Raw genomic sequence first — 144,179 nt, forward strand, 5'->3', positions numbered from 1 at the left:
CCGTGGCCTGGGGGAGGGCAGGACACAGGTGGCTTGCCTCTGGCTGTCCTCGCTCTGATCTTGGTAGTGGCTCTGGTAGGAAGCCAGGCAAAGTCTGCTTCTGACAGCATGCCAGGATGGTCCCTCTGTACCTAGCTTTCCTCTGCCTGGTGGCGCCCACCTGTGTCTGGGGTGTAGGCAGGCTAGGGGCAGGTGGTGAGGGCCTCGGTCTGCATTTCCAGGGCGAACTGGCTGCCCCCACATTGGGGCTGGGGCATCGGGCAAGGGGGCCCTGGCTCTGGTCCCAGCTCCCTGAAAAGGGATGGTACATGGGTGGTGAGACTGTCAGTGCAGCCATCTATCTGCCTGGGAGCAACACAGGAGGGCAGCATCTCAGCACAGGCACCAGGAGGAAGGGCCTCAGGGTCCCCTCCCTTCACTAGAAAAAAGGCCTCTACTAATTCCTTTTTACCACCACCCCAGGGAATGCTCTTCTGTCCTCAGAGATGTCAGGCCCATCTTGGGGGTCGGGAAAACCCGGAGCCCGGGCCCCAAGGCCTTTGGGGAAAAGCCTGCACTTGGTCCGCTGCTGGGGGGGGGGCAGGGTGCGGGGGGCAGCGGGAGACACCTGCGAGCACTGGGCACCAGGGGTCGCCCCTGCCCACCGAAACCACCCGGGCAGACCCGCTGCCTCGGGTTTCCTAGAACCCGGCAGAGCACGGGCGAGGCGGGGGCACCGCGGGGACCCTGCCTGGGCCTCCGGGACCGCGTCCTGCCCGGCCCAGGCCGCCTTCTGAAGTCGGCTCACCGTCACGCCCTTTCCGCAGCGGAGGCTCTCAGCCAAGGCCAAGATGGGGACCTGCCAGGCGATTCCCTGGCGCGGGCGAGCTGGCAGAGAGGCAAAGGCGTCTGCACCTAGCGATGAGGACTCGCCCGGGACACAAAGGTCTTTCAGAGCCTCTCTGGCGCCCTTCCCGGCGGCCAGGGGCTGGGGAGCAGCCGAGGCGACAATGCTGGAGTCTGGAGGTGGCAGCCCGGAGGGTCCCCGGGGGCCTTGCGAGGGGCCAGGACAGGGACTCTGGGGGCTCCTTTCGTGAACGGAGGGAAGGCCCTTTCTCACTGGCTCTGAAAATGGTCAGCACGGGTGGTTCGCAGGACTGCGTGCCTTGAATAAGAAACTCGGTTCTCCGGGGTGGTCATCCGGCCCCACCCTTTGAAGCTTTGGGCTGGTGCAGCCTCTGCTCCAGGCCGATCTATTAGGAGTTTCTAAAAGCGTAAAGGAGCCTTGGTAGCGCCCTGGTGAAGAACCCGGCTGCGAACCAAAACGTCGCAGTTCGAATACACCAGCCGCTCCTTGGAAACCCTTTGGGGCCGTTCTACTCCGTCCTGTAGGGTCGCTAGGAGTCCATGCGTCGTCGGAATGGACTGAAGGCAACGGGTAAAAAACGTAAAGGGCGGCGCCAGGAGCGCTAGAGGGGGCCAGTATGTGGAAAGACATATTCTAGGGCCCCACCCTGTGGCCTGAATCGGAATCTCTGGGAGAGGCCCAGGAATCTGTATTTTTGGTACTTTGCCAGGTGATTCTTCCCTAGGGTGGGAAGCACTGTTCCATACCTTTTAGGGCAGGGAGTTGTAAAATTTCTCCTCAGAAGAGCTTCTGGGGACAGAAATATCATAGCTCCCTCAATTCATTGCGATGTTTATTCCCACGCTGATGCAGAAGTTCTTCCTTAGTCTGACTGCCAGCTTTCCTGCTTTAATTAAGCACATTTTTCTCCAGTCTGGTTTTCTATGGGTATAACTAACAGGGAGGCTTTTCTCCAACCTGTTTGAGGAGAGCTGTCCTGCCTCCTTTGAGGGACTTTCCTCAGGAGACCAGTTTTCCCTGTTCAACCTCTGAATCCAGCAGACCTACTTGATCAGGCCAAAAGGTGAGAAAATCCAATAAAGCCACTAGCCTCTGGGTAATGACTGAGCAGCCCTCATCCAGGGCTTGGGAAGGAAAAACCCAGAGGACCCTGGCAGTAAAAAACCGAGAGGCTCACGCAGTACTGTACACAGGAGAATCCCAGCAAGAAAAAAAAAAAAAACAACAAACCAGGTGCAAGTCATCCTACCACAATACCCCCTTTCCCCTTTTTGGCCCTCTTCCTTGCTTTCAGGATGAATTAAAATTCGTATCTGCTCTGCAGCCAGCATACTTGAACTTGCCTTCCTGATTGCTTTCTGCAGCTAGAATTTCCCAAGCTTTGTGGGGTTATTTTTGCCTCTGGGTGGTGGTCATTACTTCCTTCCACAGTATTAGTTTCAGCACAGTAACAGGGAAAGAGAAAATTAGCAAACCCTCAGAATGGCAGGACTGCCCCCCAAACCTACTTTCATTTTCTTCCGGCCTGGCTTGTGGGTAATTTCTTGACAACTATGAGAAAGAAGACAATGAGAAATGAATTGTATTTTTTTTTTTTCCCAATGCAATTGTGAACAGATGTGTAACTCCCTAGTCTCAGGAATATTCTAGGAATCTCTTACATCACCTTAAAGAGGCAGGGAAGTGGGTGGAGTGCCCAGGGCAGGGTTAATACTCAGCATCAAGAGGGCTTAGCTTAGTCCTAAAGACTGCCTCAGAGATAACCTGGGTCACCTTTGCAGTATCAGGGCTTCTAAATTTGGCAGTGAGAGCAGACGTGCTTCCTTTCAGCAATTGATCTGAAAAGCAGCATCCCCTTCTGATGTTTGAATCGCATTTACAGGCCGTGGGGGTGAAGGCCTTGTTAATTGGCCACTTGCCTCACCACTGGCTTTTAAACAATCGGTTGTATTCTCCGCCTGGCAGGAAGCAGCAGGCCCATCAAGGCTCTGGGCTCCCTCTTTGTTCTGACTTTATGGCATTTTATGCCACAATAAGAAACACTGTGTACTCCGTGGGAGCCCATTGTACCAGGCAGCAAGGATGTGAGCTCTGGGGCAGGAGGGATAGTGCTCTTCCCCCGGCAGAAGAGAGACTTTGTGACAGGCTGGAGGGCAAAACAAGGGGTGCTGGACACTGTTACTGGGGCAACTGCCTGGCCAGTGCAGAGGCAGTTGTTGTTCCTGAGTGCCTTTCTGTCTGTGCCTAAGGAGAGGGAGGGTGCCTCTCACCCGCAGGCCAGGTGAAGAGCTAGGGAGGGATGGAATTTCTAGAGTAGCACGTCCCCATTACCTGGTAAATTATACATCAGGACTGTGCTAGCCACTGCCTCCATTTTCCCTGGGCTGCTGAGTGACCTCAACCTGCCTCTAGATTCAGAAGGGCCCAGTCTGTGTCAGGTGATAGTATCACTCTAACCATCTCTTACACTCCACTAGGAAATTCCATCTTGGTAAGTAGGGAAGTTCTCCCAACTATGGACCGTATTTTGGGTAGACGTGGTCCTTGAAATCAAGAGTTTATGATTTTGTAGAAATGATGTAAATGGGGAGGGCGCCTAGAGGTCCATCCAGCCTCACATGGGAATGTACCTGTGGGCTTTGAGAACTACTTCAAGACCCTACCTGCCTCCCATGCCAGCCACTGCACTCCCCTCCCCTCCCACCTATCCTGAAGTTTCCATTATCAACAGCACACCTGGAGCAAAGGAGGTAGCTGACTCTCGGAGACCATGTGAAGGAAGGCCTGGGTCCCTTCTGCCCTTGCCTTTTAGCACAGTGACGGGGATTCTTTCTGTTACTGTTTTTGCTAGTTAGGCACCTAGGCATCTAGGGGTCCTTGCCATGGCAGACAGAGAGGAGAGCTCATGGTACAGGTGTATTTCATTGGGGGTGGGGGATGGAGGGAGCATGGTAGGGACAAGACCTATGGTTAGGAGGAAGCCAAGGACAGAGGCCTTAGGGGAGCAGGCCCTGAATAATTATGCACCCAGCATGGGTGCAACAAGGGAAAGAAGGCAAGTCTATTTAGTATGTCCCTTTATCTATTTTTTTTTTTTTCTTTATCTCAGGGCAGCCCTATGTCCCCATCAGACTCAGTAGTGAGCCAGGTGGGGCCAGCTGAGTCTGATGGGGTCCTTTGTTCTTTGAAGACACTCTAACCATGAGCCTCTGAAGTGAGAAAAGGCCAGTTTCTTACTGGGCACTTGCAGAGATTAACATTCAGTGCCTTCCTTCAGCCCATACCTTACCCCGGACCCACCCAAGTCAGTCCTTCCCATCTTCAGTGCTCCCCACGTGAACCCAGCTACCCAGTACTACTGTAATAGGCTCCCAGCTGGTCTCTCTGCCTCCAGTTTCTTCCCCCTCCAGGTCACCCTCCACATGGTTGCCTGAGTTAGCTTCCAAAGGTGCAAACCTCCTGACTCCAGGTGAAAAGCCTTTCCATGGCACTCCAGAGTAGAACTCAAACCTTGCAAGTCCTGAATCCTGCCTGTGCCTCCAAGCTCACTTCCTGCCAGGCCCTGGCCACACTCAACTCCTTGACGTTCCCCAAGCATGCCAGATCTTGTCAAGTCTCTGAGCCTTTGCATGTGCACTTCCCTCTGCATGGAATGCCCTTTGCCTCCTACCTACCCTTGCCTATCTGGTAAAGTCTCCAAGATTCAGTTTAAACGTCACCTTCTCAGTTGATCAGTTCATGGGAGCAATAATGGAAGCACCTTTGCTATCAGACTCCCAAAACAGTGGGAAGATGCATAGCAAAGATTACAACCTAACTGGATTAAAAGCAAGTCCTCTGAAGCGCTGGCTTTCAAACCTGAAGATCTTGGAGAAGCTACCTTGGAGAAGGAATAGAAGGGGGGAGCCCAAGAACAGTCACTCTTCTTTTCGCCTAACTCTGCTCCATGTTCCTTCACACCTGGCTTGATTTCTATCATAACACAGACACTTTTTTTTTTTTTTAATATTCTTGGCTACACGTCTGTTCTGTAGATTCTGAGTCCCTTATGGGCAAGGAGTGTCTTAATTACTTTGTATCCCCAGAATCTAGTTTAGACCTGACACATAGTAGACATGTAGTAAATCTTTGAATAAATCTTGAACTCGAGAGTGTTCCTTTACTTTTCTCTCCACAAATTTTTGCTATCACTTTCTCTAGAAAGTGACTCAAAACTCTCTTCTTGGAAGAAATAGGTTCTGAATCATTAGTTCATTGTTTGTGAATGCAAAAGTTATTGAGCATCTAGTATGTGCCAGGTATTTTCTAGGCACTGGATGAGTGTGGGGTTCAACAGAGGTAAGGTTTCCATGCCCTGACCCATGCAGACTACTCCTTATTTGGCAGTCATTGGGCACTTCGTAATCACTCAACGCTCCTAACACCTATAGTGCCTGGGTCATACATGGCAGTCAAATAAGACCCACTATGTGCCTGCTTCATGGAAGAAGTGTAGAAGGCCTGGCCTTGCCTTCAAAAACTCACAAACTCACTGGTAAGACAAATTGCTTCTAGAATTGCTGAAAACTTCAGGATATCCCAGCCAGAGAAGATCTTACGTTGTCAACTTCACAGCCTTTAGAATTTTGCTCATCCACATGTCTCTCAGTTTGTCCTACTGTGGGGGCTTGCGTGTTGCTGTGATGCTGGAAGCTATGCCAGATACCAGCAGGGTTACCCATGATGGACAGTTTTTGGCTGAGCTTCCAGACTAAGACAGACTAGGAAGAAGGACCCGGCAGTCTACTTCTGAAAATAATTATCCAGTGAAAACCTTATGAATAGTGGCAGAACATTGTCTGATACGGTGCTGGAAGATGAGCCCCCCAGGTTGGAAGGCACTCAAAAGAAGACTGGGGAAGAGCTGCCTCCTCAAAGTAGAGTCGACCTTAATGACGTGGATGGAGTAAAGCTTTTGGGACCTTCATTCGCTGATGTGGCACGACTCAAAATGAGAAGAAACAGCTGCAAACATCCATTAATAATTGGAACATGAAATGTACGAAGTATGAATCTAGGAAAATTGGAAATTGTCAAAAATGAAAAGGAACAAATAAACATTGATATCCTAGGCATTAGTGACCTGAAATGAACTGATATTGGCCATTTTGAATCGAACAGTCATATGATCTACTATGCCGGGAATGATACCCTGAAGAGGACTGGCATTGCATTTGTCATCAAAAAGAACATTTCAAGATCTATCCTGAAGTACAATGCTGTCAGTGATAGGACAATACCCATATGCCCAAAAGGAAGACCAGTTAATACGACTGTTTTCAAATTTACACACCAACCACTAAGGCCAAAGATGAAGAAATTGAAGACTTTTACCAGGTTCTGCAGTCTGAAATTGACCAAACATGCAATTAGGATGTATTGATAATTACTGGTGGTTGGAATGCAAAAGTTGGAAACAAAGAAGAAGGATCAGTAGTTGGAAAATATGGTCTAGGTGATAGAAATGATGCCACAGATCATGATAGAATTTTGTAAGACCAACGAATTCTTCATTACAAATACCTTTTTTCATTAGCATAAACAGCAACTATACACATGGACCTTGCCAGGTGGAATACACAGGAATCAAATTGACTACATATGTGGAAAGAGACGATGGAAAAGCTCAATGTCATCAGTTAGAACAAGGCCAGGGGCAGACTGTGGAACAGACCATCAATTGCTCCCACGCAAGTTCGAGTTGAAATTGAATAAATTTAGAACAAGTCCACCAGAGCCAAAGTACAACCTTGAGTATATCCCACCTGAATTTAGAGACCATCTCAAGAATAGATTTGATGCATTGAACACTAATGACTGAAGACCAGAAGAATTGTGGAATGACTTCAAGGACATCATATATGAGGAAAGCAAGAGGACATTAAAAAGACAGGAAAGAAAGAAAAGATGAAAATGGATGTCAGAAGAGACTCTGAAACTTGCTCTTGAATGTCAAGCAGCTAAAGCAAAAGGAAGAAATGATGAAGTAAAAGAACTGAATGGAAGATTTCAAAGGGCAGCTCGACAAGACAAAGTAAAGTATTTTAAGGACATGTGTAAAGAGCTGGAGATAGAAAACCAAAAGGGAGGAACATGCTTGACATTTCTCAAGCTGAAAGAACTGAAGAAAAAATTCAAGCCTCGAGCTGCAATACTGAAGGATTCTATGGGGAAAATATTAAACAACGCAGAAAGCATCAAAAGAAGATGGAAGGAATACACAGAGTCATTATACCAAAAAGAACTGGTTGATGTTCAATCATTTCAAGAGTAGCATATGATCAGGAACTGATGGTACTGAAGGAAGAGGTCCAAGCTGCACTGAAGGCACTGGTGAAAAATAAGGCTCCAGGAATTGACAGAATATCAACTGAGATGTTCCAACGAACAGACGCAGTGCTGGAAGTGCTGACTTGTCTATGCCAAGAAATTTGGAAGATAGCTAACCTGGCCTATCCACAGGAAGAGATCTGTATTTATGCGTATTCCCAAGAAAGGTGACCCAACTGAATGCAGAAATTATCAAACAATATCATTAATATCACACGCAAGTAAAATCATGCTGAAGATCATTCAAAAGTGGCTGCAGCAGTATATTGACAGGGAACTGCCAAAAATTCAGCCTGGATTCAGAAAAGGATGTGGAACCAGGGATATCATTGCTGATGTCAGATGGATCCTGGCTGAAAGCAGAGAATACCGGAAGGATGTTCACCTGTGTTTTACTGACTATGCACAGGCATTCGACTGTGTGGATCATAACAAATTAAGGATAACACTGCGGAGAATGGGAATTCCAGAACACTTAATTGTGCTCATGAGGAATCTGTACATAGATCAAGAGGCAGTTGTTTGAACAGAACAAGGGGATACTGCATGGTTTAAAGTCAGGAAAGGTGTGCGTCAGGGTTGTATTCTTTCACCATACCTATTCAGTCTGTATGCTGAGCAAATAATCCAGGAAGCTGGACTATATGAAGAAGAAGGGGGCATCAGGAAGACGCATTAACCACCTGCATTATGCGGATGACACAACCTTGCTTGCTGAAAGGGAAGAGGACTTGAAGCACTTACTAATGAAGATCAAAGACCACAGCCTTCAGTATGGATTACACCTCAACATAAAGAAAACAAAAATCCTCTCAACTGGACCAATAACCAACATCATGATAAACGGAGAAAAGATTGAAGTTGTCAAGGATTTCATTGTACTTGGATCCACAATCAACGTCCATGGAAGAAGCAGTCAAGAAATCAAAAGACACATTGCATTGGGCAAATGTGCAGCAAAAGACCTCTTTAAAGTGTTCAAAAGCAAAGATGTCCCCTTGAAGACTAAGGTGCGCCTGACCCAAGCCATGGTATTTTCAATCACATCATATGCATGTGAAAGCTGGACAATGAATAAGGGAAACCAAAGAAGAATTGACGCCTTTGAATTGTGGTGTTGACGAAGAATACTGAATATACCATGGATTGCCAAAAGAATGAACATATCTGTCTTGGAAGAAGTACAACCAGAATGCTCCTTAGAAGCAAGAATGGCGAGAGTACTTCTCACATATCTTGGACATGTCCTGAGGAGGGATCAGTCCCTGGAGAAGGACATCATGCTTGGTAAAGTATAGTCAGTGGAAAAGAGGAAGAGCCTCAACAAGATGGATTGATACAGTGGCTGCAACAATGGGCTCAAGCATAACAACGATTGTAAGGGTGGTGCAGGACCGGGCAGTGTTTCGTTCTGTGGTGCATGGGGTCGCTGTGAGTTGGAACTGACTCAACAGCACCTAAGAACAACAGAATTTTGCTGTCTGCTGGCTCTCTTGCCCAAGTGCTGCTTTCCGTTTATTTCCTGGTTCTCTAATTACGCGAGTCTCATCCCTCAACTTGTTCATAAGTTCCTCAAAGAAAGAGAAATCATGTTGTTATGCCTCGTGGCCACTTTCCCTGACCCCCATCTCAGCATCTGGTACAGGGCAGTGTATGAATGAATGATCATCACAATTAACAAGCATTCCTTACTGGTTCCTTAATAAGACACAACCAAGAAGCCCAATGGGAATGAGTTCTCCAGTTCTGGTAGATAAAGGAGAGGGAAGGAGGGTTTCTCTCTCAGCCTAGTGCCTTTTTTTTTTTTTTTTTTTTTTGCTAAATGCTATACTGAGACTTAAATCAAGAAGTCTGAATTTGACAAAAGCCATTTGGTTTCCTACTTCCATTTGTGCACCTCTTAACTGGTTATTTGCACCAGTTATTGCTCAGTGGTTTAAGTGGATGAGAGCTATTTCAGGGTTATGGTAAGAGAAGAGCATTGCCCAGGCCTTTCTCTTTCCTTCTGCCCTGATTCCCAGCTTGATGCTGGTGTAACTCCTTTTCTCTAGGACCTCTGAAGAAGGTTCTTCAGAGTCAGAAGCCAATGTTTTAGGGCCTTGGTTTTAATCCAGTGATTATACTGTTTGTTGTCTTCTTATGTTTGCTAAACAGTCCTGGTGGCTACTAATCTTGCTTGCATTAGCTCAGTGATGTTGGGGCCATCTGCAACCTATATCAACTCTGGGTGCTTTGAAGTTCAACATGCAATAAAATGTTCATTAAAAAATGTGGAGTCATGAAAATGAGGTTACAGAAATGTTAACAAAGGATCGTTTCCTGCTTCCTGTACATTCTTTTCTGTTTTTTAAATGTATTTCTCTGAGGAATTTACATCACCATTAAAACCATGAAAGAGTTAAGGAAGGACAGGCCTGGGTCAAAAAGAGGGTGAGATTCCTGAGAAGATATCTTGGCAAGGGCCCAACCTGTTTTCTTAATTGAGAGTTTAGGGTCTAAGGGAGAATTCAAATCAGAAAAAAAAGTAGGAACAAATCTAGAATACTCATGAGTAACGGTTGGAACTCAGCATTCTTAATAGGATGGCTCTAAACGATACAGCCCACAGCCAGGAAGGGTCTGCTGTGTGTGAAGAACGCTTGGAATCATTGAATTCCAACTTCTAAGCAGTGACTGACGCCAGTAGATGCCTCTTGTTCATTTGAAGGTGGGGGGAGAGGGGAGAGGGTGGGGAGAGGGTGAGGAGGGGGGAGGGGAGGGGAGAGGGTGAGGAGGGGGAGGGGAGGGGGAGGGGAGGGGAGGGGAGGGGAGGGGAGGGGAGGGGAGGGGAGGGGAGGGGAGGGGAGGGGAGGGGAGGGGAGGGGAGAGACAGGTAGATTGAGAGAAAGAGAGAGAGGGAGGGAGAAAGAGGAAAAGGAAGAAGAGGAAAAAGAAAGTGAAGAGAAAGAAGAAAGAGAGGTACATGGGTGGGGTGGCAGAGGGTCACATAAACTGTTTATCGTGGCAGCTTTGATGGCTTGTCCACTGCCACCCTGGCTTACTTTCCAGTCATGGCCTTCTGACATGAATGGAGGTCAAGTTCTAAGTCTCTAAGTCTGAGAATCTAAAAACTAAAAGCATACCAGTCCCTGGCATGACCTTAAGGTAAGGGAGGTGTCCCCAAGCCTGGCAATGCTCTCTGCTGGCCTGGCCACAGAGAGGCATTTAATGAAGAAAGAAGATCTTTGGGCCCATGGTCCTGACTTGAATATGACCAAGTATACTAGGACACTTCAGAGGTCAGTCATTTTTCCATGAGGATGATTCCACTGAGGGTTAAAGACATTGCTATGACTAGCCACCAGTTAGTGGTAGAGCCAAAATTCTCCCTCCACACCACACGCTGCCTCCTAGAGAAGCCTGGATTTCTTCTTAAAGGAAGGGCAGCGACAATGTATTTACATTCCTGGTAAATACACTGTCACTTCTCTAATGACATATGGTAATATATCAGCACCTTTATTTCTTGGTAGTCTGTCTCCTCCAGCAGGCACACACATTTGTGGACGTGCACACACGACACACACACACACACGCATGCACAATTTACCATGGGCTCCAAAACACAATACCCAGAGAGGCCCCCTTATGGTTTGATCGCTATTTAAACAGCTCTTCCATAGGGAAGTCCTGGCTTTCATGGACCCTCCATGCTTGGCAGTGGGCATGCCCATACATGATGCACCCCTAGTCTCAGCATCCTTGCTAGCTTCTATTTTGAGGGGCAAATATCCGTGGGGACTCACTTATATGATCATTGATGACCATTTAATTACTGCTTATGTTAATAGCAAACAATTGTGTGATTATCACTTTACAGCCAGAGGGCCACTGTGTATACACTACAACTGTAAAGTCTTAGTCTTAACAATGACAGTCCCATATCCTACCATGAGGACCTTAACAGATTGTGCATCTACTAAGTAACACTATGAGGTTTTTAGAACTGCTGCCAGATGGCTCTGGGTTAGAGCCAGACTTACCCTCTCCCTTGCAACCCGGCTGTAGTTGAGTCTCATCAGTTCTGCAAACCGCTGTTCATAGAGGTGAAGCAACAGTACCAGGTACAAGCCTGAATTCATCAGCTCATTTTGTGCCTAAATATGGAAAAGGAGGCTCTTAAGTTCATGTATAAAATATTCATGATCTAAATCATGGAGTGGAGGGTAACAAGGCCAAGGGGTGGCAAGAAATGGGACAAGAACCCAATCCCCGAGACAAGGCCCACCTTGGAGACCAGAGAATGGGGAAGGAAGAGATTCAGGGTGGAGGTTGGGGCAGTCATTCTCCAGGGATTCTCTCCTTCCTAGAGGAGGAGGATGCTCTGAAAAAGCACCATTCTCCAGGCTTAATCCCATTCCACTAACATTTATTGAGCAGTTACACATGCAAAGCTTTGCGTTGGGTGTCATGGGGAACACAGGGCCTGCCGGGGTGGGTTGAATGGTGACCCTCAAAAAAGATACGCACACGTCCTAACTTCAGGAACCTGTGAATGTGGCCTCATTGGGAAAAAGGGTATTTGCAGACGTAATTAAGGATCTTGAGACAATATCATCCTGGATTATCCGTGTGGGCCCTACATACAATGACAAGTCTTTATAAGAAAAAGACCAAAGGAGAGAATTGAGCAGGCAGAAGAGGATAAGACACAGACACATAGAGATGAGTGGGCCATGTGAAGACAGAAGCAGAGATAGGAGTCATGAAGCCATCGGCCAAGGAACACCTGGAGCCGCTAGGAGCTGGAAGAGGCAAGGAAAGGCTCTCGCCTAGAGCCTCTGGAGGGAGCACAGCCCAGCCTACATCTTGCTTTTAGTCTTCTGACCTCCAAAACTTGAAAGAATGTAAGTTTCTGTTGTTTTAAGCCACCCGGTTTATGGTAATTTGTTTTGGCAGTCATAGGAAACTAATAGGGGTCCCTGGGTGGTATAAACAGTTAATGTGTTTGGCTGCTAACTGTAAGGTTGGAGGTTCAAGTCCACCCAGAGGCACCTCAGAAGAAAGGCCTGGTGATCTACTTCAAAAAAATCACCCTGACACACATGGGGTTGCCAAAAGCAGTCAACTGGTTTTACTGGTAGGGAACTAAGACAGACCCCATCCTGTGATATGGAAGACAGGCTCATTCAGAAGCAGCTCTAACACAAACTGAATGAATCCAGTGCTACAATGGAGATGGAAAGGGTAAGATTAGTTGAGTATGACACGAAGGAAGGCTTCTTGGAGGAGGTGGTCTTTGGTGGCCCTGGCCGGATGGGAGGGACTTTGGTAGATGGCTGTGAGGGGTGTGGAGGCCCTTCAGACAGAGGCACTGAATGTTAGCAATGGTACAGGGGCAGGGCGAGCAGAGAGTGTGTTGGGCCAAATTCCCTACTCACTGGTGAGGCTGCAGTATATGGGGAGAATTTTTGGGGGGCTTAAACCTTTTTGGCATGGCCTGGGGAGATGGCGAGGTGGAGACCAGGTTAGTCAGAACTGAGGAATTTGGACTTCATGCTGTATGTGACATGGTGCTAGTGGCGCCTTTGAGCAGAGGAGTAATCATGATGAGATCTTGTCTTAGAAAGGCAGAATCCTTTCTGCGGGAGAGTCTGAGGACACAGATGCCACAGTGGTGCTTTATTTCCCTAGATCCCTGGTTGGCCCACAGAAAGGGCCCTAGCCCTTCTCTCTTTACAATTGAGCCTGATGATGGCCTCAGCTAAGGCCCCTGCCCCAGCTGGTCTGTTGTCACTAAACCCCCAGACAGCATCTGCCTGGCAGGGTCTCAGACGGCACTGTGAACATCAGTGCCTTTGCTTGCATTCCTTCCATTTTGGTCTGTTGGCTTGTTTTCATGCATTTGTTTTAAATGACCCTCTACCCTCTTTCTCCCAGGTCGTATCTGTAACTTCCTTTATGGCTGTCACAAAGTGACTTCCTCATCGCTCCAGTCGTTCCTTTACTCCAGGACTCCTAAGCATTTGCCTTTGTCTTCTACGTTGTGTCTTGTACTTGTTAACGTTTCTGCTTTTTCTTGAGGGGTAGGTTTATTTCTTTGTGCATTTTCCCAATGGGTATGACATGGGGAGGTTCAGGCCATCTGGCTGACCACGACTCCTTTGGCTGGACTGCAAGTCCTCACCCTTGGGACCCTTCACAGACCATGTTTGTCAATAAATGAGCGGTTTTAGTAACGACCCTTTTCCCTCTACGGAAGGCAGGCGGGGATGCTACTTTAATCCTCCATCTGTCCTCATGACCAATCCGTACGAGCGGAGAGTGGGGGGGTGCGCTGGGATGGGCCAGACGGTACAGGAAGCAGCCAGGCCCCAGGGACTGACATTCTCAGCAGAGGCCATGGCCCCTTACATCACCCTTGGGAAAGGTTGGAGCTGTCACTGTTTTCCCAGGAGACTTGAAACTCAGACTTGACCCAGCGACCACTTCAGTGCCTCATCTTCCTTCCTTCCGCAGCAGCCTGGGCCCATCTCCCTGCTCCCATTAGGTCAAGGGTAACTCAGAAAGTTGGCACCCAGCACACCTCTTCCAGGACAAAGGAGCTGCCAGAAGAGGTGCTGAAGTCCAGCAAAGATCCATGCACTCTTCCCTCTGGATCAGTGCCAACTCTGGATCTTGGTGACAATGCCTAGCAGTGATGCCTCCTATTTTTAGCCTCTGGTTCTGTCTTCTGTGCTGTCCTGGCCTTGGCCTAGAGTGGACAGACAGGAGGTTGCTTGTTGTCATTTTTTCTGTTTTAATTGCCTTCTGCCACCTTCCTACAATTGAGTTGGTGCCTGCCACCTCCTTTAAGGCCGTCCCGCAAGCCACCTCCTTCGGGAAGCCTTCCTAATGTGCCCGTTAGCTTCTCCAACAATTTAAGCTTTGCCACTTGTATACTTTTCCGGTGGCCTCCTCCAGCAAGGGACCCTGACGACTCTGGCTCTTGCCAGTGAGCCTTAATGTGCATATACCCTCGGATGCATAATGGCAAATCAGTCAGCTAGAAATGGCTTGGAACTATCAGGTTTGTCAAAGCATTGGAGGGAAATCATTTACTTTTTATGACTCAGTAAGGCCTGGAGGCATGCAGATGGGAAAATATCCACTAATGTTTTCTGCAGATCATTTGAAAAGTCACTTCTAGCAGATTGTGTCTTTCCTCTGGCCTGTGGGAGGAGACCTGTCACGCGGCACCATAAATCTAGAAGGCTGAGCTCCTTTATGTGTGCCCTTTGCACACTGTGTGCGCGCCAGCAAAGCAGGGATGCATGACAAAAGGACTTGGCCAGCCAATGGGAGCGGGTGTCTGATAGTCAACTCAGAGTCAATCTTTGTGCTCCCCAGCTACAAGTGGGAGGGCTTTGGTATCTCAGAGTTCCTGGGGATTGGTTCAGCAGGGGCAAAAGGAACTTGATTTTGGAGCGTTGGTTATCAGAGCGATGCCTTGCCTACTCTTCCCTGACCAGTCATGCCACACGCCGACTCCCCCACACAGTTCCCTTTGGTGCACCAGATTGGAGGTGTGGGCCTGGGAGGAGAGGGTGGGAGTCTGACAAGGAGAAGGCACGCGAAGCTGTGGACAAGAGCTGGGGAGAGCTCAGCCCCCCTGCCAGCTGTTTCTCCCTCTTTTTTCCTGCCCCCACTTCAGTTTGTTAATATTCATTTCTGCCATGGAAAGTCTCTATATTATCCACCAGAAGAAGCTGACAGCTTGGCGGAACATTCTATCAGAGTCGTCACATGTGTTCAAGAGATGCTCCCGGGTTTGAGGGTGATTAGGTGACTGCATGTGTCTGAGGACATCTGTCCTTGGCTGGGATGGAGCAGAGCCAGGCCTGTGCTTCCGGTGACGCCAGCCAGAGGCCCGCTGAGACTCTCCTGTGCTGCCCTGGGAAGACGGCAGGAGCACATCTCTATCACACAGTGGGCAAAGGCCTCCAGAACTAGGGCACACAGAAAGTGCTGCCTTGTAAGATGGGCAGCCTGGGGCCATGGAATGCCATGACTTTGGGCAAAGAGTCTTAACTGAGCAGGGCCAAAGTGACTCCATTTATAGAAGGGGAGAGGCAATCCCTGCTCTTCCTGACTTCCCAAGGCGTTATGATAAAATGAGCAAAGAGAAGTAGAAGGGGTATTTCACAAAGCATGAGAAGCAAGAATTAACAAAAAGATTCAGTGAAACCGACTGGATGTAAGATCTGCGAGGGCAAGGGCCAGGTCCGCCTTCTTTGCTTCTGTATGCCTAGTGCCTAGCACAGTGTGTGGTACATAGTGCATGCTATGTACCTAGCAGTACATAGATGTTGGGTGGGCAGAAGAAAGAATGAGAAAAAAAGGTATAATTTTGGGCCCTATAGTGGCCTATTTAGACATGACTTTTGACTCTAGTGGTTCCAACTTCAGCATGCATCAGAATCACCTGGAGGGTCTGTTAGAACAGTTTCTGGGCATGCCTACATCCATCAGAGTTCTGGTTCAGTGGGTCTGGGATGGCGGCTGAGAATGTACATTTCTAATGAGTTCCCAGGTGATGTTAACGCTACTGGTTTGGGGACTGCTGATGCTTGAGAACCACTGCTCTAAACTAAGGATCAACAGTTAGGAGCCACTGCCTAGATGTACAGAACCAAACCAGGACAATGTACTGTGATCTAAGCCCCTCCACACTCTCAAGGACCACTGACAGTGCCCATTGGGCACCTAAAGGGCACATCTCTGATCTGTGGTCAGATCCCGAGGGAGGTATCAGTCTCAGAAGTCTCAGACTTCACCCCCAAGGGTTTTCTGCTGAGAGGCCCTCTGTGGTCCTGAGGCCAGGTCAGACCGCTCTGCAGATGTTTGCCCAGCTGCCTGCGGATCTGTGTTCTGACCCTCCCACACTGCAGTTATTGCTCACTTACAGTGTCCCCGCTAGAAGGCAGTGACTGTGTTGGCCTCATGCACCATGGCATCTCGAGCATAGTGTCTGACGTGCAGTAGGCACTCTGTGAGTGTTTTATAATTTAGTTACCACCATCCGCTACTGTTCCCCATTTGGCAAATCGGTCCCGTTATATTGGGGCAATGATGATTCCTGGTGGAAAAGTCTTGGCACCACGTAAATTAACAACTGCCTCATAAAATGGTTCCAGTTCTGTGGACAGATCCTGAGACTATTACGGATACTATTCCTAATCCTCAAAGAAGCAAATGATGGAATAGAAATGGATGGGTGACATGGAGTAACACTCTTTGTAAGAAAACGACTTCAATCAGCCAATCGGAACATTTAAAGAGTCACTTTCTCCAGAGCTGGCTTCAGGCCACCACATGGGGTTGTTGTGGACCAAGCCAAGGTAGGAAAACTGTAATGTCAACTTTAATGACTTTCTAGAAAATTGGGCAAAAAATAAAGAAGACAAACTACACACACACACACAGTTAGTTAAAATTCTATGTTATGCATATTTTATCACAGTTATTTTTTACTGTGGTAAAATATTCATAATACAGATTTTTATAAATTTACATATTTTATATATTGATACCTGGCTCCATCCCAGACCAATTACATCAGAATATCTGGGGTTGGGGTCTGGGTATCAGTATTTTAATAGATCAAAAAGAAAAAAAAGGACATTAACTTAAATGTTGAAAGTTATTATTGAGGGACATTCTTGTGTGAGTTTACAATTTTTGTAATTAGAATTAAACAAACAAACAAAAAAACTAATGGGAAAAAATGCATTATAAAAAAGTTACTTGAGGTCGCTAAAGAGCTAGGCTTAGCTGAAACCAGCCGTAGGCCTTTTCTGGCTTTGTAGCTTTCCTTTTACTGGTCTAGGTTTGGTACCAGCCAAGGCCCCTTCTCGAGAAGGGAACCTATTTTCGAAGAGTGAAGAGCACTGAGGGTTGGCTAAGAGGGCCCAGATGAGCCAAGTTTGGGGAGTGGGGCAGGGACTAGGGCCTCAGAAGCAGAAGTGCGTCCATCAAGCCCCACAGCCGGGCTAAGGGGCTTCCTCAGCTAGGCTTGTTCCCTCAGTAGGCTCACGGTGCCTGCAATGAGCTGGAGTTGTAGTACATCCTAGGTTTTTTGTGTTAAACAACAGTTACCTCAGTCTTTATCCACAGAGAATTACTGAACTCATCCAAGTCACACTTCTCTTGCGTCTTGAGTTTAACTCAGATCGTTAGTAAACAGACACTGTTACATTCACAACAGGCCATCAGAACAGTCAGAACTGCCGGAAGAGCACGAGCCCTCAACTGCTTTCCATCAGTAGACCCACAGGGTGCGTCTGTCAATCTAGTTTCCACCTGTGATTATAGTGAAGAGCATTTTCAAAAGGCTTTGATGGTCTGTCAAGTTCTCACTGAAACAAACTTAGTTTCTACTTCCATGTAGAATATACCATGCTGGATATTTTCCATTTTCCCCTCCAGAACTACTTTCTACCTTGCTCTGTGCCCTAGAGGCTGACCTCAATGGATTGCATCAACTAGGCTCCCTTGCCCTCTGGTTTCCTGTTGAGTTTGGCCAATGGGAAGCACTGGCAGAAGGCCAGTGAGGAGAGGGAGGAGAGAGGCAGGAGTATTTATTCTCACTCTTTCCTTTCTGCCTGGCAGTGGTATGCGCATGGCTGCTTTCTCCTACTGAAGACCACTTGTTGTTGGGTGACCTTCTCCTATAGCCACAGCCCTCCCAATCCCAGTAACTGCTCCTTTTTCCTTGTCATTTCAGGCCTAAAACCCTCAGGCCTAGGGGTGGTCATATTGCTGGTTCCCAGAGTGCTTCACCATTCCTCATTGTTTTCTCTTGCTGCCTACCTTTTTGCCCTTCATTCAGCTCTCATCAATCACCTCTTTTGAGCATCCCATCATCTATTTCCTGCTATAGATGACACAATTACTTCCACAGTTCTTTCCAGAATGTGCTTTGTGGCTGGTCATCTCAGCTAGAAGGATGGAATAAGGCCAAAAATATGGGTATAATCCCTGTGTAGGTCAGTTGGCTTTGTTCAATGGTGGACTCTAGCCTGGTCCTTGGTGCACTTTAGCCTTCTTCCTTGAGTGCCAAAGAGACTGGACATCTCTGTGGCTATAATAAGGCAGTTCTTATTTACTGAGAGCCTTCTCTGTACAGGCTCTGTATTATGGGATGTACTTGTGCCTTTTCCGACCTCCAGCCTCTCCCTTTCTACAGGTGAGAGAACTGAGGTCCAGTGAATTCATGTAGCTTCCCCAAGATCACACAGCAACCTTGGGGACTAAGATTTAGGTTCAGATCTTATTCAAAGTTGGTGTGCTTTTCAGTGGGCCAGGTTGCCTCTGGCTTTGTGAGTGCAGAGATTGCAGTACAACTGGAAAAATTTGCTGTTGGTGGCCCAATACTATAAATATCACTGATAAAGGAATAGTATATGGTAGCAGCAGCTTGGCAGCAACAGAACGATATGGAAATGCTTGAGACCAAAGGAAACCTTCACCAGACAAGGCATCGCCCTGGACTGGCAGTACTTGTGATGTGTGCATGATGTGTGCACACTATTCTGGTAACCTGTCCTCATCTGGACATGTTCTTCTCAGGAAGCCTGACACGTTCCATTTCCTGAAATAACCTGTGTTTGAGATGACCACAGGGACCGTGTCTGTACGCTGGCTGGCACGCTGACCTCAGATGCTCACAAGGCCTGGTTCCTTTCAGTATTTTGACTCCAACATTCTCAGGGTCCAAGGATGTGAGTTGTTCTGTTTCTCTTCTCAGCTCTCAGTGTCTGGGGGATATGACCGAGCAAGGAGAGACCCTCAGGTCTCAAAAACAGATGGACTCAAAATACTGCATTTACTTCTCAGGAAATCCTCTGGGTTTTTTTTTTTTTTTTTTCCTGCCAATCTCCTGAAGCCTAATTTCTGCAATTCTGCAATGTTGGTACAGCATTATGTCCGTTATACTAAGCTTGCTAATTGAGCTGTTCAAATCTTCTCGTTTCTTATCAATTTTTTTGGCTCTATGTCTAGCAGCCTTGGGGTTTTAAAAAAGGAAACTGCAGAATTGCCCAGAATCACAGAGACCATTTTGACTCAGCTTTGCTTTTTACAAGAAAAAAAAAAAAAAAGGCCTGGATACAGCTAATGCTCTGAGAGTTGAAGTGACATTTTGATTGTTAACAATGATTTTATAGTTTTAAAATCGTGCGCTTTACAGTCGTGACCATTAATCATTTTTTCCAATCACGTTATAGAAAGGTCAGTCCTAAATTATAAGGGTAATGATGGGCAATTCTTATTTGAAAAATATTTATTGACTGCTCATGATGTGCAAGGCATCTTCTCGGCCAACGCCGTCCAATGGAAATGTAACGTGAGCCACAAATGCCAGCCACGTCTGGGATCTGAAAATGTCTAGTAGCCACATTAAAAAAAAGTAAAAAAAAATAGGTAAAATTAACTTTAATGATATATTTTCTTTAAGCCAATATATCCAAAACATTATCATTTCAAAAATATAAAAATATTAATGTTATATTTTTCTTTGATTTTTTGCTCTTAGCCTTAGAAATTTGATGTGTATTTCACACAGCACATCTCAGTAGGCTGTAGTCACATTTCAAGTGCTCAGTGGCCCATGGCTTCTGTATGGCGCAGCGCACTTCTATGTGGAAGACTGCCTGAGAATTGGGTGATTAACTATTATCCTGGGAATAAATCACACTCCACCTGAGGTTAACTTTTTCACAATATTAGAACTACAATCCAAATGCCCCAGAAGAGTTAGATAATTCACTAGGTGTTAAAATGTACACAGTAGGCAAACAGTTAACAAGGTTGTCTGGTAACTGAAAGGTCTCTGAAGGTTAGAGTCCACCCAGAGGTGCCTCGGAATAAAGACCTGTGATTTACTTTGGAAAAATCAGCCATTGACAACCCTATAGAGCACAGTTCTAATCTGACACGTGTGGGGTCCTCATGAGTTGGAGTCAACTCGACAGCAAATGGTACTGGTAGGCACTTCATCGTGTTTATTAACCTTGAGTAAAGCAGTTCCTCATTATCCCAGAGTTACTTGATATTTAAATTGGGAACCATCCCCAAGAACCTGACTTGTTTTGCTCTTGCTGTCATTAAACTTAACTCGTTGTTGTTGTGTGCCATTGAGTCGAGATTCAGACTCACAGCGATCCTATATGATAGAGTAGAACGGCCCTATAGGGTTTCCCAGGCTGTAATCTTCATGGCAGCAGATCTCCAGGTCTTTTCTCCCACGGAGCCACTGGTAGGTTTGAACCTATAACCTTTTGTTAGCAGCCGAGCACTTTAACCATTGTGCCATCAGGGCTTCTCAAACTTAAATTACTTCAGCAAATTTTGTCGTGGAACTTGCTAACTTTTTGCTAGTTCTGTGTGTCCAGTCAGCCACTGCAGCTGCCTACTTTTGCCCCTGAGAGCAAGACGACCTCAACCCAGGACGACCAAGACTTTCCAACTCTTCCAAATTCTAATTTAGTGGCAGACCTTGTCAAAGAAGTAAGCTAAACGGACTTTCTCAGACTCACACCACACAAGGTCGTCTACATTCAGGAAACCAGGTAAAGTGAGTTTGTTCCTGCCTGGCACATCTTGCCAGCCGAGGACGCTGAGTGGGTGGGAGTGTTTCTTACCCGGGATTGCTGGTGTTTCTGGTAGAACTCGCTCATGTTAAAGTCCTCCAGATCGACCAGCAGGCCTTGCTTACACATTTCACACGTTTTCACGGCACCTAGATCCGCTCCTTAAATTAGATAAAGAATTATATGTTACATATAACCCTGGGTTTGTTTGTGTTGGCATTTTAGACAGGTGATATTTTGAAAGCAAACTCATGTGTTATGAATTCTGAGTGCCAGTGACTTTCATTTTCAAGCCTTCCACGTTCTGTGGAAAATGACCTTGAGTCTGAGATCTGAAAAATGTCCTTTGTAATCATTTTCATTATTATGCAAACTTCATATAAGTGAAATTTCCATGACTTTTAAATAACAGGTCTTGCTTTGTATTTAAATATAAACATAATGGCTCATAAAACTGGAATTGCTATGTGGAGGCTAAGTCTATAAGATAGATGTTTGCAAAAAGAGTGAACATTGGGCTCATGCTATTTTTTTTTTGCAGACCTAACACAGGTCCAAGGGAATAAATCAGTGAGGACCAAACGCAGGTCCAAGGAAATAAATCAGTGAGGACCAAATGGATGCAAGAAGGTATCTTCAACCTGCAGCCTAAAAATCTGCCTTTATTTCTCTGCCCAGGTGACATTCCCAACTGAGAAAAGTGAGGGAGCCAGGGGCCAGGAGTATATACTAGTTATAACAGGACCCAGGGCCAGGACTAAGCTGAGCTCAGACTCATTTGGGAAAAGGAACATGAGAAAGCTTCCTTTGTTGCTGGGTTGTTTGTGTGTGTGTATGTGTGTGTGGGAAACCCTGGTGGCATAGCGGTTAAGAGTTATGGCTACTAACCAAAAGGTTGGCAGTTTGAATCCACCAGGCACTCCTTGGAAGCTCTGTGGAACAGTTCTACTCTGTCCTATAGGGTCACTATGAGTCAGAACTGACTTGATGGCAACAGGTTTGGTTTTGGTTTTATGATGTGTGTGTGTTTTAAAACGTGCGTTCTACATCAGCATTTTTTTTTCTCCACTTAACCCTATTTCTCAATGCAAATGTGGAAGGTACAGAATCGTGGCCATATGTCCACATAAACACTCTACCGTATACTATTTTCTCAAGTGTAGTTGCTGCATTTTGGCTAGTGATGTACTGGTGTTTATTTTATGCGTTAGAAAATAGAGGACTAATTAGTTACTACATTTATCTGTAAAAAAAAATAGGGCTTGTGCAGTTTTATAGCCCAGTTCTATCTTTCTCTGCTGAGGATATAAAGATATAGTAAATAAGAGAGACCTTTCAAAGGACAAGGCTAAATAGTGATCCTTTGTATTTTGTTTGATTTTCTTTTTTAAAGTATTATTCTGTAATGCTTTTGGCTACTGAATGTCCCGTGTGTCTTCCAGTCTAATCCTGCTAAACATACCCATACTAGCATTGGAATTTACAAGCATTTAGCAACACTTTCATCACACATTTCTCGAGTACTTTTTCTGCGCTAGATGCTTAAAAAAATGCTTACTTGGCCCAAATTTCTACTAAGATAAAGCATTGTACGGCAGAGTCATTAGCAACCAAAGCCCACTGGTTTCTTTGCTCTCTGAAGGACTGAGTGCCTTGCTTGGCTCGTGACTGTACATTTAAGCATCTTGGGCAATGGAATTACATTCTCATGCTAGGGAAGGTGCGTATGTTCGTGGAAAAAGAGCTTTGGGGATGAGGCAATTAATACAATTACCTCCACATGCTCATTCCTCTGCTTAAATGGCATGCCGTCTTGGTGAGGGGCATGGCAACCCTCCATGGGGACCGGGCAAAGCTCTGGGTCTCCTAGACAGCCTGGAACAGTGATAACCAAAGAGGAGAACATGGAAGAGGAGAGAAACAGGGTCTGGCTATGCAGCAAAAGTTTTCCAAGAGGCGTGTCGGAAAAAGAGAGCAGCTATTTTCTCATCCAGTTGCTCTTTGCCTGGATGGCTCATGTTTTTTTGTTAAAGTTGCTCTCATTTCTAGAAGCATGTCTTAAAGAAACCTCCTGTTCTTTGCCAAGAAAACTACAGCAGACCTACTGATGTGGCTATATTTAAGTTATAACGTCTGCAGGGAGTTGAGAAGGGGTGTCACACCCAGTTATATGATCTGTTAAAGAGAGCTGACAAAACCAGCGCGTGGAAATCTCTATTGAAAATGGCTTTAGAAAATGAGACCAGCTCTCGTTTCCTACCCCGACTGCAAAAAGGCAGCTTTGCTCAGTTTCTGAGGTGGTCCCCTCCCCTCCCCATATAAGAAGGCAGCAGAACTGTGTGTGTTCTGGGGTTTCTCATGATGGGCACTGAATTATTTTTGCCAGGTGTCTGCTAGCTGGGCATGGCTGCTGTGTGCTCGCTGAGGCTCAGCTACTGACCCATTTCTTCTATTTCCATTCTCTGGGAGGCAATCTTAGGATTTCTGCTCAGGCCTCAAGCAGGGTAGGATTCAAGAGCATAAGGTTCCAGATTCTTCTCTCAGACTTGCAAAAGAAGAATCATTTTCCTCTTGTAATTTAAAGAAAGCATTTAGACACGCTGACTGTCAAGGCTGTAAGCAGAAACACTGGGCTTTGCCACATTTCCCTGAGTTTCTGCTGGGGGTGGGGGGACATTAAGCTGTTGACAAGGCTCTGTGCCCTACACTGTGGTGTCTCATATTAATTATATGTCGTTGCACGTTTGCCGCTCTTCCTTCCCCACCTACCTGATGTTATTTTCACTTGCAGCCACTTTTTCAGGCAGTCTTGATGAACAAACTGCAGGCTTCCCACACAGCCACAAGGCTTCAGAAGGGGGTTCGTGAGGGAACCCCCGGCTATCTGACAGATGCGACACAAGTCTCCTTCCTCCTCGGAGTCCTCCTCCAGGAGACTAAACGGAAGACAAGCCCTCGTGACCAGGCGTCTACATGTTTGCAATTTCCACAAATATCCATTCCCAGGGTGTTAGCGAGGGAAAGATGAGAGAATAATCCCCTAACCCTCTGCCCACCAGGGCTTCCCAGGCTCACCTGCCTCTCCCTCTAACCCCACCGAAAATTCTTCCCAGTCTGGTTATTGATAATAGATGCAATAATTCTTATTTCAGGCCCCTTTGTAGTTACTGATACTTATGGGCTGACTCGTGGTGCAGTGGTTAAGAGCACAGGCTGCCAACTAAAAGGACAGCAGTTCGAATCCACCAGCCACTCCTTGGAAGCCCTATGGGGGCAATTCTACAATGCCCTATAGGGTTGCTATGAGTTGGAATTGACTTGACAACGGGTTTGGTTGGGTAATGGGCTGACTAGGAGAACCAGATGTGCTGTTATGATCACCCAAGAGGTGCGGAAAGGGCTACGGAGAGAATCGGGTCTCCCTGTCATAGCCACCGTGAGGAAGCTGGTATATTGGTGAGCACATGGGATATGTGGTCAGGGGTCCTAGGTTAGGAGCTTGCCCCTGAGACTTGTGAATTGTGTGACCATGGACAGGTTACATAAACTTACTTAAGATGAGTTACTATCCTCATCTGTAAAATAAAGGTAATGATGATAATAACCCTGCTACTACCAACTTCACAGGGTTGTAGGCAGACCGGATGCAATAGTGATGGTAAGCCTGTTTTCAAACTTTAACGTGCATCCAATGTCTGGTAAAATATTTTCACATTGAAAAACAGAAACAAAACCAGTTGCTATTGAGTCAGTTCTGATTCGAGGCAACCCCACGTGTGTCAGGGTATAACTGTGCTCCATGGGGTTTTCAATGGCTGATTTTTCAGAAGTAGATTGCCAGACCTTTCTTCCCAGGTGCCTCTGGGAGGACTTGAATGCCAGCCTTTTGCTTAGCAACCGTTTGCACCACCCAGGCCACCAGGTAGGTGTCAGTTTGGATGAATGATGAACCAACAAACCTGGACATGAGCGCACCAATAACACACACTTGCCAACAAATTATGTCGATATTCCAGAATGTAAGCTGCTGGAATTGGATGAAGATAGACTTAATGAAAATGAACGCAAACATATTCGTGTCTAATAAATGGTGGACAAAGAACAGCTGGTTGGTCGTCATGTAAGGGAATTTTCAAGAAGACTTTGACAAGGTTATATACAATGGCTAGGTTTTTTTGTTCTTGCTGTTTTTCTTTAGAATCCTCCTGGGGCGGGAGATTGCCTGGTCAAGGAAAGGAAACTGGCTGGAGACTAAAATCAAAGGAGAAGAAGAAACGGACATTGCTCTAGATATAGGAGTACATACTCAGGTTCTTAAGTGACTTTTTTCCCAAGAAAGGGAAGCTCAATGAAAAGGAACAGAACTATGGAGTTTTTCATTATGTATATTCTGAATATTTAAGCACTATTTTCAGCATTGAAAATGGTGGTGAGATTCCAAATATGTAAAATTCCCTGAAGAGCAATTTGACAATATACATCAAAAGCCTTAAAAATCTATGTTTCCTTTCATCAGCAATTTCACATTTAAGAAGGTATTCTGGTTAATTAATTGTGGATTTGCTCAGAAGGGAGACTAATCAAATTACAAGATAACAGTCAATATAAAGTAAGCAGTCCTTAAAAAAAAAAGTGTGTAACACTGTAAGATAAGAATCAAAAGTAATTTGAAAAGGAAGACACTAAACTTATTATTCACAGTTGAAATAATTTTCTACATAGCAAACCCCAAATAATTTACAGACAAAATATTAGAATTAAAAAAGAACGTTTAGCAAGGATATAGACAAAATATATAGTCGACTGCAATTCCATACACCAGCAACAAACAGTTAAAATTACAATTTAAAATACTGTTTTCAATAACAAACAACAAATAAAATAAGTACCTAGGGGTAAAAACAACAACAAAACCCCTAGTTGCCGTCAAATTGATTCCAACTCACGGCAACCTCATTTGGGTGTGAGTAGAACTGTGCTCCATAGCAATAAACCAAACAAAACATGTGCAAGACTTTTATAAAGAAAATCACAAAATGACTTTCAAAGGCATTAAAGAAGACGTAAATAATAAATGGGGAGGTGTGCCATATTTACGGAAGAAAGACTCAATATCTCGAAGATGTCAGTGTGTCCCCAAATTATCTATAGAGTCAATGCAGTTCCTATAAAAATCCCCAAAACTGTTTCTTAAATGCATAGTCATGGACTCTCAAAGAAGAACAAAGCTGAGAGGGAGGCTTTGCATCATCAGTTATAAAGACATAAAACTGCAGACATTAAGATGGTGTGGTACTGGATTAAGGAAAGACAATAAGACCAATGGAATAAAATAGAGAGCCGTGTGACAGGCCTACACATTTATAGGCATGTTATATGTGACAGAGGTGGCCCTGTAGATCAGTGGGGAAAGATCCTGGGACAATTTCCCATTATAGTACTCATAAGGGGAAAAAATGAATCTTGCTTTACACCACGTTTTAAAAATCACTTCTTACTTAAGTCCAAATCCACTTCAAATTAAGTACAACTCGTGCAATGTAAAACTAGAGATTTTAGAAGAAAATATGAAGACTATCGTAATGATCTCAGGTTAGGAAAGGATTTCTTAATCAAGACAATATACAAATCACAGTCCATAAAGAAGAAGATTGATGCATTTGACTATGTTAAACTCAAGAATTTATTTTCATCAAAAGACATTTTAAAGAAAGAAAAGACAAACTACAAATTGGGACAGTATTTTTAACACATAACTGTCAAAGGATTACATTGCTAGCCAGAATACATAAAACTAAATCCAACCAGTTGCCACTGATTACGATTACAACTCATAGTGACCCTGTAGGACAGGGTAGAACTGCCCCACAGAGGTTCCGAGGAGTAGCTGGTGGATTCGAACTGTCGACCTTTTGGTTAGCAGCTGGGCTCTTAACCACTGTGCTACTAAGGGCCCCAGAATATATAAAGAACTCCTAAAATAAATAAGAAAAATATTTTAAAAGAACAATTAGCCAAAAACATAAATAAATATTCTACTGAAAAAGAAGCAGTAAGAACATAAAGTTGATTATAAAACAAAAATTTGACATTTAAAAGATGCTAACCTCGTGAATAGTCATGAAAATGTAAACCAAAACCACAATAAAATATCATTTTACTCCCACCAGACTGGCAAAAAAATTCGGAAAAGCCTATCAATACAAGCGTTAGCAAGGATGTACAGTATTATCCATTACCATGGGACAATAAATTGGCATTTAGTGCAATATGCTACCCGCCACCTGGCAATTCCCCTTCTAGATAAATATTGTACAAAACTCTTGCTCATGTGCACCAGGAGGCATCTATGAGAATGTTCATGCAACGCTGTTTACAGTAAACTGTAAACAACAACTACAATGGCTGAATTGTAGTATATTCATATAATGGAAGACTTTGCAATGGTACGTGTGAATCAACTAAAGCTGGAGAGATCAACAAGGATGCATCTCACTAACGCTGTTTAAGGGGAAAAGGAAGTCAGAGAAGACGAGGGAGGTATGCTTCTATGTCTACAGAGTTAACACATAAAACTACACAATATATTGTTTAGGAACACATATATACACCTTTTTTTACACAAATAACATGGACTATACATCTTTTGCCAACTGCACAGCTCCCCACGCCCCGCTCCCCTGCTATTTATATAAGCGCGCTCTGCTTCCTGTTATATGTGTGGGCAAGCTATTTACTTGGGCATGCTATTTGTGAAAAAATACAGGTACATACAGTAAAACCACAAGGCAAAAAAAAAACAAACCCCAAAACACAACAAAACAAAAAAGAGAAATGATACACGAAATACAGGGATGATCTCCTGGGGGAGGGGCGGGGAGAGAGTTGGTGGTGTGGAGATGAGTGTTTGGGCGGTTCACGAGGGCTCCAGCTGCCAGAAATGTTCTATTAACCTAGAGGGTGGGAATAGGGGTGTCTAATTTTTTTTTTTTTTTTAATTCTTTAAAGGGTACATGAAGTCTATGAGTGGCGAAAACCTTTCAGCACTGGACTGCTAGCCGAAAGGTTGGCGGTTCAAACCCACCCAGAGGTGCCTTGGAAGACTGGCCTGATGATCTGCCTCCAAAAGGTCACGGCCTTGAAATCTTACTCTGCACACGTGGGGTTGCCATGAATCAGAATCGACTTGACAGCAAGTAATAATTAACAACAACAATCAAGGTGTAAGTATATACATGTGCTATATACTTACTTGTATGTATGGTATATTTCATACTAAAGTAGTTAATCAAGAAAAAATTTTATAAGAATGTAAGTGACATTGAAAAATGGACTTGAAATACTAAAATAAAGCCTATTATAAAACAATATGCGCCAAATAAAAAAACCAAACCCATTGCGGTTGCATCGGTTCTGAATAGGACAGAGTGGAACTGCCCCATAGGGTTTCCAAGGAGCTGCTGGGGGATTCACACTGTCGACCTTTTGGTTAGCAGCCATAGTGCTTAACCACTGTGCCACCAGGGCTCCCCAATATGTGTCACTGCTTGCTAAAAATTGCATTTATATGCAAAGAAAAAAGACTGGGAACAAGGTTTTTAACAATGTTTATCTCTGGATGTGGGGTTATAGGTGATTTTTCTTTTAAGTCGATATTTTTACTATTTCCTAGAATAAGTATTTTTGAAACAATAAGAAGAACATAAATTTGATTATTTACAGAAAAAAGAGAGTATCTGGTAAACTAAGAAGTACACAAATAATAGCTATTTTTAATGTATTACCATGCCTAGAAGTGGATATATATATATATTTTTTAATTATTTTTTAGGCATCGCTTTGGAATGGTAGAAATGTAGACTCCTGACAACTGGGTCTGAGGCTGTATTACTGAGTAGGTGAGGAGGGGTAGGGGTGAGGCCTCTTGGCTCTTAACCACGGGTTGGTCTTCTGGTAGCTCATTTAATATGAGGAAAAAAAAAAAAGGTGCTGCTAACCAGAACGTTACTTCATTATTAGAGTTGAATAAAAGATAAATAGGAGTATGCATTCTTATGTATCTTTTTTCCTCCTCCTTACATTTCTAATTCGTTGCTATGGAATTTTCTCATGTACAAATGAATATCAATATGATAATTAACAGTCCAAGGACGCCATACTAACATACCTAGAGAGAGCTCACATTCAAAGAATCAATTCCCAGATCCGGTAAAGCCAAGATGTGGGCATGGTAAACACCTATCAAAAATGAAATGGCAGCACCGTGACGTGCTGTTTAATGAGGGCTTAAAAAAGTATCAGATTTCGTAGCTGTGAAGTGTCCCAAAATCATCTCACAAGAAAGATCAAAGAAAAGGGCAAATTAGAAAAAGAAAAAAAAAAAAGATCTTATTTCTCCTCTGATGTATGAGAAAAAGCACAGAAAGCGGAAGGAGTGGTTACCTTGGCACAGCCCTTCAGAGAACCGAGGTAACTATGGTAACGGTTTGGGATTGGCCTTTAGGTTTGGAAGGTTCAAATTCTAGAACTGTTGGTTGGATTTGTGCTAAGTCCCATGGGGGAGAGCTGTGAACTTCAAGTGCTGAATGCTTCATTCTCTGGGGATTTAGCAACCTTTTCGTAAAAACTCTTGGTTCTTAATTGCTGGTGAGAAGAGCTACCTGTATGCAGTAGTCAGAAACCCTGTTATCTGCAAACTTGTCTTTCTTCAAGTTATGGCATTAAAGAAAAAAACATTTTGGGCGTACTTAAGAAATTGAGCAGGAACACCGAACTTTGCTTATATACGTATTTTAAGAGCAAGAAAGTGGAGATTGTTTTCTCAAAACAAGCAATCAGAGCAGGAACACCGAACTTTGCTTATATATGTATTTTAAGAGCAAGAAAGTGGAGATTGTTTTCTCAAAACAAGCAATCATTAGAATGTCACATAGGGCCTATTCATGATTTAAAACTCCCTTGACCCTCTAATGAAAGCACTGTTTATTTGAGCATTGGCAAAAACGGAATACATATATATTCATATAATTATTCACAAATATATATTTACAAATATGTTTATATATATATTTCACATAATTATGAAAATTCCTCACCTTTCTTGCAATTTCTTGAGTTTCTCAGGGTCTGCTTTATTTATTGCCTTTATCTTAATAGCTTCCTTTTCATCTGGGAAACTGGAGGCTGCTATTGTGTTCCCAGTAACATTTTGATTTGGGAAATCAGACACTGCAAAGAAAGTAAAAGGTATATTTTCTTGCAGGGGCCCAGGCATGTGAAACTGGCCTTGTAAGTTCATTCCTGATAGAGAGGAGGTGGAAGAATCCACTGAGGACATACCACCTTGAGGATTTAGTAAGAGATCTTCTGAATATAATGGAGTCCCCTGAGGTTGGCTTCTTAAGGTATTATCTTCTACTACCCCGACATCAAATTCATATGCACTGTTTACTGGAAAGTCACTGTGGTTTTCAGCACGGGCAAATGGATTCCTGCTTCTAATGGGGGACAGTGGTCGACGAATATTAAATCTTGAGTTCCCCTCTGAGCCTGAACTGTGAACTGAAGAAGATGACGTTGACAAGTCTACAGAAATACCATCTCTCAGAGCAGAATGCATTAATGATCCTGGAGCATTATAAGATGAATCCATTGATGATCTCGGAGCTGTTGGTCTGCTAGAAAGGAAGCAGTCAAAAGAATTTCTAGAACTGTTTAAATAGTCTTGCCAGTCCCTTTCATAATCACGGGTACCAGGCCTATCCGCCATAGAAGTACAATCATTAGGTACATTTTCAACATTGAGACCATCGTCTTGTCTGGGTTCAGACTTGGTGTCCCATAAATGAAAGGCATTTTTCTCAAATTCACTGTCACCACTGTTAGTCTCTTTAGCAGACTCCCCTTCAAGAAACCCAGGGTCTTGGAACATCCTTTGCCCATCAGAAGGTTGCTCTGTCACTGGCTGCACTGCATTGTTTAGTCTTAATGAGCCATAACTAAGCTCACTTCTTCTTAAAGAATTAGCTCTGTACCTTCCAGGGTTTCCTTCAAAAGTTTTATTTTTGGACTGAGCAGCCAATGTCCCAAGAAATCTACTTCTCTTACGATTGGAAGGAGAACGAGGTGGGTGCATACCAACCAAAAGAAGTTCTTCCTCTAAGTGGGTTTCCTCTTCAGTGTCATCATTTTCTCCCCCAGTGTTTAATGATAAAATGGAATAAAAATCTTCATCTCTGAACCTAAATGGGGCCCTTCTTGACTCTCTGGTGGTGGTGGATGTGACTGGTGGCCCCAAGAACTCGCTCAATACTTGAGGACTATTTGTTCCTTGGAAGCCCTGGGATAGAGCTGAATGTGGCTCACTCTGGGAAAGAGCACTCCTGTCTCCTTTGTTGGTTCTCTCAGAGGTGTTCTCAGCTGTTGTCATCAGCTGTGAGGATGGGACTAAGTTTCTTCTGTCTCGAGTTGACCTCTTCAGCTTAGTGTCACTTGCCCACACTGGGCCTTCTTGCTGAACTACTGGATCTGCATTGAGGAAAGACAAATTTATCATTCTATTATAGATGCCTGTGGGTGAAAGTGTGAGAGTCCCTTAAGATAACAAACAAGCCCTGGAAAAGAAACTATGCATTGTCAAAATGGCTGGAGGTACAAGAGGAGGCTCAGTACAGTTTGCTTCATTTTTACCGCTTCTAAATTCTCCTTTGTATACTTGTGGAGCTTAGGCTGGTTCTAGGGAAGCTTGGGTGACCTTGAGGATACAGATTCTTCCTATGCAAGCCTCAGTAAGACTGGTCAAGCCCAAGGGCTGGTGCTGGGTAAACCTCTCACTAAATACTGGTTTTCATTCCAGGAGAGAAAAATTGAGTACTCCAGGAATGACTTCTACAAAAACCACCACGGGCTTTCTCATCCAAATTCATTCAACATACATTTATGACACCGCTGCTGCCTACACAGCTTTATAAAAGCTTAAGAAAAGTACAATCTATCTTGGGAGGTTGGGAAGAAGGTTATTATTATTTTTTTAAATTGTGCTTTAGGTGAAAGTTTACAGAGCAAATTAGTTTCTCATTCAATAATGTATACACAAATTGTTTCGTGACATTGGTTGCAATTCCCGCATTGTGTCAGCACTCCCCCCCTTTCCCTTTACACCCTGGGTTCCCCAGTTCTGTTAGTCCAGTTTTCCTGTCCTGTCTCACGTTCTCGTCTTTGTTTTTGGTCAAGTGTTACCCATTTGGTCTTGTATACTTGATTGATCTAAGAAGCACGTTCATTAGGTGCGTTGTTTGTTTTATAGGTCTGTCTAATCTTTGGCTGAAAGGTGAACTTCGGGAGTGGCTTCAGTTCTGAGTTAGCAGAGTGTCTGGTGGCCATAGACTCAGGGGTTCCTCTTGTCTCTGTCAGACCAGTAAGTCTGGTCTTTTTTTGTGAATTTGATCTTTTGGTCTACATTTTTCTCCCACTCTGTTGGGGGTCCTCTGTTGTAATCCCAGCCAGAGCAGTCAGTAGTGGTAGCCAGGTACCATTAGTCCAGGAAGAAGGTTATTGAACCCGACGCCCACAGACATGAATGATTTTGTTTATAGTTACCATTTACTGAAAATAAAAACTATAAATTTCTCATGAAATCATATCTCTTTTTTGTCACTAACCCATTGCTCTCAGGCTGATTCCAACTCACAGTGACCCTATAGGACAGAAAAGAACTGCCCCATAGGGTTTCCAAGGAGCAGCTGGTGGATTCAAACTCCCAATGTTTTGGTTGGCAGCCATAGCTCTTCACCCCTGTGCCACCAGGGCTCCTTCCTTGTCACTAGCTCCTAGTCAATTTGTAAACTCTGGCTACAACAGACTACATCCTACCCCCGTGGAATTTAAGTATGAGTAGCTATAGAGAGAGGAGGAAAAGTGCCGAAGTGGGTAGGAATTTCCATTGTTAAAACTACTTGTTCAAAACTTGCCCTTAAAAAAAATAATGCATAAACTCATTTATTGATGGCTTACACTGAGTGGGTCGGAGATCATGCTAATGGCATTACGTCCATACATTTTGGCCTCACAATGCTATGAAACAGGTACCATTACCATACCACATTATAATTGAGGGGACCAAGGCTTCAGGAGGTCACGTAAATTCCACAAGATCATATTTCTGGTAAGTGATGGAGTGAAGGTTTGTACCTAAGCCTGCCTCATACTACAGCTTGTGTTCTTAACCACTACCCTGGGTTATCACTTATAAAACTGACTGAATGTCCAATTTCCTTGAGAAAACCAGAATCCACTTAATTCATTGTGATGTGTGTGTGTTGTCGAGGGTCTTTTTTATCCTCTCGATGTGGATAAAACACTGAAAGTCCTTCCTCTTCTCTGATTCCACTTACCTTTATTCCCTCCTGACATCTGCCTTCCCCATTTACTCCTCTCTCTGCTATTCTGTGGGATCTGATGAGGCTCTGCTATCCTTTATCATTCTGCTTCTAAAGCGGTTTGCTCTGTAGAGTGGACAGGACTCCACGGGGTCTGGGAAGATCTGCGTGAGAATGGCTGAGGCTGGTGAAATGAAAATCTTTGGAGCATAAGGCTCAGCAAAGGTCCGAGTCAATACTGACTCACTTTAATTGAGGCACCTCATAGCGGAGCACCCGCACAATTCTCTAATGTCCTAATACTCTGTAAGCCTCTTTTTTTGTTAACTGTATGGGACTCTCAGCGACACAGTGCGAATCTATACTCATCAGCTCTTCTAGAAATCAGTTAAGCTCTCCTATCAGGCCCCTCATGGGTTTTATAAACCACAGTAAGAGATATATCAGCAATTCAAGGAAGCTGTGAGTGCCTGGCTGTGAATGTATATGAGGGAAGCTACTGTGCCCACTCTGGACAGGGCTGATCCATTATTTTGAGGAACCAATGCTTCTATACGACCAGCTGAGTTCTCCTATTTTTTGAGGAAAAAAACAATGGAATGGAGGAATCCGAAGTGAAGGCTCTGGTTGATTACTTTTCATTTTGAATTTGATGACAGGTCTCAAAGATAAGCCAACACTGCTGGAGGCTGGACCTCCTGAAGGCTGTCTCCTGAACACGCACAACCCACTGGGTGGCGGGGAGCTGTCCCCTCCCTCCAAGTCAATTTAGTCCAAACTTCTGCCCAGGAAAGGTGGAGACATCTAACAGGCAAAAGAATCAGCTAGAGCAGCTTCAGAAAAACAGAAACTGGAAACTTAACAGGGACCAGATGCTCACTTTATGGAAGCCACTGAACTGTCACCCAGTGACACTGGCCTCTGGGGCAGGAGAAGGCTCAGGCTAAGTGCTGCAGCTCCTGCAGATCCCAAAACACCCCTGGTCACATATCTCCACCCCTCCTTCTCACTATGACTGTCTTCCTCCTTAAACATTCCATCAGAGCCTTCATGGCATGTGTGTGTGTGTGTGTGTGTGTTTCCCGTAAAGGTGGCAGACTGCCATTCTATATTTATGCTATTCTAACCCTATTTCTTGCATCTATCAAATAGGGAGCAGATTTCACTAGCTGTAGGGCTGGGAATAAACACCCAATTCGGTATGCCAGGGATATGTTATTCATACTCCAGGCCCTACAGATGCTGCTGAATGCCTCTCCGAGGCCCTGCCGGGGCTCCTGCTGTGACTGGAGAGTCTGCCACTGCCAGGGGAACTAAGGGCAGAGATGAAGTGGAGCAAGCCGCCATCTGCTCCAAGACTATGCCTTTGGTCTGAACACCTTCATGTGCTTGACCAATAATTCCCTACATTCCTAATTTTCTTTTCTTTGATCACAAAAGTAGTCTATGCTCATTGTAGAAATTTTAGAAGATAGAGATGAGAATAAAGAAGAATATAAAAATCACCCCTAATTCAAAACTCAGGTGACCATTGTTACTGTTTTGGAATTCAGGGGTGGGTTGCAAACTCAAGACCCCTGGGCTATGTTCATCCTGCAATTGCGATTTGGCTCAGCATTTAAACATGAATTAAAAATAAATTAAATGCCTTTAGGTGGAATATGTATGCTGGGTATCATGGATTGAATTGTGCCCCCCCTCACCCCCCAAATATGTGTCAGCTTGGCTAGGCCATAATTCCCAGTATTGTGTGGTTGTCCTCCATTTTGTGATCTGATGTAATTTTCCTATATATTGTAAATCCTGATCTCTGCCTGTGGTAAATGAGGCAAGATTAAGCTATGTTAAAGAGGATTAGGGTGGGATGCAACACCCTTACTCAGGTCACAGCCCTGATCCAATGTAAACGGGAGTTTCCCTGGCGTTTGGTCTATATCTCCTTTTATCTTACAAGATAAGAGATAAAAGGAGAGAGAATCAAGCAGAGAGATGAGACTTCATGCCACCAAAAAAGAAGCACCAGAAGTGGAGCGTGTTCATTGGACCTGGGGTCCCTGCTCCGAGAATATCCTAGATCAGGGGAAGATTAATGACTACGACCTTCCCCCAGAACCCCAAAACAGAAAGAGAAAGACTTCTGGAGAATGGGTGCCCTGAATTCGGGTTTCTAGCCTCCCCACTGTGAGAGAATAAATTTTGTTTGTTAAAGTCATCCACTCATGTTATTTCTGTTATAGCAGTACTAGATGACTAAGACATTGGGTTTACCACAGGCCTCACAGCCTCTGTTGTATATTTCCACCTGCCATACCTGCTGGTTCCCTGAAGGCCTTTGTACTGGGCCTCTTATCTAGAGATACCCATTGCTGTTGTGTCGATTCCGACTCACAGCAACCCCACAGGACAGAGTAGAACTGCCCCATAGGATTTCCAAGGAGTGGCTGGTGGATTCAAGCTGCTGACCTTTTGGTTAGCAGCTGAGTGGTTAACCACAATGCCATCAGGGCTCCTATCTAGAGATAAGGGTTGTAATCACCCTTATCTAGAGATACAGTTCTTTTAAAAATTGGGATATTTGTGTACATATAGCTTTCTTTCCCTAAACATTTTATTGTGAGCATTATCTCTTTCCATTGTTCTTAAAGAACAAGATAATAATTGTAGTATAAGGGAACAATAAATGAATGTATCATAATTTATTTAACTCTTCCCCTATTGTTGGGCATTTAGGTTGTTTTAAGGCTTTTTTGCTGTTATAAATTGCACTGTGATAAATATCCTTGCTCAGACAATCTTGAACTACATGTCTTATTTTCTTAGAATAGATTCCTGGAAGTGGAATTGCTAGGTCAAAAGGCATGAGCTTAATAAAGGCTCTTGACCCATGTCACCAAATTTCTTCCCAGACAGCTTGTACCAAATTACCCTACTAGTAAGACATGAAAGCATCTTTCTCATAATCGTGTTGCTGACCACCCATGTTAAGCACCTGGCATAGCATTTGATACACTGGTGCCCAGGAAATGTTAGCTATTATTTTCAGTACCAGTATTGGCACTAAAGTATTGAATATTATTTTTAAAACCTTAGCCAATTCAGTAGGACAAAAGTGGTATCTCATGTAAACTGACATTTATTACTTAGGGAGGTTGATATTTTTTCCCCAATGTATATTAGCCACCTGTATTTCTTCTTAGGTAAAATTGTCTGTTATCCCCCTTTTCCATTTTTCTATTAGATATTTGTGTTTTTTTTATTGATTTGTAAGAGCTTTCTATATATTACCTCTCTGTCATACTTGCTGCAACTCTTCTCCCAGGGACATGATTCAAATACCTGGCTCCTACTCCACTTTATGGGAACCACTTTCAAATGTGAGAAAAGGAACGAAACAGATAGGTGAGGAAATAATTGGGGAATATAAGGAGCCCTGGAGATGATAGGAAATTTGGACAAATCTTCAGTGGATCCCAGGGAAATGGAAGACATCTTCTGGGTGAAGATGGAGGATTAGATGAACCCTGTGAGTTCACGAACATCTCATGTATGAGGACCCTCACATTTCAAATTATATGTGAGGGTTCCTCGAGGGCTGTTGGGGAGGTGGCAGGAGAGAAACTAACAATAGTTGAGAGTCCACTACAGGAATCTCTGTGTCGGGTGCTAGATAGTACACTACCCAGTGCCGTCAAGTCAATTCTGGCTCATAGCAACCCTACAGAACAGAGTAGAACTGCCCCATAGAGTTTCCAAGGAGCTCCTGGCAGATTTGAACAGCCAACCCTTTGGTTAGCAGATGTAGCACTTAACTACTACGCCACCAGTGTTTCCAGACAGTACATTATTTCATCTAATATAACAATGCAATGAGGTGGATATCATTATCCTTATTTTAAGAGTGGCTACTTGACCACCCAAGCTTCCACCACTGGGAGGAGGAAGAACTGGAATTAGAGCTGAAGTCAGGGCTCATATTCTTCCTGACAGGAGGCATTAGACAACTGGGGCCATTGTGGATGTCTAGTTAGTACAGATTTATATATGCTCTAATTGCCCCTAATTCCAAGCCAACCAAAACTCTATCATGTTTTACTACATATGCATCCACTACTGTATACACCTCATTTTAAAGTAAAAGCTACTGTGTTCATTTGGTAGCAAGGAAATGTGACACTCAGTGGTTTCCCTAAGGGGGATGAACAAGTCTGTGGCCAGGCTGGCTGTGAAGCGTCACTTTCCTTGAGTCCTAAAGGGAACTCCACAGGGTCTCTTCCTCCTTCCTTCCTGCCACTACAGGACAGGGTAACATGGTTAGCAGAGCAGCATGGATTGGGTCTTAGGAGGAACGTTCAAGACTGAAACTTAGAAAAAAGAGGTATCCACCAGACCAGTGTTTTTGAAATAAAACATATATTCATTTGATGGCGGTTCTTACCAACTAAGATCTTGACTCCACATCTGCCCTAGATGAGAGGGGAGAAGATCTCTGCCAACCACAGGCATCCATCCTCCTCTCCTGGGTGGCAGGTGAGAACTGTGGCCAGGTGAGACCTTCCCCAGAGCTGCAGACTGCTTCTCCACCTCCTCCCCACCTCCCACCACCCAAATGTCCTCTCTGGAGGCCACACCAGGGGTGTCTACTCAAAGCTGTGCATAGTTATGCTTATGGAGTGATGGAAGAGAAAAATAAATTTTTTTTCTTTTCCCACTAATCCACCTCTCTTTTTTTTTTTTACCATATGAGAAGATAATATTTATTGGATTTGAAAATTTCATCCAGATTATTTATGATCAGATCAGGTCATGTGTACAGGAGAAAAAGGTATCTTAAAATACGGAGTCAAAGTTTCAAATCGCACTTAGTCTAAGGAGCCCTGGTGGTGCAGTGGTTAAAATGCTCAACTGCTAACCTAAAGGTTTGTGGTTCAAATCCACCAGTGGCTTGGTGGGAGGAAGATGTGGCCCTCTGCTTGCATAAAGACTTATAGCCTTGGAAACCCTATGGAGCAGTTCTACTCTCTCTTATGGGGTCACAATGAGTCAGAATCGACTCAATGGCAATGAGTTTAGTTTTTGCTTTTGTTTGGTTTATTTTAATCTACTTTTTATAAAAGCAATTTCTTTCAGATGTATAGTATGTAATGTTAACATTTGTTTCAACACCAGCTATCTTTTTTCTGTTTCCTGTCACAGCATTGTGGAAATAGTTCAAGGTTAAAGATCCATAAGACACAAGGAAGGTCTTCAAAGTTTAGGAGCTGAAAGTCAGATCAGGCAATTGATGCAAAATCCAGGAAAACAGTTTGGGCACCAGAGATCAGAAAACTAAGCAAAGAGACTGAGCAACGCAGGCCAGAACATAGGCAAACCTTGTATACAGTAGGAATTTAGAGCCGAACTATGAATATTGATGGAAATTAGAGGATACCAGGAAACCCCGGTGGCGTAGTAGTTAAGAGTTCAGATGCTAATCAAAAGGTTAGCAGTTCGAATCTACCAGGCACTCCTTGGAAGCTCTATGGGGCAGTTCTACTCTGTCCTACAGGGTCACTATGAGTTGAAATCAACTTGACAGCAATGCGTTTTTTTTTTTTTTTAATAAGATACCAACATCAAACATGGCCTGAACTAAATGCATTGGATTTATATCCTTATTGTTTGAGAAAAAAACATTATGAAGTATTGAGCCTCAGGAACGAAAAACCAAGACAAATGGCCTGCCAGCCTTTCTTGAAGAAGAAAAGTAGATCAAATAGTTTGCTTTTAAACATTTTTATGTGTTTTATTCTAAGGTACAGTATCCTTCAAGTAAAAGCACACGTTTGTAAAAACGATAAAGAATTCACCAGGTAACAGCACCAGTCGGGCCTCCTCTCTGAGGACCAAGGCGTGTCAACCACGAGTCCTTCCTTACCTGCTCCCCTGAGAGCCGACGCCTTCACTGGCAGCTGCAGTTGCTGTCTGCTTCGATCCCCAGACACTCTCGGGCTCTGCATTTCTGGGCTGACTGTCAGTCTCCCCAGGTTTGGCCTCCTCTTCCTTGATAAAATCTGTGGTGCCTGGGCTGCTGGAAGGTGCAAAACCTTTTCAATAATTAATTTTTACAGGAAAACAACTTCAATATAAAGAATGCTCAAAGGGCCTAGCAATGAAGGAGACAGTCAAGAGAAGTGGGCTCTGGAGTCAGAGAAGAGCTGAATTCAAAGCTAGGTGAGCTGGGGCAAATGGCTTCATCTCTTGAAGCCTCAGTTTCCCCACCTGTTACATGGAAATAATGATGCCTCCTTCCCAGGGCAGTTGTTGACTGTGCCTGTTAAGCACTGGGCACAGGGGCGGGCACAGGCTCTGGTTACCATTAAGGAGCATGACATCTCATTAGAGATACAGAGTCCACAGGAGTCTTTTCTTTTCTTATGAAGTTTCTAGCTTTCAACACACAGGTGTTGGGATGGGACTATTTGTAACACTGTCAAGAGCCTTCTATAGCTCAGACTCACAATACTGCTGCTCCTCAAGTGTTCATCCAGGTCCGAGTCACAACTTATTTTGGACCTGCATGTTTATGTCCTCGGGCTCTTTATTAACAGCTTACATGGTCTTACGGAATGGTTCCAAGTGTCAGGGGGCCATATACCTTTCTGGTCCCCACTGTGCTGGGATGGTACATTCATTGAAAGACAGTAGTTGAAGGGCTACTGTAGATTGTATTCCCAATGAATATTTAGAAAAAGTTCCCCCCACACACAATTTGAATTAGTTTGCTAATTGCTATGAATAATCTCAAATTTCTTCTTCACATGAGTGCATGTGAGTGTGGGGAAACAGTTTCAGTAATATCCACACATCGCTAAAAAGTTCTTGGGTTCACAGTCAAATTGTGACTGACTGGACTGAATCCCCCAAGAGAATATGCCTGAGTCATCCCCTTTTGAAATGTTCAGAAAATTCACAAATAGACACAGCCAGTAGACAGCATAGGGGAAAATCTGAGAAGGGGCCCTGAGTGATGTGTGGGAAAGCCCCCATTCTGGGACTCAGAGACAACTGGATTTATGTCCCAGAGTGAAGGTCATGGTTGCATGACTGATTTTCATCCAGATTCGGGAAAGAAATAAAAGCTCTATTTGGCGGCCCAGGAAGCCTAACTTAGTATGATGACTAGGCACTACCTACCTCTCCTGACAGGTCCTAGCGGGGGAAGACAGTGGGTTCTGTGGCCCAGAAAGGACCACGTGCCACAGAAAACTTACTAAAATGAGGGCAGCTGCTGGTAGTGTTAGTTCTGGCTTGGGGGCAAGTCGGTAGAACCCAGAGAGGTCATGGGTATGACCAGAAAGGAGAGAAAAGAGTGAAGTTCTTTGGAAAATGAGAGTATATTCTTTGGAGAGTGTAGGGTGGCTATTAGACGTGATTTTACTGACTGGGGACTGAGAGAAGAGTGAGAGAGAGGCATCAAGTGCTTCCCAGGAAGGGACACACCACTTTCTCAGGATCAAGAGGTGCATTCCTCAAGTCCCAGGGCTTCTCCCTCATCACCTGACAAGTGGAAAGACACCTGATGCCTTGTCCCAACCAGCTTTCAGAAAAGTCAATAACTGCCTCCTCCCTTTCACTCTGGCTGACAGAGGAGGAAGCAGTGGGATTCTTATTTACTGAGGAAGAAACAGAGGGAAAACCAGGGAAGGGGCAGGCCTGGGGCTCTGGCCAAGTCTGGGAACTAAGTCAGGGTCTGGCCCAAAGGTCCTGGTTATAAGGATTGCACTTTGATTCCCAGAAGGATGCCCAGAAGAATATTAAATTATTGTACTTCGCACTGTTCTTCACCCCACCTACACACCCTGATGGGGAGCGATCCCCCTAGAGGGCCTTTATTCCCCAGTCTGCACCAGCCAGAGGTCCTTCAAGGTCTGTTTCCAGTTTTATGTCCAAGCTGGCTCTGACTTCACTTTGGCCAGAACCCTTATTGTCAAGATTCATATGGTCTTTATAGCGCGCAAATGTTCTAAATTGGCTTACTGTGTATCTGTCTTTTCTTTCCAACTAGACTGTAAATTCCTTAAGGATTGGGACCCTCTCATACCCAGTGTGTGTACTGCCTCACAATACATAGCATCGTGCAGGGCAAATAATAACTGCCCAGTGATAACTTGGAGGGTTTGAGATGATGCGTTCAGCTGAAACTATGAATAGTTCCAAAACCAGAACAATTCTTTCATTATATAAAACATCCAAGTTGGCTTGAGAGAAGAGATTTTTTAATTTCTGTTTTCTTGTTCAAAAACCTTTCTTCAAAGCATCGAATCTCTTGAATGGTTCCCAAAACCATTTCTATGTCTCTCCTCTGATCAAAATTTCAGCAAACTGAAGTAATAAAAGTGGACAACTAGGGATTGTTTTACCACGGCCTGACAGTGAAGAAATCCCTGCCGTTAGTGCAGGCAGGATCCTCCAACCTTTGGCAATTTGAACCTCAGTTTCTGCAACTGTAAAATGGAAATATTAAGTCCTACCTTTCTGGGTTGGTGTAAAGTTTAGCAATAATGTACCTAAATGACCTAACTCAGCGTCTGGTATATATTCGCTGCTGAAAAGTGGCAACTGCTGCTTTTACCATCAATGGGATAATAATAATAGTAGTAATAATAATAATGTGAAATCTGAAGTCATCCCTATGAGAGAACTGAATTTGACCAGAAACTGACTGTCATGCAGTCCTCACAGGTTGAGAATGGCTTATTCAGGAGCCTTCATTCCTGTGTAGTTCTTGCTGAGTCTTTTAGCCTTTCTGTTTTAAAATCCCAAAGGCAAATAGCAACCCTTTTTTATTACAATTTGTTCAACAAATACCTGCATGCCTTTGCTATGCAATAATTTGAGGGTTCATAAAGATGAGTAAGACATTTTAGTCCTGACCTTAAAGATGATAATCTAATTTGGCCTCAAGGTTGACTTCTTCCCTGTGTTACCCTCTAGATTCTATGGAAAGCAAACTCATGTGAAATATTCTTTCTTCTCCACCTACAATCTTGGTTGCAAATGAGGTGACCTAGACTATATAGTTAGTATGCCCATGGATTTAAACATTTCAAACACTCAACTTCTATGTCAAGTTCATCACCAAAATGAACCAAACTTCAGACCTTTGAGGCCTTTCTAAGTCCTTACCATGGCATGTGCCATATATGAATCTGCAGGAAGATCAAGTCATATCTACACTGGAATATAAAAAATTGCTTCCTCTTTAGGTAGCAGAGTAAGCTCTTTGCTTCACAGAAGAGAGAGGGACTTGTGTTCAAGAGTCTCACGGCTAGTATCTCAACATCTGGAAGGGCTGTCAGTGCATTTTGAGAAGACTGTGGTTTGCTTAGTCCCTGGGTGACACAATATTAAGCACTCTACTAAACAAAAAGGTAGAAACCCTGGTGGGTCAGGGTGAAGAGCTACAGCTGCTAAACAAAAGGTCAGCAGTTTGAACCCACCAGCTGCTTCTTGGAAACTCTATGGGACAGTTCTACTCTGCTATGAGACGGAATCAACTCTATGGCAATGGGTTTTGGGTTTAACCAAAAGGTTGGCAGTTCAAACCCACCCAGAGGTGCCTTGGAAAAAGGTCATAGCCTTGAAAGTTCTATGGAGCAGTTTTACTCTGCACACATGGGGTTGCTATGAGTCAAAATTGACTCAATGGGCAAGTGTTTTATTTTTTTTGGTGGTTTCCTTTGGACAACATTAAACCTATACCTTCTTCCAGTATCTGAGGCCACGAGCAGAGAAGAAACCAAACAGCAGTTTAGATAAAAGATGTCTGCTTCAGTTCCTTAACAATTGCTGAGAAACTATAACTATTGACTGAATAGTTATTAATTTGATCGGGAACAACAACAAAAAAAGTAGAAATTTCATATTTATACAAAACCCTCACAACTTGACAATAAGAGAACTAAGTGCATTTAACTGTCACCTGATAGTTTTTTAGTTCCTCACATCACTACACACACACACACACACACACACACACACACACACACACACAGAGTTTTTGACAGACAAAATGGAAAAGAAAGAGAAGCAGGAAAAGAAAATGCCTGAACCTCCACCCTTCCCCCATGCCACCGGATCCTGTGTGCCCAAGAGGTGCCAAGATTCCATCTAAGAGATGCCTTTTGAGAAAAACGTGTTGCTTCTTTCAGATCGTGGGAAGAATTACAGCTTAATCGTAAGCACCGATGTTGTCTTGGTGTAATAGGCAGCTTTCTGTACAGTCACAAATAATAGGTGGCGTCGACTTGCCTACTTGAGAATATGCTGGAAATATTTGTTGTCTCACAGACCTGGAGGAGATCTTAATTAAAGCTTAATTATGTACCATACAGACGTTTTATTTTGGAACCCAGGAGGTGGGACTTTTGGTTTTAGGAAATGTAGAGCCTAATAAGTAGGCAGGGAAGGGAATGTAAACATCCACTGAGCCCTCTCATTCGTCCCTCCTCTGGGTGGTTCTGGATGGGTTTTCAGTTCCAGCGTGTCCTTTCACAACAACCTGCCCCTGGCGCCACCCTCTTGGGCGACTCGCCGTGTGACACATTCACATGGCCAAGGATATGATCAGACACAAAAGAGCCTGTTCTGATTCTAGTGGTCACGTTCCAAAGTGTGCCAGAGACAGGAGTTAAGAAATCAAATGAGTCTTGAAGGATGATGGAATTTTATTGGTCACTCACTCCTTTAGCGCTGGAAGGTGGAACCCGAGAGAAGTGGTGGCGGTTGTCTCGTCTTCTTGCTTTCCTGCACACCACACCTCCTGGTACTGTTCATGGCACTGCCCTCTGACCGTCCCTCCCCCTCCCCCACTTGCCTTTTGGAAGCCTGGAGTTCCCCTCTCCCTGGCTCCCCTGTGCTGTGTGCCCTGTCAAAGGGGGCTTACCACACGAGGTAAATTTTACTGGGCCTTCTGGGGCCGGGCAGGCACAGCACAGGGGTCTCGGTGGGAGTGGGGCTAGAGATGGGGAAGTAGCACAGGGCTGCCGGGGACTGGGGCACAGGGCCCGGGGAGAAGGCCAGGGGGCTAGTGAAGGAGGAAAAGGAAACAGGAGGGAGAGAGGTGGGGGGGTCCTGGGCCACCGGGGGCATGGGTGGCACTAGCGGCAGCAGGAGGCAGCAGTAATTGGTATTGGGCTGCAGGACAGGGGAGAGAGCAAAGACGGTGCAGTAAGGGGAATATTCAACACAGAACAGGGGGTGCTCGCTGCTGTCACCTGCACAAAAGAAAAAGAGCAATCAGGAAGCCGCACTCATGGTGGGGAAGGACGTCAAAAAATCTGTGAATGAATCAAAACTCAAAAAGTGCTGGGCAAAGGGGCTATGTGGGAGCCTCCAGGTGTCACAGGCCCAGCAGGCCTGGCTCCTGCCCAGTAGGCACCTAGGTTGGATCTCAAAGTCACTGAAGAGTTAACCAGGAGAAATGGCATCACCATCACACCCTCTCTGGTCAACAGCGTTGGCTCTCCTGAGGGATGCACGGAAGTTCTTTCTTCTTAAGTTCCCAGGGAATGTCCTGGGCTCCCAGGTGGAAGTTCTCAGTCTTTTCTTATCTTCTACCCACCCATTGCCTTTGAGTCAACTTCGACTCATAGCAACCCTGTAGGACAGAGCGGAATGACCTCATAGGGTTTCCAAGGCTATAAATCTTTACAGAAGCAGACTGTCACATCTTTCTTCTGAGGAGCAGCTGGTGGGTTTGAACCACTGACCTTTTAGTTAGCAGCTGAGTGTTTTAACCACTGTGCCATAAGCTCTCCTTATCTCTTACCAAAAACAAACCAAACCCAGTGCTGTCAAGTCAATTCCAACTCATAGTATCTCCTACAGCCAGTCTAATTGGCTGTTCTGGCAGCAACCTATGGTGGCCTTCAAGAGTCTCAATTAGGTAAGGCTCTCTCCCCTGGTCCTCCATTTCTAGGAGCTTGTGGTCATGCGCTAATCTTGTCTTTCAGATGCAGAGCGGAAGCTCAAGGTAAAAAAGAGAGAAGCAGGGTGATCCTGGTGGGATTATGGGAAGAGAGAGGAGCCAAGGAGAAAAAAGCAGGTGAACAAGAGTGGTGTCCAAGTGCAGGCAATGATTTGTTCACTAACGTCACCCTCAACTTGCCAACCCTGCTGGAGGGAGACTGTGGGTGCCTGATGGAATCAAGCCCAGAGAGGTCACATTGTGCAGGACAAACCTCAGCTCTACAAACTTGGCTCACCTGCTTACTTTCTCAGAGCCTGTTTCCTCATCCGCAAAAGGAGACAGGGATTTTCCCTAGCCTTGCTTCTGCAAGGGTGGCCCTTACACCAGCTGCTTAGGCAGCACCTGGGGGCGTCTTAGAAACGCAGAATCTCAGCCCACCCAAACCTCCTGAACCAGAGCCTGCAGTTTAACAAGCTCCCCAGGTTTTCACATGAACATTAAAGTTTGAGAAACAAGGCTTCTCAGACAGGCTGCCAGCCTCTGTGATGAGGATCACCTGTAGTGCTTGCTGTCCCCGGTTCTGGGCTGAACACCAGGCATTTGTATTTTCACTGTGCACCACCCAGGTGATACTTGTCATCAGAGAAGTTTGGGAAATACTGCAGCTAAAATCAGTTCCAATTCTAAAATTCCATCATTGTGGCCATCCATTTGAAAACCCTTACCTATAATAGAGGAGTCTCAGTCCTTATTTGCTTGAATACTCTGTAGCATCTGATGGTATCATCCACTCCTTCCTTCCTGACACTTCTCCCTTGGCTCCTGCAGTGGTACTTCTCAGATAATTTCTCTGTAGTTGCCTTCCCCTATCCTCCCTTTTTGTTCTTATCATCCCTTCTTGTACTCTATCCCCTCTCCTAAGGGACACACTCCTGTGGTTTCAACCATCTCTTGCTCACTGGTGGCCCTTGGATTCCTACATGCAGATGGAATTGCCCTGATGAGCAGCAGACCTAGGTCTCACCGCCTCCTGGCATTTCCAACCTGCCCCTCAAAGATAACACCCACTGAATGGAATCCACTCTCTTCCTGCTTTCTCAGCCTTGATAGAGGCAACACTTACTGGCCTAGTTTTCAGGCCAGAACTCTATGTTCTCTTTGATTCTCCCTTTTCCTCATCCCCACATCCAAAGGTCACCAAGTTCTGCTGGGTTTGCTTGCTTAATTATCTCTCAAGCCCACATCCTCTTCCCTATTCCCTCTGCTTCTGCTCCAGGTCAAAACCAAAAACCAAACCTGTTGCCGTCGAGTCGATTCCGACTCATAGCGACCCTATAGGACAGAGTAGAACTTCCCTGCAGAGTTTCCAAGGACCGCCTCCAGGTCAAGCCCTTCTCATTTCTCCCTGGGTTTACTGCAACTACTGTGTGTCTGGCCTTCCAGCCTGTGTCTGGCTGCCCTCATCCTTCTAGCTAGCCCCTTCTCCATGCTATAGCCACAGTCAACTTTTAAAAGTGGCCATCTGACTGCATCTCTTCTCCGTTTAGATCCCTTCAATGTTGCTCCATCACCTTCAGCATAACATTCAAGGCCCTTGGGGACCTGGTCCTTGCCTACTTGTAGGGCCTCATCTCTACACTTCCTAATTTGTACCCTGACCCCAAAACAGAGTGTCTCAAACTTGAATGTGGATCGGAATATCCTAGAGAGCTTGTTAAACATGCAGGTTCCAATTCAGTATGTCTGGGGTGGGGCCTGAGGGTCTATATTTCTAACAAGCTCCTAGGTGATGCTTCTGCTACTAGTCCGGGGACACTTGGAGGAGCAAGGTCCTAGGCTATTTGTAGCTCCCAATGTATGTCTGTCTCTCTCTCTGACTCTCCTCCATGCCTCCATGCACCTCCTGCTGGGCACATCTTTCTTGCCTTCTTCCCCTGGCTAAATCCCTTTGGCCTTCAGGATTCTCACCCTACTCACTCTGAGAAGCTCTTAGAACTTACCTTGGTCAGGCATGCATCACATTACTTGCCCCTGTTAATGTCCTGCCCTCCCGCTAGGTGGTGTACCCTTGGAGGGCAGGTCCTGTGTGCTTTATTTTGTATTCCTGGCCCCCACACAGTGCCTGGCAGGTAAACCCAAACCAAAAAACCCATCGCCATTGAGTCGATTCTGACTCATAGTGACCCTACAGGACAGAGTAGAACTGCCCCATAGAGTTTCCAATGAGCACCTGGTGGATTCAAACTGCTGACCTCTTGGTTAGCAGCCGTAGTACTTAACCACTATGCCACCAGGGCAGGTAAGCATGCAGCAAATGAATGCAAGGAATGCTGAATGAGTGAGTGATGGGTGAGAAAGCAAATTTGCCCTGGTATCCTTCACCCTGGGATGTGCTGGTAGTTGAATGTCTTTGCTAACATCCACCTAGGTACTGGACAAATGGATGACTTCATCGATAATCAAATAGTTAAAATCATTTAGGAGCAATTTACTCCCTCTCTTATGTCTCAAACTAAATTGTCTTTGGTTAAGCAGTTCTTTTGTACAGACACTAACCCTAGAGCAGCAGGTGGTGTTGGGAGCAGGATTCATAAGAGAGGAAGGACTGGGAATTAACTTTTACTTAAGGCCTAGCCTACAACCAGGGTTTTAATCTTCTTCTCTATCTGTTCAGATAGGTAATAACTTCATCTCACTGATGAGAAGTACCAGTCCACAATTATAGGGCTATAAAGTAACCAGGACTCTGAACCAGGCCTTCGAATTCTGGGCTCTGTGAACCAACCCCCCCAACTCCTCTGTCTTGGAGGCATTATGATAAATGGTCTGAGAATTATGATTCTCTCTATAAAAATGCAAGTATTCACTTATGTTGTTATTACTGTTTTTCTAACTTGAGCAGATAGCTTGGAAAGTTGTTGGATACCAATTGGACTTGCTCAGAAGCCCATCAATCTCGTTCTTTGAGAGAAAATCTTCAATAGAATTTATTTGCAAGGGAAGTAATGAAGATTTAGGATTTACCCTCAAATTTCTCTTCTAGGCTGCTCTTCAAAAAAAAAAAAAAATTCCCCAGTCCAAAATTGACCACAGTTACTTTAGATGTTTAGCTTTTAAAATCCGAATTCACTGCTTTTTCTGAATTTTACAAGGACGCGTCTTCATGATGAGCCACTATTAAGTCGAATAGGCCTCGCTGCTCACACAAATCTGAATCTGGTAATGACTAACACTGAACTCAAAAATAAGTGAGGATAATTTCTGAATGCTTGGCTATGTTTTAAAGGGCAAGATATTGGAAGCAGGCTGAGAACTCCATCCAGATCCGTTTTCCTGGCACATAACCTGGGGGCATCTGCCCAAGCTCCAGGTGAGAGGAGAGGGCGCACTCTCTCCCCATGAGCCTGGCACTGGGACAGAGAGCTCTTTTGGTCTCCAGGCGCCAGAACCCCACCGCACAGTGGCCTTTGGATGCCTCTAGAGGCCTTAAAAAAAAAAAAAAAATAGAGGCCTGGAGAAGAGAATTGGCTCCTTTCCAACTCCCTCTGGGCTGGGAGGGGCCTAGGGGGCAGCTGGGAATCGGAGGCACTTCCTTTACCCCTGACCTTGCTGGGTTTGCTGACTGTTCTGCTACCCCCTGATCCATATATGATTCCGAAATAAGAGCTGGGAACTCTGCTAGGCTGACTTCTCACCCTACAACAGCGTTCACCTGGGTCATGAAATTGCAGATTCTGGAAAAATTCCACGTCAGCCCCTGATCTTGACTCATTGCCTGAATTTTCTTTGTCCTTTTGGAGATAACTATCTCGGCTTGCTGGGTGCTTTCTGATTATTCTTCTTTTCCCACTTGGTGTTTGGCTTTGGAAGCTCAGGGTATAGTTAAAGTGTCTGGACCTGTATATATGTTAGAAATTTTAAAAATACTACCCTGCTTTTTGTTGAAGGAAAAAAGATGGGAGGGGGGTAGCATTAAGACAAAAAAAAAAAAAAAATACAGTTTTGTCTAGTCCACTCTCCTAACTAAATACAGCTTTCGTGTGCTTGATATCATAATGATGTAATTTATCGAGTGTGTATGGGGCCAGGCACTGTACTAGCAGCTGAGTGTACATTATATCATTGCATCTTCACAGCAGGTAGGATCTACTTTTACCTCCATTTTACAGATGAGGAAACTGAGGCATGGAGAAGTTCCTTGCCCAAAGGTACACCGTAAATAAGAAATGGGGCCTGGAGACTAATATAAGCATTAAAAAAATTTTTTTAGTGTGGTTATATATATGTATATAACAAATATGGCAAAATTTTGCCATTTTAATCACCTTTAAGTGTTAAATTCAGCAACACTAATTATAGTCACTATATTGTGTAACCATGACCATTGTCCATTTCCAAAAGTTTTCATCACTTCAAATAGAAAGTCAGAACCCCTTAAGCGGTAACACCCCATTCTCCCCTCCCTTCGGCTCTGGTAACCACTAACGGCTTTTTGTCTCTAGACATTTGCCTATTCTAGTATTTCATATAAGTAGGATCACACAATATTTGTCCTCTTGTATCTGACTCATCTCACTTAGCATAATGTTTTCAAGAGTCTTCCATGCCCAAGCATTTTAACTCCAAAGCGCTCACCCTTAAAATCGTTACCCCACTGTATGGCTACAGCTAATGAAGAGCATCCCAGATCAACTCATCTGGAAACCCCAAATCGAATCAAACCTGTTCCTGTCAAGTTGATTCCAACTCATAGCGATCATAAAGGACAGAGCAGAACTGTCCCATAGGGTTTCCAAAACTGTGATCTTTATGGGAGCAGATCACCACATCTTTCTTCTGCAGAGTGGCTAGTGGATTTGAACTGCTGACCTTTCAGTTAGCAATGGAGTGCTTTAACCACTGTGCCACCAAGGTTCCTTCATCTTGAAACAGTCCCATGAAATATAAGGACTTAATTTTAAATGCTTGAATTCTTTCTAATACAGTGTGAAGAACAATGAGAATCTGAGGCCGTCTCAGTTATAAATCTATTTGTAGAGGAGCCTGATAGTTCTTATATTGTAAAGAGCCATTTTGGGGACTCTAGATGACAGTTCACATGCAAACCTTTTTATGACATAGATTACCATTACACAGATTCACATGTAAGTCAAGCCACATGCCCCCAGGTATATTACTATTACTTTATTCAGTCAATGCCTGGCATAACACAGTATGGAAGCGTAGCCTATCAGGCAGATGTAAGAAAGAGATTTCACTACGTCCAATGCTTAAGTTTCGCAGAAAATCTCAAGTCTGCCATGGGAAGTTTTGATGATTCACTGCCAATCATGGACCACCCCTAAAATACTTTAGGGAAATATTTCTTTACAGAGGCCAACTAAAGCAGGGAACTGAGAATATACTTAGTGAATTAATGTGTCCAGATAGCTCAGACTCCAAATTGTTTCTTTTCCATAAAATCAGAGTATTTATTTGAATTTTATGAATTGTCACAAGCACCTACTTTACTTTTTTTTGAACATTTTGTTGTATTTTAGGTGAAAGTTTACACTGAAAATTAGATTCTCATTTAACAATTCATACACAAATTATTCCATGATGTTGGTTATGATCCCCACAACGTGTCAGCACTCTCACCGTTTCCACCCCGCCTGCCCCGTTTCCATCCATCTAGTTTCCCTGCCCCTCCTTGTCTTCTTATCTTTGCTTTTAGGTAGATGTTGATCGATTGGTCTCCTATAGCTGATTGTTTAAAGGAACACATTCCTCATAGGTGTTTTTGTTTATTTTATAGGTAAATCTAATATTTGGCTGAATGGTGACCTCTGGGAGTGGCTTCAGTTCCAGGTTAAAAGGGTGCCTTGGGGCAAAAGTCTCTGGGGTTTCTCTTGTCTCTATCAGTCCAGTAAGTCCGGTCTTTTTAAAATGAATTTCAGCTTTGTTCTACATTTTTCTCCCATTCTAACTTGGACTTTCTAGTGTGTCTCTGGTCAGAGCAGTAGGTGGTAGTAGTCGGGCACCATCTAGTTCTTCTGGTCTCAGGCTAGAAGAGGCTGTGTGATTCTTGTGTTCTAATTTCTTCCTTGAGTCTTTGGTTTTCTTCACACTCCTTTGCTCCAGATGGGAAGAGACCAATAGTTTTATCTTAGATGGCCTCTCGCAAGCTTTTAAGACCCCACACACTACTCACTAAACTAGGATGTACAACATTATCTTTACGAACTAAGTTATGCCGATTGACATAGTTGTCCCGTGAGACTATGGTCCTGAGCCTTTGCACCCAGTAAATCAATCCCACCAGGTATTTGGATATATCTAGGAAGTCTCCGTAACTGTGCCCCCTACGCCACTTAACTTTCAGAACAAACTCAGCTTAAATTCTTACCATATCTCCAACTTATCATTTTGTTATGCTTATTAACGAATTCTAAGGGTGAGTCTGGAGTCCCTGGATGGTGCAAACAGTTAATGTACTTGTCTGGTAATCAAAATGTCAAAGGTTCAAGTCTACCCAGAGGAGCCTTGGAAGAAAGGGCTGGTGATCTACTTCTGAAAAATCAGCCACTGAAAACCCTATAGAGTACAGTTCTACTCTGACACATATGGGGTCACCATGAGTCGAAATCAACTCATTAGCACCTGGCTTTTTTTAAGGGTGAGTCTGCACATGTAAAGCAAATGGACCTTAACACACCAATGCTTTGCCTTTAGCCAGCTGCATGAACAACCCAGAGAACTGCACAACTGATTCGGCTTCCATAGCAATTGACATCCATCATGGCTGCATGGGTCCTGGATATGGTCTAGGGCCCTACTGTGGCGATAAAGCTGGTGGTTTTTAAATACTTTTGCTATAGATACCCTCCCTCATTTGATGAAACAGATATTTTCCTGCCAACTTGGCTCCCTGTTGCCTAAACCTTGTTGTTTTCCAGTCTGATAATTCTTCAAATTAGATGCTTTATAGAATATAAAATGAATTAGTTTTCCTTCTCTGTCAGTGTTGTAAGTTCCCTATGGAGTTTGCTTAGACTGAAAAACATCTGTATTAATCAGACACGCTGAAATCACTGAGTCAGCCTATACCGTTCATTTGAATGATTTTTCTCCACAGATGACAAAGCACACGATGCTAACAGCTACCCAATTTTAGCAAGAAGGCTAAAAATTATATTGAGTGAATGGGGTTGCATTGTGTAAACTTAAATTCAATTTTTGCAATTAGAAACATCCACAACTTACTAAATTACATCACGTATTTTGAAATACTTGTGGAATGACCTTATCTGTTCTATTTCAGCTTTAGATGGCTGAATTAAAACCCTAATTCCTACTAAAAGTCTTTAAAATGAGAAATGGTTAACTATGATAATACTTTCCCCTTATTAAATAAGGAAAAAGAGTGGGGGCTTTGCCTGAAAGGACGTCGTTTCAGAAGTTAATTTGGATTTGACTTCATTAAAGTAATAAAGTGTGGGTGGTTAATCTGAGTGAAAGCTGCCATTTTCTAAAAATGCATTAAGACTTAACTGGACGAGTGGTTGCGTGACAGAAGCTATTTAGGATTAGAAAGCAGTTTTGATTTGGATTTAAATGAATTGCACGCTATTTACGAATTCTTCAGCAGTTAATTTGGATCATTTCCATTCCACTGCAAAGCAGAAGGCAGACCTTTCCGCCTAGTTACCCTAACTCAGAGGTCAGTTCCCAGAGGACTCAAGTTTCTCTTACAGATGTTGGCTTTGATGGGGACAAGCCTGAGGGATTCTAAACTTTCAGTTGAATTTATCCCCCTTCTGGATACTATTAAATCATCCCTGCCTCAAGCAGAGGGCTGGTCTTTGCTTCCAAGGAGGCTAAAGAGTGAATTATTCACCAAATCGCATAAAACGTTTGTCCCCTCCCAGAGGACAAACCCAGAACTGGGAAACTTTATTACTCTCTCTCTCAGCTGTAAATTATGCTATTCAGATGAGTTTGAAAGCTTCTCTTCATGTTTCTTGCTTGAGTCATAAAACTTGATACCTGCGGCCAAATGCCTTTATCTCCCAAGAAGGGTGAAGGAGATGAAAAGGCAGCAATTCTAAGCAAGTGCCACCCAAAGCGAACGACTGGCCGGAAAACTTGGGCGGAGGAGACAGTTATTATGTACAGCTCATGCCTTCTTGCCTTCTTGACCTGATAGTCTACTCTGAAATTAATTTTTCCGTTATATATAATCAGCAACCTTCTAAAACCAGAATCAGCTAATTCAAAAACACTAGGTTTAACCAATACCGCCAGCTGGATTGCTGTCCTTACCTTTACTTTACTACTGGGATTTGAGATGTTGTGAATTTCAGTAAACCAGCCACTCACCTGGAGAGGGTTTGCTGGGGCCTGCTTTCTCTGGTTTCTTTGGGGTCATGGTACTTTTATGTTTCTGCTTGACTGATGTTTGGTCAATTGCTGGAAGTTTGGAATCACATTTAATCGAGGAAGTCTTGGCAGATAAACTTGGTTTGGCAAGAGGATCCTCCTCACCAGAACTCTACCAAAAATGAAAGGTGTCTGAGTATCAGTGACCAAGTATGTCACCTTTGGTGGACAGGGAAAAAAGAAACGAGGCAGATACAGTGACCTCTCCAGGAATAACACTGGAGTATATTGCCAGGCTAAATACCTTCTTTCACCGGTAAGATTTTGATTGACAGGGTACTTCAACTTAGAAATAGAATCAAAGTTAATAAGTCTACTTTGTAGAGCAATCTGAAAAGAATGCATTTCTGACCCTTAAGTAATTTGGTGACCAATAAGCAGCTCTTGGTAAAATCTGCATGAGAAAGCAGGAGAAACAATTACTTTGTCATTTGAACTGTTTTGGGGATGGGGAGGGAAAACTGTCCCTTACATTCATCATATACTTGGCAATGAAAACGAAATTTAGATATTGTGGTGGGGACCGGATAAATCAGACCTCAGTTTCAATACACTGAATTATTGGGTACAACGTAAGACTTTTAAAAAGTCCCTACTTGTCACGTCTTCTGTAAAGAAGTCAGTATAAATCTACAGGTGGACAAATCACGATGCCTACTGTGTCAGAATATCCCAGCACAGCCTCGCAGACCCAATAAAAATTATCAAGGCATTCAACAGCTCTGTACTTTGCCACACTTTACCCACCAAAGAGCTCTGGTGGTGCAGTGGTTAAGTGCTCATCCACTAACTGAAAGGTCAGCAATTCAAACCCACTAGCTGCTTCAAGGGAGAAAGATGTGGCAGTCAGCTTCCATAAAGATTTACAGCCTTGGAAACCCTATGGGGCGGTTCCACTCCGTCCTACGGGGTCACTGTGAGTCAGAATTGACTTGAGGGCAACAGGTTTGGTTTTGGGTTGTTGTTTTAGGTCCCAGTGTTAGTCTGATTTGTTAGGCTATAGTTACACATTCTGCAACAAACAACCCTGGGAGGGGGGGTGTCTCTAAGTTTTCTTACATTGTACTCCCCCAAAGTAAAATGAAAAAAACAAACTAGTTGCCATTGAGTCAATTCCAACTTATAGTGATCCCATGTGTTGCAGAGTAGAACTACACTCCATAGGGTTTTCAGTGCAGTGACCTTTCAGAAGCAGATCACCAGGTCTTTCCTCTGAGGTGCCTCTGGGTGGTTTCGAACCACCAACCTTTCAGTCAGTAGTAGAAAACTTAACTGTTCGAGCCACTCAGGGACTCCTTACATTGCTATTAATCCTGTAATGAAAAGCCCTCTGACAATGCCATCTTTTGCTGACATGGAATGCTAAGTTAATGTCCCCTGTATTCACCTAACTGTTGCAATTTGTATTGATCTTGCTTATCCTTCATGTTGACAGTTGTAGCATTTTCATTTCACAGGCTGCCGACTCAGGAAAATACTCTGAATAGCTTTGAGTTATTGGGCGCAACATGAGACAAACTAAACTCTAAAAAAGCCCCCTACTTGTCAGTCTTCTATCAAGAAGTCAGTATAAATCTACAGGTGGACAAGTCATCCTCCTTCTAGGTTACAAATCATGGCTTTTAATTTAGAGGCTGGATACAGCCTTCAAATAATGATTGTTTCTTCGTACATTTTCAGAAAACGGACCACCCTAAGACAAAGGAAGGGGAAAGGACAGTACATAATGCATTGATTATTCTCCCTTTCTCTTTTGACTCTGGCATTCAATGGAAATCCTTGAAAATTATTCCGAAACGTCAAAGGTGAAGTATTAGGCCATTGAAAAAGATGAGATAGCTTCTCCGTTCCCAGAAAAGGAAATATGGGCAGATTTTAATTACGATGCCTCAGACCGTCATTGTAATTGGATCCTGGAAGTCATAGGGTAGAACAGCACTAGTGAGCACGGGGCAGGATTTCTTCCCTGAACTGCCCAACACAAACAGCTTACCTCAGTGGGAGGAGAAGCCTGCTCACACACGGCCCTGCTCTTCAGCCTCTTATTTCTGGCCAGCAGAAAGGCAGGAAAGATGCTCTGTGTTAAGGTTACTAACACCCGTGGCTACAGTATCAGAGCTGGTGTCTGCTGATGTTACTGGGTCTATCCCTGTCTCCCCCATACCTGGAATTCTCTGCTTGTCCCCAGGCAGTGGTGAGTTGGGAGACTCAAGGAAAACTCCTTTTTGGTGGTAAGCTACGTTTAAGGAGCCCTGGTGATGAAGTTGGCTCGGCTGCTAACCGAAACATTGGTGGTTTGAACCCACCAGTCATTCTGTGGAAGAAAGGTGTGGCAGTCTGCTTCTGTAAAGATTATAGCCTTGGAAGCTCACGGCACAGTTCTACTCTGCCCTGTAGGGTCACTATGATTCGGAAGCAACTCAACAGCAACGGGTTTGGTTTTGGAAGCCACCTTTACCATTCCTTTACCCATTCATTATACCTCAAGTCTTTAAGCAGCACCTCTCCAATGCTGCTAAAGACTTGAGGTATAATGTAATGTATGGGATTGTGCACCTGTATTCCAAGAACATCCTGTTCTGGCTCTTGGGTACAGCCATCAACCTTATTTCCAGGTGGCAATCATTCTTAAGAGTCTAGAAATTGCAGCTAGCAGTTGGTGTTTTGTCAGTTGGAAACTAAAGCCACAATGACAAGAACTATAATACTTATGCATGTCCTCCTGAATCTTTTCTTGCTTGCCTCATTGAGTATTCTTAAACAAATCATTTCAACATTTCGTGTCTTTGTTCAAGTTCTCAAACATCTATCCTTCCTCATGGAAACCAGTCGTATCACCCTCTCCCACAGGACAGAAGACATTGCAGTAACTCATTCTGGCACTGAAGTGCGGTATTTAAGACTCCCTGGGAGTGAATCCTGGCTCTTCCATGTAGTAACTGTGTGACATTGGGTTAGTGATTTATCTCTCTGTCTCAAATTTTCTCACCCATGAACAACAGTATCCACTTTTTGGTTGTTTTGTGAGTATTAAATGAGCTAACATATGTATATACCACTTAGAAGAGTACCAGACACATGGTAGGTGACATGTAAGTGGTAGCTTTTATATTTAGTCATTAATTCATGTTCAGCCACTTAACAAATTAACTAGCTAATTACTGAGCACTGTGGAAACCTTATGGGGCAGTTCTACTCTGTCCTGTAGGGTCGCTATGAGTTGGAATTGACTCGACAGCAAAGGGTTTTGGTTTGGTTGAAATCAAAAGCAAAATCTCCAATTAGAAATTCCATTGGATTTCATCTATTCCAAAGAGACATGAATGGAGAGATGAGTCAGTTTCTACACCCAACACTCAGTTTCTTCTCAAGACTATATAATTTATGATAATCTTACAAATACTGCTTAAAATTTATCCAGTCTTAAAATATGGAGCAGTTTTTTTTTAGACAGTAAAGCTCTAATGGCAAATATTCAACACCATTTAGAGATTATTGAACAATAATAATCAAATTATTTTTATTTAAAGTCAATTTTAAAATTGTGCTTTTTCCATTTGTAATTTTGAACAGTAATTACAGTTTCATTCCTTCTCCCATATGTTCAGAAGTTGAAATGTTGCATGGAGGTGGAGGCAACAGCATACTGCTATTCCTTTAGGGGAAGAAAATCAACTCTATCTTTCAAAATCAAAGCCTATGACATTAAAAGGAAAACCCACATAATACATGAGTAGACTTTAAATCTCTATTGGGAATTTGCTGAAAAAGTCCTAACAACACCCTGTTAACTAAAAGAAGTTATCATCAATATTAATACTTTCTGGAATATTATTATTTTTGTATTTAACATTTTCCAAAGATCCCCAACTTGCTCTTCTGGTATCATACATAATAAAGTAAAATTGGTACCATTGCCCAAGGCTAGCCCTTGCTCTCAGAAGTTCAGAGAAAGACTAACCCTGGGAAAAGAAGGCACTTAGATTTAGGGAATGTAAATGTCTTTGGGCACTGAACTAAGGACTTAGTAACATTATAATAGTTCAAGTTGGACCTCCTGGAAGATGGAGACACAATGGTTGGGAAGTGGAATGCAGTTCCTCAGGAATGTGAGAATGACTAGATTTTTAAACTGGGACCCAATGATGTTGAGTTTGAAATGGCAAGGTGACAAGGAACAGATGTATTTAGGAGAGCAAGGAACCTAAAGTAGTCAGGGACAAAAAGGACTAGAAATTATTTTCTACCTCTTGGCCGATAGCTCATTTCCAGGACCCAGGAAATTGGTTCTTAACTGGTATGCCACCTCGCCTCCCACCTCCCTGAGGGTGTGCTGCTAAATTCTGATTCATGTGTACCAAACCCATTTTTGCCATGAGCCATGTGAGGGAATGCTGAGCTGAGAGGATCTTAGGACATAAGGCACAAGTGCTCTGAATAAGAGGGAAGAGGCAAAGAGTAGTGCCAAGCAGGTGCCAGAGAGACTGTGTGCTTATTACATTAGAAATACGTTTAGTTTTGTGAGATTAAGAATGAGTACGATCAAGGCACTGAACCTTGACACTCAAACAGTGACAACATGGGAAGGGTGATCAAGTGATGGGGTACAAATGAGTACCTTCAGAGGGCTGTCCCCAAAGTCTGCAATCAAGCTGTACCTCAAACACAAAAATTACCTAAAGGAATCGAGGGCAGCGTGTATCAACAGCATTCTGAACAGGATAGATAATTTTATGTATTCAAAGAAATATAAAGTATGTTCTCCACAGAGTGTTGTTGTAATACAAAGCAGGCTAAACCTTCTCTTGTCTAGAAAAAATTATAATAGTAGTAAAGTGCTTCACATGTTCAGGACAGTCTTGAGTTCACCAGAATTCCAGACTTGAAGATCAATAAACAACAGGGATCAATAACCTTTGTTTTTTTTTTTTTTGGACTCAGGTACTATGCACCTGAATCAAACTGCTGCTAACCCCATTTGTCTCTCCCACCTAAAGTGGCTGCCAGGTGAGGCAGAATGAAACGAGGATCAGCAACAGAAGTCCTTGCTCTCTATTTTGCCAGGAGATGCTTTTTAGAGTCAGTTGGGCTGCCATATACATAAATATCATGGGCACCTGCCTCTACCATTGAGTTTTGTAGAGAACTTTCTCCTGCCCGCCTTCTCTGTGACACTCCTGCTAGCAAGTTGGGATGACCCAGCATGAGTACCTGACGTGAGAGCAACCGTACCTCAGTGACTAAAGTATCCATAAAATTTGATTGCCAGTGGGTTTGTTCTTTGAAGGAGAACCATGCAGAATTTTAAAACTTGCTCCAAGATTATCTATCATTAATCCTACTATGGAGTGGTCACTGGGTGAACCTAGAGCTGCAAGCTACTGAAATGGCAAGTACAATGTGTAAAAATGGCACGGTGGTGTCAGACCTCCTTGTCTAACTTCACAAGGAGCAGAAATAATTAAGATCAACACCAGCCCAAAGCTGATTCTTATGAGGTGGAGGTCAGACACACCAACTCTCTCCCATCTTTTTTACCAGTTTTGACACCAGCTGTCCCTCCCACGGCACTTCTACTTCTCCGCTGGGTTCTATCATTCGTTGCAATGGCCACACAGAACTCACAGACCATACTCACAGCTATGGACTTATTAGGTTACAACACATTTTCTGACACCAGGTATTTTTTATAATGCAAACTAGTCCCTTGAATGCTGCAGAAATCACTGCCCAGTTTACATGAGTGGTAATCACACCATTTCCATACACTGGGTTTTTTAATATTGGGGACACCTATGTAAGATGTTCTCTGGTGTTCTGTGTGGTAGACAATGGGTAAGAAATCAGCATGTTGTCAAAAAGTGTTGGGGTTTTGAATTTGAACACTAAAATGTAGTGGTTAGTAGCAAGTTGAGATTGGCTTGAAGTTTTTTTTCAGGTATATTTTTGCTATAATGTATTTTTTTCCTTCCTCCTTTCTTTGAATTCATATTTTCCTTTTAGTTGAGAGGAACATCTGAGGAAATGGGGGGCTTGGGCATCAAAATATGATTATGAATTGTATTTGGACCATTCCCCCACCCCCAATTGCATCAGTATATATATAATATACCTACATAACAAAAAAAAATTTTTTTTATACAGGAAAACACCTCCTACCCAAAATGATAAAATGCCATAAAACATGAGAATCAATTGGGAAGTATCGTATGCATCTAGTATGTCTTCAACTCCATGTTAGTCACTGTGAAGGGACATAAAAAGAAGAAGCTTACAGTGGGGGAGACAAGATTAATACCATACTAGCAAAGTGAAAAGCAGCATTTAATTAAGTGACAGATTGGATGGCACCAATTCTAAAGGCCATAGAAATTCACAAGAAAAGGTAAAAAGTCAAGGGCAGCTTCATGAAGGAGGTGGTATGTGACGGAACTTGATGGATAAGTAGGATCTGGCTGGGCTGAAAGCCAAGTAGAAGCCAAGGTATGGATGGAGTGACGAGCATGGCTTGATTCTAGGGTGGTGAAGTAACTGCTGGAGCAGCGGTGTGGGGAGAGGTGAGAAATAAAGCTGGATGGCAGGGTGGGGTCAGATTGTGAGGGTCTCTGAGAGTCATGCTACAGATTGAGAGTCAACATGACAGAGAAAGGGTCCAACTAAAGATTTCTGGGTAGAAGAATGCTTAAAGAGGTATTTTACATGTATCCTGGATGTTTCTTTCGGGAGAGGAAACAGATCTTCCTGCAGACTTGCCCGTGAAATAATCTCTTTGTAGGTACATTTGTTTATTTTTGTAAATTGTATTTATTTGCTTTACTACTAAAGAAATTCATGTTCATAATGGAAAAATAAAGATGAGCATAAAGACAGAAAATTTAAAACATTTCATAAACCCATTAACCTTAAAAATAAAACTGTTAGTAGCTTGGTCTGTATTCTTCCAGACCCTTTTTAATGTCTAAGTGATGGAGACTATTAGCTTTCCATCAAAATCCCTTCTTCTAAAGACATGAGTTGATTTGGCTGCCCACCTTGGACTGGATTTCTCAGCCTCCCCTGCAACTAGGTGTGGCTGTGGGATGAAGCTCTCATGAGTGGAGCATGAGCTGAAGTGATGTGTGCAGCTGGCTTTAGAGAAAATCTTTGGCCTTGCACCTCTTCCTTTCCACCTTTCTATGAGCTGAAGTGACAACGACCTCGAAGGTGGCAGAACCATTCATTGGCTAAAGTCCCTGAAAGTCTGAGTGGTGACCTGCCTACTAATCTACTACCAATCTGGACTGTCACACGTACAGAAACAAAATTCTATCTTGACTCAGTCATTGCATTTTTCGTCCCTTTGTTACAGCAGCGAACATTACCCTAACATATATGTATGCACTCACCCTGTGTCTGTCAGTGTGTTATACTATAGTGGCTTGCATATTGCTATGATGCTGGAAGCTATGCTACCAGTATTTCAAATATTATCAGGGTCATGCATACTGGACAGGTTTCAGCAGAGCTTCCAGACTAAGACAGACTAGGAAGAAAGGGCTGGTGATCTACTTTCAAAAATCAGCCTTTGAAAACCCTATAAAGCACAGTTTTCCTCTGATACACATGGAGTCACCATGAGTTGGAATGCACTTGATGACAACTGGTTTGGTGGTACAGAAAATGAGATGTGGGGGTGGGAGTGGGAGTATAGAGACTTGTTGGTGGGCCACTGCAATAACTGGACTAGGTGATGGCACAGAAGAAGACACAGATGGATTAAAAAGATATTTAGGAGGTAAAACTAATATGCCTTGGTGATAAATATGGGGAGGAGGCGTGGAAAGAAAGTGTCAGGGATATTTCCTAAGATTCTGATGTTATCATACATAAGGAAGAATGAAAGAACAGGTTGGGAACTTCAGCATCGGACATGTTGACTTTGTGGTGTCTTAGAGACATCCAAGTAGAGATGCTGAGTAAACAGTTGGTTATTCAGATCTGGAGATCAGAAGAGAAGTTTGGGTTGAAAATGTAAATTTGGGAGTCACTGGCAGTTAAAGTCTTGGGAGTGGATGAGATTATCTAAGGAGAATGCATAGAGCAGGCCTTCTTGGAAGGGAGGATGAACTCTGTTGTTAGGTGTCGTTGAGTTGGTTCCGACTCATAGCAACCCTATGTACAACAGAATGAAACACTGCCTGGTCCTGCGCCATCCTCATAATCGTTGTTATGCTTGAGACCATTGTTGCAGCCACAGTGACTCAGACAGGGAAAAAAATTACATTTTTATTTCCAACAACCTATAGCTGGAATCTAAGCATATTTTTCATTTACAAATGTAGGCAACAAACTACAGTAGTATTAGCAGTACCTGTGATTTTTGTCACCAATTGAAATCACAGATATTTTCACATCTCATTAAACTTGTTGCAGATGTCTCAAAATATCCTTTACGCCCATCACTTGTTATTTAATGTGTTAATAAAGAAGCACATATATTACCGAATCACAAATTTCTAAAAATATTTTGATGGCCGTATTTCAATAAAATTGGTTTTCTTTGGAATCATGTGTATCTTATTCTATGCATTAAAAAAATATTATTCTCAGAAAGGGACCCAGAGGGCTCACCATGCTGCCAAAGAGGTCCATGGCACAGAAATAGGTTAAAAACCCCTGGTACACAGTGAGAAGAGAGTCAAACCTCAAGCAATTCCAGGATTCAGAGTCCGGGTTGAGGAGGGTAAGCCCACAGTGGAGAATGAAAAGCAGCATCCAGAGACAGGAGAAGACTGTGGTGTTACAGAAACTCAGGGAGGCAGCATTTCCAGGAGGAGCGAATGACCAAGCAAGGCAGATGCTGCCAAAAGGTCAAGGTTGAAGAGAACTGGAAGGAACCTGCTGCAATCAAGATGAGGAAGTCCTTTGACGAAGAGCCATTTCTGTGGAATGATGAGTGTGGAAGCCAGATCAGAGTGGGTTGAGAAGTGAGTAGGAGGTGGGAAAATGGAGTCAGTCAGTGCAAATAATTCTTTGAGAACTTTGGCTGTGAAGAAGTAAGCGGAGGGATGTGGGATCAAGGAAGGGCTGCTCTGGTGTTTTTTCGGCGCGGGGACGAGACCTTAGGTTTTGATTAAATGCCGGTAGGAAGGCTCTGGTGCAGAGAGGTTGACATACAGGCAGGGAAGGGATGATCGATGGGGTCAGGGTTCTGAGAAGAGCAAGGGGTGGGATCCCAAGCACACTGGAGAGGTTGCTAATAGATGGGAATGAGGAGAGGCTGGTGCAGAAGGAAGAGGGTGGTGGGTTGGGTAGCAGTAACCTGAGAAGTTCCCATCTGAGGAACACTATGGTGTGGGGTGATAGAGAAAGAGGAGGGACTGAAGACCAGGATAAAGGAAGAGGATCTGAAGTGGAAGGGAAAGTGGACCAAAGAAACTGGGCAGCATTGAGGGCCTAGTCGAGGCTGATGGCCATAAACATTCACAGCACCATTTTTCAAAGTTGGGTGATTTTCTCCAGCAGTAGCCAGTGACCTGGATGCAGGTCCAAAGACTGGGTGGCCAGGCTTTTGCCAGACAGGTGTGAGAAAAAGACAGAGGGGCAAGGCAATTCCTAAAGGTTCAAGCACGGAATCTCCACTGCTTAGGAAGGAAGTGGGTCCAAGAGGGACAATGACAGGGCAAAGGCTGAGGGATCAATAGACCAGAGGTTCTCAAGAAGTGGAAGAAATGTCATAACAGAAGTACTGAGCAGGACAGCTGGAAGGCCTAGAGACTGGTAATAATCTAGTGATTTTGGAGATGGAGTTCTTTTGGGGAATGACAAGGTCCAGCACATGCCGTGGGAGGGGTGGCAGAGTGGAATGGAGGAGGGCATTTGAGATGCATCAGGAACTAAGAAGCCAGGGTGTGGCTGGATTGTCCATGTGGCAGAGGATCAGGAGATGGGGTGGCAGAGAGACTGAGCCACCTGCCAGAGTCTTCACTAAGTAAGGCAGAGTGGCTCTTATGAAGGACAAGGATGATGAGGGGGAGAGGGTGGTGGAGTACAGCAGCATATACCTCAGTAGGCCAGTATTTTCAACAGAGCCTGGGGAGCAATGGTCTGGGAGCAGCATCGGGGAGCAAGAAGGGCAGCTGCAGCTTCTTGGTCCTGAGGCAGGTGGATGGGAGGGATATGAACAGCCACCCTGAAGAGGACATGCAGGGCAGGAGCATCATCTGAGAAGAGCTAGGCTTCTCTATGGCAAGGAGGGGAGGGGAGCTCTAGCACAGGGTCTGATGCCCATTCTGCCTGCTGCAGGGAGACTGGATCACCCACACCATTTCCCAAACGTGCCCATCTCTGCCTTGACTTGGGCTATTCCTTCCGCTGTTACATCCTATCGACCTCTGCTCTCCAAATCCTGTCCATCATCCCCTTAAGTCTAGCTTAAAATCTCTAATCTCTATGAACTTTCCCCTTTCCTTTTTATTACACTCATCAGATACCGTCTTAAACTGCAGCCATTTGTATATGCCTTATTTTACCAACTTTGTAAACTTCTCGAGGGCAGGGACATGGTGGATTAATTACTATATCTCCATAGCACCTACACATTGTCTGATACTCAGGTGATTTACAATTTCTTAACAAATAAAGCAATACAGAAAGAAAAAAGAAAGCTTTGGGATGAAATGCTATATGCTGTAAAACATATTTAACACAGGTATGCACGTGAATAATACTATCTTGCAACGGAAAAGTTTTACAATTTTGATATCTGGATTTTAATTAGTTTTTAACAAGTTCTTTGGTTTTAAAAATTAATTAGAACTATTTTTTAAGAAGGAAATTTACGCAGTAAGCTGAAATCCAGAGCACTACATACAATGGAAAAAAGCTACTTTATTCTAATCTTCTCTCATGCAATTTCTGAGCTTCTAAGTCCAATTAACATCAGGATCTCTTTGGGTCAGAGGCCACCAATTCTTGGCACTAACAATTTCACTGAGTTGGGATTGCAATTGTTGTTTGTGTCACCCAGTCACACAGTAGAATCACCCCGGTGGAAGGACTGACTTGAGGCTGTCTTGCTTATCTGTTGAAAAAGACAGGATAGCATTCTGGAAGCAGCTGCAATTTAACCTGGCAGATGCCCTATTTTACTGCCATGCCCCATTTAAAATTACCTAGAGGAACACAGACAAAGAACAGAAATGAAGGAAAAATGAAGCCCTGCTGGCTTTGCCCAAGATACAGTTGCTATTCCTTTACTCCATTAATGCTGGTGAAGACCTCTTGCCTCCTGGCTTGCCTTCAGAGGGGCCTGCACACCAGGTATTCCAATTAATCTATGATCTAATTATAAAAGACATACCCAAGTCAGCTTGGTGAGTCATCAGGCAAAATGCTCAACCACAACAAGTTGACCTCTGTTATGAAGTATGAGTGAATCCTGGGTCAACCCTGGCCATTCTGAGCTTCTTCTGGTCATTGAAAGCTATAACCCAGCTGTTCTTATGTCTTTGTGTTCTTGCCTACCTCTGGCAAAAGGAACTTAGCCAGTGCTTTAAAGAAGCCATCTGTCTTTCTGCAGAGAGGTTCTGCCAGAGAAGAATGCCCTCTTTAGCTGGTCACTGTGGTCACCACCAGTTCAGGGGTTTCCAACTTCAAGCCCAAACTGGCCATTGTAATCGGCAGCTGCGCCAAACTGCTCTCTCCTCTTGATAATTTCAAAATAAGTCAAGGAGCATTAGCCATTCCAAGTAGCATTTCAACTCTCCCCACTCAGGGTGAGAACCCCTATTCTGGCTGCATGGCTAGACCTGTGACTTTGAACATTGCACATTCCTAAAACATTCTTGCCATTGTCAGCCCTCAAATCTTCACTGAGCTACTATTATGTGCTAGGCACTGCTAGGCACTGCAGATACAACAATAAACAGTGCCTGCTCATGAATGGCTCCCAGCCTAAGGCAGGAGGCAGACAGGAAAATCTACCCCACAGTAGACTTGAGCCAGCGGTGTTATGGGAATACAAAGGAGGGACAAGACCCAAGTCACTTGCTCCCCAGTAGAAGCCCTGGAAATTCTTCCTGAGAAGGTGCCCTCAGAGTTGAAGATGTACAGTCCTTGGTCAGATGAGGCTAGGAGGTGTGGGGATCTGGCCAAAAAAGTGCCTTGACGCTCTGCTAAGGTGTTTGAACTTGATCCCAAAGACAATCGGGAACCACTGAAGAATTTTTAATAAAGCAGTGACATGATCCAATTTGCTTCCAGAGGGATCACTCTTACGAGAGCCTGGAAGACTGGTTGGATGGGGTAAGATGAAGTCAAAACAACTAAATGACTCCTACCATAAACCAAGCAAAAACAAATAAATGAAAAGACAGGGCCCTGAAAAGGGAGGTGATGGTGGACTGATTCAAGAGAGAGGAGATAAGAGAATGGGACTTTGGTGTCTGACTGCTGTGAAGTGTCAGGAAGAGGAGGAGTCTAAGGTAATTTCTAGCACTCTGACTTGAGCAGAAATAAGAAATTCAGGAAAAGGAATCAGTTTGAGGGGAGAAGATGATGCATTCGGTGTCTTGAGCAGATCAACAGCTAAAATGGGGAACAAACTTGAGGGTAAATTCCCACAGAGCCGCACTCGCCGAACGGTGGCTGCACATTCCCCCTCCGTGATGTACATTTCTCAGGTGCACCTCGAGGGCGAGGAATCTGAGCTCAAGTCAAGAGGGCGGCTGTGACACACAGCATGCCAGGTGTTACAGATGACTCACAGCCTCCCAGGGTGGGGCCCCCTGGCAGTTAGAACCAGTGTGTGCCTGTGTGACCTGCCTCATCAACACAGGCCTGGGGACTGAAAGACGCGAGGCCCAGCCCGCAGGCGATCCAACAACGGACAAGTAGAAGTTAGAAAAAATGAAAGCTATGACTCACAGAATGCAAATGCCGTGCCCTAAGCCTCAGCTGCTTTTGCCACACAGTTAAGGGTGTCAGTGGGTTAAAACTGACAGATTAGCGGAGAACAACTCTCCAAGAGCCGTTTGAAAGAGGAGAAGCTGATGGTTTCAGTCAGGATAGGCAGAATAAATAGGTAATAAAAGGAGTCATGCAAATATACACAGGTCATAGAAAAACACAAAATGCAAATGGAGCCAGTCTTGACAGGCAGCTGAATCACTGGAGTTAACATTTGCAAAGACCTGCTGTATGCAAAACACTGTATTGTGGATTATGCTGGGTCAAAAGGCCTTCCTGGCCCGTGGGTTCTTGTTTTGTTTTTTGGTCTTGAATATAATCTAGAGCAGCACCGTGTGACAGAACTTTCTGCAATGATGAAAATTGTTCTGTATCTGTGTGGTCCAGTATGGTAGCCACTAACCAACCACCTATGGCCACTGAGCATGTGAACTGAGACTGGTGTAACTAAAGAGCTGAAATTAAAAAATATATATATATATTTTCTTTTATTTTGGGTGAAAGTATACACAGCAAAACAGGTTCCCATTCAACAATTTCTACACATAATGTTCAGTGACACTGGTTACATTTTTCCATTTGTGTCAACATTCTAAGAAGCCCTGATAACACAGTGGTTAAGCGCTCGGCTGCTGACTGAAAGTTTGGCTGTTCAAACCCACCAGCTGCCCCAACGGAGAAAGATGTGGCGGTCTGCTTCTGTGATGATTGTTGTTGTTAGGTGCTGTTGAGTCAGTTTTGACTCATAGCAGCCCCACGTACAACAGAACAAAACACTGCCCAGTCCTGCACCATCTTCACAATTGTTTTTATGCTTAAGCCCATCGTTGTAGCCACTGTGTCAATCCATTTTGCTGAGGGTCCTCCTCTTTTTTGCTGACCCTATACCAAGCATGATGTCGTACCTCCAGGGACTGGTCCCTCCTGACAACATGTCCAAAGTAGGTGAGATGAAGTCTCGCCATCCTCACTTCTAAAGAGAATTTTCTGTAAAGATTGGAAATCTTATAGGGCAGTTCTACTGGGTCCTATAGGGTCACTGTGAGTTGGAATCTACTTGATGGCAATGGGTTTGGTTTTTTTGGTCAACATTCTCATTATTTCCATTCTAGTTGTTCCACTCTCATTTAGTCTCACTGCCCCCAGGCTTCTCATCTATGCTTTATAGTAACTTATCCATTTGGTCTCATACGGTAATTTTTAAAAGAGCACCGTTCTCAAGGGTGAAATTCTTTACTTTTTCAGCTAACTTGAGCTTTTTAGTTAGAAGGTGGTTTCAGGGGATAGTTTCTGTTCAAGGTTTAAAGAGTATCCCAAGGGCAATAGTCTTGGAGACTTTTTCCAGTCTCAACGGGTCCGGTAAGTCTGGGTTCTTTGGGAATTTGAAGTTCTGAGGAAATGAATTTTTAATTTTAATTTAATTAATTTAAACTCAAATAGCCACATGCGGCTAGTAGCCAATGTATTGGGCTACACAGTTCTAGATCTTTGCTGCCCTCATGTATGGAAAGACAGGCTGACTTTTTAAGTCGCTATAGCTTACTTGGGGAGGCTTTTTTTGTTTGTTTTGTTTTTAACTTTAACCTCCCAAAGTCTGTTCTGATTATCACGGACAAAACAATTAAAATGTTTATGTTGGATAACAGCCTTCCTATTAAGCTTACTTGCTGGCTGAGCGTGGTTCAGGTGACCTCGCTGATGTAAACACGAGATTGAGCCAGGTCTGGGCACAGCCAGCTGCTTCTTGGTATCAGGTGAACTCCTATGCCTCCTTCTAATGCAACATTGGGTCCTTGTGACCTGGAATCTAAATATTCAGTTGTTCAGTCGCTGCTGATGAAAAGGACAACAATCCTATTCCCATTAGCAGAGTGAACAGCGCTGTTAAAAACCCAGAGCAGATCTCTACCTTCTTTTCCAAAGAAGTAACAGCAGTGACATCACCTCCATCTTTTCGAGGCTTGTGCTTTTGGAACAGTGTCCCTACCAGCAAGGATACAGGATGGGGGAAGATGAAAAAGCTCCATGATGTCTCTCTTTATAAGAGCTTGCTGAACCCCTCAAGCCCTGGGCTAATTATTTCCATCATCTTGTATGGAAAAATCAGGGCTGCTGTCACCTCTCTGTAAAGGTTTGAGAGGATGAAACATCCTGGTGCCCCTGTCAATCACAGCAGGCTCCTCCAGGCCAGCAGCTGCCCCAGGGGCCTGGGATGGATGGGCACTGTTTTCTCCCCACATCGAAAGACTGCTTTGCTTTTTAGTCTTCTAAATGATCCAATTTCTAGTTGGTTATGTAGAGCTTCTGGTTATTCTATTTCATTATTTTACATATTGAATTCTGATCTGATTAAACCGTTCACAAAGTTGTACATAACTTTGAAATGGATCTAAAATTAAGTTGCTTCATTGGTTGGCTTTAGAAACGTGGCCTGTGACTGAGCTGAAAGTAGGTATTCTTGAAGCCTCAGAACCTGCTCCTTCACTAATACCTACTGGAGCACCATTTCCAAGTATAGTTGGACATCAGGGCAATTTATAATGTACTCTGATGTTAGCATATCACTTAAGAGTCTTACTTATTCTCACAAGGATCCCATGAGATAAGCATAATAATAAGTTTCTCCTTGATGGGAAGCTGAAGTGCTAGTGCTAAGAAGTCAAGTGGTTTGACTGGATTCACATTGCTAATGAGGGATACAGCTGGCCTTCCCTAAGTATGCTTTTTCTATTATGCCAAACCACTAACTTAAGGGTATTTAGGAAGTACCACTTTAAAGAACATCTCAGCAGAGGCTTGATGGTTATTCCTTTATCTTGGATTTGGATTAAACACAACCTCTGCATAACCAGCAGTTGGTGCCACTGGTCATTAGGGGAGATTGTTCCATGACAGGATGACCACCATGGTAAACGTGTTTGGTGATCTGCCCACTTTGAGGCCCAAACCGTTGCTGTCAAGTCAATTCCAACTAATAGAGACTCTATAGTACAGAGTAGAATGGCCCCACAGGGTTTCCAAGGTGGATTCAAACTGCCAACCTTTTGGTTAGCAGCCAAGCTCTTAGCCACTGCGCCACCAGGGCTCTGATATTTTGACCCTGGACCTGTTACTTTATGGTGAATGCCTTGTTTTTCCAGGCCCACTGGAACTGTGACAACTTGAGCCTGGCTTAAGGAATGAAGAAGTGATGAAAATCACAATACAAGTGTCAAAATGGTGGTGGCAGGCCTCACATTGGAGCCCTGGTGGTGCAATGGTTAAGCCTGTTACATGCTACTGTTTTGGTTGCTAACCAAAAGGTCGGTGGTTCAAACTCAGCTAGTGGCTCTGAAGGAGGAAGACATGGCTATCTGCTCCTGTAAACCCTATGGGGCAGCTCTACTCTGTCAAATGGGGTAACTATGAGTTGAAAATCAACTTGGTAGCACCTAACAACAACATGATGCCTCACATAGTGACTGTACAGTGGAAAAATCTCCACGAATTAAGCAATTCACTTTGATACTACCTACTCAATCAGAGAATGAACTTGCCATCACAACTTAGAGGCAAAACATTACTTAGAGTTTCAGCCACAGTCATCTGTACAAGGAAATCGTTCAGGGAATTTTCACTGAAGGAAGAGGGGTTTGGGTGGGTTTATACTGGCTCACAGAGCTTATCTTTCTTCTGTCCCATTTTGATGGACCAGGATCTTTTGCTGCTCTAGTGCCTGATGGAACATCTAATACATTGAGCTCTGGAAATGGGATCCACATCAGTTTGGCCTAGGTCCTCCTTTGGGAGGTGCCAGCATTCTTATTCTCAGCCTCCTTTGGGAGACTAGTTCCAGGACCTCCCTGGCACTGAGGGCCCTGTGGAAAAAGGTTTGATTAGTTCTGCAGGATTTGAGGAATAGCAGGGCAGGCCCAGACTCTGACAGTTTAAGACAACTGGATATTGAAAATTTGGGTAGGGGTTCAAACCTGGGAGGGGAATTTTCAAACCAACCCATGATGTTGGCGGTTGAAGATTTCCTGGATCTGATTTGAGTCTATTAGAGAACTCTGGCTTCATTTGTACCCAGCAAAAGGCATAGGATTGAGCCCAGAGAGATTGGCTTTACGAGCACAGCAAGTCAGATGGCTGTGGAGAGTGATGCAGTCAGTGACATTTCCTCTCGCCCTGCCCTTCCTGTGCTTGTTTCCAGAGGTAAATCCTCCAGTGTTACCCCAAGAATATCTATAATGCAGAGAGCAAAGCAGAGGTCAATTTCACCGTGGAAAATTCTGATTTTGCCACTGTTCTAGAGAGAGAAGACGCAGCCTTGAAGGCACTCCTACTATCAAGGGCTGAACCCTTGGGATATCATTATCTGGAAAAATTGGGATTATATAAGTAATGTTGTTTTGAGTTCTCTGACACACTGAGCTAGTGACACAGTGCAAACACGAAAAAAATCCCATCCTTATACTTTAGAATAAACCAAAAATACCAAACCTGTTGCCGTGGAGTTCATTCCGACTCATAGAGACCCTATAGGACAGAGTAGAACTGCCCCATAGAGTTTCCAAGGAGTGTCCGGTGGATTCAAACTGCCAACCTTTTGGTTAGCAGCCATAGCTCTTAACCACTACGCCACCAGGGTTTCCTACTTTAGAATAGAAATTGCCAATTTTATCACATATTTTTGTCTTTCATTTGTGTTGGATGCAAGTGAATCATAAAATTAAGAGTTGGAAAATAAGATCCATGTTGTCTTAGTCATCTAGTGCTGCTATAACAGAAATACCACAAGTGAATGGCTTTAACAGACAGAAATTTTTTCTCTCACAGTTTAGTAGGCTGCAAGTCCAAATTCAGGGCATCAGTTCCGGGGGAAGGTTTTCTCTTTTGGCTCTGGAGGAAGGCCCTTGTCATCAATCTCCCCCTGGACTAGGAGCTTCTCTGTGCAGAAACACTGGATACAAAGGACACACTCTGCTCCTCAAGAGATAAAAGGTAGTGCAGGCCACACCCCAGGGAAACACCCTTTACATTGGATCAGGGATGTGACCTAGGTAAGGGTGTTACATGCCCCCCGATCCTTTCTAACGTAATCTAATCTTGCCTCATTAACCACAGGCAGAGATTAGGATTTATAACACAGGAAAATTACAACAATCAGAAAATGGAGGACAACCACACAATACTGGGAATCATGGCCTAACCAAGTTGACACATATTTGGGCGAGGGGGGGACACAGTTCAATCCATGGCACATGTAGTCTGTGATTATAGAACCTATTTCACAATTACCTTTCTATGTACAAATATATCTCTTTTTTGGAGGTGGCATGAATGCTTTGGGATGATAATTTAAAGAATGAATAGTTTTTATAGCACAGAGAAGAAAACTATAGGAACTTGTCACCAGTTTGTCCCTCACACGATGTTTGTGGAGAGGAGCATAAAACTTCAAGCTCTAGAGTATCCCAAATGCATGACTATTAGCATGCAAAATGCCCATGACTATGCACACGAGTCTTTGTGTGAAAATACAAGAACCCAGCTGTCCATTTGTTTAGTAATTCCAATCTAGGAAGATTGCTACATGCTACTGTTTTGACTTAAATTATAATGCATCTTTTATCTGTCCTTGAATTTTGTTTCTAAGTGCAAAAATATGAGAAGTTATCTTAATGCTAAAAATGGGTTGCCCTAGCCAAAGTAGATTTAATTTTTGGATTAAGCTTATCCCTTAAATTTAATCAACAACAGGTATTATATCCAGTCCTTGACTAACAGGAAAAGATCCAGGCGACACTTTCTTCTGGGTGCCGCTGGCATTATGAGACAGCCTCTTTCATCTTCGGACTCAAGGTGGACTACTTTATTGTGTGATTTTATTTTCCTTAATAGGGAGTATATATCTCTTCCAGGGATACAGCTACATCCATAAACATCAGTTTTGGTGTTTTTAAAGTGTCCTTTGAACATTAAATAACCACTGTGTGAACATCCTAGATTAAAGAAGAAATCCCAACAAGAACTTGATTTATATCAGGTATCCAGGATCCATCTCGGGATCCATGCCACTGATAGCAAAGAGAGAGTCCATCCTCTAGAGTATATTTCAGGCATAAAATATTAAATAAGGATTCATAAAAGGCATATTACTCATCTTAAATCAATTCGCCATACTAACAATCAGTATCAAATGTAGCTTGTGGTTTTTAGCTCTTCCATAGGATAAGTAAAAATTCTTAAGCAGATACAGTCTTAAATATGAAATATGATCGCATAGCTCAGCAGTTCAGAACACCATCTCTGGGTCAGACTGCCTGGAATAGAATCCCTGCTTCACCACATACTGGCTATGACATCTTAGGTAGCATTTCTTAACTTCTCTAAGGCTCAGTTTTCTCATCTGTAAGATTACACACACACACACACACACACACATAATATATACCCACTAATATATATACTCATTGCCGTTGAGTTGATTCTGACTCATAGCGACCCTACAGGACAGAGTAGAATTCTTCCATAGAGTTTCCAAGGAACGCCTGGTGGATTCAAGCTTCCAGCCTTTTGGTTAGCAGTCATAGCTCTTAACCACTATACCACCAGGTTTTCCATATACATATATTCACAAATCAAATAAACTAATATATATATATATATATAAAGTGCTTAGCACAGTATCTAGAACATTATAAACACTTAAATAAAGATAACTGCTTTATTATCACTATATTGCCATTATATTATATTGCTTTTGTTTATTTTTATCATCCTAGACAAAAATATATGAACAATTCCCAGTTATTAAATGATGAATAAGTGCATTTTACTCTCTTCCTTCATGTGAAATAAAAACTAGACTCAGCAATGCTAAAGGTTAGACCATAAGCCACTAATGTGATGCTGGGCTTTAGAAGGCCCATTGCCACCACTCTTAACATCACAAAGTGACAGAATTTCTGATCCAGATGGTATTTTGGAGACCACCTACACTAGGCCCTTTATCTACAGGTAAGAAGAGTGAGGTCCAACAAAGGTGAGGCGGGAAGGTCACATAGATGGGAGTGGTGAGGATGGGAGCTCCCGGCCCAGCCCTGGGCTCCTGGCCCTGCCTCATCCCACTCTGACCTTTACGATTCTTTAACATCTCATTTTTGAGTCCACTCTTCCCTAAGTAAGGAACACACACACATACACATACACACACACAGCAGCAGCAGCAAGAGAATGTCTCCCAGAGATTTAGGTACCTGTTTGGAGGATGACCCGCTTGAAAAACGGGATCTCTCAAAACTTGTCTTCTTCTCAGTTGGGTCTCTTCTGTATTCCTGTCGTCTCAGACAAGCCTGGAGAGCAATGTGTTTCTTTGTCTTAGATATACGATTAGTTTGGCAACTTGCTCAATCCCATATAAGTGATAGACATCTCCAAGTGTTCATCTAACACCTGTCACCAAGTATCAAGACATTCTCCCAGGAATCCTTAACTCCTCTCTACTTTCCCTTCCCTGCGCCCAAAATGCACGTCAAAAATATTAGTCATTGCTTTAATAAATTCAAACAAACATTTTTGTCAATTATTTACCCAGCAATTGCCTTCTCAAGGACGGTAGTACCTAATACCTTGTAAACTCCTCTTTCCAGTCTCATCCCCTTCATGGCTCCTCCTTCTTACCTAACCCCCTTGGATTATACCCTAGTTATCAGATAAGAATTTTCATATCTACAGTGTTAGTGCTGCTGTTTCCTCCACTAGAAAACCCTTCACAAGGTGTTCTCCTGGTAAATCTATCAAGAACCAGCTCACGGCCTCCCTATTCCTCCCCAGGCAGAATTAATTGCTCCTTTATGGAGCACTGGTGGCACAGTGGTTAAGAGTTCGGCTGTTAACCAAAAGGTCGGCAAACCTTATAGGGCAGTTCTACTCTGTCCTATAGGGTTGCTATGAGTTGGAAACGACTTGACAGTAACGGGTTTGGTTTAAGTTTGTTTTTTTTTTTTTAATTCATAGCTTGAATTATACCTTTTTTCCCCTATTGCATTTAGTTGTCTTGTTTCTGAGCCTGTTTTCCCCTCTGGTCAGTGAGCACCTTGGGAGTAAGGACCACATCTTATCTTTTGAATCCCCCAACACCAGCACCTTTATTAGTTGAACTGTATTTTTGTAAGGGAGGTAGATGGCAATCCCAAATGCAAAACGTTACCAACAAAAAGAATTTTCCCATTTCTCTTAACAAAATGAAAATAAAACCTAGAATCTAGACTCTAGATATTTCTAGGGATAGAAATTAAAATCAAATCTAGGAATACAGATATTTTTCCTCCAGTACTAGGAACGAACAAAGCTAAGGGTATCACATGCTGCGGGAATTTCAACTGATATTTTAAATACCCTCAAACAGTACAACTTCTTGGAACAGTTCTACACTTACAGATTCGGTGACCAGAGTCATCTTTGCCCTGACACAGCCAGGTGGCCCACTATCACAGTGAAGAAATACAGTGTAAAGACCAACAATGTTTCTAAACGAGGCCTGACATTACTTGAATGCTGGTGAGGACTCCAGAAAGGAAAGATTCCTCCCACGTTTTTTCCCTCCCTTAGAAAAAGCAGCTCCTTCTTTGAGGTAAAAAGGCTTGCCAGAATTTCACGCCATGGGGAAAACCTAATATTGTGCTACAAGGTTAAGAATAGAAATGACCTGACATTAACAAAACATTTACCACTTGGAATGGAGAACAGAGAGTCAGTCACACTGTGCTTTCCAACTGAGCTGCAGGTGAGGCGCAGCCTGAGGAGGCTCCTTTCCAGAAGAAACCAGATGGTCACCTGCAGCAAATGCTGCCTCCAAGCACAGTCCTGATCGCCAAGAAAAAAGGTGCAGTTTCACCCCACCTCGCTTGGAAAGGGAGAGCATTCCAAAATTTTTTTTTTCTCCTGTCCCATAGTTCATCTTATTTTTTAAAACTATGTCATACAGACAATTGTTGTTGTTAGCTGCCTTCAAGTCAGCCCCTAGCTCATGGCAACCCCACACACAAGGGAATCAGACCACTGGGTTTTCATTGCCTGATTTTTCAGAAGTAGGTCACCAGGTCTTTCTTCCTAGTTTGTCTTAGTCTGGAAGCTCTGCTGAAACCTATTCAGCATCACAGCAACACACAGGCCTCTACTGGCCGACTGCTGGTGGCTGCCCATCAAGTGCATTGGCCAGGAATCAAAGCCAGAACTTCTTGTCTAAGGTGAGAATCCTATCACTGAACCACCAATGTCCCCATATAGATAGTAAGTCACTGTAATAAATACTAGACCAAAAAAAAAAAACTATTGCTGTCAAGTTGATTCCGACTTACAGCGACTCCATGTGTTATATAGGATTTTCCTGGCTGTAATCTTTATGGAAGCAGATTGTCAGGCCTTTCTTCCGAGGCACCACCGGGTGCGTTCAAACCAACAGCCTTTAGGTTAGTAGCTGAGAGCAACCTGGACCTACTACTGGACAGTGTTTATTATAATAAGTAAATTAAACGATAACAATAAGAAATAAAAGCAAAAAATACTGGGCCATAATTATAACAAATAAATTCAACAACCAATAAATAAATAAATAATAAGGTAAACCTAAAAAAAAAAAAAAGGTTTACTTAAATCAGGTAAACCTAATGGAAGTCAGCAGAGAGCTGAAGTTCAACTATTTGCCTCTCGTTTTTCGTTCCTTGTACACTGACTTCTTTACACTGACTTCAAATGGGAGCTTCTATTGAGGAGGAGCCCTGGCATGGAAATTTGGTGGTGGAGAGGCAGATGTCTGTGTTATCCTAACCTCTTGGTATTAAAGGCAAAAGAAGAAAATGCTGATGGGCTGAAAGTGAAGGAGCCAGCGTTAGCAAATGCACGCAGGACCGCCGAGGCAGCTTTTGCGGGATGAACAGAATTCTTGTGGGCTGAGTGTTTTTTGAAAATTCTCTCCAAGAATGCATACGACTTAAATATTTCTTTACCAAAAGGGGAGGAGGAATAGATTGGTGCTCAACGTTAAAAAAAAAATTTTCCCCTCTGTTTCCTTGTCCCACCTTTCACAGAGGAACAGGAGAACAGAACAATTGAAAGGTCCAGAAAACCTAAGCCAAACCCACTGCCATCAACCCTACAGGACAGAGTAGAACTGCCCCATAGGATTTAAGATTTACTTCCCCAATCTTTCTCCCGAGGAGCGACTGGTGCGTTCAAACCACTGACCTTTTGGTTAGCAACCGAGTGCTTTAACCACTGCACCACCAGGGCTTCTAACTGAAAGATTAAAAAAAACCCGCTGCTGTTGAGTAGATTCCAACTCACAGTGATCCTATAGGATAGAGTAGAACTGCCTCATAGGGTTTCCAAGGAGCAGCTGGGGCATTGGAACTGACAACCTCTTGGTTAGCAGCCGTGGCTGTTAACCACTGTGCCAGTAGCACAAGCGAAAGATAAAAAAAGATAAGTGCTTACTAATTCTTATCTTGATACAGCCAAGCAATCTTTCTGTGAAAATCAAACATGAATCTTCCTCTCAAGGTTATAGCTTCACTGAGAAGGAAGACGAGGACAAGCCAAGTAAAGACTTCTAGAAACAGCAAGAATTTAGCCACACTCCCCCAGGGGTTACTTTCCTGCTTATTGTAAATGTGGATGATTTTTTGGTGTTGACAGTGATGATGTTGTTTTTACTTTGGGGGTCAGGAATCGACAGGGGCAGAGGACTGTGAAATCCATGGGCCGGGTTTTCTCTTCCCCTGAACTTTTAAAAATATTCCCCTTTCAATTTCATGTGTCAGGATTTAGTTTGCTATAAATAAGTTTCTGTTTCTGTGACAAAAGGGGCTGAGGACGGTCTTGAAATTGAGGCCACGGTACTTCTTTCTTCCAGGGAGAATCAGGGCTTCCTCCTTAACTTCTGTGGTGTTCCTTCCCCCCAGACCAGCTCTCTGAGTCTGGCACACACAGCCAGGCAGCCTTCAGCGCAGAAGCTGCCACTGTGGGGGCAAAGCGCAGAGAGTGCATATATGCCTGTGGCGGAGTGACGTGGATTTCCATGACTCATTGTAACGTGAGCCTGGTAAACACGACAAACCCTGGCTCTGCCACTTTCTAGCATCATGACCTTGGGCAAGCTGATTAATTCACTGATTCTCACTTCCCTCATCTGTAAGGGATAGTTTCTTTGCTGCGAGATGGTTAGGAGACCACGATGAATTGTTGGTAATATGCTTAACCCATTGCCCTTCAGTTGACTCCAACTCCGAGCGACCCTATAGGGCAGAGTAGAATTGCCCTATAGGGTTTCCAAGGCTGTAATCTTTATGGAGGCAGACTGCCACATCTTTCTCCTGAGGAGTGGCTGGTGGGTTCGAACCACCGACCTTTTGATTAGCAGCCAAGTGCTTAGCCGCTGAGCCACCAGATCTCCTTCAGTAATATAGCCAGTATTCATCAAATGGCCCCGATTGTCATCATCATCATCGTTATCATTACCATGATTAGGTTTTCTTATTATGTAATTTTATTTATTTTGTTGTTTTTCAGAATATACATGGCAAAACATAGACCAATTCAATAGTTTCTACATGTACCATTTAGTGACACTGATTACATTCTTCCAGCTGTGTAACCATTCTCATCCTCCTTTTCTGAGTCAATTTCAAGACTGCCCTCAGCCCCTTTTGTCACAGGAACAGAAACTTCTTCAAGCAATCTAACTCCATTAAGATAAATTCGCTGCCCCCTGAAGTTTCTAACTAATCTTTTGAGATGCTGTTGTCAGTTCGATCCGATACAGAGAGTTCTTAAAAGAATTGCTGAAGACGGACATTTTTTACTAGTTAAGCTAAACAATTGTCTGGTTTTAAGAAGACTTCAGGGGATATTTTTGGCTTAAGGTTTAAAGATTATCTCAGGGCGATAGTTTCAGGGGTTCATCCAAACTTCATGGTTCCAGGAAGTCTGGAGCCCATGAGAATTTGAAATTCCGTTCTGCATTTTCCCCTGTTTAATCAGGATTCTTCTATGGAATCTTTGATCAAAATGTTCAGTCTTGGTAGCCAGGCATCACCCAGTTCTTCTGGTCTCATGGCAAAGGAGGCAGTTGTTCATGGAGGCAATTAGCCACACACTCCATATCCTCCTCCTATTCCTGACTCTCCTTCTTCCTCTGTTGCTCCAGGTGAATGCAGACCAATTTTTGTGTCTTGGATGACCACTTGCAAACTTTTAAGACCCCAGGCACTATGCAGTGAACTAGGAGATAGAACAGAGGCACTAAACATGTTATTAGGCCAATTAACTGGGATGTCCCATGAAACCGTGACCCTAACCATGATGAGGTTTTTAATTATGGTTTCCAATCCCATTTTCTGGTTTACTTTCATTTCTAAAGTCAGACTTCGCCAAAGTATGTCACTCTGAACTTGTTCATGGGAGAAGAAAGGCCCTTTCTTTCTGGACCTGAGGTTCATCCTTGTTTCTCTGGCCCTTCAGTAGAGGTCTATTTCCTAAGCCTACCTGGACCCCAACAAGCCAACTGAGGGGACCCGGCTCTCGGTCATGCAGGTGCACACTGTGTATTCATTTCTGGGGACTGTGTAACAAAATATCACAAACTGGGTGGCTTAAAAGAACAAAAGTGTATTGTTTCACAGTTCTGGATGACAGAAGAGCAAATTCAGGGTGTTGGCAGGGCCATGTTCTCCCCAAAAGCTCTAGGGAAAGATCCTTTCCTGTATCTCCGAGCTTCTGGTAGCCCTAGATACTCCTTAGCTTGCAGCTGCAACATAACTCTACCTGTCTCTGTATTTCTTCTTTTATAGGACATCACTCAGATTGGATTAGGACTCACCCTACTCCAATAGGACCTCATGTTAACAAATACCATCTTCAAAGACTCTACTTCCAAACAAAGTTATGGTCACAGGTACCAGGGGTTAGGACTTCAGCATATCTTTTGGGGGAACACAATTCAATCCATACTATACTATAAATCATCTTTTCTTTGTCATTACAGATTTCTGATCCACAGGGATGCTCAAAGTTTCTTTTGTTACTTTTATTACTAGTGTCCGCCTTCTAGTCATCATCCAGGCTCTTGGTGTCTCAACAGGGTGCCTGTGTCTCAACTTAAGAAGCCATGTACTTCCCAGCTCATAGTCCTGGAATAAAAACCATCATAACTATGGCTCAACTTTACATCACAATCAATACTGGCCTTGATCAAGGTTATTGTTAATCTAAATCCACAAACATTTAAAAAAGCAAGTGTTGTCTTTGTTATGTTGTTGTTATTAGGTGCTGTCCAGTCAGTTCTGACTTGTAGTGGCCCTGTGTACAACAGAACAAAACACTGCCCAGTACTGAGCCATCCTCCCAATTGTTGCTATGTTTGAGCCCATTGTTGTAGCCACTGTTGTCAATCCATCTCCTTGAGGGTCATTGTCTTTCTCACTGACCCTCTACCAAGCATGATGTCTTTCTCCAGGAACTGGTCTGTCTGATAACATGTTGCTGATAACATGTTTTGCCATCGTCTCTTCTAAAGGAGCATTCTGACTGTACTTCTTCCAAGACAGATTTGTTCATTACTTTGGCAGTTCATATTCAATATTCTCAGCCAACACCATAATTCAAAGGCATCCATTCTTCGGTCTTTCCTATTCATCGTCCAGCTTTCTCATGCATATAAGGTGATTGAAAACACCATGGCTTGGGTCAGGCACACCTTAGTCCTTAAAGTGACATCTTTGCATTTTAACACTTTAAAGCAGTCTTCGCAGCAGGTTTGCCCAATGCAACAGGTTGTTTGATTTCTTGACTGCTGCTTCCATGGGCATTGACTATGGATTCAAGTAAACTGAAATTCTTAACAACTTCAATCTTTTCTCCGTTTATCATGCTACTTATTGGTCCAGTTGTGAGGATTTTTGTTTTCTTTACAATGAGGTGTAATCCATATTGAAGGCCGTGGTCTTTGATTTTCATCAGTAAGTGCTTCAAGTCCTCTTTGCTTGCAGCAAGCATGGTTGTGTCATCTGCATAACGCAGGTTGTTAATGAGTCTTCCTCCAATCCTGATTCCCCGTTTTTCTTTATATAGCCCAGTTTCTGGGATTATCTGCTCAGCATACAGATTGAATAAGTATGGTGAAAGGATACACCACTGACGCACACCTTCCCTGATTTTAAACCATGTAGCCCCTTTGTTCTGTTAGAACGGCTGTCTCTTAGTCAATGTACAAGTTCTTCATGAGCACAATGAAGTGTTCTGGAATTCCCATTCTTCACAATGTTATCCATAATTTGTTATGACCCACACAGTCAAATGCTTTTGTATAGTCAATAAAACACAGGTAAACATCTTTCTGGTATTCTCTGCTTTCAGCCAGGATCCATCTGACATCAGCAATGATATCCCTTGTTCCATGCCATCTTCTGAATCTGACTTGAATTTCTGGCAATCCCTTGTTGATATACTGCTGCAACCATTTTTAAATTATCTTCAGGAAAGCTTTATTTGCCTGTGATATTAATGATACTGTTTGATAACGTCCGCATTCTGTGGGATCACATTTCTTTAGGATGGGCACAAATGAGGATCTCTTCCAGTCAGTTGACCAGGTAGCTGTCTTCCAAATTTCTTTGCATACACAAATGAGCACTTCCAGTGTTGCATCTGTTTATTGAAACATCTCAACTGGCATTCCATCAATTCCTGGAGCTCTGTTTTTCACTGGAGCCCTGGTCACCAAGGCCTTCAGGTTAGCTTGGACTTCTTCCTTCAATACCATCAGTTCTTGATCATATGCTACCTCCTGAAATGGCTGTATGTCAACCAATTCTTTTTGGTACAGCGACTCCTTTCCATCTTCTTTTGATGTTTCTTGCATTGTTCAGTATGTTGCTCATAGAATCCTTCAATATTGCAACTCAAGGCTTAAGTTTTTTCTTCAATTCTTTCAGCTGGAGAAATGTCAAGTTGTGTTTCCCTTTTGGTTTTCTAACTCCAGGTCTTTGCACATTTCCTTATAATACTCTACTTTGTCTTCTTGAGTTGCCCTTTGAAATCTTCTGTTCAGCTCTTTTACTTCATCATTTCTTATATTCGCTTTAGCTACTCTGTGCTCAAGAACAAGTTTCAGAGTCTCTTCTGACATTCATTTTGGTCTTTTCTTTCCTCCTTGTCTTTTAAATGATCTTTTGCTTTCTTCATGTATGATATCCTTAATGTCATCCCACAACTCATCTGATCTTTGGCCATTAGTGTTCAGTGTGTCCAATCTATTCTTGAGGTGGTCTCTAATTTCAGGTGGGATATACCCAACGTCATACTTCAGCTCTTGCAGACTTGTTTTAATTTTATTCAGCTTCAACTTGAACTTGCATATGAGCAGCTGATGGTCTTTTCCACAGTTGACCCCTGGCCTTGTTCTGATTGATGATATTGAGCTTCTCCATCGTCCCTTTCCACAGATGTAGTCATTTGATTCCTGTCTTTTCCATCCAGTGAGATCCACATGTATAGCCACTGTTTATGTTGTTGAAAAAAGGTATTTGCAATGAAGAAGTTGTTGGTCTTGCAAAATTCTATCATGTGATCTCTGGTGTCTCTTCTACCACCTAAACCATATTTTCCAACTACCGATAGTTCTTTGTTTCCAACATTCACATTCCAATCACTAGTAACTATCAATACATTTTGATTGCAGGTTTGATCAATTTCAGACTGCAGAAGTTGGTAAAAATCTTAAATTTCTTCATCTTTGGCATTAGTGGTTGCTATGTAAATTTGAGCAATATTTGTCTTAACTGGGCTTCCTTTTAGGCATGTGGATATTATCCTATCACTGATGGTGTCATACTTCAGGAAAGATCTTGAAATGTTCTTTTTGAAGATGAATGCAACACCATTCCTCTTCAATTTTTCATTCCCAGCATGACAAGTTGTTTTTAGTAGGTTCCTTTTTGTTGTTGTTCTTGTAATATAACATACATAACTCAGTCTGGAGCTTTAATTATCATCAGTGACATTATTAGAGTTCATTAGTTTTAAGAGGTTAAGAAATCAAAGGCATAAACCCAGTTTGACAGGATATTTCCCTCAAACTAGTTTATTTTCCTGTTTTAGCTGTGAAGAGTAGAGCAACACATACCTCAAAGCTAAGCAGGAGAGAGAATCTTCTCCCTGACTCCTATGGGAATAGAAGTTGAATTATCTTTATCCTCTCAACTGCTTGGGTGAACTTCCCCCATATTCCCACCACCTGATTTCAAGCCAGGAGTCCCTGGTTGGCATAATCGGTTAAGCACTCGACTACTAACTGAAAGGTTGGTAGTGAACCCACCCAGAAGCACCTTGGAAGAAAGACCTGGAGATCTACTTCAGAAAGATCAACAACCTCGAAAACCCTATGAAGTGCAGCTCTACTCTGCACACATGGGGTTGCCATTACTTAGAGTCAACTCAACAGTAATTGGTTTGGTTTTCCTTCTTCCTTCCTTCCTTCCTTTCTTTTTTGGTTTGAAGTCACCTGTTACATCCTTGAACAAATTTATATCGTTGTGTTTAGTTGTTTGATCTGAGCTTGCAAGTATCAGGATGAATCAGTGACACGCAATGAAATGAAACCAATTTAAATCTATTTGGTAAATTATGGGAAATTGTTCTGAAATGCCAAGGGTAATCTTTCTCTCAGCTTTCCAGTGGATATCAATGGCTAAATTCTGCCTCAAGTTACATAAACACACTTGGCAAAAAAAAAAAAAAAAACTAAGGCTATGCAAGAAGAAGAACACCCTTGAAGAAATACAGCCAAATTCTGAGATGGCATGTAATTATATGCTAGTTACTAGATTCTGAAATAGCATGGGATATGCCAAATAGATGTTTATTCCCTCTTGTTTTCTCTAAAGGGTCCCACCCAACCACTGAACGGTGTAGCATCAAAATAACTCAGGGAGGGTTTAACCCTTCTCTCCTGCTGCTAGTGCACAGACCTGTATAGACACTGCTAATTTCGGGCATTCCAACACATACAGTATTTTAGGACTGAGCAGGAATACTTTATACACAAGGTTTGGAAGGGCTCAATTTGAGCCAGTTCATTAAAGGCGAGTTAAGTACAGAAAGGAAAATGTGGCAAACATACAGGATCGGGGAGTCATCTCACTTGTCATTAGGCTTTATACTATTTGTACACCTTGGAATGGGAAATCTGGAGTGTCTCAAACAGGTCACTAGACTGATTTTCTGTGTGCCTGCTCTGGAGACAATTTCAAACAAGTATTTCCAAACGCAAGTCAGGCGGCAGAGGCATCTTTGTGAAAACCAGAAGGACTCCCTCAATGACCAGTTCAGATGTTTTCGTTCTTATTTGCTTTACTGAAATTCCCTTGATTTAATGGCCTCCTCATATGTGGGTTGGCAAGTGGTGGGAGGAAACTGCTGCTTCTATCTCCAGGCCCACAGCTAAGCTGCATCATGCAGGTGAAATGGGGTTACTGAGAGAGGTCTGGTTTCCCTGGTGACCCAGGAGGCTTGGTTATATCTGTAATTGCTAAGGAGAGAAACCTGATAACAAAAATCTGTGTTTCCTTAGGCAGGGAGCGCTTCTCAGTCCTCAGCTGAGGCTGGGGACATGCCTTGATTGGTAGAGGGTTGGCCTCCTCTGGGCAAGTGGGATGAGTGACACTCTCTACCTGCTCCTAGAATCCCACAACCCAGTTTGGCGAGTCTGTCCTATGCCAATTCTAAGTAATTGCATCACAGTTCCTGGCCTCCCTGTCTGTTTTGTTTTTGCCTGTAAACACTGTAACTAGGGTGATGAATTGTTAGCTTATTGTAGAATTTGCTAACCACCTTTCTTCAGGTGGATGACAATGGAAGGGCATGTTATTTTATAACTGGTACGTATAGGTTGACCCAGTTTAACTCCATAATGTCTCTTCTCTTGATAGCTGGCTTGTCAGAATTAGGCCCTGATATCATTTGTTAATGGGGTAGGGTATCATTTGTTGACCAAAGGCTGTGTGCAAAGCACCGTGCTAAATACTTTAACAATGTCATACCATTTCAAGGAACTCTGGTGGTGCAGTGGTTAAGTGCTCAATTGCTAACCGAAAGGTTGGTGGTTCAAATCCACCAGTCGATCCATGGGAGAAAGATCTGGCAATCTGCTTCTGTAAAGATTACAGCTTTGGAGACCCTATGGGGGCAGTTCTACTCTGTAGAACTCTGTAGGTTGGAATTGACTCAGTGGCTATGAGTTTTGATCTCATTTCATTCTCATGACAATATTATGAAGTAAGTACTATCATTATTCCCATTTTACAAACGAGGAAACTGAGGCTCAGAGAGCTGAAGTGACTTTCTTTAATGGTCACACAGCTAGAAAAGTGGTGGGTTTGGAATTTTAGAAAATGATCGCTGCTTATCATATGCTAATTATGTATTCTGAATTCTCTCGGACGGGCACTGGGTGGGTTACTGTAAGAGAAGGTGCGAGATAATTCTTGCTTCCTGCAATTACCTGATATTCAGAGTCCTCCTTATGCTGAATGTCCCGCAGATACTGAGCATCACTGAAGAACTTCTGCCTTTCCTTTGCTTCATGCATCATGATTCTTAATCGTCAACCTGCATATACAAGATAAATAAATGTGTTGTGATATAATCCTTTGTAGCTTTGCCATCTTTGGATTTGTCTTCAAATTGTTTTCTCTCCCTCACCCTCTCCCTTATTAATCTAATTTCTATTGTTTGAAAGGCACAGATGCTCCTTTCAGATTAAAGGGATGCCTTGTGTTGGTGCTGATGCTCTTACAGCACTCCTGTTGCAGGCATGAATAATGCAGCCATGCCCATCAGGTGGCTTTGGTGATCCTGTCTTGCTTATTCTTGGAGAGTTAGGTCGACAGATACCTGATGCAGAAGCAATTCTACAATGTGACTAGAAATAAAACCCGAGAACCGAAATTAGCAATGACCAAAGTTATAAGCCCTTGGTTACTTAAACTCATTTATTCAACAATTATTGCATCTCAGTTCCAACTCAGGCACTGTGCTAGGCACTGGGGTATAGCAGTCAGCCAGGCAGATACGGCCCCTGCCCTTGTGTTTCTTATGATCGAGGGTGGAAGACTGATATTGAATATAAATGAACCCTCATTGTGATAAATGCTATGGAGCAGAAGCATGAGGTTCTTTGAGACAGTGTTATCACGGGAGGGCATAACCTGGTCTGGAAGGGTCAGACAAAGTTTTCCTTAGAAAACGATGCTGAGTTTGGTAAGGAATGAGCTAGGCAATCCATTCAGGTTAAAAGTGTGGGTTAAGGCAGCATCTCAAACAGAGAGGATAGCAGGTGCAGAGCCTTCAGGGCAGGAAAGAGCTGGTGCAGATGAGGAACAGGAGGGCCAGTGCAGTTGGAGCAGAGAGAAAGGGGAGACCAGCACCAGAAGGGCTGAAGGGTAGGCAGGAGCCAAAGGTCATGATTCTAAGAGCCATGTGAAGCCATGGAAAGGTTCCAGTCTGAGGATTAAATGCTTAGGGTTGTGTTTTTAATAGGTTCCTCTAGTTGGTATTATGGAGAATGGGTGAGGGGAGGAGCAAGTAAAAATGGAAGTGGCAAGACCATTGGGAATATATCACAGTAATCCAGATGAAACAAAATGGTGACCAGACTTGGGTAGCAACAGTGGAAAAATGAAGATGAGGAGGATCTTCTGTGCCTATGGAAGTATCAGGTGCTATTCCAAGTGTTTACACATATTAACCCATTCAATCTTCACAACAACTCTACAAGGCAGGTGCTATAATTATTGATTTTACAGATGAGAAAACCGAGGCACAAAAGGATTAAGTAACTTGCCTAAGGTTACAGAGTTAGTAAGTGGAAGAGTTGGGATCTGAACCCAGAGACTCTCATGCCAGTGCCCAAACTCTTAACCATGACAGATTTCAGGGATAAGCAGGAGAAAAAATCACCAGGACTCGGTGATTATACGGATGGGGAGGGAGAAGGAAGCACTGAGGGACATGCCCAAGTTACTGGCTAGAGCAGCTACGTGGTTGGTGCCAACAGTCTTTTCAGTAAATTCAAAAGGAGGAGCAGATTTGTGAGAAAATATAGAGTCTGAGGTGCCTGGGTTACAACAAATGGAGGTGTCAAGTAAGCAGTTAGACACAGGGTTCTGGAGCTTATTAGAGAGGTAAAGATTTGGGCATCACTGGCATCTTGGTGACAGCTGAAGGTGTGAAGGGGCTTACCCGGACAGAATGGGTATTGAACAGAGAAGAGGACCCAGGACAAAACTCTGAGGAACACTAAAATTTTAGGAACAGGTAGTTGAGGAGAACCCTGCAAAGGAGCCTGAGAAGGAAGAGCCAGAGAAGCAGGAGGAAAACCAGGTGGGTACAGTTTCATAGATGCTGCGAAGAGAGTTTTTCAAGAAGGAAGTTATTAATACTATCGGTGGAGAGCATTTAGTGGAGTGATGAGCTGAAGACAGATTGCAGTGGGTTTTGTAAATGGGAAATGAAATGAGGACGTGGAGACAATGCTTTCAAGTTTGGCTCTGATGGGTGTGGCCTAAATTATGACCAAAACATTTAAGGTCACAAAAAATTTTAAATGGCGCTGTTAATAAAGAGATTGCTAGACTACATCTATGTAGTCATTAAAGGTCCCACACTATTCCTGCTTATTGCTTTGTGAAACTCTTTTATTCACTTCAACACATCATGTTTTAATGACTGCTGGGTGGCATGTGCTGCTCTAGGCTCTGGGAAACAGAGCAATAGAGATGACAGACAACATCCCTGCCCTCAGGTGTATGTATACATTCTGGGGCTTTCCTTCCATCCTCCAGTTTACTCAGTTGTGTAGATATTGGCGTAACCAGGTTCCCCCGACTGGGAGAGTGAACTCTAATGGTAACACGGTGCCTGGCCTGGTAGTTATAAAATCTTACAAGATTCATTGTCTAGGCTGAACAACAGCGAAAACTTGCACTACGCCCTCAAGGATTATTTTCAGTCAAGTATAGAAAGTTGCCACCATTTGTCTGTCAGTTTGTCGTACTGTGGCGGACTGTGTGTTGCTGTGATGTTGGCAGCTATGGCACCGGTACTTCAAATGCCAGCAGGGTCACCCGTGGTGGATAGGTTTCAGTGAAGTTTCCAGACTAAGACAGACTAGGAAAAAAGACCCGATGGTCTATTTCTAAAAAATTGGCCAGTGAAAACCTTATGAATAGCAATGGAACATTGTCTGATACAGTGCTGGAAGATGAGCCTCTCAGGTTTGAAGGCACTCAAAAGACCAATGGAGAGGAGAAGCCTCCTCAAAGTAGACTTGACCTTAATATGTGGATGGAGTCAAGCTTTCAGGACTTCATTTGCTGTTGTGGCAAGACTCAAAATGAGAAAAGACAGCTACAAACATCTATTAGCAATTGAAATAAGGAATGTATGATATAAGAATTTAGGAAAATTGGAAGTCCTCAAAAAAGAAACAGACCATACAACCCAGAAATCCCACTGCTCGGAATATACCCTAGAGAAATAAGAGCCTTCACACAAACAGATATGTGCACACCCATGTTTATTGCAGCACTGTTTACAATAGCAAAAAGCTGGAAGCAACCAAGGTGTCCATCAACGGATGAATGGGTAAATAAATTGTGGTATATTCACACAATGGAATACTATGCATCGATAAAAAACAGTGACGAATCTGTGAAACATTTCATAACATGGAGGAACCTGGAAGGCATTATGCTGAGCGAAATTAGTCAGAGGCAAAAGGACAAATATTGTATAAGACCACTATTATAAGATCTTGAGAAATAGTATAAACTAAGAAGGACACATACTTTTGTGGTTACGAGGGGGGGAGGGAGGGAGGGTGGGAGAGGGTTTTTTACTGATTAGTTAGGAGATAAGAACTACTTTAGGTGAAGGGAAGGACAATACTCAATACACAGAAGGTCAGCTCAAATGGACTGGACCAAAAGCAAAGAAGTTTCCGGGATAAACTGAATGCTTCAAAGGTCAGCGAATCAAGGGCAGGGATTTGTGGACTATGGCTTAAGGGGACTTCTAAGTCAATTGGCAAAATAATACTATCATGAAAACATTCTGCATCCTACTTTGAAATGTGGTGTCTGGGGTCTTAAATGCTAGCAAGCGGCCATCTAAGATGCATCAATTGGTCTCAACCCACCTGGATCAAAGGAGAATGAAGAACACCAAGGTCACATGACAACTATGAGCCCAAGAGACAGAAACGGCCACATGAACCAGAGACTTACATCACCCTGAGACCAGAAGAACTAGATGGTGCCCGGCCACAACTGATGACTGCCCTGACAGGGAGCACAACAGAGAACCCCTGAGGGAGCAGGAGATCAGTGGGATGCAGACCCCAAATTCTCATAAAAAGACCAGACTTAATGGTCTGACTGAGACTAGAAGAATCCCGGCAGTCATGGTCCCCAAACCTTCTGTTGGCCCAGGACAGGAACCATTCCCGAAGACAACTCATCAGACATGGAAGGGACTGGACAATGGGTTGGAGAGAGATGTTGATGAAGAGTGAGCTACTTGTATCAGGTGGACACTTGAGACTGTGTTGGCATCTCCTGTCTGGAGGGGAGATGGGAGGGTAGAGAGGGTTAGAACCTGGCAAAATTGTTACGAAAGGAGAAACTAGAAGGGCTGACTCATTAGGGGGAGAGTAAGTGGGAATATGGAGTAAGGTGTATATAAGCTTATACGTGACAGACTGATTTGATTTGCAAACGTTCACTTAAAGCTCAATAAAAATTATTAAAAAAAAAAATGAAACAGAATGCTAAAGATTGATATCCTAGGCATTACTGAGCTGAAACGGACTGGTATTGACCGTTTTGAATTGGACAATCATATGGTCTACTATGCCAGGAATGACAAATTGAAGAGGAATGGTGTCACATTCAACTTCAAAAAGAACATTTCAAGATCTATCTCGAAGCACGACACTGTCAGTGATAGGATAATATCCACGTGCCTACAAGGAAGATCAGTTTATATGAATATTATTCAAATTTAGGCACTAACCACTAATGCAAAAGATGAAGAAATTGAAGATTTTTACCAACTTCTGCAGTCTGAAATTGATTGAAAGTGCAATCAAGATGCATTGATAATTATTGGTGATTGGAATGAGAAAGTTGTAAACGAAGACGAAGAATCGGTAGTTGGAAAATATGGTCTTGGTGATAGAAAAAACGACAGGATTTTGCAAGACCAATGACTTATTCATTGCAAATACCTTTTTTTCAACAACATAAAAGGCAACTATACACGTGGATCTCACTGGATGGAATACACACGGGAATCAAATTGACTACAACCGTAGAAAGAGACATGGAAAAACTCAATATCATCAGTCAGAACAAGTCCAGGGGCTGACTGCAGAAAAGACCACAAGCTGCTCAAGTGCAAGCTCAAGTTGAAGCGGAAGAAAATTAGCACAAGACCATGAGGGACAAAGTAAGAACTTGAGTATATCCCACCTGAATTTAGAGACCAACTCAGGAATAAATTCGACACATAGAACTCTAATGACCAAAGACCAGATGAGTTGCAGGATGACCTTAAGGACATCATACATGAAGAAAGCAAAAGGTCATTTAAAAGACAGGAAAAAAGAAAAGGACCAAAATGGATGTCAGAAGAGATGCTGAAACTTGCTCTTGAACATCGAGTAGCTAAAACGAATAGAAGAAATGATGAAGTGCAAGAGCTGAACAGAAGATTTCAAAGGGCAGCTCAAGAAGACAAAGTAGAGTATTATAATGAAACTGGCAAAGATCTATATTTAGAAAACCAGAAGGGGAAAACATGCTTGCCATTTCTCAAGCTGGAAGAACTGAAGAAAAAAATTCAAGCCTCTAGTTGCAATATTGAAGGATTCTAAGATGAAAGGAATACACAGAGTCACTGTACGAAAAAGAATTGGTTGACAATCAGCCATTTCAGGAGGTAACATATGATCAAGAACCGATGGTATCAAAGGAAAAAGTCCAAGCTACCCTGAAGGCCTTGTTGACCAGGGCTCCAGTGAAAAACAAAGCTCCAGGAATTGACAGAATACCAGCTGAGATGTTTCAACAAACGGATGCAACACTGGAAGTGCTCACTTGTCTATGCCAAGAAATTTGGAAGACAGCTACCTGGCTGAAAAAGATCCATATTTGTGCCCATCCTTTTTTAGATACGTGATCCAACAGAATGGATATTATTGAACAAAACATTAACATCACATGCCAAGTAAATTTTGCTGAAGATAATTCACAAACAGTTGAAGGAGTACATTGACAGGGAGCTGCCAGAAATTTAAGCCAGGTTCGGAAGAGGACTTAGAATGAGGGATATCACTGCTGATGTCGGGTAGACCTTGGCTGAAAGCAGAGAATACTAGAAAGATATTCACCTGTGTTCTACTGATTATGCAAAAGCATTCAACTGTGTGAATCATAACAAATTATGGATAACATTGTAAAGAATGGGAATTCCAGAATACTTCGTTGTGCTCATGAGGAACCTGTACATTGACCAAGAGGCAGTCATTCGAACAGGTACCACGTGGTTTAAAGTCAAGAAAGGTACGTGTCAGAGTTGCAGCCTTTCACCATACTTATTCAATCTGTATGCTTAGCAAATAATTTGAGAAGCTGGACTATATGAAGGAAGAACGGGGCATCAGGATTGGAGGAAGACTTGTTAACAACCTGCGATGTGCAGGTGACACAACCTTGCTTGCTGTAAGTGAAGAGGACTTGAAGCACTTACTAATGAAGATCAAAGACTACAGCCTTCAGTGTGGATTATACCTCAACATAAAGAAAACAAAAATCCTCACAACTGGACCAATAAGCAACATCATGATAAACAGAGAAAACACTGAAACGTATTGAAAATATTGAAAAATATTAAGAATTTCATTTTACTTGGCTCTACGATCAAGGCCCATGGAAGCAGCAGTCAGGAAATCAAACGACGTATTGCATTGGGCAAATCTGTTGCAAAAAACCTCTTCAAAGTGTTGAAAAGCCAAGATGTCCCTCTGAGGGCAAAGGTACACCTGACCCAAGCCATGGTAGTTTCAATGGCCTCATATGCATGTAAAAGCTGGACAATGACTAAAGAAGACTGAAGAAGAACTGACGCCTTTGAATTATGGTGCTGGCGAAGAATATTGACTATACTATGGACTGCCAGAAGAATGAACAAATCTGTCTTGGAAGAAGTACAGTCAGAATGCTCCTTAGAAGTGAGGATAGCAAGACTTCATCTCATATACTTTGGATATGTTACCATCCCTGGAGAAGGACATTGTGCTTGGTAAAGCACAGGGTGAGCAAAAAAGAGGAAGACCCTCAATGAGGTGGACTACACAGTGACGGAAATAATTGGTTCAGACATAGCAATGATTGTGAGGATGGCACAGGATGGCGCAGGGTTTTGTTCTGTTGTACATAGGGTCACTCTGGGTAGAACTGACTTGATGGCACTTAACAACAACAATAAAAAGCTCGTCTTTAAGAGTTGTAATCTAAAACTAAGGAGGCCTGGTGGTACAATGGTTAGGTACTCAGCTGCTAATGAAAGGTTGATAGTTCAAACCCACCCAGCCTCTCTGCAGTAAAAAGACCTGGCAATCTGGTCCCATAAAGATTACGGCCTAGAAAATCCTGTAGGGCAGTTCTCCTTTTTCACATGGGGTCACTATGTGCTTGAATCAACTCTATAGCACCTAACAACAAGAATCTAAAACTGGTATCCAATATGTAGTTCCACAGTTTATAGACAAAACCTAATTTTTGTCACCGAGCATTTTAATAGTCATTTTGTGGGACTACATTTTAAAAGATAATTAACTTTTCATATGATTTTGCATCTGCATAGAATCAAATTATGTTCCCACTCTTTCCAGAAAACAACGGTGTTAAAATAGCCAGAAAGATGAACCCTTGCTGGTACTGTTGGAAAGAGAAGCCTGTCTGAATATTAATCAGGCGAAGAACATAAGGAACATAATGGAAATAAGTTAATGGTCACTTAAGGGGCACATCCCAGAGTCCAGTTGGATGATACATTTTGAAGTTAACATAGAAAAGCTAGCGACTCTATCATGGCTTTAGTGTGGTGTTATTTTAAGGAGGCTTCCAAGCCACGAGGCATGAAATAACTTTGTCTAAACAGGTAGGAAATAACACTATTTGAATTACTTGCTAGGTTACCTCTGACTTCACAATCACCTACCGAATAAGGACTTTAAAATTGCCTACAAAAGTCTTTTTTCCCTATGAACTCTCCATTACATTGTATTTTACTATATTTAGAAGCATTGTGGTACCACATGTAATTTCTTATTTGGATATGTTAACACTTTGTGAGATTAAACAAATATCCCAGGAGCCAAGGAAACAGATTATTAGAGCTAGGTTAAAGAGTTGGTAGGTCACCACGGTCTAAGCAACCTCCCTCTGTGTTTCTGAAGTGTCCCTTGAATTTCATACTTCCCGGAAAATTGATAAAACTGCCCGGGATGAACAAGAAACAGAAATAACTGTATGGAAATAAATCTACATGAGATCATGCTTAATTCGTAGATCTCAGCTTTGTGGGCCTACTCAACCAGATGGCCATTTGAAGCCATAAAATTTTCCTCATTAAATATAGACAGGTGAATGTTGGGGATGGGGGAGGATGATCATAAAACGTGGGCAAGGCACATGTTTCTAAAATAGCGTTCTGTGTTCTCTTTCTATTGCTCACCTTTGAACTGCTTCTCAATTTAAAATCCACTCATGGTGATGCACACTTCTGTTTTAAGTCTCTGGTGATAATGTACGGTGCCAGATTTGTGCTTCAGACGTCAACGTAAGAAGCCATATTAAGTAGGGAGGAGGAGGGGGAAAGAAGCGAGTAGGAGGCATGTGGGGAAAGAAGAAGGGAAGCCTGCTTTGCTGAAAGCAAGAGGAAATGATTCTTCTTGGCCTCAAAATTCTACAAATATATGAAATTTCAATGAGGGAAATTCTAAGAACTTTGTGACATACGCATTCCGCTCTAGTGTAAATTTTCAATGAATTCAAACAGGGGTTCCCTGATTAGGGAGAACAGAATCTGACAGCAGAATATATTTCTTTCAGTTGTCTAAAAAAATCATACCTCTAGGCTGGCCTTCTGTTTTATGATCACATTTGTCAAAATAATTGATTTGAGGGGACTTCTTTTTAATAACAATGAAGATATGTACTATTATTATTATTATTTTACTGTTCTCATATTGGAAAACTCATTAAAGTGAATATTTCAATGGTTCAACCATGTATGGAAAATGTAAATTTAAGCTGTTCTTTAGGCTGAAGTTTCTTGGAAACAAAGTCTAAACAGTTATATTAATACCTGACGTAATTGATGTCCCCCTTTTCCACAATTGGGTGCTTAGAAGGGTTTCAGGAGACCTTATTTAATCTTTCCCACAATTAATTTGTAATGACAAAAATTAGAGGATTTAAAAAAAATCTTAGTTTCATAAAAATGTCTTGAGTGTAAGCAGCAAAGGCTAGTGAGTTACGTCCAGTTTTCCTAACACTCCCTGACCTCCCTATAGCAGCTTTTGTTGTATGCCCTGCAGCCAAGTCTGACTCATAGGGACCCAGTAGGACAGAGCAGAACTGCCCCCATAGGGTTTCCTGGGCTGTAATCTTTACTGGAGCAGGTCGCCAAGTCTTTTCTCCTGCAGAGTGGTCGGTGGGTTCAATCACTGACCTTTCAGTTATCAGCCAAGCGCTTAACTATTGCGCTACCATGGTTCCTTCTATAGCAGCTACCGAGAGAATATTGTGACCAACAGAAAAGGAGAAGAAACTGGGGCGTGAGGTAGGAGCATGAGCTATTTGACTCTTAAAACCAGTTTGGCTCAGGAAATGGGGGGGGGGGTGTAAAAAAAGATTATGGTGATGACTGTGCATATTATTGTGAAACTGTGAAAGGTGTGTGATCATCAAGCCCACAAAAGACAGACTCAACGTGAAATTGTGAAACTTTGTGGGGAAAATGTCACAGGCTTGAAAGCAATTTGGTGCTATCTTATTAATACCAATGGGTGGCGGAACCAGTTAAGCACGGGGTTACTAACCCAAAAGGTGGCGATCTGAACCCGTCCGCAGACACCTTGAAAGAAAGGCCTGGTTATCTACTTCCAGAAGGTCACAACTATTGAAAACCCTATGGCGTAGCTCTACTCTGAAACACACGGGGTCGCCAGGAGTTAGAATTGACATCATGGTAACTGGTTTTGAGTTTTTTTGTTTCATTTTGTTTTTTTGGTGGTATTAATAACAATATCAACAGTTTCGCACTCAGAAACCCAAGGGTGCCGTGGTCAGTGTATACTACCTTTCCAGGACTTGAAGACCAGTGGAGTCTGTAGGGAAGTTATGTGGGTGCGGGGCAGCGGCCACTGAGCAAATGGTCAGAGACGCCTCAAAACGTCCCTTTGAGGCAGAACAAAGCGTGCTGTGGCCAGCCTGAGGGAGGAAGCGGCTAGGCCACCAGGCTTCAGGCGCTACTTCCTTCCAGAATCTTACAAAGATTAAGGACTGGTTGTCTCCCGCGTGCTCCCCCCCACCGCCTCAGAAGACCAGAGGCCGCTCAGTCGCTGACCAGGCCGGGGCGAGGCGAGGCCCAGCAGTTACCTTGAGGATCACTCCTTTCTTCCCTGCCAGGGTCTAATGGGGCCAAAGGACAGGCAGGCGGGCTGGTCCGCGCCCTAGGAGCCGCACATCAATCGCCCGGGGACCGTCGCCGTCGTCCTCCGCCTCCTCCTCTCACTTCTTCCCTCCCCTCACCAGCCCCTCTTCCTCCTCCTCCTCCTCCCGGAGGCAGCTTTCAGCCGCTGAGGCTGCGCTGTTTAGGGGCGGGGGCGGTGGGGGCGGCTGCTCGGCGTCCTCTCGTTTCCTTGGCAACCAGGCCACCTCCCCCTCCTCGCGCGGGTGCGCGGTGCCGGCCGCCGCGCGCGCGGGGTGTGGGGGCGGGGCGGGGGCTGCAGCCGCGGGCGAGCGGCTCGGCGCGTTCTGAGCCCAGACGGGGGCGCCGCACCGGTTGCCGTGGGAACGAGTCAGGATGCTGTGGGGAAGGGGAATGGTGATGGCGGCACACAGCGAAGAGATGCTAAAGGAGGGGCGGCTTGGCTTTGTCCTCTTGACGTCCATGCCCAGGCCCAGATATCGATGCCTTCGCTCCTTCCCTGAATCCGTGCTGTGATTTATATAAAGAATGAGATTAGAAAACAAGAGGGGAAAATATTTTTAATTGAATGGAATAATATTAAAGGCAATACAGGAGAAGAGGAAAAAATACAGTAGTCCTGGAGTTTGAGCTCTGCAGGAGATCTTAGGAATGCTGTGGTCCAATACAAAAAGGAGGAAATAAATGAGCGATTAAAGGAGGCACCCAGGCAGCGGCAGAGCCAAGACCAGAACCCAGGTCTTCTGGTTGTCAGTTTTCTTCACTGCCTTTCCCAAGGAAGGTCTCAGGGGTTTATACCAGTGTCCATAGTCTTGGAGGGAAGGCACCAGAACCTCTCTCTGCTAGCCTCACCCTCTGCCAGGTTTATTTCTTTCTGTGGTTTTCCTAAGCAAAGATAACTCTTCCGTTTACTTTTACATATTTAGGTACCCTATAACCTGCAGGCTGATGTCAAGTTTTGGGCATTTTTGATTGGGTGGAGAGTAGGAGAAAAGGTGAATCGAAATTCTTGTATCTTTCATCAAGCGCCCAGAATCCCTAGGTGTTTATGGTTGGTGTGTCCTCTCTGCCATCCCCCACATCCAGTCAGAGGCAATGTACCCTGCAGCATCACACCCTTCTTACTAGTCTTACCACCACCAACCTAGTTGCGGGCTCCATGATCTCTTAAGAGCCTCCTAACCAGTGCTCCATGTCCTCCATACTCTAACCCCACCATTTTCCTTGTCCTACTATTCACCAAAAGGTTGGCGATTCAAACCCATCCAGCGGCATCCCACAGAAGAAAGTCCTAGCAATCTGCTACCATGAAGTTTACAGCCTAGAAAACCCTATGGGCTCAGTTCTGTTGTGTAACACATGGGGTTGCCATGAGTCAGAATTGACTTGACGGCAATGGGTTTGGTTTTCGGTATAAGTAGCACAAGACTAATGCCATCAGTCCCCTGCTAAGAAGTTCTCAAAGATTCTCCACTGCCCTTGGAATAAAATCCAGCTCTTGACTATGGCTTTCCCTCTGCCCTCCCTCCCCCAGGGCTTGCTTTCTTGCTTTTTTTTTCACCCCCCAGCTCCTATTCACTTATACTTCAGCCAGATAGGACTATGTATTACACATAGTTATTCTCTGCCTTCATGCCAACTTCTAAGGCATATCCTGAGTGGGGCCGAGTCCAGACAAAATGTATTTAGGTGAAGTCTTTGTTTTGGGCACTTTGTCATTCAGCCTTCATTGGTCCTCCAGCAGTCCCTAGTACCTTTTCATCCCCAGCCGCCCAAGCCACATTCTGTTCTTCTTCTCAGCTGGCTATCAAGTAATCCTTATTAAAGCATTAACCAATAATTGGAGCATTAACTGATAAGAACTAACCTAAGACCTCTCCCCTATGGTGTTGCCTTTGGAAAGGGGATGCTTAAAGATGCTAAATCTTTAAGACACACTGGATTGAAACTACAGTAACGAAATGATAGGTAGAGAGTTTGTTCTATTGGAGCTGAGATTCCCCCCCAAATAAAAATAATTAAAATGAATTAACAATAGAAGAGAAGTGACATGCCCGAAGACACATGGTAAGTACTAGAACCAGGGCTCAAAAGCAGGGGTTTCCATTTCCAGTTCCATAATGTTGCACATATTTATGCCTGTTCCCAAGAAAGGTGATCCAACCAAATGTGGAAATTATAGAACAATATCATTAACATCACACACAAGCAAAATTTTGCTGAAGATCATTCAAAAACGGCTGCAGCAGTATATCGACAGGGAACTGCCAGAAATTCAGGCCGGTTTCAGAAGAGGACGTGGAACCAGGGATATCGTTGCTGATGTCAGATGTCAGATGGATCCTGGCTGAAGGCAGAGAATACCAGAAGGATGTTTACCTGTGTATAATTGATTATGCAAAGGCATTTGACTGTGTGGATCATAACAAACTATAGATAACGCTGCGAAGAATGGGAATTCCAGAACACTTAATTGTGCCATGAGGAATCTTTACATAGATCAAGAGGCAGTTGTTCGGACAGAACAAGGGGATACTGATTGGTTTAAAGTCAGGAAAGGTGTGCGTCAGGGTTGGATTCTTTCACCATACCTATTTAATCTGTATGCTGAACAAATAATCTGTATGCTGAACAAATAATCTGAGAAGCTGGACTATATGAAGAAGAACGGGGCGTCAGAATTGGAGGAAGACTCATTAACAACCTGCGTTATGCAGATGACACAACCTTGCTTGCTGAAAGTGAAGAGGGCTTGAAGCACTTACTAATGAAGATCAAAGACCACAGCCTTCAATATGGATTACACCGCAACATAAAGAAAACAAAAATCCTCACAACTGGACTAATGAGCAACATCATGATAAACGGAGAAAAGATTGAAGTTGTCAAGGATTTCATTTTACTTTGATCCACAATCAATAGCCATGGAAGCAGCAGTCAAGAAATCAAAAGACTCATTGCGTTGGGCAAATCTGCTGCAAAGGACCTCTCCAAAGTGTTGAAGAGCAAAGATGTCACCCTGAAGACTAAGGTGCACCTGACCCAAGCCATGGTATTTTCAATCACATCATATGCATGTGAAAGCTGGACAATGAATAAGGAAGACCGAAGAACAGTTGACGCCTTTGAATTGTGGCGTTGGCGAAGAGTATTGCATATACCATGGACTGCCAAAAGAATGAACAAATCTGTCTTAGAAGAAGTACAACCAAAATGCTCCTTAGAAAGATGGCGAGACTGCGTCTTACATACTTTGGACATGTTGTCAGGAACAATCAGTCCCTGGAGAAGGACATCATGCTTGGCAGAGTACAGGGTCAGTGGAAAAGAGGAAGACCCTCAACAAGGTGGATTGACACAGTGGCTGCAACAATGAGCTCAAGCATCACAACAATTGTAAGGATGGTGCAGGACCGGGCAGTGTTTCGTTCTGTTGTGCATAGGGTCACTATGAGTCAAAACTGACTCGACGGCACCTAACAACAACTAACAACAATGTTGCATATGAGTAAGAAAAACCCTTTGGTATGTACTGGAACCAGATTTTTTTCTTCTCTATCAAGATCTGTATAAAATAACACTCTTGTTGTTTGCCATCAAGTTGATTGTGACTCATAGCAAAACCCCATGTGACAGAATAGAACTGCCCTACAGGGGTTTCTAGGCTTTTGCCAGTGGAGCCATGGGGTGGATTTGAACTAGCAACATTTTGGTTAGCAGCAGAATGCTTAACCATTGTACCACCAAGGCCTCTTTAAAATACCTCAAAAGATTGCTGAGGATTAAATGAAAGAGGACAAACATTTAGCATCATGCTTGGTACAGAGTAAACAATAATCGGCACCTTCTGAGCCATATTTTTAAGATTTTATTCAGTACACAAGAGTGTAAACCACAAATATTAAAAATTTTTAAATATCCAGGTTTGGAGAGGTCACCTTATCCCAATTTTAAACTTTTCTCTATTTATTTCAAACGTATTTGAAAACTTAAGTTCTATGAAAAGAATCATGAGCCCTTGAAGGAAGGTGATAGTAACAGAGGTCAACCTGTAACAAGTTCTAGAGTAACTCCAACTTTAGTGTTTAATGAATAAACTTAGCTTTCCATGTAAATGACAAGTTCCGATGAATTCTAGCATCAAAGGAAGAGAACAATCAAGGCGAAGGGAAAAAAAAATCCTTGATTGGGGAAAGGATTGTCTACTTATTACTTTTTGCATAATATCCCTGGTAGATGATGAATAAATGAAGAAAAAAATTAAGATTTAAGTCAGTGTTGTTAGGTGCTGTCGAGTCATAGCCACCCTATGTACAACAGAACGAAACGCTGCCTGGTCCCGCACCACCCTCATGATCGTTGCTGTGCTTGAGCCCATTGATGCAGCCACTGTCAATTCATCTTATTGAGGGTCTTCCCTTTTCTCCTGACCCTCCCCTGACCAGAGACTGTCCTGCTCCAGGGACTGGTCCCTCCTGATAACATGTCCAAAGTACGTGAGATGAAGTCTCGACATCCTCGCTTTTATACAGCATTCTGGCTATACTTCTTCCAAGACACATTTATTCGTTCATTTGGCAGTCCATGGTGTATTCAATATTCTTCATCAACATCGCAATTCAAAGGTGTCAATTCTTCTTTGGTCTTCCTTATTCATTGACCAGCTTTTGCATACATATGAGGAGAGCTGTAAAACTGTAACTCTTTAAAGAGGTCTCTTGCAGCAGATTTGCCCAAGGCAATGCATCTTTTGATTTCTCGACTGCTGCTTCCATGGGTGTTGATTGTGAATGCAAGTAAAATGAAATCCTTGAAGACTTGAATCTTTTCTCTGTTTATCATGATGCTGCTTATTGGTTCAGTTGTGAGAATTTTGTTTTCTTTATGTTGAGGTGTAATCCACACTGGAGCCTGTAGTCTTTGATCTTCATCAGTGAGTGCTTCAAGCCCTCTTCACTTTCAGCAAGCAAGGTTGTGTCATCTGCATATCACAGGTTGTGAGTGAGTCTTCCTCCAATCCTGATGCCCTGTTCTTCTTCATATAGTTCAGCTTCTTGGACTATTTGCTCACCATACAGAATAGAGTATGTATGGTGAAAGGATACACCCCGACACACACATTGCTGACTTTAAACCATGCAGTATTCCCTTGTTTTGTTTGAATGACTGCCTCTTGACCTAGGTACAGGTTCCTTATGAGCATGATTAAGTGTTCTGGAATTCCCATTCTTCACAATGTCATCCATAATTTGTTATGATCCACACAGTTGGATGCCTTTGCGTAGTCAGTAAAACATACATAAATATTTGTCTTAGTTATCTAGTGCTGCTATAACAGAAATACTAAGTGGATGGCTTCAGTGAACAGAAATTTATTCTCTCACAGTCTAGGAGGCTAGAAGTCCAAATTCGGAGTGCCAACTCTAGAAGTCTTTCCCTCTCAGTTCTGGAGGAAGATCCTTGTCATCAATCTTCCCCTGGTCTGGGAGCTTCTCAGCGCAGGAAGCAAGGGTCCAAAAGATTCACTCTACTTCTGGCACCGCTTTCTTGGTAGTATGAGGTCCCATGTCTCTCTGCTTGCTTCTCTCTTTCATATCTTAAAAGATAATGATGTAAGACACAATCTAATCTCGTAAATTGTGTCCTGCCTCATTAACACAGTTGCCACTAATCTCACCTCATTAACGTCACAGAGGAAGGATTTACTGCTCATTGGAAAATCACGTCAGATGACAAAATGGTAGACAATCACACAATACTGGGAATCATGGCCTAACCAAGTTGACACATATTTTGAGGGGACACAATTAAATCTATGACAACACCTTTCTCATGTTCTCTGCTTTCAGCTAGAATCCATCTGACACCAATGATATCCCTCATTCTATGTCCCCTTCTGAGTCCGGCTTAAATTTCTAGTAGTTCCCTCTCCATGTAGTGTTGCAACCGCTTTTGAATGATCTTCAGCAAAATTTTGCTTTTGTGTGATATTAATAATATTGTTTGATAATTTCTGCATTTGGTTGGATCACCTTTCTTTGGAATAGGCGCAATATGGATCTATTCCAATTGGTTGGCGAGGTAGCTGTCTTCCAAATTTCTTGGCATAGATGAGTGAGCACCTCCAGCACTGCATCCATTTGTTGAAACATCTCAGTTGGCATTTGGTCAATTTCTGGAGTCTTGTTTTTTACCAATGTCTTTAGTGCAGTTTGGATTTCTTCCTTTGGTATCATTGGTTCTTGATCATATGTTACCTCCTGAAATGACTGAATGTCAACCAAATCTTTTTGGTACAGTGACTCTGTGTATTCCTCCTATCTTCTTTGATGCTTCATGCGTCATTCAGTATTTTGTCCATAGAATCCTTCTTATTGCAACTCGAGGCTTGAATTTTTTCTTCAGTTCTTTCAGCTTAAGAAATGCCAGGCATATTTTTCCTTTTCATTTTCTAACTCCAGGTGTTAGCACATTTCATTAGAATACTTTATTTTGTCTTCTCAAGCCACCCTTTGAAATCTTCTGTTCAGCTCTTTTACTTCATCATTTCTTCCTTTCTCTTCAGCTACTTTACTTCAAGAGCAAGTTTCAGAGTCTATTTTGACATCCATTTTTGTCTTTTCTTCCTTCCTGTCTTTTAATAACCTCTCGCTTTCTTCATGTATGATGTCCTTGATGTCATTCCACAATTTGTCTGGTCTTCAGTCACTAGGGTCAGTGCGTCAACTCTATTCTTGAGATGATCTCTAAATTCAGGTGGGATATACTCAAGGTTGTACTTGACTCTCTTGGACTTGTTCTAATTTTCTTCAGCTTCAGCTTAAACTTGCTCATGAGCAATTGATGGTCTGTCTGTTCTGTAGTCAGCCCCTGGCCTTGCTGTGACTGATGATATTGAGCTTTTCCATCTTCTCTTTCCACAGATGTAGTCGATTTGATTCCTGTGTATTCCATCCAGTGAGGTCCACATATATTTAAAAAAAAAAAATTTTTTTTTTCAGTGAGGTCCACACATATAGTCACCATTTATGTTGTTGAAAAATGTATTTATGTTGTTGAAAAAGGCACTTATAATGAATAGGTGGTTGGTCTCACAAAATTTTGTCATGTACTCTCTGGCATCATTTATATCACCAAGACCATATTTTCCAACTACCGATCCTTCTTCGTTTCCAACTTTCAAGCTCCAATCACCTGTAATTATCAGTGCACCCTGATTGCATGTTCAGTCAGCTTCAGACTGCAGAAGTTGGTAAAAAACTTCAATTTCATCATCTTTGGCCTTAGTAGTTGGTGTGTAAATTTGAATAATAGTCATATTAACTGGCCTTCCTTGTAGGCGTAAGGATATTATTCTATCACTGACAGTGTTGTACTTCAGGATATATCTTGAAATGTTCTTTTTCATGACGAAAGCAATGCCATTCCTCTTCAATTTGTCATTCCTGGCATAGTAGACCATACGACTGTTCGATTCAAAATGGCCAATACTAGTCCATTTCAGCTTACTAATGCCTAGGATATCAATGTTCATGCATTCTATTTCATTTTTAATGATTTTCATTTTTCCTATATTCTTACTTCATACATTCTATGTTCTGATTATTAATGGATGCTTGCAGCTGTTTCTTCTCATTTTGAATTATGCCACATCAGCAGATGAAGGTCCCGAAAGCTTGACTCCATCCACATCATTAAGGTGGACCCTACTTTGAGGAGGCAGCTCTTCCCTAGTCATCTTTTGAGTGTTTTCCAACTTGAGGGACTCACCTTCCGGCACTATATCAGACAATGTTCTGTTGCTATTCACAAGGTTTTCACTGGCTAACTTTTTTCAGAAGTAAACTGCCGGGTTCTTCTTCCTAGTCTTAGTCTGGAAGCTCAGCTGAAACCTGTCTGCCATGGATGAGCCTGCTTGTATTTGAATATCGGTGGCATAGCTTCCAGCATCATATATCACCAAGAAACAAGAGCCAAGAGTGGAGCACCTCCTCTGAACCTGGGGTCTCTGTGCTGAGAAGCTACTCAACCAGGGAAGATTGATGACAAGGATTTTCCCCAGAGCCAACGGAAAGAAAGTCTTCCCCTGGAGCTGGCACCCTAAATTCAGACTTCTAGCTTTCTAGACAGTGGGAGAATAAATTTCTCTTTGTTAAAGCCATCCCCTTGTGGTATCTTTGTTATAGCAGAGCTAGATAACTAAGACAGAATTTGGTACCGGGAGTGGGGTGCCACTATAACAGATACCTAAAATATGGAAGCATTTTGAAACTGTTAATGGATAGAGGCTGGAAGAGTTTTAAAGTACCTAATAGTAAAATTCCCCACTCATCTGTCAGTTTATTTACTGTGGGGACTTGCATGTTGCTGTGATTCTAGAAGCTATGCTATTTAAGGCAATAGTAGATTCTAATGATTGAGCTATTTCCTATTTGCAAATAAGTATTGAGATGTTCTTCAGTTTGATCTAAGAGTTGCACAAGAAACAAGTATAAAATTTCAGAAGTAGACCACGTATGAAGTTTCAGGAATAACACTTTTGGGGGAAATATTTAATTCGATGCAAAGAGTAAGCTTTCCAGAGGGTTAGCTATACATTCTAAGCTTCCCAAAGCTTCTAAAACTAGAACTTTTAGCAGCCTCATAGGGACCTGGCCCAATAGCTCACTTGAGCTGGAGCAACTCACCCTTTCTCTGTTCACCCAATATTTCCTCTTCCCAAGACAGAGTCTAATTAGATTCCTTTGTCAGTATCTAATTGGGAGCTCTCCTGCTGGACTAAGAGCTTCATAATTCCTCTCAGTAGGAGATGGCTTCCTTCATATAAAAAAATATGCTTGTTTTTGCCTTGGGCCTTGCCATAACTAACGGGTTCCCTTTCTCATCAGTTGAGGCCAGGGTGGTGGTGTCGCCGTCATTTAATACACATGATGTGGGCCATGGTATTTTGTTCACAAAAAGACTGTCTAGGATCAGCTTTCCTGAGAAGGGGACATGGGGTACGTCAGTCCTGTAGAGCTTCATGGGTTCCCTTCCAGCACCTTTGTGCAGAGGATTCACCTGACCCATATCTAAAAATGGTTAATGGTTTACTGAGTAGCCTGTGGGATGTTGTGATATTCTGCATTGATCCCAGAGCTATATTTAGCCAGGCTGTAAATATGCAATGTGACCACCTTTTAACATCAATCACTAAAAGTGGTCTTATATTGATGTCATTAAGATGGCTAGACAGCTTGGTAGACTGTTTTGAGGTGAGCCCCTAAACTATGCGTATATTTTGATGGCTGTCGTTTAAGTTCCAGAATTGGGCCTTTGGTTTTATAGGAACAGAAACTTCCTTTCGGCTAATTCAGAGATGATATTTTTAGGAACTGATTCTCAGCAATCCCACTCACTGGCAACTGAATTGTCATTCACCTGAGCAAGTTATTATTTATTCCAGAGAATAAAGCTGCAGACTGACCAGCCCTGATTATGTGCACAAGATACTTCCTCCCAGTGGAAAAGCATCCCCAGGAGATCAAATTACAGATCAGAGGTTGTTCCAGTGAACAGTGAATTAGCTTAAAGGGAAATGAGCATTCTTAAGGGATATCTCCAGCAGGTCAAGGTGCGTTTAAGGAATAATCTTCCTCCCTCTAGGGAAATTTCAATCTGGATGACTGATTTGGATTATTCACTTCAAAGCTTTTGGAAACTTTTACCACAACTTTGTTTCAGGTAACTGCTTTTTGATCGACTTCACGGGACCATTTATCTTCCATTGATGCCATTATCAGCTTAGTTTAGGGTCAAGAAAAAAATCAAACCTATTGTTGTTGAGTCAGTTGTGACTCATAGCAACTCTATAGGATGGAGTAGAACTGCCCCACAGGATTTTCAAGGAGTGGCTGGTGAATTCAAACTGCTGGCCTTTTGATTGGCAGCCGGAGCTCTTGACCACTGTTCCACCAGGGCTCCTTAGAGTCAAGATTTGACTTAAAATCCCAGCACTGGCACTTGCTGTTGATAGCGAACAATGTTCATCAACCCTTTGCACCTCAAGATCCTCATAGTTAAAATGGGAATAGCCAGGGTCTCCTTAACTAGGTTGCTGTGAGAATTAGTGAAATAAAGAATGTAGAGTTTCTGTCATTGTCCCTGACACATAGTAGCTGCTCAGCAAATGGTTGTTGTTATTAGTTGCTGTTGAGTTGGTTCCGACTCATGGTGACCTTATGTATAACAAAACAAAACGTTGGTCAGTCCTGTGCCATCTTCATGATTGTTAAGTCCATTGTTGTGTCTATCAACAAACGGAGATTTGATTCTCCTTGCTGAGATCTGAAGATGTCCCAGAGATGCATTGCCAATAAATTTACAAAACATCGCTAAAAGTTTGTTATTTCTTTAAGATGCTAATCTTAGTTACTAATATTATTGTGGTTAATTTTATATTGATTATTTTTTTATCCTGAATTTCAGAGAGTGATATTTTATGACCTTATCCCTCCATTGTGAGGGTGTATCCAATTTGGGGCTTGCAGCCATCCTTGATCTAAATTACTATGAAATTTAGTAATGCCAGTTGGGCTTTCACAGGTCAGATATTTGAGATCTGATTCTCTTGTGGACTAAAGTAGACTCTATCAGAGATTGGCAAACTCCCTAAAATTAATGAAAAAGAAAATTATATCCTTTGTGGTATCCCTTAGAATTTTCCTCTTTTGGAGTTGTAGCTGGGCTATTGTGTTGTTCTACAAAGAGGGGGCAAACTCATTAACGTTTTGGATCCTGTACTGTTGAGAAAGTTCTTCAAAGTTCAAAAAGGCTTGGATTTCTTTATCCATTTTGGAAGCTCCAGTCTTTTCAAAGCCCTTCATTAAGGCAATTGATGCGTTGGACACAAGATTGGATGCGATTATAAGAATTTGAGAACATAAAACATACTGCCTTTTTGGATTTCTGAAAAATTATTACCAAAGGAAAGGATTTGACTTCGGTCCAAAAGGAGTATCTGATTTGTTTGGGCTTTGGATAAACTCAAGCTATACATGTTTGGCCAAGAGTTTAATTTGTGGACTGATCATCGAGCCCTGAGCAAGTACTCAGGCTTCAGAAAGCTATGATAGCATGTTGCAGAGCTGTTGTGGAACCATCGAGACTCCTACATGAGCATTAAACACATTTCTGGACAGATAAATACTCAGGCAAAAAAAAAATCCTTTTCATCAAGAGGGCAAGGGAACAGGAGCCTTGAGCAACTCCTGAACTTTCATGAAGTGGATGTTACTCTGTGATGTTTGTTTGGATAAAAGTGCAGAGTAAGTTAGGGGAGAAAGGAACAACCAAAAGGCAGCATGTTAGAAGGGCAGGGGCACTGATGTGGGGGATAGCACCCCTCCTTTCTAATCATCCATTTCCTGGTCAATCCAGTCATGGAAGTGTTGCTCTGTGGAGTACCTTCACACTCCCAGGGACAGAGTGGGGATCCCTCGGACAATAGCACCACCCAGATAAGCATTTATCCCTGGCATAAAATATTCCCAACATTTGCCCTTATTTCTCTTCAGAGATCTTTCTTTTGTGGTTCTCTTTCTGTCTTTCTGATTACACAGAAGAAACATCAGATTAGCTGACACTCTAATTTCTTTCTTTAATCCTTTGTGGCTTCTCATTGCCTCTGCCTCACCCAGGACGGCTGCTTACCTCCCTTTTAACTAGAGGGTGGCCTGGTCTAGGTATTCGCTTCGAGGCATAGGTGGGAACTAGGCTTAGAGCAGCAGAGAGGAGGAAGAGACAAAGCAAAGGTGGGCTATTGAGGACTGCTGCCAGTGTTCAATGCTGTGCATCCTAAATCATGATTCTGGAACATTCCACCCCATTCATGCATTCATTTAATCAACAAATATTATTGACTGTCTAGTTGGTGTCAGGGACAATTTACAAGCAGACAAATCAATAAATATACACTGAGAAATAATAATTAGTGCCGGGACACAATGCGGTGCAGTGCTAAAGAATACTGGGGATGGCAGTGGGGAAGGTGGGAACCTATTTAGACAGGCAGTCAGAGATGGTCTCCTTGGGTAAGACCAACAGAAAAGGGGGTGGAAAAGGGGCACAGGACAATCCAGGTGGAGGAAACAACATTGGGAAGGTCCTGAGATGAGAGAGCACTTGGGGGCTTAAAAAACCAAAAGGAACCCACTGTAGCTGAAGACCATAGAGAGATAAGACGGGTGAGGTTGCAAGAGTCAGGATTTTATTCTAAGTATAGTACTAACCAAGAGGTCGGCAGTTCGAATCCACCAGGCACTCCTTGGAAACTCCATGGGGCAGTTCTACTCTGTCCTATAGAGCCGCTATGAGTTGGAATCAACTCGATGGTTTTGGTTTATAGTGGAAAGCCATGGAACGGATTTAAAGTGTATGTGCGCGTATGTGTATGTATACATGCATGTATGTATGTGCCCACGCATGTGTATGTATACATGCCTCTGTGTGTGTGTGAGAGAGAGAAAGAGACAGAGAGAGAGAGAGAGGGTGTGGAGTATATGTTGCAGTCTATTGTGGAGACCCATGAGGAGGTTCCTCACTAGAATTGGTAGTTATGACCTCATGGTCCCTGTTTCAGCCTTTAAGATGGAGCTCTGGTGGTGCAGTGGTTAAGAGCTATGGCTACTAACCTATTTCAGCCTTTAAGAAAACAGTCATTCAAGCGTATGTTTGTCCACTGGAATGAGATAAGATAATCAAAGATGAATTATCTAAGATATTTCTCCTAGTTCCAGGACACTGAAGTGACCTGATGCCCCACGTGGGTAGTAAATCCAGATTTTTAACTTCCAGCCTCTCGTTACAATGCATTCTGTCATGATATCCCTTATTGTTGCATTTAAGTCACATGCCAAGCCTTGCTCCTTTTACTCCTCCTCCTTCCGTCTTTTCTTTCTCTCCTAATCTCATCTGCTTCTCCTTCCTCTTTCCTCCTTTCCCCTCCCTCACAATTCCCACTTCCCCTCTCTTCTCTCTCTGCCTTTCTCACCAGGAGTCAGAGTTACTTGCCAAACCACAGCTCTTAGATTTCTATTTTCCCAAACAAATTTCTTGGCTGGTTTTATAAACTTTTGTAATTGGTTCTCTCTTTTCCTTCCATGCTCGTCCTTCTCTGGTTCCACTCACCTCTCCTGGATCACCTTCTCCTCTCCACTCTCTCCTCCTTCTAGAACATAACACACCCTTGCTCTAGCCCTGTAAAAAGATGACGTGAAGGAGTTAACCACATATGACATCAGTGTAGGGCCAGCAGTACAGTGGAAGGCAGTTCTTGAAAACCAGACAGAACAGAAGGTATTACTGTGCAACATCCCTTCTGAGACTCCCTGCACCCTCTGAGTCAGAATAATGAGAGAACATTCTTATAACATGACTTAACCACGCTCAGTCCTCAAACAAATTCCTGGATGCCTGTGGAATACACTCTCCCAGCAAGTCTGAGCACAGAACGTTTGGGGCTGGCTTGTTAGCACTCTTCTTTTCAGAGTTGCTGCCTCTACAAGACTCCTTCGGAGCGGTTGCTTTGTTCCTCAGACACATCATGGTGACCTCTCATGGCTGCCTTTCCATATTTTTATGTTGCTGTGCCTGGGTCTTTTGGCCTGGGGGTGTTTGAGTGCCTTTGACATCACACTTTCAAGGGCAGAAAGTTATGGAAAATTCCTCTCAAATATAGAAAAAGAAGCTGTATATTGTCCATTTCCAAAATAAAGAAGAGGTAGAGATTTGAGATTCAGTTTGTCCTTTATTTCACCTACACCTGGGAGTTGCTTTTTTTTTTTTTTTTTAATACAGGCAACTTATCTGAATGGATTTTAAGAAATTAATTTAATTGAAAAATGATTAAATTATGAAGGGAGGAAAAAGCATGCGGTTGGCATCAGGCCGGGTCAGGGGCCACTGCTAATGCAATATTTCATCAATTGACTCATTGCTAGTCTTTCATTGATGTGATTTCATTTCTCAAATAGCTCTTATCGTGGCAGGCTGGCATTAGATACATTGAACAGACGCCTTATAATCATTACAGTGTGTTTTATTTAAAATTTTTAAAAGCCATTTTAGATATATTCCTATATATGTATACATCCACAGAGAGATTTTATAAATGTTCAGACAAGGGCTCTGAGTGAACACTAGGGCAAGTGTTAAATTTATACACTGTAGGGCCCTTCATGCATTTCAAAGAGCTCCATGCAGAGTCATGTTAAGCTTGTTTCATACCCATTGAATATACCATTATCTTCCTTTAATACACTGAAGAAACCAGAGGACAAAGAGGTCCCCTGTGTGCCTTATCCAAGGCTACACAACTGTTGCTGGGACCTTGAGCTTTCTGAATACCAGGCACTTACTTACAATCTACCACAAGTGCTGGCAACCAGTGGGAGATCAGTTTGTTAAAAAGTATAAGATCCTATGATTCTGGGGGGAGGGTTCTGATATACTCTGCTTTAATTTATTTCTTTTAATAAATAATTTAATACAAATTAGAGTAAAACAAGTCACCATAATGTCTTTCTTGTGGAAACCCCCTGAGGTTGTGGGTAAAGCAGTACCGCAGGTCCATGGGAAAGGGTAGAGCCACATTCGGCAGTATGTAAACAGGATATGTGCACATGGGTGGTGGTGTCTTCATGCCCCAACCTGTCCTATGTCTCCTCCCCATCATCTTTGTTTCAAAAGGTTGTGTCCAGAGTTTGGACACGTAGACAGTCTCATGCAGGAGTTTGCAACCTCCTTAGCCTGGGATGATAGACCCTCTGGGTACCCCAGTGAGACAGGAAGTCATATTCATGTACTCATTCATCAAACGCTTAGCAAGCACTTGCTAGATGCAAAGTACTGTGCTAGGCTCACCCAGAAGATCAGACACAGTCTCTGTGCTTATGGGGGAGGAAGGAAAGTAAACAAGACGACGTAGTAAGCTCTACAGTAGAGGTAGGTGTGGGTCTGGGAGAGGGTGAGTGGGAGAGGAAGGTTCTCACTGTGAGGCATGGCCAAGTGCTTCCACATATGGCTTGAGGCCCACTCCAGGGTGCCCAGTGGTATGGCAGTTCCCTGCAGATGGAGGCATTTCTCGGCAGTGCCAGACACCGGCTAGACTGTGAGCAAGATGACGTCTGCTGTCAGATCTCCCATCCTTCCTGTCTGTGCCCTTTGCCTCCCTCCCACACGTTTCTTTTCCACACTGTCAGGAGGGGTGCCCTAACAGTCTTGTCAAAATCTGCTCAGGGCAGCACACGTAGTCAATCAATACCTACTGAATTGCCTTGATCTGAAAAGTATTCACATTGAGGTATCAATGACTGATATGGGGTGCGCCTGGGAGCGCGTGCTTTTTAAAGGCCTCAAAGCTTCAGCTCTAACCGTGGAATTGCAGTCCTCAACCAGCTAAAGAGAACAGTTTTCTCAGTGTGCTGGAGTCTTCCTGGCACCCCTGAAGTCACACATGCTGGACGGTTGCCCACTCTTTTCTTTGAAAGCTGGCCCTGTTTCCAACCATTCAGTCTTACATGTTTTCCCTCCCCTGCCCTCCATTGTAGTCGTATGATAAGGCAAGGATGGGGGCCGATAATTACTAATCTGAGAGCTTTGAGTGGAAATCACACAATGCTGCAGAAACAACTGCTTTGAAGCATTTGAGGGACCAAAAAAAATGAAAAACCAAGTTGCCACTGAATGGGATATTTAGATGTGATCCCTTCTAAATGTACTCATTAATTTAGATCAATGTTTACCAAATTAGATCAATGTTTCCTCCTTGAGGACAGAATTGGCAGTGTAAGTGAACACATGAATGGGGAAGATATTGTTAACAGGTAGCTATGTAACAAAATGTTGGTTAAAAAAAAAAATTTTTTTTTTTTTACATGATGTTATATGTGCCCTGGTTGGTGCAAACAGGTAATGCTTTGCTCCGCTGCTAACCGAAAAGTTGGAGGTTCAGATCCACATAGAGGCGCTTTGGAAGAAAGGCCTAGAAATCTGCTTCTGAAAAACTAGTCATCAAGCAGTTCTACTCCAAAATGCATGGGGTCACCATGAGTCAGAATCGACTCAAAGGAAACTTTTTTTTTTTTTTTTTTTAATGTTAGGTTAAAAGAAGGGAAAAATGACCAGTAATTTCCACATTATTTTCCCACTAGTAGTGCTCCACTAGAATTCTCCCAAGAGCTATATTAGGGTTACTGTCCTACTGGGCTAAAGTATTGCTTTTGATTTGTGTATTCCCCACCCAGCTAAGATTGTGTAGTTTCAGTCAGACCTATTAAGAATAGTCTCCTAGTAGGAGGGCATGCAGTAAAGGCCAGTAAATGAATGTTTTTCAAACCCCCAACTTAGTTTATTATGAGTAGCTGTCTTTTTTAAAAAACACTATAAACTTCAATTAAAATCTCAGAAAGTGGACACCTCTTAGCTAGCACTGTCCAATAGATGTATGTGAGTCATGTAGGTAACTGTAATTTTTTTAGTAATCACATTTGAAAAAGCAAAAAGAAATGTGAAATTAATTTTAATAATATATTTTTGAGCCCACTATATTAAAACATGGAAACCCTAGTGGTGTAGTAGTTAAGAGCTATGGCTCCTAACCAAAAGGTCGGCAGTTCGAATCCACCAGGTGCTCCTTGGAAACCTTACGGGGCAGTTCTACCCTGTTCCATAGGATTGCTATGAGCTGGAATCGACTCGCCGGCAAACAGCTTTGGTTTTTTGATATATTAAAAGATCATCATTTCAACATATAATCAATATACAAATTATTAATGAGATATTTTGCATGCTTTTGGGGTGGGTACTAAATATTCAAAGTCTGGTATATATTTTCTACTTCCGGCACATCTCACCTGGGACTAGTCACATTTCAGGTGCTCAATAGCAACATATGGCTGGTAGCTACCTTATACTAAGCAGCTCTTGGTATCTTTTAAATGGCAACAATTTAAATACCTTCTCAGATAAAAACACAATGTGGGAATCAGTGGGCTTTGGATAAGTGATGCCTGGATATGGTGTAGAGAGTGAATTTAAGGGTATAGGTATTAGAATTTGAGAGTTCTGATCCAGGCCTCTCTTACTATGACTTACTATGACTTACTATGACTTACTATGAAAATGAAAAGATATGGTCATAAAAAAAAAACAAAAACAAAAACTCCATATATATATATACATTTTTTAATATGAAATGAATATTCTCCGCTGGCAATCTGACAAAGGTGAAATAAACAGGGCAAATGGCTATTCTCCTGATACCAGCTTCCAAGCCACTGAGGCCACAAAAGTGAAGAATGAGAAGGAGCCTTGGAGATCATCTGGAATTGTGGCTTTTCTCCCTCTTTGTGCATCAGAATCTCCTAGGAGAGCTTTAGGAAAATACTGATTCCTGGGCTTCCATCTCAGAGAATCAGAGTCAATTGGTCTGAAAACCAAAAAACAAAAACAAACAAAAAAACAAACCAATTGCCTTTGAGTAGATTCCAACTCATAGCTATCCTATAGGACAGACTAGAACTACCCCATAGAGTTTCCAAGGTGGTAATCTTTAAAGCATCTTTCTCCTTTGAAGTGTCTGGTGGGTTCGAACTCTTGACCTTTTGGTTAGCAGCTGAGCACTTAACCACTGGGCTACCAGGGCTCCTTGAAATAACCTTAAGATGTTAATAATAATAGGCTAGGGCTTTTCTGTCAACAGTTTAAGAGTTGATGCTGAATTACCCTTCCTCTGAAGTATTTATAGATCAAAAATAACAGTTACTTGTGAAGCATAAACCAAAAACCAAACCCATTGCTCTTGAGTTGATTCCTACTTATAGGAATCCTGTAGGACAGAGTAGAACTGCCTCACTGGGTTTCCAAGGAGAGGCTGGTGGATTTGAACTGCTGACCTTTTGGTTAGTAGCTGAACTCTTAACCACTGTGCCACCAGGGCTCCATTTGTGAAGCATAGTAGAGATTAATATAAAATATGCATGTCATTTATATCTTGGCTATTTCTCCCTACACCTAACCTTGAATTTTGCCACAGTTCCTTTTTAAATGTTAAAAACTTAAAATTAGAATATGTGCTTGTGAGAATCTGTCTCAGGTACATTTCTGTGAAAAAGCTCCACTGTTCCCAAATAACCAGAGATGGGTAACAGTTTCTGACAAGAACTGGAGGGAACAGGATTAAACAAAAATTAGAGCGATTGTATTTTATCTAAAACCTTCAAGTCTTTGGAAAGCGGCTGGGTTTCTATTTTGAGCTATGCTGCCCACAGATCTTAACGACAGAAATTTTGCATAATTTTGCTCTCCCTCTTTTTATCTCTGTTTGGGTGTATTTATTATTTCATATGCGATGATGCAAAGCTCATTAAAAGGGCCATTTATATTCTTGTTATCTGTATGGGGATCTAGTTGCATTTCTCTTACTGTTTATAGAATCCTTACTGCTATGTTCACATTTGCTGGCAACAGGCCCTTCCTTCCTAGCACAGTATACATTCCATTCTCCTCGGTGACTCTACTTATGGGAGTCTATGTGATTTACTCGGGACAGATGGGTCACGGATTTATCTATCCAGGGAATTTTAGCACCTTTTGAGGGAGGTTTCTCTTATGTCCCTTTTTTCCAGTTTAATTAAAACAACAACAACAAAAAAACGTTAGTCCAAATGAGTGGCAGTTGGCAGAGCTGCGTTATTCATCTGGAGGGACTCCAGAGTTTCTGATGCTTGGAGATGGACAAGTACCGTAATTACCTCCTGTCTGTGACTATTTTCTACCAGGCAAAGCCCAATGTTTATTGTAAACTATCTGCCATTAAAAGCTGTAATAGCAAGCCTTATGTTCCCACACCATAAATTTGACTTGCACTGTTTTTTTATTTACCTCCATGTTTTATTACATCCTTCGAAATGTTTCATTTTAAAGGAAGATAAGGGAAGAATGAAAATTGAGCAAATTCCAAATTCATGCTTGACAAAAGATAATGCTTAGCGTACATATTTTTCACATGTGCCTGGACAGCCCTGATGGCCACTTTCTCAATATTGGCAGCTTCTGTGTGACCATTAGATGTAGTTGCTATTAGTATATCACTTGTTAAATGGTCCAGAAAATAGCCTAAAAATTAAAGTTTAACCAGAACACATAGGCCCAGGGTGGCAGTTCTCAAACTTTTTGGTCTCAGGAACCCCATAAACTCTTAAAATTTTTTGAAGACCCTTAAGAACTTTGTGTAGATTGTATCTATCAATATTTACTGTACAAGAAATTAGAACTAATTTTAAAAAATATTAGTTCATTAAAAAATAATACTTACATCAATGTTCATTGCAGTATTATTCACAATAGTCAGAAGGTGAATACAACCCAAATGTTCAACAAAATGTAGTATAGCCATACAATGGAGCATTATTCAACCACAAAGAGAAATGAAATTCTGATACATGCTACAACATGGATGAACCTGGAAAACATGCTAAGTGAAATAAGTCAGACAAAAAAGACAGGTATTATATATTCTACCTTATATGAAATATCTAGAATAGGCAAATGTATAGAGAAAAAAGGTTATTAGTGGTTAGGATGGGTCAGGGGGGAGAGGGCGTGGGAGTTACTGCTTAGGAGCACTGAATTGCTGCTTGGGGTGATGTAAAACTTTTGGAAATGAACAGTGGTGACAGTAGCACAACATGGTAAATGCAATTAATGTCACTGAATTTTAACTTAAAAAATGGTTAAAACGGCAATTGTTTTGTTAGACACATTCCCCCACAATAAAATTTATAAAAATACAAATTCTTTAAAAATAACATTAATACACCCTTTGCACGTTAACATAACTTTTTAAAAAGAAAATAACTCTATTTTCTAAAACAAAAGTTTAATGAAAACAGAGGGGTTGTTTTTTAGAATTTGCCTGACTTGACAGAGACAGCTGGCTTCTCAGATCTGCTCCTGCATTCATTTCGTTGCTCTATGTTGCTTTGGTTGAAGTATCTGAAGAAAATCTGGCCCCACACAGATTTGTAGTTGGAAAAGAGAGGAGTATTTTAACAGTCTTTTCAGATAATTACCAGTATTCTTTTTGATCCCAAACCAAAGTTGGACAGTCGGTAGTTTTTTTAAAGCCTGGTTGCAACGAGGAATCTGAAACACTTTCAATGGGCTTTTCATACTAGCACCATACTGGATTTTTTACAACCCTGGTGGCATAGTGGTTAAGTGCTACAGCTGTTAACCAAAAGGTTGGCAGTTTGAATGCACCAGGCGGTCCTTGGAAACCCCCGTGGGGCAGTTCTACTTTGAGCTGTAGGGTCGCTATGAGCCAGAATTGACGCAACCACGATGGGTTTGGTTTTTTTATTTACCAACAACAGTTTGGTGCTCTGCCCCGGTTCATGTAAAGCACCAGCAGTTTCACCTATCATTTTTTTTTAACATCAGTGCAAATAACGACACAGCGAACGCAGTAGTTACAGTGTCTGCTAACCAAAAGGTCAGCGCTGTTCGAACCCACCAATGGGAGAAAGATGTAGCAGTCTGTTTCAGTAACGATGGTAGCCTTGGGAGCCCCATGAGGAAGTTCTACTCCATCCTATAGGGTTACTGGGAGTCAGAATCCACGTAACGGCTGTGGGTTATTATTGTAAAAATGGTTTTAATTTGCAGACCCCGGTTAAAGGGTCTTGGGAATCTCCAGGACCCACAGACCACACTTCAAGAACCACTGTCCTAGAGGAAACCACTCTTTAGTTCAACTCTGGCAAAGACCAAACAGAATTAGAAATCCGAGTTTTCCAAATGTGAAATGTTAACTTAGTTTTCGAGGAAAAAAACAAAGGGGGGGTTTAGAAGAAATATTATGCACTGGCTGGTGTTTTAATTCATTAGACCTGTTGCTGTGGAGTTGATTCTGACTCACAGCAATCGTAAAGTACAGAGACCTGCCCCATAGCGTTTCCAAGGAACAGCTGGTGGATTCAAACTGCTGACCTTTTGGTTAGCAGCCGAGCTCTCCACCACTGCACCGCCAAGGCTCCTTTAACTCACTGGGCATGGTCAAATTTGCTTAGATTTTTTTTCCTTAGTGTTCTTGGCAAAATAATTGTAATTTTCCAAGAAATACATTGTGTGTGTGTGATACTGACCAATGTCAAGCACATTTAGAAATTGTAGAAAATTTGGGAAACTTAGAAAATTTAAATCACCCATAATCCTAGAGTTAACACTGAAATTATGTTTTGATGTATTTCCTTCTAATCATATTTGCACATACACGTTGAAAGCTAAGTTCTTTGCACCATAAAATGTAAATACTGATGGGGAAGAATGTAAGGTGTCCTTGGGCCACACAAGTGCTGAAGTTCAACGTTGTTGTTGCTCTTAGGCGCCATCGAGTCGGTTCTGACTCATAGCCAACCCTGTGTACCACAAAATGAAACACTGCCCAATCTTGTGCCATGCTCACAATTGTTGTTACGTCACTGGATATGTGAGGCTGAAGCTCAGAGGGAAAAGTCTGTGCTGGAATTAAACCCTACTTTGTCATAGGGTCGCTATGAGTCGGAATTAACTCGACGGCAGTGGGTTTTGTCAGAGCCCTGGTGGTGTAGTGATTAAAAGCTCAGCTGCTAACCAAAAGTTTGGCAGTTTGAATCCACCAGCCGTTCCTTGGAAACCCTATGTGGCGGTTCTACTCTGTCCTATAGGGTTGGAATTGGTTTGGTTTTTGGTTTTACTGGCTTCTATCATAAAAAAAAAAAAAGTTTTTTTCTTTTTTTTATTGTTTCACTGTGTGCTTTGCCATAAAGACCACAACCAAGAAAACCCTATGGAACTCAGATCTACTTTGTAACAACATGGGGTTGCCATGAGTCAGAATAGACTTGACGACGAGTTTGCTTTTGGCTTTTGATTTGTTAGTGCAAGAGAGGATGAATAGCAAGAAGGACAATGATTGTTTTGGTTAAAGATCAAGTGTGAGAGGGTTATGAGACTCGGTGAATTTAGCTGGCTTTAAGGTTCTAAAAAGAAGCTCTGGTGGCACAGTGGTGAAGCACTTGGCTCTGAACCAAAAGGTTCCTGGTTCAAACCCACCCACCACTCAGTCCTCAGGAGAAAGGTGTGACAGCCCGCTTCCATAAAGATGGAAACCCTATGGGGCAGTTCTCCTCTGTCCTATAGGGTTGCTATGAGTCAGAATCTACTTGATGGCAACAAGTTGGGTCTGGTTTTCGGGTTAAGGTTCTAAATAGAAAGCGGACTATAAGTTTCAGTGTCAACAGTTAATCAAGACCTATGGGGGTGCTGGAGGCCTGAGGATGCCACCAAGAGATTATCACCTCTGCTCAGGGTTACGAACAGAAAAATAACTAAATGATTTTGGATGTCTCCAGGAAAAGCCTTGATCATCTGTGCATCCAACAATATGACAACTGTTGAAACACCTTCAGCAAGTGGTGGAGTTCACCCACAACTCACAGTTACATTATTTCTTCTGATTACAGAGCTAAAGATATTGATTGGAGAGTAGCTGATAAAAGCTATTACATCAGATGAGGATCCTAAGTGACGTATTTGAAAGCCCATGTTCAAAACTTTGAGTTTGGCTCATTGTGGTTTATTTTGGCTCATGCATAGCAGCATCTTGAGGAGGAGGAGAAAAAATGATCAGAGCAGCATTAAATAAAAAACCACGAATCCAGATTTCTGCCTTCACAACAGGTACCCTCTGTCACTGAATGGGTCACCTGAGGTAGTTGCTGCAGACTCATGTCTTCCCATGGAGGTTTCAACCTGGGTCCATTGACAAGGGCTGTCAAAGTCCACCAAAAAACCAACCAATCAGGTCTATTCTGACTCATGGTGACCCACGTTGTTACAGAGTAGAACTGAGTTCCATAGGGTTTTCTTGGCTGTAATCTTCATGGAAGCAGATTGTCAGGCCTTTTTTCCTCGGCACTGCTGGGTGGGTTCAAACCACCAACCTTTCAGTTAGTAGCTGAGAGCAAACAGTCTGTGCTACCCAGGGACCTTTCAAAGTCCACAGACACCTCTTACAGTGTTTGCAAAGTATTAGGTTCATGTGCATGTGTGCATTTTCTCGGAGGAAAGACCCCAAACCACTACTGCAGCAGTTGATCTTTTTCTTTCTCTGACTTTCCTTCTCTTTCTTTTGCTCTTTTTCTAAGAGCTTGGCTGCTAACCAAAAGGTTGGCAGTTCAAATCCACAGCCACTCCTTAGAAACCTTATGGGGCAGTTCTACTCTGTCCTATAGGGTTGCTATGAGTAGGAATCAACTCTATAGCAACAGGTTTGGTTTTTGATTTCCTAATTTTTCTTCCTTTTTTCTATGCCTTGGGCTTAACAGGCCATGGAAGGAATTTGCTTACTCCATTGTCCAACCCTGTTCATCCCACATATGGCTAAAATGACAGATGTCCCTTGGTCTAGAACAGTGATCTCAAGCTTTTGTTTTTTTAATAAATATAATTGAGCCTTCTCTAACATTTTTTGTTTTATCAAACAAAATCTTACATGCAGACTAGTATAGAAAAATGATTTTAAAAATAAAAAAAAGCAGCTTTGTATGTACCAAGGTGGGGACGTCTGGGTGCTACCCCCCAGGCCATCCCATGAACCCTAGGTCCCCTCAGGACTCAGTGGTTTGAAAACCACTGGTCTAAAGCAGGGCTTTAGGGTAGCAATCAAGAGTAAACTCCATGAGATTCCCCACAGGAAGCAGCATTACCCAAGGTGCCAAAGAGCACAAGGTAAGTACATTTCTCACCTGCTAACTAAAAGACTGGCAGTTCAAACTCACCCAGCCACTCCGCAGGAGGCAGACCTGGCAATCTGCTCCTGTAAAATTTACAGCCTAGAAAACCTTATGGGGCAGTTCTAGTCTGTCACATGGGGTCACTCTGACTTGAAAATCAACTCCATGGCACCTAACAACAACAAAGGCTTAAAAGACTATCCTGCTTGGGCAACTCAATGAGGAAATGGAATCTGGCCATTCCACTCAGTTTAGTTGTAGAAAAGGATGTGAGTGAAACCCATGTTGCAGGCCTGATGTCTCAATCAGTTTGGTCAACTCTACTTCATGCCTACAAGGCCCACTCCCCGTTCCAGTTAGACTTCTCTCCAGTCTATGCTACTCGTGACGATTTAGGGGAAGAGAGTTCCTATGGCTACATGCAAATCCATCTCTAATGCTGACAATCTAAACTGCATAATAGTATATATGATTATATGTATATATGCGTATATGTATTTGGAAAAGAGGATCCTTAGAGATGCATGCATCTTCAGATAGCTACTGGCTATTCAAGAAATGAATATGAAAGAATGTGAAATAAAGTTGTTAGTCCCTATTCCATCTTAACCCCTTATTGACTATCAATAATTAGTACACAGTTATCCTTAGGCTTCCTTATCCTTTTCCTGGGACAAAGGAGGGGCCAGCCAGACAGTACATCACCTACAGTCTTGAAGATTTAAAATGGTTGCAGCTGCTTCTATCAAGAGTAGAAGGCCAAGACGCTTTCATGGCACTGTGATGCCATATTGCCCACCCCTTGGAGAGACCAAATCACCTGTCTAGCTCCTAACAGCCAAGTTCTTTTGGGAAACCAGGACATTTCTATTTCCCTGGGTTTTGATGCCCAGGATACAGGCCTAGTTCCTGTTCTTTCCCACCTGTATTTGGATGGATTCTCTTACACAGCTCAGCCAAGATCTTATACTCCAACCATCTGGGTTCAACTCTTCTGAAGCTGCCCTCACCTGGTAACTCTCTCCTCCGTAAGAGCTCGACTCCCTCCTCTACCCACTGGTTTCATCACCTGCCTGGACTTGGATTGAATTTGCCCCACCTAGTTCCCTGCCACTCCCTACACCACCCCATTCCTCTCCACCACCTGGCTGCTATCCCTGGCTGGAATGTCCTTACTCCTTCCTGGGAGCATAAGTGGCAGAAATAGTCACTTGGAGAAGCCATGCCTTTAATCCAGTGATGATGTCATTGCCCAATAATTTGTTTGTAACTCTTCTCTTAGGGCCTGTATCACATTGTATCTTCTGTGGCAATATTTCAGAAATCAACTTTTTTCAAGTGGCCAGGTTTTATTCAGGGTCACGTCTGGTGATGAAGGCTGTAATCAAACACGACACTACCATCTGTGTTCCTAAAGTAAAAAGACTGATTTTCTTTTGTAATTTGTAAACTGGACTCAAAAAAAAAAAAATTCCATTAGACAATAAGTACAAGGGCAAGGGCCATGTTTGTTCTGTTTATCTCTTTAGGCTCAGCACCTAAACAAATGCTTAGAAAATAGTGTGCGTTTATTAAATGCTTAACAAATATCCGGTGAGTGAACAAATAGGACTTCCAAGAATGTCTGGAGCAGAAGCAACATCACTGGAATATGCAAACGACCTCTCAAAGGGACAACCACTAGAGGACCAGGTTGGCTAAGCACAAATATCCTGATACGCTGTTCTCCTCCCCTGATTTCTTTATGCTTACGTGGAAATATACTGCAGACAAGCTGCAAGCCCAGAGAGTTAAAAAGCAACAATTAAATCAGGAATGTAAACCCCAGGATCATCTCCATGTTGAAGCCATGTGTGCAGATGTCGTTCCCAAAGGAACTGTTCCCAAGGCTGATGGTCAGCACCTCGTGTCTAAGTCTCTCCATTAAACATCATTAGTGCCAGAAATGAAAAAAAAAAAAAAAAAACAAGTTTCAAGTACAGCTCAGTGCTTTAGATAGACTTGTTTTTTTCTTCATGTGGTGGAATCACATCTGGACATTAGTTAGACATATTTCATCTAAAAATAGCATTTATCCAATTTACTGTCACTTGGGGGGAGAAACCTTTTTTTTTTTTTGAGGCAGACTTCACTTATAATTCTCTATAGTTTTTCAAGGCTTACTGCCATTTAGAATAACAAAATAAAAGTATGAAGTTGTGTGTGTGTGAATGTGTACATTGAAGTACAATGAAATAATTATTTTTACAGACTGAAAAAATAAGGCAGCTGCCTTGTCCTCCTTTTCTTAATTTATTCTTAAGTCATTGTTGATCTTCCTGGTTATGTTGATAAGCCCTAACCTCAGCAACGGTATAAACTCCATCAGACTCTCCTTAGCAATTACTTCAGGACCACAGTACATGAATCTGGGCATTTTTGTCTGGCCTCTTTTGGACTGGTTTCTTTTTAGTATCATTGACTGTGTCCCCTCATCTAGCTACCATTTGGGGGTTAGAAAGAAAGAAGGAGAAGGGAAATGAAAAAGGAATCGAGAATAAGAGATTTAAAAAAAGAGTGGAAGGTTGAAGTACCAGGCTCATGGAATGCTTTGGGGCAGTTTACACACATTTCGAGGCAGAAATTGGAGTTAAATCTGACTTAAAAAAAATCAGCATGCCGCCTCTCCTACCTAGAGAACTGACATTAATTTAAGTAAGTCAGAGTTGGCTCTGGAAGGGACTGATTACAAGTTAGGAACCATTTGATGGTCAATTCCAATTTCACATTTGTCAAGGTCTTTGGTAGTTCTGGAAATATTTATCTTCTGTGACAGGACCTTGACCTTTCTTGCCTCATGATTGGCCTGTCTCCCTAAAGGGAACTCTGTCCTTTGAGCTGTGGCTTTTGTTCTGTTATTCAGAAGGCACATGGGGTCTCCTGCTCACGAACGGGATCATTGTTGTCATCAGTGTGATGGGGTTGATTTCTCCTTTCCTTTTCAAAGCACCTTCCAACGAGAGTGCATGGGTCTGGCCTGCCATTTGTATGACTTGTAGTCCTGCACATGTCAAAGTGCATTAGTAGACTCTCAGTTAGTAGAGCCTGTGCTTGGAGTTCCTTTTCCCACTGTGGGAAAGGGTTGGCCTGACTCCATCCACTTCCTCTACGCTTCTCGACTGTGACCTCCCATAAAACCCATTGCTGTTGTGTTGATTCCGACTCTCATATGGGTGTATGAAATGGCAGAGTGGCATTAAGGCTATGGTCTGAGCTGTTGGAGTTGAACAGCATTGTCTGAGGTGTAAAACCAGAACCTTACCTGTTGCTGTTGAGTTGATTCTGACTCATAGCTACCCTATAGGACAGAGTAGAACTACCCATAGGGTTTCCAAGGAGCGGCTGGTAGATTCGAGCTGCTGACCTTTTGGTTAACAGCCAAGCTCTTTAACCACTGTGCCACCAGGGCTCCATCTGAGGTGTACGGTGATTAAACCCAGGACCTTGGCATCATCAATTGTTAGCTCCCATGGAGTTGCATTCCCCCCCGCCCCACCAACTTGACCATCCCATGTACAATGGAACAAAATGCTGTCCAGTCCTATGCCATCCCCAAGATCTAGTGCAGATCAGACTACTGTTGTCCATAAGGTTTTCACTGGCTGATTTTCAGAAGTAGATCACCAGGCCTTTCGTCCTAGTCCATCTTAGTCTGGAAGCCCCACTGAAACCTGTTCAGCATCAAAGCAACACACAAATTTCCTCTGACAGACAGGTGGTGGCTGCGCATGAGGTGCACTGGCTAGGAATTAAACCCATGTGTCCTGCCTGGAAGGCGAGAATTCTACCACTGAACCACCATTGCCCTCTTGGCAACATCAGTACCATGCTTTAAACAAGTGTGTTAACATCTAATCTGCCTATCAGGATAATCTGAAACACATCCACTCAGAAAGTTCTCTTCCAATCCATTATTGCAAGAACTTTCCAATGGTTAAGAGCTCAGTTGCTAACCAAAAATTCACAGTTCAAATTCACCAGCTGCTCCTTGAAAACCCTGTAGGGTAGTTCTACTCTGTCCTATAGTGTCACTATAAGTCAGAAACGACTGGACAGACACGGGTTTTCCAATTCCTAAGCTTATCTAGCCTCTAAAAACCTTTGCAGTGTCAACCCCAAGATTGAACCTGTTGAACCATTTTCATTTTGCAAAGTAGTTTCCTAGACTTTTCTTTCAATATGTAATGGCATAAATGATACAACAGACTTAATGTTTAAAATGAGACTCTCACTTGACATCAGTTATTTGCAACCTTCGTTTCTCAACGGTAAAAAGTTAAAAGATATGCGAGTATCATCGGTGGAATGAAATTAATTTTCACCACCCACAATAGTTCATTAGTGAAATAAGAAAGTAATAGATTTGTGCTTGGTGTGCCTAAAATTATTTCGCCATAACAAAAGGTCTTGAAAGACTAAAAGAAAGTATGATGACAATTAAATTGCCTATCTCAACAGTATTACTGTATAGAAGGAAAACAGGCTCTTAAAATAGCTCTTGTAGAGCTGAAAAGAGATGGAGAAATCCATAAAAGAAGCACAAAGGTGCTGCAAATGGAATGAAAATCTTTTTTAAAAATACCAACACAGTACTTGTTCTTCGGGAGTAGAGAGTCCCAGATTTTCAGGATGTTTCATGCTTCCATTTCATTTTTGTGGGGGTGTGAATTGCTTCAGTTAGACTCTTGGGCAACTTCTGTTTCTCTGCTTTAAGAGGTAAACCTTCGTTCTTCCCAAATATACAGTAAAGCTTCGTATCCTTTGTGTTCTGAAACCTGCTGTTGTGTGCCATCGAGACGAGTTCAACTCATAGTGGCCCTATGGGACAGAGTAGAACTACCCCATATGATTTTCTCGCCTATAATCTTTATGGGAGCAGGTCACCAGATCTTTCTCCTGGGGAGTCACTGGTGGGTTCAAACCGCTAACCTTTCGGTTAGCAGCCGAGACTTAGCCCTTTGTGCCACCAGGGCTCCTTGTTCAGAAATGTACTAATTAAGAATTTGACATTCTTTATGAAAAGAGGCCACCAGAGCAGAAAGATACCAGGAAGGAATGTTTGATAAACTTTCCCTCAGCCCTTTAATTGCTTCCCTCTTAGAGTTTGAGTCTACCCAGAGGTGCCTTGGAAGAAAGGCCTGGCAATCTACTTCAGGAAAATCAGCCACTGAAACCCCTGTGGAGCACAATTCTACTCTGACACACATGGACCTTATAAGTGGGAATCAACTCCATGGCAACTGGTTTACATAAATGTCAGAGGTAGACGGGAGCACGGGGCCCTCTAGCCTACCACTCTCTTTGATGAAGAAAAGGAAGCATACACAGGATAAGTGATTTGCTCAAGGGCACACAGCCAATTAGTGGCCAAGGAAGAGCGGAATCTAGTCTAGTGCTAGTGCTTTCTCTCATTATGGCACCCGAACACCAATTATTGCTTATTTACTTGGTTAAGTCTTGCTGGGGCTTTAGCATGAGTCCATTTTACAGTAATTAGTCTTTATGAATGCATCTATTTGAAAGCAATAAAGTTCCTTTAAAATGTCCTCTACTGAAGACTTTCCATGGATAACATTTAAATCCAACTTCCTTTGTCCCCCATCCCTAGCCCTGCCCCCTTCTATGTGACCCAGGATAGAGCGGTTTGAACATATTCTCCTTCAGGGCAGGGCCTCTGGCTTGTTAGGTCAAAGCAGGGGGTGAGTCCAGCTGGTGGACTCAGAAAGAGGAGGTTCTGCACTCACTGGGCCCCCATGAGGGTTGTTTGTCTAAGTCCCACCTCGCTCTGCTCCTCTCGACTCTGGGAGGAAAAACCAAGGAATGTAACCCAAATTTCTTTTTCATTGTCCAGACACGTTGTGCCAAAAACAACTGTTTTACTTTTCCAGTTTCCCAGATGCTTGTATTTTCACTGTCTGAACTTAATAAAAAAATTTTTTTAAAGAGAAATGATTGTCCTCTGGAGGTCAAAAGAGGGTATCTGTGAAATCTAGGGTTCAGTATGTGTCCTGTCATTTTGTTCTCATAATTCAGCATTGAACTCTGTGCTGGACCCTTGGCGTTTGAAGGGGGGGGGAATTAAAACAAAAACAAAAAACAGACACGAGAGACCCATACTAACAGAGTTTTTCGTTTGGGAGAAACAAGACAAACATATCAGAAACAACTAGAAATGACAGGTCAGTTACTAATAATGAAATAAACATTATGACTGGATCTAGGGAATTCTGTAAAGTGGGTAACATTGAGCCTCTTCTTTCTGCCTGTCTGTGGCATTCCCTTCTTTCATCTCCCAGCAACTCACCTAGATTAAACCTATTGTTGTTAGGTGCTTTTGAGTCCATTTTCACTCACAGCAACCCCATGTGACATAGCAGAACTTCTCCACAGGGTTTTCTAGGCTGTAATCTTTATTGGAGCAGATCTCCAGGTCTTTTCTCCCACAGAGACACTGGGTGGGTTCGAATTGCCAGCCTTTTGGTTAGCAGCCACCAGGGCTCCTTAGATTAAGCCTAAACCCAAAAAACCAAACCCACTGCAATCGAGTCGATTCCGACCCACAGTGACTCTATAGGACAGGGTAGAACTGCCCCACAGAGTTTCCAAGTAGCGCCTGGTGGATTTGAACTGCGACCTCTTGGTTGGCAGCAGTAGTGATTAACCACTACGCCACCAGGGATTAAGCCTAGAGAAGAGTTAATAGGGCTGGTAATAGGGTGACTAAGTGAAGCACTTGCTTTCGGAGCAAAATTTAAGCGGGTGCCAAAAAACTCAGAAATCAAGATTAATATTTCAATGAAGTACTTTTTAAAAATCCAGATGAATGCAAAGAAACCCCATGATAAATGAAGTATCAAAATTTTAAATCAAGAGAGGATTAGAATTACCAATTTTTCCTTTTGCCAACATTTTAATTTTTCCAGTATGGCTCAGCATGACGCTGAGAGTTAATATCTAGAAATAAAGCAGAATAAGTGTGTGTGTGAGAGAAAGAGAGAGAATATGAATCAAAAGCTGGAAGAAACTTAGTCCCAAAAGATTAGTCCAATGTTACAGGTGAGGAAACTGAGAAATCAATTGTTTTACCTGAGTCAGTCGCAGAAGATCTTCAAGAGACTAAAACTCAGGCCTCTCGACCACCAGACCTTTAGAGACTTATACAGTATTGACTTCCAAGTCAGGGGAAGCTCGCATTGCCCAAAAGCAGGCATGCTCAATAACCCGGTCAAAATCAGGACATTTTACTGGGTCATGCTACGTAGAGATAAAGCTTTGAAAGTAGTTCAAGGTCCCAGAGCACATGCCTGGTCCCTCTTGGATACTATGCCTTTAAGGATTACAGAAAAACAAAGAGGAGGCCTAGCCACTGCCTCATTTTGGATGTAGTTGCTTCCAGAGGGCTGAGGGGTGAGGAGGGGTCGGTTGTGTCAGGCCCAATGGCTACTCCCCAGACCCTGGCTAGGAGCCCAGCCTGACTCTGGACATCTGGGCAAGCTTTCTCTCGCACTTGTGCTTCTTCCTTTTTCTTTGGCTCTGCTCGCTGGTGACTTTCCCTGGCTTGGCTCTTCCTCACATTCGGGTGGTCTAGTGGTCTGCCCCGAGATTTGAGTTTGGGCTTTGGCCCTGCTTCATGCAAAGTGACCCTGGACAGCTCGCTGGAGTTTGTCAGTGGGATTTGTGTTCACAGCACCAGCTGGAATAAGTGTCATTTTGTCTGACTTGGTCCTCAGTGCATATGCCAATGACCTTGAGAAAGGAGGAGATGATGGGGGAAGGTTTGAGAGTTCTGATCCTTGACCCAACTCTGTACGAGTCAGATACTTCTCAACCTACAAATATCTATCAATATCTCATTTTGATAAGACTGAGAATGTAGCCCAGGGACATGGTAACGAGGAAAACTCCTGTTCCTCTTTGTTCCTTCTCCACCCACTTCTAAGGGAACGAAGATTATCCTATGTATAAACGGGAGTTCTGGACATAGCAGGAGTTCCGAATAAGGCAAAGGACAGCTACGGCCTGGGTTGTCCCAGACCCAGCTCTTGCTTTGCCCCTCTCATGCATTTTTTGCTAAGTTGTACGTCCCATGAATGCCAGGGAACTGGTCTAAGAGGTCAGGGATCAGTTCTAGTTAGGGTGACCAACTCATCTCAGTTTGGTCGAGGCTTTCCTGGTTTTAGCAGGCAAACCAGGATGGTTGGTCACTGTGGCTCTAGTGACCAGCAGCCTGGGCTAAGCCTGAACTGTGCTCTTATTGTCACTATGGAGGCAGAGTGCTTGACCTTCTCTGAAGAATAGGATGGAACCCCAGTATGAGGAGTAAAGGGTAGATGAACTCGCTTTTCAAGTTTGGGGATAGGCGCTCCAGTAAAACCTGTCCTTCAGCCACCGATAAGAATCAGAAGCTTTTGGCCGGGGTCTATGTTGAAGGCTGTAATCCCAAAGCAGTAAAGAGCTTATTACTTCCCCCATGGCACTTGGGCTGCTGGCCAGAGGTGTCTGGTGGGGGCCCTTGGGTAATTGGCAAGCACTGGTGCTGGCAATGGGCAGACTGGAAAATCCTGGGCATCTGGTCCCTACCACCATTGGAATCAGGGCAGAGGGGATGTGGGCAGGAACTAGCATACTCAAACCTCCAGAAACAGAGTTTTCAGGATGATACTCCCCTCCTGTAAGGCCAAAAACAGACCATCTTTATAGTCACCAGACCAGATTTGGCCTCTGCTCAGCCTCTCTCTGAGGACAGGGCTGGTGGAGAAAGCTCTGGAGATGTGTGAGCCCTTTAACACATGCATGGTGTGTACAAGTCTTCCATTTGGGTTTTGAGAGGCAGCTGTGGACAAGAAGGCAAGAGAGAGAGAAAGGGTTTCCCCTCTGGTATATACACACACACACACACACATTCCAGCCTGATCAAAGAAGCATGGAGAACTCTTATGGGAGGAATCAGAAATGCAAAGGCCTGAATGAAACCAGAGATGAGAGCCAAGTGAATTTATGTCCGAGTAGAAAAAGAGGTTCAGGTGCCCCGCAGCTCAGGCAAATTTTCCCAGTGTTCATGGTCTCCCTGAGCGATTTTCACTGGACCAGTTTACTCAGGATGTCCTAAAGGCACCACTTAGCCTCTAATAATAACTTCTATCATACTGGAATGAACAAAAGCTGGAGAGGTTCAAAAGAGATCGCATACAATGGAAGGACCTCATGAGACTTTATGGATACAATTGTTGAAATGATGGGTATGATTTAGATAGAGTTTGTCGTACTCTGGTGGCTTATGTGTTCCTATGATGCTGGAAAGTATGCCACCAGTATTTCAAATACCAGCAGGGTCACCCATGGTAGACAGATTTCAGTGGAGCTTCCAGACTGAAACAGACTAGGAAGAAAGGGCTGGTGATCTACTTTTGAAAACTAGCAAATGAAAATCCTATGGATCACAATCAAACATTGCCTGATATAGTGCTGGAAGATGAGTACCCTAAGTTGGAAGACACTCAAAATACACTGTGGCCGCAACGATAGACTTGAGCATACCCAATGATAGTGAAGATGGTGCAGGACCACGTAACATTTTGTTCTGTTATACTTGGCGTCGCCATGAGTCAGAACCAACTCAATGGCAGCTAACAACAACAACATAAGAAGAGAGGGATGGTGAAAGGGTCCCATTGGAGAGCTGGGAGAGGTTTAAGGAACAGCCTGCATTGACACAGATAATAGTCTTTCTTGTGTATGTGTCTAATTCTCCTTCCCCCTGCCCTCCGTGTTCAAACTATAAGCTCCATAAAGATAGAGCTATGTCTCATTCAACTCAGTATTCATACAAGTGCTTAGCACAGTGTCTTTAACATCATGGATATTCATGAAACATTTCTGATAAAAACTGAAGTGGAATTTAAGAGTTGATTTAAAGTTTGATGCATGTATTTTGGAACAAAGAATGGCCACCGTATATGTGAAGATACAACTGGTGAACTAAACTGTGTCAACATCGGCTGTAGCAAGAAACAACAAATTGCTCAAAATACAACAATAGATTATTCCAATTATACATGTGAGCCAAGCTATTAAAGCTTTAAAACTTCAGCATAAAAAGTACACAACTTCATCAAGATCACACGCATTTGTTGTATTTTGATTAATACAACTTTATCTCTTTAAAAACAATCTGTAATTCCATGAAAATCTGAATGACCATTTTGGGTAAACTAGAAGGATTTTGTATCTGCAGCCTCTCTGGGTGAAGGAGGATTCTGCAGCAGAGATAGCCAATCTTTAGTGCCAGTGAGTTGGTGACTGCTGGCTGAAAACATTTGTTGATGACATTTCATCATTTCTCAACTTATGCTGTCTCTTTTCTCTCCTTTGTTCCTATTATTTTACTTCTTTCGCCATCCTCTACCTTCCTTTTTGCCTCCCTGTATTAAAAAAAAAAAAAAAAAAAATTTTTTTTTTTTATATTAAAGAGGGAACCCCTGGTGGTAGCGTGGTTAACTGCTATGGCTGCTAATCTAAAGGTCAGCAGTTAGAATCTACCAGGTGCTCCTTGGAAGCTCTATGGGGCAGTTCTACACTATCCTACAGGGTCACTATGAGTCAGAATCAACTCGACGGCAATGGGTATATTAAAGAGAGGGTACCTAGGTGGTGTAAACGGTTTGCGCACAACTAGTAACCTACACCAGTAACCTAAAGGTTGGCACTTTAAGCCCATCCAGAGACACCATGGAAGAAAGAACTGGTAATCTGCTTCTGTAAAGATTATTGCCAAGAAAACCCTATGGAGAAGTTCTATCCTGTAACGCATGGGGTTCCCATGAGTAGGAATCTACTCGACAGCAACAGATCTATATTAAAGAGACTGTACTTTGCCTCCATGCCCATCCCTTCTAGATGCTTCTGTCCCTGCACTCAGCTCTGCCTGCCCTTTGTCTACCACGTGACTCTACCACAGCAACTGTGGCTGGTTCCTGATTGCTCAGCTTTTCCTCCGAGACCATGAGATTCTTATGACTACCCCCTCTTACTAAGCTTGTCTAAGGAGATTGCTGTTCCTGCAACCAGAGGTCCCAAGACCTTCCTTCGAGCCTCTGTTGTAGGTAGGCATGCCAATGGCACCCAGAGGAACTGTTCAGCCTCCGTGGTGTCACCCAGGACCTAAAAGGACAAAAGCCCAGCCTGCATGCTATGAAGCATCAGATATTTGGAAATAGGGGGATCATTTGTTGACTTTTCTACTTTTTATCAGAATGTTTCAGCATTTATGGACAAGGCTCTTGTGCTACATTTAAGCCCCTTGTTAAGACAATTAAATAAATTTTGTTAAGCAAAGCAAGGAGGATTCACAATGATATTACTGCTACGTCTTGCCTATAGCCTAGGCTTAGCCGGATACATGTGATTAGGGATTTTTTTTTTTTTTTTTTAAGAATGACAAACATTTAAAATAGGGAAATAAAGTGGACTTTATCTCCCTTAGACGGTATGGCTGTAGAATAGCAAAACCTTTTTCTATCTCCAGAAGGGAATTGTGGCAAGAGAATAGAAGCTTTACGGGGAATTACTGGTATTATCGAAGGCTTTTCAAAATAGACTTGAAATGAATAGTTGTGTGCTGGTTTTATTACCACTTTGTGAGTTTACATTCTGTTTTTGTATGGTATTTTTCTCCCCCTCTATGAGATGGTTGCTAGGGCATGGGAGCAAATAACCTTTATTGTGTTGAATTTGGGACTGAACATAATTATCTTATAATTTGGGTTCATAGTGCCATTTTAGACAGTTATACTATGAGCTTTTTGAGGAAAATCGAGCCCACATGCTGTAAGCTGCTTCCTATTCAGTTACCTTCCAAGTTATGCTGTCTCTGCTCCCCTCCCCCCATTCCTCAGCACTGGGGCAGCCTCAGGACCAGTTGCTCCTGGAGACAAACCAGATGATCCAGTTGTGGGCACCGCCAAGTGACTACATTGTTTGCTCTGAAAAGACCCTTGTCCCCAGTGGGTGTGTTTTTCCAGGGTGACTGCATGGAAATGAGTCTTACAGGGTGATGCGTATTTGTTATCACTACAGGTATATTTCATTTCCCATAACAGAGGAAAGTCGTGGGTAAATCAAGGTTTAGTAAATCGAATCAATGCTTCTATTAACCCCCATGGCCATTTTAGAGATGCTCTATCTTCATTTCTGATTGGTCTGTAGTTGACAACACTTCTAGCTTCATCTATCCCATAGCATTTCTGTAGAGGAAGGTTATGACCTGTGAATAAACTCTTAAATGCACCCTGGAAGCACACTACTTACAGAAATCCTCCTTTTAAATAACTACCATTTTTCTCTGTCCTGTAGCATCCTAGTTTGAGTTCCTCTAGAAGCAGACCCTGAAACAAGGATTTAAGTGATCTCAGGAAACACCAGTAGGGGAGGGAGGAAGTGAAACAGGGAAGGGAAGGAAGTCAATAAAGAGTGCGTCATTGTGGGCAAGCGGGCTCAATCCTGCTGGGGATGTCTGTGAGACAGTGTAGAAAACAGGCCTCAGTTATTACACTTGAGGATGAGGGAGGGAGCCGGAGTATTTTTATACCAATTCTCTTCAATCATTGGCTGAGGGCTGCTTCTGGGGTTGGAGCGGGCTTTGGTGTTAATTTTCCAGCACTTCTGCCTTTTATATGGGTAGAGCAGGCAACTGAAGTCCAAGAAAACTCTCAGGCAAAGAGGTGTAAGTGCTGGCAGTTGGAAGCCAGGCCAGTGTGCGCTGGAATGAGAAGTCTCAGAGGCTACAGGCTGGAGACCGACAACACCTGCTACACTTAGCTTCACGGAATAAGTGTAAGGAGGTAGACACTGCATTGCTCCTAAGAGTGACTAAAACATAGACCCATTATGGGTAACTGTATTCTATGTGCATTTTCTGCAAATCAAAAAAAGCTTTTGAAGCTTATTAGGAAAGTGAAGTATTTTCCCTCAAAATATTTTCTTCATGCAGAAATTCTAGGAAATGGAACCAGTGGCCACAACAAATAGATAATAAACCTTTTCAAAATGTTCCCAGCCATAAACAGATAGTTGTATACCAATGTTCGTTGCAGCACTATTCACAACAGCCAAAATGTGGAAACAACCTAAACAGCCATCAACAAATGAATGGATAAACAAAATGTGGTACGTACACACGATGGACTATCATTACTCAGCCGTAAAGAGAACTAAATTCTGATACATTTTTTAAATTCTGGTAAAAATATATATAACAAAAAATTTTCCATTTTAACCATTCTTAAGTGTCAAATTCAGTGACATAAATTACATTCACCATGTTGTACAACCATCATCGCTAACCATTTCCAAAAGTTTCTCCTCACTCCAAATAGAAGCTCAGTACCTCTTAAGAAATAATTCCCCATCCCCCTTCCTCCCAGCCCCTGGTAGCCACTAATAACCTTTTTTGTCTCTATGCATTTGCCTATTCTAGGTATTTCATAAACATTGATATCCTAGGCATTAGTGAGGTGAAATGGACTGGTACTGGCCATTTTTAATCAGACAATGCCAATTAGTGGTCTACTATGTTGGGAATGACAACTTGAAGAAGAATGGTGTTGCATTCATGGTCAAAAAGAACATCTCAAGATCTATCCTGAAGTACTAAGCTGTCAGTAATAGGATAATATCCATACGCCTGCAAGGAAGACCAGCTAATATGACTATTATTCAAATTTATGCACCAACCACCAAGGCCAAAGATGAAGAAATTGAAGATTTTTACCAACTTCTGCAGTGTGAAATTGACTGAACATACAATCAAGATGCATTGATAATTACTAGTGATTGGAATGTGAAAGTTGAAAAAAAAGAACAAGGATTGGTAGTTGGAAAATATGGCCCTGGTGATAGAAACAATGCCGGAGATCTCATGATGTAATTTTGCAAGACCAACGACTTCTTCATGGCAAATACCTTTTTTTTTTCACCAACATAAGCAGCAACTATACACATGGACCTCACCAGATAGAATACACAGGAATCAGATGGACTACATGTGTGGAAAGAGATGATGGAAAAGCTCAATATCATCAGTCAGAACAAGGCCAGGGGTCAGCTGTGGAACAGACCATCAATTGCTCATCTGCAAGTTCAAGTTGAAGCTGAAGAAAATTAGAACAAGTCCAGAAGAGCCATAGTACAACCTTGATTATATATATCCCACCTGAATCTAGAGACCATCTCAAGAATAGATTTGACCCTTCAACCACTAATAACCAAAGACCAGACAAGCTGTGGGATGACATCAAGGACATCCTACATGAAGAAAGCAAGACATCATTAAAAAGACAAGAAGAGACTCTGAAACTTGTTCTTGAATGTAGAGTAGCTAAAGCAAAAGGAAGAAATGATGATGTAAAACAGCTAAATAGAAGATTTCAAAAGGCAGCTTGAGAAGATAAAGTATTATAATGAAACGTGCAACGACCTGGAGATAGAAAACTCAAAGGGAAGAAGATGCTCTGCATTTCTCAAGGTGAAAGAACTGAAGAAAAAATTCAAGCCTCGAGTTACAGTATTGATTCTATGGAGAAAATGCTAAACAATGAACGAAGCATCAAAAGAAGATGGAAGGAATACACAGAGTCACTGTACCAAAAAGAATTGCTCGACGTTCAACCATTTCAGGAGGTAGCATATGATCAGGAACCAATGGTACTGAAGGAAGAGGTCCAAGCTGCACTGAAGGCATTGAGGAAAAACAAATCTCCAGGAATTAACGGAACATCGGTTGAGATGTTTCAACAAATGCAGTGCTGGAGGTGCTCACTCATCTATGCCAAGAAATTTGGAAGACAGCTACTTGGCCAACCAACTGGAAGAGATCCATATTTGTGCCTATTCCAAAGAAAGGTGATCCAAATGAAGTGGAAATTATTGAACAATATCATTAGTATCACAGACAAGTAAAGTTTGGCTGAAGATCATTCAAAAGCAGCTGCAGCAGTGTATTGATGGGGAACTGCCAGAAATTCAAGCCATATTCAGAAGAAGATGTGGAACCAGGGATACCATTGCTGATGTCAGATGGAGCCTGTCTAAAAGCAGAGAATACCAGAAAGATGTTTACCTGTGTTTTATTGACTATGGAAAGGCATTCAACTGTGTGGGTTATAACAAATTATGAATAACATTGTGGAGAACGGCAATTCCAGAACACTTGATTGTGATCGTGAGGAACCTGTACATAGATCAAGAGGCAGTCGTTCAAACAGAACAAGGGGATATTGCATGGTTTAAATTCAAGAAAGGTGTGCGTTAGGGTTATATCCTTTCACCACACCTATTCAATCTGTATGCTGAGCAAATAATCCGAGCAGATGGACTATATGAAGAAGTACAGGGCTTCAGGATTGGAGGAAGACTTATTAACAACCTGTGCTATGTAGATGACAGAACCTTGCTTGCTGAAAGCGAAGAGAACTTGAAGCACTTACTAATGAAGATCAAAGACCACAGCCTTCAATATGGATTGCACCTCAACATAAAGAAAACAAAAATCCTCACAACTGGACCAATAAGCAACATCATCATAAATGGAGAAAAGATTGAGGTTGTCAAGGATTTCATTTTACTTGGATCCACAATCAACCACACATGGAATCAGCAGTAAAGAAATCAGATGGCACATCACATTGGGCAAATCTGCTGTAAAAGACCACTTTAAAGTGTTGAAAAGCAAAGCTGTGACCTTGAAGAATAAGGTGGGCCTGACCCAAGCCATGGTATTTTCAGTCACATCATATGCGTAAGAAGGCTGGACAATGAATAAGGAACACTGAAGAAGAATTGATGCCTTTTAATTATGGTGTTGGCAAAGAATACTGAATATACCATGGACTGCCAAAAGAATGAACAAATCTGTCTTGGAAGAAGTACAATCAGAATGCTCCTCAGAAGCAAGGATGGCGAAAGTACCTCTCACATACTTTGGACATGTTATCAGGAGGGATCAGTCCCTAGAAAAGGACATCATGCTTGGTAAAGTAGAGGGTCAGTGAAAAAGAGGAAGACCCCTCAACAAGATCGATCAACACAATGGCTGCAACAATGGGCTCAAAGATAACAATGATTGTGAGGATGGCGTAGGACCTGGCAGTGTTTCGTTCTGTTGTACACAGTGTTGCTGAGTCAGAACAGACTCGATGGCATCTAACAACAACAACAAGATATTTCATATATTTGTCCTTTTGTGTATGACATTCTACTCAGCATGATGTGTTCAAGGTTCATCCAAGTTGCAGTATGTATCAGAGCTTGATTTCTTTTTATGGCTGAACAATATTCCATTGTATGTACATACCACATTGTGTTTATCCACTCATCTGTTGAGGGACGGTTGGGTTTTTTCCATCATTTGGCCACTGCGAATGGTGCTGCAGAGAGTTTATTCTAATAGGTGGGTCCATATGATAAAATGAGGCACTCATTCTGGGCCTTCCTGTGCTGAGTTGATTTTACTACAACTGGTAAGGAATCAGCCTTCTAAATCTGTGCTGGGACTGGGGGCTCTAGGGATAGCAGAGTAGACAGGACATGGACAGGTAAGTAAATAAACTCCCCACCTGTCAGCCCCCTTCTGCCTTGGACACTCCCTCCAGTTCATAGTTGCCATTCTGAAGAACGTAAAGAAGTAAGCTTCTTTATTGTGGTCGGCAGCTTCTGAGTTGGCCACCAACAATCCCTGCTTCCTGGTGTTCATGGAATCCCTTCTCCTTGAGTGTGGCTGGACCTAGTGAGGGTTGGGGCCAGTTGCCTGGCAAGAAGATGCCCGGCACCACTTCCACACACCTGCAGCCACTTTCTGGCTATACAGCCCTGGGCAGGATACTTAATCCGTCTAGGATTCCATTTCTCCTCTGAAATGCTGTAAATAACAGTATCTACACTGTTGGCTGGCAATGAAGACTAAATGAGGTTATACGTTTAACATTCTTAACACTCAATAAATCCTTATTATTACTGTCATTGTTATTTTATTTTGTTACTATATTCTGCAGGTAACCCTGTAACACCACCCCCTATTTCTCCATCTCTTCTTCAGAGGGTTTTCCCGCTATCACTTTCCCCCAATTCATTTCTCACTAACAATTTTCTCTCTCTGCTCTCTCACACTGCTTGGTTAAGCTTTTTACTCCTTGCTCCCCAAATCTCTTCCCCTCCTACTTTCGTTCTCTTTATTGCCACTCCTCTCTTCCTGGCCTTTATTCCTTCTTGCACTTCCAGTTTATCCCCCAGCCCCATCCTATTTTCTGTCTATTGTTATTTATTTATTTATTTATTTATTTATACTACTTATGTCCTTCATCTCAATCTCCAATTCTCCTCCCCCCCCCCCCATATTTTCCTTTTCCCTATCAGATTGTCTTTTCCCTCCGCTACTATTTTTCTCCTCCTCACATTTATCTTTCCTCTCCTTGTCTCCCTTTAGCTTCCCCTAGCTGCCCCTTCCTAGGCTTCTCTGCTCCCCCGTCTCCCATCGTCCATGCACAGTTAGGAGCTCAACTCCGACCCCCACTCTCTCCAGTTCATAGTTGCCATTCTGAAGGATGTAAGAAAGTAAGCTTCTTTATTGTGGTCGGCAGCCTCTGGGCTGGCCACCAACAATCTCTGCTTCCTGGTATTCATGGAGTCCCTTCTCCTTGAGTGTGGCTGGACCTAGTGACTCAAGCCTAATGAATCAAATATGGAAAAATAACGGGATGTCACTTACGAGCTTTATAAATAAAAGACTGTGGCTTCCATCTTGGGTGCCCTCTCTTGCTCTTTGGCTATGAGAAAAGTCAGCTGCCATGTTGTGAACTGCCCTATTAAGACTCCCATGTGGCAAAGAACTGAGATCTCCAGCCAATAGCTGGTGAGGACCTGAGACCGGCCAACAGCCACATGATTGAGCTTGGAAGTGGATCCTCCCTCGGTGAAGTCTTGAGATGACTACAACCCTGTGATACCTTGATGGCAGCCTACAAGAGACCTGAAGTCAGAGGCACCCAGCTAAGGTGCTCCTGGACTGTTGACCCACAGAAACAGTAAGATAATAAATGTTTGTTTTTTAAAGCTGCTAAGTTCTGGGATAATTTGTTATGTGGCAATATTAAAAATGTGGAGTTGTCCTTCCTAGAAAACTGTTCAGAAATGCTTGTCTTCCAAGACCTTGAGCAAATCACTGCCCCTCTTTGGCCCCAGTCTCCTCATTGGTGATGCTTGGGGATTAGAGTCTAGTGCCCCCAAGGTTCCTGTCCGTAAAGATATAGTCTATGCTGCTACAACAAGGCATATCTCTTCTACTGTTTACTGTAGCGAAGCCCAGTTAAACCTCCACATCTTTGTATTTTAGGCTCCACATCTTGGTATTTGCCTCACATTTTTCACTCCTATATCTAAAGTCTGTTTCTAATTTCTGACAGAATTGCAGTGGCCTATTGTGCGCCTTGCTTCCACGACATGCCAATTTCATTTTGAAGTCATGGCAATTGTCTTTTTCTCTGCGAATCTCTCTTGTTTTGCGAAATTCAAATAGAACGTGTGAACATAGAGAGTTGCCCTTGTGCCTGATCTTGGTGCTGTGTGGCCCCCAAACAGGGATGAATGACAGACAGACAGCCCGTCTGCCACCTGAAGCATCTTTTCTTGCTTAAAGTTTTGCTTTCCAGATTACAAGACTCCCTTCCAAGACTCTAGCAAAGACTGGAACATATTAAATAAAAGCAGAGCTGAAATTGGATGGAATGTCTCAGCCACTTAGACTCAGACCTCTTTTTCAGGGGAGCACGTGGGGAAGGAGCTGGGACATGCCCACACAGATCATGTAGGGGAAGAAGTCTCTAGTACCTTTCTCGTAGTACCATTTAAGCCTTAAGCAGGGGCAACATGTTTTTTCTTAAGCAGGGCCTGTAACCCTGGATCCATCACTTATGTATGGTGTCCATGGCAACGGTATGGGATCCCTTCTCACTGGGGAATTCCTTTTATGGCTCATTTCCGAAACCAGCATGGCCAGTACACGAGTCTGCAGTTTCCCAGTTGCTTAGCAACCAGCTGCTATGCTCTAGTCACTAGGAAAAGCAGACAGTTAAAAAAAAAAAAAGTGTCGTCAGAATCATATGTTACATTCTCTCTACTTTGTCTCTTTAGAATAAAATAATTAGTGTGTGATAAGGATGCAGGAAAGGGCAACCGCTCCCTGTTGCTAATGCCTCCTCTGCTCCTGGCGGGCTGTTGCAGGCGGGAGAGGGAGGAAAATGTTAGCATGCTTTCGGCTGGTAATTAAGCAGAGCGAGCCATCTGCACATGGAAAGCTCTACATTTTTAACGTCTCTGTAGGGCATCAAGTAAGCACAAGGCCAGCAATCTGTGTGCTGCATTCCCTCCCCCAACCAGAAAACCCAGACTCCACCCACAGGTGTCACTTACATTCCTGAGGTGGAGGCTTGAGTTGACTTGTTGGGTTTTAGGTGGAAAGGCAAGGAGGCCATGTAGCATTTGTGATACAGCAGTGGTTCTCAACTGGTGACGATTTCATGCCCCTCCCCACCCAGGTGATATCTGGCAATGTCTAGAGACAATTTTGGTTGTCACAACTGGTGGGGGAGGGGCATGCTGCTGGTATCTAGTGAGTAGAAGCCAAGGATGCTGCTAAATATCTTACCACACACCGAACAGCTCCCTACAGCAAAGTATCCTGCTCAAAATGTCAATATGTCAGAGTTGAGAAACCCTGAGTTAGAAGAATCTGAATATCCATCTGTCTTGCTAAAGACCAGCACTATAATGGACTAGGAAAAACACTGAGGAGGCGAAGGGTGGAAACAGATCAAAATCCATTCAATAGACACAATTCCAACCTGAACCCTGGACAGTAAGGGACTCCTGAGCCCTATCAGCAGTTTGTGGTATTTTGTTACTGCAGCGTCAGTACACTAATACACCTCCCAGCTTTAATAAGCTGGGTTTTGGCCTATGTTCACACTATCTGCACCTTTCATGGCTTTCTAGACGGCAGGATACCCCTTCTCAGACTCCAGCCTCCACCCAGCCTCACGCAGAAGCCCCTCCAGCCCTTTGATCACTTGAAATGCCTTATGAACTCTGTGATCTCTTTCGTGAAATGCATCAACCAGAACTGTACATTCTAATCTGAGTTTGGAGCAAAGGTAAGGCAATATTTTCTTTGTTGTTTATTTTTTCCTTATTCTTTCTAACAGTTCCCAAAAACTAACTGGACTTTCAGGGCCGGAGTCTTTGCCACACACTCTGCAATGAGTCCCAAGTCCCTTTTTGGGGTCACAATAGTTGGTTCATAGAGGCCACATCTCATCTTCTAGAGTTTGTACTTTTCTCCCTGTCTTCCTCTTATTTTCATCAAAGCTTATCTACCACGGTTTTGCCCACGCATCCAACTTCCTTTAATTTCAGCACCACTGGCTTCTGGTTGAATCAACCAATAGAGCCCAGTGATCCCTAAAAACTTAGAAATTTCATTTCCTCTTCTAGAATGTTGTGTGATCCCAACCAATTTCACCCAATCAACTAAAGTTCCTTGGAAGTGCAGCTCTCAACATGTCATTGCTAAGATTTTCCTCCCTCCGCAGGGGATAATTAAATGATGTCAAATTTAGAAGCTGCTTGCTCATCCCTTCCAAGCAGAATTATGGAATCTCACCTGGAAGCCACCACAACCTGGAAAGGTGGCAGAAGGTTGTTTATCAGGCATGCATGGGCCCAGGTCCTCAGAACACGGTACACAAGTGCCTTTGTCTTTGAACAAATGGCACGATCTGGAGCCACAGTCACACCAGGGTTGTAAGCAGCTGGAGACCAAACATTGCTAGGTTTACCAGGAGAGCCAGAAGCACTCAAAGCATGTGGCAGTCAGAGCAGCTGCGAAAAAGGAGTCCGGGCAGGCTGGGCAGGGGTCAAGGGGCATTGGGCAGCCGAGGGCAGGGTAGGCAGCATGTCTAGGGATTCAGAAAGACAGACGGGAGATTCATAACACGCCTTGTTAGAGCCCTGAAATGGAGGCAAGGTTTTATCAGGGCAGGCCCTGAGCTTGGGGAATGAGCACAGTACCTCTGGGCTGAAAAGGGAGTAAGGGGTCAGCAGCTAAAGGCAGATCCTTATGACAATAAACCAGAGGGGAAAAGGAGGAGGAGTTTGATGTCTATGGGGCAAATTATTTTCTCCCTACTCCTGCAACAATAGTACAGGTTCCTAGAAAATCAGTCAGTTGGTTGATTAACTGGTAAGGAACGCTGAAGGCATACTCTGCGGGTATCACACCACTATACGGTCATTACTTTCATAAACCTCCTGCAAATGCTGGGGCCTCAGGGAGCCAGTGAAGAATACTTCTCTTTTGCCAGTCTGAGCTCTGAACCAACTGAGTAATCAGAGGAGTCATGCAGATGGAGGTCAAAATCTTAGCTTTATTCCTGATTAATAAAACTAATACTTTGTTGGAGACCATGACTTAGAGGTGCAGTAACAATGGATTTCCTACTTCTGAATTCTAGCACTGGATTTACCTACTGTGGAGGAGACTGTTGGCCACTGACTCCATTTCATCCTCCCCTTCATCACAGTCATGGCTACCCAAGTAGAGATAACCTTTCCCAGCCTTCCTTGTAGCAGAGTGTGGCCATGTGTCTAAGACACTTTTCACCAAGGCCTTGGCCTTGGACTTATCCTTTTTCGTCCTGTTGCCCAGAGCTACTTGTTAAGGATCGCAGAGCTTCTCTGCTACCCTGGGACCGTGGATGACTTCATGGACCAGAGCCTATCCACTTCTCCTGGACTATTACTGGGAGGGACATAAGTTTATACCTTGTTTGTGCCATTTCATGTTTGCATTTTTGTGGCAGTGGCTTAGCCTTACCTAATGTACCTTCCCAGCAGTGCATATAGCTAGATATCACAGGCCCTGCCATGGTGAACATGGAGGACTTGCCTCTAGAAATTATGACAGAGAGGATCAGACTGATTACCAGCTTGTTGCAAGAGGCCTATCACAAGAGAAAGGAAGAGGGAAGGACTGAGTAGAACACGCCCAGTTCCTTATTCTAAATTCAAGCCATATAGTTAGTTCTCCCCTGGGGACACGTAAATTGGAGAGTGCAGAAAGACTGGGAGTATTCCGCTAATGGATGTTCTTCCACATGGAAGTAAGAATCCAGAGGGAAGAAGGTTCTCTCCACACGCCCATCTGTGCTTCAGAGGACGAAAGGAAATCCAAGGGGCCATGGTGTGGAGCAGGTTGCAAAGTATAAGGGACAGAAGAAGAGTTGAAAAGATGCTGCATTCCCTGGAACATAGACCGTGAGAGGAAAGGGCTACTTTCCTCTCTAGTACTGGCTTCTACGGAGCCCTGGTGGTGCAGTGGTTAAGTGTTTGGCTGCTAACCAAGAGGTCGGCAGTTTGGATCCACCAACCGCTCCTTGGAAACCCTATGGGGCAGTTCTACTCTGTTCTATTTGGTTGCTATGAGTTGGAATCAATTTGGTTTGATTTTTTTGGTTTTACTGGCTTCTATTGTTTCATTGAGAGCTTTTCCACAGAACACTCATCTCATGAGGTGCTTCAAGAAAAAAGCTTCTATGGTGACTGAATTTGGGATTTTTGCAAACTATAGTTCCCTCTCAGGGAGTCACAGTGCACATTAGCATTTTAAAATCTCTGGAAATTCCTGTGGTATAAAAATCTGTTTAATTATTTTGAGTTCAGTGTTTGTCAAATGTAGCTGACATAACAACTATGAACATCCTGTAGACGCACTTGGAGAAATTCTGTTCTAGGAACACCCCTGATGGGGTGTTTCCAGGCCCTTCATGACCTGGGCCTGTCCTTGTTTTGCAAGTTTATCTTCCTTTATTTTCCTACATTCCAGACACACTAAATTTTTCCCTTGTACATGCTTCTGTTCTGCATTTCCTCTTTCTTGTTATAGCAGGTGATTCATCATGTGCTCAAGAATGGAAAAAAGCTGAGCCCTCCTCACCTTGCCTGACCCTCTGCCCCCATTTTATATATCCTTTAAGGCAAGGGACACTTGATCCATCTCTGCCCCAGTCTTCCTGTTACTGTGAACAAACTTTTCTCTCCTCTGATCCCTTATGTCACACTACCTATTACTTTCTTAGGGCACTTGTTGTTATAAGGTGCCATCGGGTCAATTTTTGACTCATAGTGATCCCATGTGATAAAGTAAAACTGCCTCATAGGGTTTTTTTGGCTGTGATCTTTATGGAAGCAGATCACCAGGTCTTTTCTCCCGTGAAGCTACTGGGTAGGTTCGAACCGCCAACCTTTTAGTTAGCATCAGAGTGCTTAACTGTTGTCCTACCAGGACTTCTCTTAGGGCACTTAGCACTTTTTCATTTGTATCATGGCCCTTTCTGATTAGGAGGACAGAATCTACTTCTAACTCATTTCCCCCCTCACCTCCCTCGGAATGCAGCATATTTGTAGGATTGTTGGAGGGAGCAGAAAGCATGATACTGTGACCTACAAGGTTAAAGTAAGTTCTCTGCTTAACCTACAGGCCAGAGATGGTGAATTTCTGGCTCACCTGCTGCCAACCCACACTCGCATCAATGGCAAATGGACTCACCAATCGAAATCCCTTTCCCCTTGGGCCCAAGTGGCCCCCAGAATGCTTCTCAATGAGATGCTTCCAACAGCCATAACCAATGGGTTAGGGTTGGCATGAGAAAGGAAATCTATTTCTCATCTTCGATTTGGACATTTTCTTGAAAGTTATGAGAATTTAGGAAGCTGAATATGGGAGCTGTTAATACTACAGATCAGTGACTGTCCATAACAGAAAAGAGCAATTAGCACAACCATTCATTATACTTTCATGTTCATGTCTAGTCTCAAGGCTAATTATTTGTATAATTAACATGTTACCAAATGCAAATAATTGATGAGCCTGATTTCTTGGAATGAAACACAGGCTTGTGAAATGTAAATAGCTGTGAATTACTAACAGCTTTCGCTTACTTAGGCTCTCTAATAATGCAAAGCCTGTAAATTAAAGAAACAATGCAAGTATAATTCCATTTATGTTAAAAATTGGCCAAACAAAACAATATGATGTATATGTGTGTGTATGTTTAAATGCATACGAAAAGCACAGGTTTTAATTTTCACTCCACCACTTTCTAGCTGTGCAGCCTTGGCCATGTTACTTTATAATCTATCAGCAGCTTAGTTTCCTTACTTGTAAAATGGGTGTAATAGCAGTACCTACTTCAGAGGGTTGTTGGGAGAATTAAATGAGTTAACATGTGTAAAGAGTATACAAGAAATGTGAGATATATTCATTGTTACACTTTTATATTGCTTGAATTTTTTTGCAGTGAGTGCATAAGAAATGTTAGAGGGGAAGGGAACATGTTCAGATGTGCCTGCTTTAACGCCATCTACCTGTTCCTGAAATGCCTCATGATATGCAAAATGGCGCACTCAAAACTACAGAGCCAGTGGGAAAATACAGGGTTGGGGCAGACCGCTCAAAAACATATACAACTTTGTAACCAGATCACTAACACAAACAATGCCAAAAATAATAAAATATTAGCTCACTAAACCTCTACCGGAAGGAGCCCTGGTGACGCAGGCTGCTAATTTAAAGGTCAGCAGTTTGAACCCACCAGATACTCTGAAAGATGTGTCAGTCTGCTTCCGTAAAGATTACAGCTCTGGAAACACTATGGGGCATTTCTACTCTGTCTTACAGGGTCTCTATGAATCAGAATCAACTCAGCGGCAGGCAAGGGGTTGTTTTTTAAACCTGTATGGATGCTGTGGAGCCCTGGTGGAGCAATGGTTAAGTGCTCTGCTCCTAAGCAAAAAAGGCAGCAGTTCTAATCTACCAGCCACTCCTTGGAAACTCTATGGGGCAGTTCTACTTTGCCCTATAGGGTCCTATGATTCAGAATT

General features: G+C 42.9%; 1 protein-coding gene and 1 long non-coding RNA gene across 2 annotated transcripts; one reads left to right on the forward strand and one right to left on the reverse strand.

Annotated features, from left to right (window-relative positions):
• Positions 1-2,324: 2,324 nt before the first annotated feature.
• On the reverse strand, positions 2,325-95,477 carry MARCHF10 (membrane associated ring-CH-type finger 10). Its single transcript, XM_049860938.1, is given in 11 exon segments — positions 2,325-2,350; positions 2,353-2,398; positions 11,239-11,352; positions 20,878-20,987; positions 23,596-23,762; positions 29,922-31,353; positions 39,118-39,270; positions 53,515-53,686; positions 73,764-73,859; positions 85,064-85,170; positions 95,289-95,477. Coding segments are annotated over 10 exon segments (2,406 nt in total). The 5' UTR covers positions 85,154-85,170; positions 95,289-95,477.
• Positions 20,442-30,554, forward strand: LOC126062910 (uncharacterized). The gene is made up of 4 exons (XR_007514168.1): positions 20,442-20,805; positions 21,368-21,456; positions 27,835-28,049; positions 30,089-30,554. It is a non-coding gene; the product is annotated as an uncharacterized LOC126062910 (long non-coding RNA).
• Positions 95,478-144,179: the final 48,702 nt, after the last annotated feature.

Source organism: Elephas maximus, chromosome 19 (assembly GCF_024166365.1).
Source record: "Elephas maximus indicus isolate mEleMax1 chromosome 19, mEleMax1 primary haplotype, whole genome shotgun sequence".
In the NCBI taxonomy this organism is placed as follows: Eukaryota; Metazoa; Chordata; class Mammalia; order Proboscidea; family Elephantidae; genus Elephas; species Elephas maximus.